The sequence below is a fragment of the Ziziphus jujuba genome, chromosome 6 (assembly GCF_031755915.1).
Source record: "Ziziphus jujuba cultivar Dongzao chromosome 6, ASM3175591v1".
NCBI classification, from domain to species: Eukaryota; Viridiplantae; Streptophyta; class Magnoliopsida; order Rosales; family Rhamnaceae; genus Ziziphus; species Ziziphus jujuba.
In genome coordinates, this window is record NC_083384.1 from 8,303,822 (window position 1) to 8,448,000 (window position 144,179).

Sequence of the window (144,179 nt, forward strand, 5' to 3'; positions counted from 1 at the left end):
TTTGGCAGCTTAGCCATATTGATCATACTTCTGACCTTTTCCATAATGGTTCGGTTCATTCTTTCGGCTATTCCATTATGTTGTGGGGTGCGAGGGACCGTCTTCTCATGTCGAATGCCTTGTCTTCTGCAGTAGGCATCGAACTCCTTGGAAGTATACTCGCCTCCATTATCTGAGCGGAGACATTTCAGCTTCTTTCCTGTTTCACGCTCTACCATGGTATGAAACAGTTTGAAGTAATCCAATACTTGGTCCTTTGTCTTCAAGAAATATACCCACACCTTCCGTGAAGCATCATCAATGAAGGTCAGGAAATACTTGTTGCCACCTAATGATTCCACCTCCATGGGACCACAAACATCAGAGTGCACCAGACTAAGCAACTCTGATCTTCTCGATGCAGAGGAACTGAAGGAGACTCTATGTTGCTTACCAAACAAGCAGTGATTACAAGGATCTAGCGCAGCATCCTTGCAAACAGTGATAAGCTTCTTCCTTGCCAAAGTGGACAATCCTTTTTCACTCATGTGACCGAGTCTCTAGTGCCACAGATTTTGAGACGCCTCTCCTTCTGCAATGTTGAGGCTTTCTACACATATCTTCACATGAGTTTTGTACAGCGTTCCACAAATATGTCCTCGGGCGACAACTATGGCACCTTTCGTCATTTTCCATGTGCCTTTGCTGAAGTAGTTGTCATAGCCTTGCTTGTCTAAGGCTGCTCCCAAAAGTAGATTAAGCTGAAGATCTGGAACATGACGGATATCCTTCAAAGTGATTGTACAACCAACATTCGTTTTTACCTGAATATCACCAGTTCCCATAATCTTTGTGAAACTGGAATTTCCCATCTTTACCGTACCAAAGTCTCCTGCTTTGTACGTTTTAAAGAAATCTCTGTGTGGAGTGACATGGTAGGATGCTGCAGTATCGACTACCCACTCAACATCTTGGGTTGATGTATGAAGGCATGTCTCTTCTTCGGTGGAGCAGAGCGCCACTTCGCCTGTAACAGTGACTAGTGTCTCTCCATCCTTCTTCGGCTGATTACCTTGGAGTCTCTGCTCTGTCAACAACTTTCTGCAGTTCTTCTTCATGTGACCCTCCAGGCCACAATGATAGCACTTATATGATGATTTTCTGCCGTCTGTAGATCTGCCTCTGCTCTTGCTCCTGCCTCTCCCCCTATCTCGACTACCTCTTTGCTGTCTTCCTCTCTCTGTGACGAGGGCATGTGACTGATCCATACCAATATCTTTTCTCCTGGCCTCTTCATTAAATATGGCATCCTTAACCATAGACATAGTAAGTTTGCCATTCGGGGCCGAATTACTGAGAGAGACTACTAATGTCTCCCAACTGTCTGGAAGAGAGCTTAGAAGTAGGAGGGCTTGATCCTCATCCCCTAGTTGATAATCCACAGCAGATAGTTGATTTACCAAGCTCTGGAACTCACTGGTATGCTCGGCTACAGAAGTTCCACTCTGTAATTTTAAATTTACCAATCGCTTAAGCAACAGGGCTTTGTTCCGAGCAGTCTTGGCCTGGTACATGTCCTCCAATTTTGTCCAGAGGGCATATGCTTCCATTTCCTTCGCTACATGATGGAAGACACTGTGATCGATCCATTGCCTGATTTGACCGATCGTTTTCTTGTTTAATTTCTTCCATTCTGCTACTTTGCTGGGATTGGAGTTTTCTCCTTTAGCTTCTATAGGATCAAACAGATCCTTACAATTGAGGAGATCTTCCATCCGAGGTCTCCAAATTGTATAATTTGTGGCAGTGAGCTTAATCATAGCTCCCGAAGATGATTCTTCCATTGACATTATGGCTTGACCAAAAATGGAGCTAAATTTGGCAAAATGGAGTTAACCGTTGCGTCCGGAACGGCCGAAAATGGTGGACTTGACTCTTCCGGGGTCAAAATATAATTACCAGAAATTTTGGGGCAAAACTGTAATTTCACAAAATTTCTGGGTCAACATGCAAATACAGAAACTTCAGGGGTCAATCTGTAATTTCCAATAGTTCAGGGGCTGTTTCGTAATTACAGAAAATATTGATGACGTGGCCGATTGTGCTGATGTGTCAACACGTGGCAGATGACGTGTCGGCTGGCGTGGCGGACGGTGTGTCGGCTGGCGTGGCAGATGACGTGGCAGCTTGGGCTGACGTGTCAACACGTGGCAGATGACGTGTCGGCTTGCGTGGCTGACGCCGTGTCGGTTGGCGTGGCAGGGTGCGCTGACGTGTCTGCTGACGTGGTCGTCTTCAACCTCCAGACGGCGCGTGAGGCGCGTGACTTGTTGCAGAAAACTTCAGGCGGCGCGTGCGGGCGCGTGAGACGGTGTCTTTCTCTCCGGAAAACTTGTGTGTTCTCGTCTCGTCGACTACTTTCACCTGGTATTGTCAAATTAATTATTTGAGCAACTTTTCGAAACACTAACTTGAAGAACAGTAGCTCTGTTTCTTCAAATTTTGATCCCAAGCTCTCGACCTGGAGCTCTGATACCACTTGTTGTGGTTCTCTGACCACTTTAGAGAAACAATATGAGAAGAAAATAAAAAGAATTCTATTAATCTCTTAGAAATAGAATACAAAAATAAAAACTTCTCTCATGGAGGATTCTCACGTGGAACCTCTCTCTACACTCTCCAATTCTCTCTGGAATTGCTCACTCTTCTCTCAAAGCTCTCTCTGGAACTTAAATACTCTCTCTCTCGGAGTTTTCTCTCAATATTCCTTACTTGGGATAATATTGAGCTTGCTCTCTTGGCTTGGTTTGCATACAACGGGATGGAGCCTATTTATAGGCTTACAAGTTCGGTTACAATCTTCAATAGCCTCTGCAGAGCCCACAATTGTTGAACAATCCATTTTCGGTGCAGCAATGGCCATTGTCCAAAATGGTGGCTGTCGGTGCAGTGGTGTCAAAAATGATGGCTATGCAGTCTTCACACTGTCGGTGCAGTGGTGGTGCGGCTGGACTTCACAATAATTGGTGGGCTCCTTCTTACAGTCAAACTGGTAGAATGAAGCAAAAACTTGTTTCGCCAGATAAAAAATCCAAATGTGGGTTTCAAATTGGTCGAGTACGAGCTCAGTTTCATTTACGAGATTCTTCACACCAAGGTTCGTGTGGTACGTAGTAGAATTGGATTTATATTTCGTTTGAGTAGCTTTTTTTTAATCATTGGAGCCTTTTTATTGTTCCACTTCGTAGTAGTTAAAGGGCAATAATAAGGATCATGAGTTTGGTGAATTTGAATTATCACTTACTTACGCCTTGCTCATTGGAGCCATAGGACTTGATACCATATCTGGACTTAAACTCTTGTTTTCTGATTGGATCCTGGTTTCCAATAGTGGATTAATCAAGAGGTGGAGAAAATGTATTCCAGAATTTGTTTTGAAAAGAAAAAGATGGTGTGGGTCAGTTCTCCAGTATAACATGATAGACTATTGCTTAGACGAACGTTGGATATGGAAATTCAATAAGTTTCCCCACTGTTTTAGATTCATGATAGACAATATCAAATTCATATTGTTCTCATCGTCGTTGTCGATGGATGACTTTGAACAACTCAAGCGCTTCATTTTTAAACAGTTCACTAACCCGGATTTTGGTGGTTTTGAGAAGATGGTGTCAAGCGCGACCAATAAATTTAATTTTGCTCCGTTAATTCTTGAAATGCATTTAGCCACTGAAATTCATTATCATCGCCGGACAGAGACAGAGGATCAGGAAAGAAATAGAGAAAGAAGAATTTGCAAGATGGTTTCGGATTATATGTTTTATCTCCTGATCATGAAGCCTGAGATGTTGGGTTCATCAGTCAAGGGAGTAAATTGGAAAAAAGTCTTTCAGGATACATTTGTAAAGGCCAAGTCTCAGTTGATGAGACACAAAATATATGATCATCTACAAGCCTGCAATCACTTTATGAATTATGAACCGGACAAATTGACTAGCAGCAAATCTTTGCTGTCAAAGGTAGATCCCCAAGATTCTGGATATGCGGGTCTTTGGATTGGCGTGTTGGGCTCTGTAGCTATTAAATGCAGACCAATGTTACTTGCACAGCAACCGAGTAGGGGTGGTGAACTTTTAACTTTCACTTTCTTTCTCATCCATCATTTTGGTTTGATCCCTGGGATGTGTATGCGAGAACAATCTGAAGATCATACCCCCAAAATTGCTGCCTGAGTCATCTGATCCGTTCCATCAATATTAATAATCCATGTCCAAACCCACCATTGTTATTGAATTCCTTGATTCAAAGCTTTCCTTATAGCAGTAAAATAATTTTATTTTTTTATTTTTTTTTGGAATTATTTGTCAATGCCATGATTCTTTCCTCATATTCTACTGTGTCTGTATACTTTTTTATTTCTTGTTAATTAATGAGAGGGATGAATGATCTTAATTACTACTTTAATTTCAATTTGCCATGTGTCTGATCTGTATTATACATTATTGATTAAACAACTTTTATTTAGGTGTTAGATCATTTTAATTTTAAATAATAATGGGTAATCATGATTTTAAAATTTTAAAATTTTCTCACGAAAATTCCGTACATCACTAGCCAAGAAAGCGAAAGAAAAGAGATGATGAAAGATTTTAAGTTCAACAAACTGAAGAAACATTTTTAGCCGCCACAGAAAACACGCCGTTTCACTAATCAGTTAAAAAGTAACAATAATAATAAATGAATAAAATAAAATTAGTGCCCATGAGCTCAGCTCATGACTTGTCTAGATTGCGTACGCGTCTAGAAATATCATTAAAATGAGCCATTTTACCCCGGATTCTTCCAAAGATGAAACCACTATTTTATTATTATTAATTTTTGGTTTAAAAAAAAAAAAAAACTATAACTGTTAATTAAGATGAGTAGAATTGAAAATATTTATTGACTCTTTGCTCAAATATTTCCAAAATGGGTCTCCCCCATTTCCCATATTTAAAAAAAAATGGGGGAAAAAAAAAAGGGAGAAACTTTCCAAAATCCTTTACTTTAAAATATGTTTGGAATTTATAAATTAGTTGAAAAGAATTGTTTTAAAGTTTATTTGATATCATATAGAAAAATTTTGAAGTAATTAACCTAAAAAATATAAAATAAAAAAAAGTACATCATGCACTTCCGTACAGGTGTTTCTGCACTTAGTTATTATTATTACTATTTATTTTAAAAAAGTTTCTTAGTCAATAAAATATGGAAGACAAATTAAACTGAAAACGCTAGCTAATTGAATGTGTTCTTATTTTATAGCAACTAATTAATAACAATCATTACCAAGAATAATAATACAAAAATTCTACTTGTAGCATAATAAGTTTACAGCATAATAAGTTTTGGTTAAAGAGAAAAAAGGTTTTGGTCTATTGTAATCGAATGTTACTATTTATTATTGGTAATGATTTTTAATACAATAAATTTTAATTAATATATTTAATTTTAATTTTTTTATTTTAAAATTTTAAAAATAAATTATTTAATAATAATATTTTAAATTATCATATATTGATATAATAATTTATCAATCATAATAAATTCCCTGTATATTAATTCTGTTTCTTTAAATTTTTTTAATATATTAGATAAATAAATAAAATATTAAAAAAATTCTTTTCAATGGTTTTGTATTAATTCTATTAAACTAATATAACAATAAAAAAAATTATTATGAAAAATCAATATTTTATTTATTTATATTGATTTTTATTAAAAAAAATTTAAACATAAAATTTTAATTAAATATAATTTTAAAATAAAAACTTATACATTAATTTTCAGAATATTTTAAATAAAATTTATAAAAAAAAATTATATATATTATTGGAAGAACTATTAAAGAGGCTGTTAAATTCTATACATTCTTTTGTAGCTTTACTTCCTTATCCGATTTAATAAAAAAATTTAAAAAAAAAAAGGGGTGATACGAAAGAAATGAGTTGTAATTTTTGACGAAAGCTAGTATTTCTTGCAAACAAGGCGAGTATTAAAAGTCAACAAATAGTCCACCATATATATATATATATATATATATTTATTTTTTGGTTATATATTATAATTTTAATATATAAATACAGATTTTTTTAGATTTAAAGGTGTTTTTTTGGTTCTGTGCAAGTTCTCTCTGTTAAAAGGATTCTCGAATTCGTTACAATCGCCGCGACGAAGATGGCTTACGAAGACGATCCGTAAGGGCTTCTTCTCTCTTTCTCAGAAAATTAGGGTTTTGTTCGATTCGATTTTTGTTCCATTAATTTAATGTATTTTTATTATTTTTTTAATCAGATTACGCGATGAAGACGGCGAGGCATTGATGAACTACGACGACTTTCAATCGGACGGTGAGGGTTCGCCTCAGCACCACGAACACCACCACCTACTCGACGACGAAATTCCCGATGACGACGACGACGGCGCTTGGCGAAGCCAACACCGTTCACCGACTCCGGTCTTCGATACGGACCCTTCGGTCACGAAATCGAAGCCCAGGAAGAGGTTAATCAAGAAAAGCCACGCTAACACTGCGAATGAGGATCCGATCACGAATTTCGTGGTTGATGAGGATGTGGACGAGGGTTTTGTGAGGGAAGAAGGGTCGATTAGTGGTAAGAGGAAGAAGCTCGGTGGAAGTGGCAAGAAGGAGAAAAGGCATCATAAGGGGGAGAAAAAATTTGGGGTTAAAGGCGGTTCTGCATCTGGGTCTTCGAGGAGAGCAGCGAGGGATCATGATGGTGAGGTCAAAGAGATGTGGGACACTATTGCCGGTGGCGATTCTGAGGTAATTTGTTATCATTCATTCATTGGATTATTGGTTCTTGAAGCAGCTAGTTAATGTATCTGAAGCAATTGGGTTTTGGTTTCTTGAATTGTATTTTACCATTGAAAAGTTTTTGTTTTTTTTGTCATATCTTCAAATCAGAGAATTTGAAGAATTTTTTGTATGCCTATCTTCGGTTAAGAAATTTGGGTTTCTTCGGGATATGTTTCGGCAACTGTTTGAACTTGATCGAAATTTTTAGTTTTTAGTATTTTGATTTATGTTTCATGCATATTTGAAAGTGTACCAGCACCTTCTGTGCCAAAATGAAGTGTGAAAAAAAGACAGCCTCATGGTTGGTTTCCTTGAGATAAAAAATCAATGATTTATGAGCATGCCCATAAGTCACATTTGAAATGTACGAAATACTTGTTTCTTTTTTATGCTAGCTTGTCTTTTTGAGATACAGTTTCATCCAGCAAACCTTTTAATTTTCCCCTGTTTCCTCTGGTTATATTTATTTATATTTTTAACAGTGTTGTGCTTTTAGAATTTTCTTTATGGCCTTTATTAATGGCTTGGTAACTGTAAAAGTTGCTTTTTTTTTTTTTTTTTTTTTTTTTGGGTTGATTATCTTTTGAATTGTTTAGTAAGTTTCTAAATGTTTTATGTTCTTCAATGGAACAGGACGACCAAGAGGGGGCTAGAAACGTGGATGATGACAATTTTATAGACGACACTGGTGTAGATCCTGCAGACCGGTATGGAAGTGACCGTGAACGCTCTCCTGGTGATGCTCCTCAGGTTAGTTTTTTATCCTTTATGTGCATGTCTATTATTCTGTTGCAGATTACATTTCCTGCATGATGTTCGTTCTTCTGTAGAAAAATTACTCGTCATATTTAAAACAATGCATAGTTTTGGTTCATTAATATTTCTAGCTTATAGCTTATATGGAATTTGAACGGTTAGCTACCATACCTAGAACCTCCTTTTGGTTGCTTATATGTGGTTTAAACTTTTTCAAGGCTGATTCCTTTAATATTTGTTTTCTATTTGGACTTTTATAGGCAGAAGAGGGTGAGGATGATGAAGAGATTAACGAACTTTTCAAGATGGGTAAGAAAAAAAAGAAGAATGAAAAAAGTCCTGCAGAAATAGCGTTGCTAGTTGAGAATGTTATGGCTGAGCTTGAGGTCACAGCTGAAGAGGATGCAGAACTTAACAGGCAGGGGAAACCTGCTATTAATAAACTCAAGAAATTGCCTCTTCTAACTGAGGTCCTAGCAAAGTAAGAAGGTTACATGTGACCATTCTTTGATGCACTTGCATTCTCTTGTATTTATTTATAATTCATTAACATGTCTTTTTTATTTGACTTACATTGTCACAGGAAGCAGCTTCAACAAGAGTTCTTAGATCATGGCGTTCTAACTTTACTAAAGAATTGGCTTGAACCTCTTCCGGATGGAAGCTTACCAAATATAAATATCCGTGCTGCCATTTTGAAGATTTTGAGTGATGTTAGAAAAATTTGTTGCTTTAATCTGGTAAGATGTTGTAGGTTGTCAACGTTCATATGGAACCTGAAATGTTGCTTCTCTCGTGCAGTTTCCAATTGATCTGGAGCAGTATGATAGAAGAGAGCAACTGAAGAAGAGTGGTCTTGGAAAGGTTAGAATTGGATGTCTGCTACATTTTTTGTTTTTTGGTTTTTTTTTTTCAAAATTTGGGAATTAACTATAGAAGTAGCAACACAAACTAATTTACCTTTTTATTTTTTATTTTTTATTCTTTTTTTATTTTATTGCGCAGGTTATTATGTTTTTATCTAAATCTGATGAAGAAACTACATCCAACAGAAAACTTGCGAAGGAATTGGTTGATAAATGGGTAATTTGACTTTTCTGTTATGCTTGCCTTCTGTACAAATATAAAATTTCCTGTTATGCCTTTTGTTTCTTCAGAATCCCATTTCACTTATCTGCTAGAACTTAGAACTTGTTATTGCAATAACACTTTGCAGAATATTTTTATGCCCTGTTTGAGTATACTTTGTATATTATCCATTATTCTCGTAGATACTAATTGATCAGATGCTTTAAGGTTTAGATTCTTTGTCTTACTCTTTGTATTGTCAGGTAGGTGCCTGGTTACCAATTGTTATCTTGTAAATTTTTATGTTTCTTGTCCAACTTGTTGAGGCAAAAGAATGTTGGAATTATTTGATAAATATGCGTTATTTTAGTAATTAGAGTTATAATAATTTGGGTTCTGTTAAGGGTTTATTCTCTTTTGGATCTAAGTTTTGTTCTCCTTGTCATTAGTATGATTGTTTTACTCTATCATAAGCTTTGTTGTAGCTTTGAAAGACAGTTAAGCTTTGGTAATTTTAGATATATTTTCTTCCCTCTTTCTTATCCCTTTGGTTTAATTATTTTGAAATGTTATTTTGACATATTGACTGCAGAGTCGACCAATATTTAATAAGAGTACAAGATTTGAGGACATGAGGAACCTTGATGATGAGAGGGCTCCCTTTCGAAGGCCATCAGTTAAAAAGTAATGTTCTTAGCAGTTTTTCCTGCATTTATTCTGTATCATTGCTACTATATATGCATGTAGTGTGATTGTAATTTAGTCAACTTAATTATATTATGATTTGACTCAATAGCTTTAATTCTATAGGCCAATGAACAGTGCTGCGGGAATGGAATCTAGAGATGGGGATTTTGATTTGGATGAATTTTCAAAGTAAGATGTCATGGCAACTTTTCCCTGAATGTGTACCATGCAGATTGGTTATGCTATGCAGCTTTTTTGAAAACCTAATCTTTTGTTGTTTAATGTTGATTACAATACAGGGAACGCAAATCTAGCCAATCATCTTCTAGGCAACATGCTTCAAGGCCAGAAGCAGCTCCATTGGATTTTGTGGTACGCCCACAGTCTAAAATTGATCCTGATGAAATTAGGGCACGTGCTAAACAAGCTATACAAGATCAGCGCCGTTTGAAGGTTAGTGTTCATCTTCTTTATAGCTTTAGCATTTCAATTGAATTGAGCAAAGATCCGGGTGTATCACCAAGTAAGTGACTCAGTTGCTGCAAGCGAGAATGATTTTGTTAATTAAGGTTCTGCCAATGGTTTGAAAATGAAGAATATTGGAAAGTAATTAATAACACTGTTGGAACTTGGAAGTTAACTGATGACAACAAGAAACTTGTTCTTTCAAGCTAATTGGTGGCTAATGTTATATAAGAGATAGGGGTTGTGGGGTTTACGATTCATTTGTGTGTTTGCTAGAGTGAAAAGATTCAATCTTGGTGATATATTTGTTGTTAGAGGAAGTTTTTTCCTATGCTTTTTGTGCTATTATTTGCTTGTCTATACTGGAAAAAATAGTTTGTAAGCAGAAGGTTAATTGTTGGTGCAGATGAATAGGAAATTGCAGCAATTGAAGGCACCGAAAAAGAAGCAGCTTCAGGCCACGAAACTTAGCGTTGAGGGTCGTGGTATGGTTAAGTATTTGTGAGGTGTAGAAACTACAATGAGGTCTATGTCTCATGGGGGGCTGAATCCAATGCTTGCCCCTGACCCAAAAACAATGATTTGTATGTTTATTGGATGCATTCAATAAAAAAAATCTTTTATAAATTTTTTATTAAAAACATATTGATTTTGGGATAATCTTTTAAATTTCTTGAGATATGTTTGTTTTGCGGATTACGTGCATGAATAGAATATCTGTAATTAGCTATGACAGGAATAAATCAAATTCAATGAACAAGATGTATATTTTATAAAATTGACCAAAAAAGTAAGAAAGTATATGTTTAAAAAGAGCAAAATACAACTACCACTTATGTTTTTTTAAGTAAATTACAGAAATAACTCCTGGCCCAACATTAATTACACGAGTTTAACTATACATTAACTAATTATTATTTTGACTATTGTCATAAACTTTTATAAACATCTTAATATCCATATATAACAAAAAAAAACACCTTGACCATGGAGTTAATAAAATCATTTAAAAACTAACCCTAAGTATTTATTACGTAAAATGATTAGAATTTATTTTTATTTGACTCTATTTTTTCTAATCTTAGATTTATTATTTTCAGCTATTATTTTTCTTTTAAAACTGTTATTTTATTTCTAAATAATCTTTTCATTTTATAAAACAAAATTTATTTATCATATTAAAAATTATTATAATTCTATTTTTTTAGGGGTATATATTTAATTTTATTATAAGAAAAATTACTCAAATATATAGGAAACATAAAAATCTATTTTGGAAAACAATAATATTAAATTTATTGAAATATTTATCAAATTTATTGATAAAATAATATAACATATGACGTGATAATATTTAATTAATTTTATTTTTTTAATTCATATTTTTATATAAAAATTTATTTATTTATATTTAAATTATATAAATATATTCACCAATAATATTATTATTAGAGAATAAGGACAAAATGATCATTTTCAATGGATAATAACAATAATTAATTAAGGTGAACCTTTATTTTCAGTTTTGGGGTAATTTGAAACTAAGGGTGGAGTAATTTGTTTTTCTATAAAAAAACTAGGGGTGGAGTGCTTAGTTTGATTTGACAGCTACAATTTATTTATTTATTTTTATTTCTTTTGATTTGACAGCCATAAGTAAAGAAAAAGTATGTGTAAAAGAAAATTATATCTCCAACATTTTCAAATAAAAATATGATGATGATCCGATACCAAATTTAATGGATATAAAAAGAAAATAACTATGTACAATTTTAACCGTCAAAAGAGCTATGCGTCAACATGGCCAAAAAAACCCTAATCAAGTATGGGATACTCCCCAAAACTAGAAGATTTTGCATCAATAAAAGAACATTATAGGAAAGCATTTTTCCATAAATATTCTCACGTTGGACAACAATGAACGGATCTTTTTTACCCATAAAAAGGAAACAAGATCACATAAAAAGGAATGATAATAATTTGAAAAGTAATGGGGCTGCCCAAAAATAGATTTAACTTGCCATATATTATTTTGGGGATTGTCAAGGTTTTGGGGAGACACCTAACAATCCAATAAATAAAAAACTTCATATTTTTAAAAGCTTCTAATTATTCCACAAAGGACGACGTTTGGGTATTATTATTTTCCAATGTGATCGTATATATATATAAATATATACATATTTTAAGATCTTTTGTATTTTAGGTTTTATTTAATGAAATATTTTTCCTTGACCCCGAAAAAAAAAAAATTTATTATATTATTATTAAAATGGTCAAAAAGAATAAAAATTAAACATCCTATTTGGTCTCTAACACGCGTTTAAAGAGACCAAATCTAAACGTTAGAGACTTAAAGAATCTTTGGGGTCCAGTCTATAAAATTTGTTTCCTAATTAAACCCATTTACTTCTTAATTAATTTTGTATAAAAATGTCAGTATGCAGTGGATCTTGGAGCTTCAAAAACAAAAAAAAAAAAAAAAAAAAAAAAAAAAGGTACACAGACATGAAGAAAAGGTACAAATTATTGAAATTGGAAGTGGATAGGATGTCAGACTTGCCAGAATCTATCATCCACCATATTATGTCATTCCTCTCTGCTTTAGATGCAATCAGGATCAGCGTCTTGTCCAAGAAATTTTTCTGTATTTGGATTTCTTTCCCAATACTAGTTTTCAATTTTGAATTGTTTGCAAGAAGATTGAATAAATCAAGCAAGGAAGAAACAAACTTGTTCTTGAATTTTGTTCAACAATCTCTTCGAATTCGAAAGCTAAACGGTGTTTGTTTGGAAAAATTGATCTTCAATGCTTCCCTTCGTGGGTTTAAATCTGATTGCAGGGTTGATGAGATGTTAAACTATGCAGAACTAAACAAAGTTAGAGATCTGAGTATAGTGGATCCAAATTTTAAGCTGTGGCAGCATCAAAAACCATATTGTTTTAGAGTAGATCATTCAATTTTCTCTGCCAAGTCAATCACAAATATGAATCTTCAAGGATTTGATTTGAAACCTCAAGATATTAATTTAAATTTTCCTTCTGTTGAGAATTTCAGCCTCACTAATTGTTGTGGATTCAGAAGCATCGAGTTGTCAGGACCAAAACTCAAAATTGTACAATTTGATTCTTGCAATGGATTGAAAAAGATTCATATTGATGCACCAAAGAGTCTTGTATCTTTTTCATATGGTGGACAATGGAAACAGTGTGAGATAGACCTTTCTCCTTGTAAATCTCTCAGGGTTTTTGAATTGAGAGATGAAGATATTAGTGACAGATGGGTTGAATCTAACCTTACTTGGTTAAATTACCTTGAAAAGTTGACACTAAAAGGGTGCTTTTTTCTCAACAAGATTAACTTGTATTTGGTGAATCTAAAGAGTTTAGAGGTGAATCTTTGTGATTGTGATGCCGAGTTTAAAGCTCCAAATCTAGTTTCGTTTATGTACCGGGGGTGTTTAATGATGAAAACTCCATTAGTGATTTCTAATGATACATTGGATGTTGATCTCTCTTTTGATAGTCATGATACAGATTTATTTCTTCAACGTATGGGAAATTTTATCAGGTCCTTTAGTTATTGCCAAACGCTGTCCCTGCATTGTATGTTTGATAAGGTAAATATATATAATATAATTTTTGCCCCTCCAAATTATTACTCTTTTTTGTATTTTAATTTCCTCTTAAATCATAAGAAAAACCTTAATCGTTGATCTATTCCTAAACTATCACTAACACGTCGCCTTTTAATAAAAATAATATAAAATTTCATTGCAGCTGATAGCGGCTATATTTATTTATTTATTTGTTAATTATTATTATTATACTTTTTTTTAGTAAGGTTGTCCTTGGGTTTTTCTCTTTTTTTATTTTTTTATTATTACAATATTTTTTTTCTTATTCGCCTTGATTGAACTTTATTATTATTTTTTTCTTATTTTTAACAAATTTGTCCTGATGTGTTTGGTTATTTTCATTCTTTTCTTGTTAGTTTTTGGTTTGTTTGGCTAGGTTGTTTGGGTTTTTGTATTAATTATTAGTATTATTTTTCCTTATAGAGTATTTTCCTAATAGATTTATTTCTACGAGGTTTTAATGAGATTAGTTAGATTCTACTTTTTGATGATTTGTTCCTGTTCTCCTCCTTTGTATTTCATCTTTATTTTAATTTATTTTATTGTGGCCGGTGCTCACTAGCGATTGTGAGAGAGTATATGGGATTCTCAAGTTATTTTGTTATTTCTTATTTTTATTTTTGTTTTTATTATTATTATTATTAAAATTGTATTAATTAGTAAGCCACTCACATTTATGTTTGTCCTTGAAAGTCTAATTTTCATATTCATAGTTCTAAATCATATTTTCATGTTTTTTGTCATCTATATTTCTTAGTCTCCCTAGGAGGATAAGCTAGCTCCATGAAGATATTGTTTGTGCCCCTTGCCCATGGATCACTTCTTTCTCTGAAAGAGTAACCTTCCTTGTTCCTAGCCTGGTTTCTGGATTCAATATGACCTTTTTAGTGGTTTTTTGGAGGGAGAGCCTTTATATGCGCATGCAAGCACACTGCGAATCACTCTGCTCCGCTCTTAATTCCTTCCTCTGCCCCAAAAGAAGCTTATTAGCTATCTATAGTAGGGCTTGCTACCTCCGTAGGTACTAGTTTGTAACACCTTCGTAGTTACTTTGTACCTACCATGGAGCCCTCATCATTTGCTCTCTTTGGTCGCTCAATCTTCAGGCTGTGAAATATCTCCCTTTTGAAACATGAGTGAAAGCAAATCTTTGTAATTTGTGTATATGAGAAATTAATAAAGTTATTATTATTATTACTGTTATTATTATTTATTATGATGATGGTGTTGGAATGACAATTTTGTAAATTAGATTTACTTCTTTTTTCTTTTAAAGGAGTTGATTTACGCAAAAGAAATGAGAGAGATGTTGGATCCTCCATCATTTAACATTAAGCATTTGAAGATAGAATTGCGCTACAAAGTAGGGAGTTTGGCGGAATTGGTTGATGGCTTGCTTTGGCTTGTTCCTCATCCAAACACCATTACTATCTCTACAAATCATTCCCAAGTGGTGAAGCGTATTAAGGTATTTAACTTTTGCAGATTTCTACTACTAACTTAATCCTCTGAAAACTTATTATTAAATAAAAGAGTTTTTTTTTTTTTTCCCATAAAAGAATCTCAAATTTTTTCTAAAAAACTGTTCAAACATTTTTAGGACTACTTTCAAAACCTCAAAAGCAAGAAAACCATACCTTAATTTTTCGTTTTTCTTTTCTTTTAAGAAAACGATCTCTCTATACCTCTCTAGGCAGTGTCAAAATTCAATTTTCATAAAATTGGGTTCATAACATCCACACACATGCACATATATATAAAACAAAAATTGCCTGCCAAAACCTTAAAGTCCAAATATTTTTGGAAACTGATTTATAAAATCGAAAGGAGATGCATTCCTTAATTAATTGTAATTTCACAAATTCTCATTCTCTATTTGACTTGTTACCGTGGCAGAGTAATACTAACAAGTTTCATGTGATTTATTGTGTTGTGTATACAGTTTTACTATGAAGAGCCTGTGGCGGAGTTTGTCTGCCAACATTGTCAACCTATAAAATGTTGGTTACATAATTTGAGTGAAGTTATATTGGAAAACTTTGAAGATGACGAATATACTAGCTTTTGCACATTTTTTTCTTTCAACCTTCCTCATCATAAACAAATAGAGTTCAATTCATGAGTGAGTGAATTTAAAATTACGTGTTTATTTTTTTGTTTTTCCCATTTGTATAACTATTAATTCAGCTCTAAGAAGCGATGGATGATGTGCCTGTGAACATGACATGTAAATAAAGGTCGAATTTTGATAACTAAAAATGGATTCCATTTGTTTTTTGTGCCACTTTTTTTTTTTTTTTTTTTAATAGCTTAAAAAGGGCGTTATATTAACCAAAAGGAAAGGCAAGCATACAAAGGTATGCTGCCTAAATGATCGTGTTGTAGTAAAGGAACCACAATCCTGATTCATGGTATTTACAAAATATCTTCGAATTTAACAAACAGGAAAGAGGAAGAAAATAGTTACTAGTGGTACCCATTGTGAAGCTAGATGAGCTAAGCTGGTTGCAATGTCTTGGGGTCCAAGCAAAGGAAATAGATTGGAACATAGGGCAAAGATCTAAAATCTCGTTGATGAAGCCACCTTTTTTTGTCCTATGTTTTATGCCTTTCATATTATGGTACTGTTTGCTGTGATTAATTATGTGACCAGAGCTAGCTCCTTTTCAATGTTATGTATAAAATGTTCACCCATATTCAAATTGGTAAACGTGATCCCTGGAGATCGACTCTGTTTCTAATTAATTAAAGGGTCCAAGTTGAGTATACATACACACATACGTGCATACACACACATATATATATACACACACATATACATGTATTAACAGAAGTCCTTTTTTTTTTTCTTTCTTTTTTCTTTTTTTTCCATTTTCTTCTTCCTCCTGAACGATTAACCATATGATAAAACCATTTTGGCAAACCAATTTCGGACGACATGATGTACTTTAGGCATAATACAAATGATCCAGTGCATGCTATAATTTCAATGTGTAAGCACTTATATGGTTCATTCTTTCAATAATATAAATTAAAAACAATAACGAAAAACAAGAAGGAAAATCAACCTAACTTTTTTCACACACCATTTATTATTTTTTTCTTACATTTTTTTTTAACTCTTCATATAAATAGATTTTGAAAGCATATACATATATTTTAAAATTTAATTACAAGATCACCCTAACTCATTTCAACTAAAATAAAAAAAATAAGATGAAGTATAAATGGCAAATGTTTGAATTAGTTTTATCTCAAAATGTGAATTTGAACAAGTTTGAAATAATTTATCCAATATAAATATGATGAAGAGTAGCCAAGCTTTTGATAGTAACATCAAATAGTAGGTAAGAGAAGAAGAAGAAGAAAACAGACAAAGAGAAAGCAAAATCTTTGGAAGATGATGAAGATGGAGAAGAAGCCATGGCTGTTGAGTTTGGTCGTTATAAGCATGGTAATGGGGTAGTACTACTTAGCTGAGGGAAGTAGATGGATCAGTGAAGGAGCTCTTGGTGCCCATAGAATACCTGGTTTTCCTAGCAACCAAGTCCCTCATCAAATGGCCAACCCTTACACCGGAGGTTGCTTCAAGATCAAAAGATGCACACCGGAGGTTGCTTCAAGATCAAAAGATGCCGTGGCATTCTTTAATTAATTACTTTTCAAGTTATCTTTTTAAAGTTTGAGTTCAAATCTTCCATTTTCACCATAAAATAAACTTATAAAAAAAATCCTCAACAATAAATTTTTTAGATATTTGCTTTTTATTTAGTGTATGGCTCCTACTATATTTGCACAATTTGATAAATCCTTGTTTCATTAACATAATTGTTGGTAGTAGCTAGGTTTTGTAAATAAATTTATTAGCTTATAATAAATCCATGATTGTTAGGTTAATTAAACTTCTATAAACATTTGTCTTCTCCATCTTTATCCCCCCCACCCCAAAAAAAAAAACCTCTTTTTCATGTGTTTGTGATTATGGGTACTTATACATTGGTTTATCCTTTCAGAGAAATCAAACGTCCAAATGTTGGGAAAGTAGCACTTCTATATAATTTTCGTATATGCATGTTGTTCCTTGTTGGTTCTCTATCTATTTCTTTAGATGTTTGTGATTATGCCACGTGGTTTTCTGATCTTGATCTCTCACTCTCCGTTGTGATCTCACCCCTGCGCTCAAAGGATTTATCCAATGTTTCTGGAACTAAATTATAAAAATACAGCCACGCTATAGATGCCACTGCCGCAAACATTAAAAAGGTCCCACCGATCTTGATCCTACTGACCGTTGACATAAAAGTCAAAGATAAGATTCCTCGAGTTGACCAGCTGACCGATGATCCAATGCTTGCACCTGTGGCCCGCAAAGAAGGTTGGAAAATCTCGGAGCTACAGACAGGAGTGATGGGTCCCAACCCGATCGAGTAAAACGCCCCGTAAAATAGTGCCATGGTCCAGCATAAAGGAACGGTCTTGATCAAAATATCTTTTCAATGATCGTACACTGCCAACCCCAATCCAAGACCAGCAAGGCAGGGAAACATACCCAATACACTGGTGAGAAGTAACGGTCACCGTCCGATTCGATCCATTAAGAATCCAGCCATCAACATTTTACAAATCTTGACCAATCCAATGGCTGTGGTTAAAAGCAGGATGTCCGTCCGATTCTTGACTTTGCCCATACTAAAGATCCTAGGTTGGTAAAGATTCAGTGCATCAACACCAGTGGAGTGCCTGAAGAAATTCAAACCAATGACTGCCATTAAGCTATTCGAACGGACGGTGATGGACGGACGAGAATTTCCCTCCTTGCATCGAAACAACCACGTTTAGCAGAAGAAACGCCGTCGTTTAACGCATGCTCCGGCATTCCCGACTCGGATTTCAGACTCCCTAGTCGTAACTCAGCCTTCGCTCTTCGATGTTGGAACAAGAACTAGTTCCGCGTCACTGAGTCTTCCACGAGACACGAGCCAACTCGGTGACTCGGGCAAGGAGAAAACTACAGCCAGAGCCAAAAGAAACGAAGGGATCGTTCCGATTAAAGCGAGTCTCCAACTCAGTTGCCGAACAGTGAGTTGTGACCAGGCGTAGGCCAAAACTTTCCCGAGTAAAACTCCCCGTGTTTTCAAAAACATTAACGAAACATGTGAGGAAGCCTTGAGTTGACTCGGGGGATAACTCGGTGATGTAAACCGGGATCACAGTACGAGCACAGCCAACAGCGATGGTCACCAAAACCCAACTAGAGAAGAAAACTGCGGCGTTCGGGGCGAGATTGGTAAAGAGAGAACCGAAGAAGAAGGCGACGAGGGAGAATAATAGAGTGTAGCGACGTCCAATCCAATCAGATGTAGTCCCAGCAGCTAACGATGCCATTGGACAGAGAATGGCAAAGATGAGGAAGAAGAAGAGTAATTTTCCAGTACCAAGCTTCAAGTCTTCCATTAAAACACTCCAAGCTTTGCTTATGGAGTTCCCAGAGTCTGTCAATCATCAAACAGTTTAAAAGGAAGTGATCAAAAACAGAGTTTTAGGAACTACCCAGAAAAAGAAATACTCACATAGACCCACTAAGATTGAAGGCATGGAAGAGAGAATGGCGCAAGTGAAGGTGTATTTGGTCAGTTGGGGTTTCTGATCAATCAGAAACGACATTGTTGGGGAGCTCCTACGACATCTCTCCTCCGTAGCCATTTTTCTGAATTAAAGTTATGCAAATTTAAAATGGAAATAAAGCTAGCAAGCACTGGCTTTTTTAAAGAATTCAATAAAATTTATAAAAAAAAAAAAAAAAAGGATAACAGACAAAAAGTTGTTCTTCCGGATGGTCAACAACGTGGATTTGGACTATGACCGCTAGTATTCAAAGATTGTGGCAGTGGCAGAGCATGACCTTTCTGCATCCAGCAAAATCTCATACTGGATTACTAAATACGTCGTAGTTTCGAAAGAATTTTGTCCAGCTTATCTACACGCCCGAAAAATGTTCTCCCTTGTATGCTTGGTAGACAATGTGGTTTTGGTGAACATGTAGGGTTAAAAAAACTCAACGTATGTTATGCATGTCGTAATTTGGAGATTCCAAAATACTTCTTTATTTATTTTTGATTGTCTGGTCGGATTTTCTTCAATAAAATTATGGGGTGAAACATGATATATAATCATATAAGCTCGTAAAATTATGAAAGAAAAAATGGTTTTGGGTTCCCAATTAATTAAAATAGAAAAGTAAAAACCAATCAAAATCCATGTTTGAATCTTACCCACAAGACACCTACAAGCAAGGAGAGCCTTTAGCAAATTCCACACAAAAACCCCTCACCCTCTGATTCCAATTTTCCCCACATAGCACCACTCTCTTTGCCCTCATCATCAGGTAAAATTTGCTCTCAGAAAATAGAAGTGCCTTTAAGCCTAAATCTTAATCCTCTTTTCTCTCTTTTCCTTTCTCTCTCTTTACCATCTCTATACCAATTTCCTTCAACATTTCTTATCTCCTCTGACACATTACATGAGGAAGCTTTGTCCCAACATTGATAAAGAAGATGGCCTCGAGACTGTTCTTGAGGTCCCCATACCAGAAGACATGTTCAATAGCATGGGAAGCAATGTCACATTGCGGTGGCAAAACATGTTAACATGGATGAAGGCTCAGACTTCCGACAAATGGTCGGCACCAATCATCGCCGGCCGTCTCAACGAGCTCCGGTTCCTTCTTTACCTTGTAGGATCACCCCTTATACCTCTTCAGGTTCAATTAGGCAATTCCATACACCGTCCTGTCAAAGATAGTTCCATTGTATGCCTCTCTCTCTCTTTCTCTCTCTCTCTCTTCCCCCCCCCCCCCCCCCCCCCCCCCCCCACCACACACACATCATTAAAGCTATATTTTTCTTTCAATTTACCCAATTGGGTTGGCATAAAAATACCAATCTTATCATAACTATATATTATCAGATAGATTGTTATCATCCAGGTTTTTCCTTGTGAACAAAAAGACTAAACAATGTATGTATTTTTACCTGTTTAATTACAGCAAGCTTCAACAGCCAAATACATTATCCAACAATACGTTGCGGCAACCGGAGGCCAACCGGCATTGAGCTCGGTGCACAGCATGTGTATAACCGGAGGTGTTAAGATCAGTGCTTCGGAGTTTCACCAAGGAGACGAAAGCATGGAGGTGAAGAAAAGCACAGAGGAGCTCGGCGGTTTCGTGCTATGGCAGAAAAACCCAGATTTATGGTGCTTGGAACTTGTTGTTTCAGGTTGCAAAGTCATCTGCGGAAGCAATGGCAAGCTTTCATGGCGGAATTCTTCCAACCAACAAGCCCCAGTCTCCAAAGGTCCCCCTAGACCCTTACGCCGTTTTCTACAGGTCCATGATTCTCCTACACATTGGACTTTTTTACATTTATAGCTTCACAGATATGATGGAGAGCTTTAGAACTAGGCAATGACGGTACTTAACCTCCACTTTTTGGTTGGAGTTCAAGATGGGTTAGCATTTGGACAATTAGCCATTAATCATTTTCAAAGCTATGATAGATAAATATCAAAATTTCTCTTTGCAGGGTTTGGATCCAAGAGCCACAGCTATCTTATTCGCGGATGCAACTTGCATCGGAGAAAAGATCATCAGCGACGAAGACTGTTTCATATTGAAGCTGGAAACGAGCCCAGCGATTCGTGAGCAACAGAGTGGACCAAACTTCGAAATCATCCACCACACAATCTGGGGATATTTCAGCCAGAGATCTGGGTTGTTGATACAGTTTGAGGATTCGAGGCTTTTAAGGATGAGAACCAAAAACGACGAGGACGTGTTCTGGGAAACGAGCACAGAGTCGGTCATGGAAGATTACAAGTACGTGGACAATGTGAACGTCGCTCACAGCGGCAAAACCAGAGTCACAGTTATCAGGTACGGCGAGCAGTCGTCGAACCACAAGAGGGAATTGGAAGAGACTTGGAAAATTGATGAAGTGGATTTCAATGTTTGGGGCTTGACCATGGAGAGCTTTCTTCCTCCTGCTGATCCGGTAGATTGTAAGAAAGATAAAAATAATAATATGTAGTTTCAAATTTTAAAAAAATTACTATTCATTTTTTTATGATTTTTAACTTCGGGAAATTCCCATTTTTCATGCTGTTTGTAAGAGGAGAAAGTTGAAAAGGTTAAAAAAAAAGTGTAAATACTAAGAAAGGTTGTTCAAAATATATATATACAATTTTGAGAAAGAAGGATTGGTTTATATATATACATACATACATATATATATATATATATAGTTCAGCTCCTTTAAATAATGAACAACTTCTTTTAAATCATATATTAATGTATTATACAAATAGAAGTGAACAAAAGCACAAAGTCAAAACTGAATGGCTAATAATATTACAGGGAAAAAATTGGAAAGTGAAAAGTGAGATATATCTGAAAATTAAGTTTAATTATAGCCTTTTTCCAAGCTCATTCTACAAAAGGCCTAGAGAGTACATAATATACATATCGATATATTCACTCATATGAAGGAGCTAAACATTCATCAACCATATCCAAAAGGTTTGGATTCTCCAGTGCAGCTGCCACCCGTTCCTTGTCATTCAGTTGTTTATTAACTGCACATAAAAAGTAAACATAAGCAACTGTCAAAATTCATGACATCTTCCCTAGAATGATGCATACCAAGAGCCAAACCAGGTAAACATGGCAGCATGTAAGGCATATAGATTCAGAACCATGCTTCCAAAACATTTAGCACAGCTAATTTTGAAAATTATATCATCACAAGAGAAAAGATAACATATGGGACTGAGCCTGCAGTTCGTAGCACAGTCCCAACTGCAGCTATATTCATGGCTTACTCAAATCTTGCAGTAATTTGATACTTACAAAACAAATGACAAATAGACACATGAACAGAGTTGTACTTAAAGAGTACCTGCAGCTTCAGTTGAATGGGTTCCTGGTGCCACCCTGATATCCACCTAAAAACAAAATTTAAGAGCAAAAATGATATCAGGAAAAAGTAGAAATATAACTTCCATAATACAACCAGTTCAAATTTAAGTTTATATAAAAATAAAACTATCAAATGTAGAACGGACAGACTGAAACATGGAATACAGTAATATAAAGAAAGGACAGAGTACAAAGATTGGCATGAGCTTATGGCAGCTCAGCTATCCATCATCATCAAATTTGACAGTGCATATTTGATCTTATCCCACTTTAAATATTTTCATTTCTCTAGAGTATTTTTCAGATCTGTTCCTCTGTCCAAGTCTTGTTCAAATCCGAGTAAATTTCTAAACATGTAATGGCATGTGGTGAATGTATGTCTTTCTAAATATGTTGTCATATTCACTTGAATCCTATACCCATATGGTTCATCTGTGTCCCTGATCCTCAACATTTAACACAACAATCAAAATAGTTTGTTCCTTGAGTAACACACCATCAATCTCAAAGAAAACTCCTAAAACGCAATAAAGCAATTGACTTTTTAAAATGACTTTCTATTTTTTATATATAGGAAACCATTTAACACGTTTATGAGAACAATTTTCCACAACATCCACAGTCCATGTATCGCCAGGTCATATTTGCACCAAAGAGATTCGTGTGTAGCATTACATGGAATAACACCAATACATCTTATCATGAAAATCAAATTAACTAATATAAGAAATGTTATCAAACTCTAAACATATATAAACGATTTGTAATCATTAATACGATAAATGTTGTCAACTATGTCAGTCAGAAGGCCTTACCTTGTAACGAGAAGGCAAGCTTCTAATGAGTTTCACGCGTAGGCAAAGACCAATGATTGTAGCCATAGTACAATGTTCAACTGTGGGAGTAAATGTGACCCTAAAAAAAGGGGCATTTTTTATGTAAGAGGCATGAACACCAAAACCACACATGCACATATATATTATGTGCATATAAATGTAGGCATAACAATAAAATAGAAGCAGAACAATTTGTATACCTTACATAACTACGATGGTCATCTACTTCAATAGCATCTTCAGATATTACTTTGAGCTCCTCCAAAGAATAAGGGTGCTCTGGGTCTTTTATATCTCTAATATGATTTATGAATATGTTAAGAAAACTAAAACAACAGATAAGATAAGGCGAAAGTCCCACATAATTTGTGCCAAACGTCTTCCACACAACACAAGGGAACGTATAATTATTGTTAGAACCATCTAATAACATGAGGTGATTAGGTTTAAGTGTTTAAACATTCCTGATTGGACATAAGCATGCATACATACATATGTAAAGGAACACTTCAAAAAGCATATGTATATGTATAATCATGTAGAAAGGATATCGAAAACTTCTTGTTGATCAATTGATTCAACAGCATATTCATCAGCATCACTTGGAGCACTGCGGACCCGACGCTCTTTCTTTTCATAAACTACAGGGTTGGCATTAATTAATCCAGAAACCATTTTAATCACTGAAGAGAAAAATAATGGAAGAATTAGAAACTTCAATATCGACCTTGGAGAAAAACACTGTACTAGATATGCATGGGAGGAGATTTTCAAACACTTTCTTCAGAAACAATGAAGATATAAATTTAAACAAAATTACAGAGATATAACATTTCAGGGTTTCCATTTTAAGCATGAATTGCGTGCATTGAAATGATTAAGCCCTAGCTAACAAAAAAAAAAAAAAAAAACTCTCTGTTTCCTTCTCAATTTCTCACCAACAAGGAACAACAAAGTTTCCTTAATTTCGATACCAAAAAAAAAAAAAAAAATATATATATATATATATACTGTCATTGAGACAAAAAAACAAAGCAAAAGGATAAAATTGATCAAACAGAAAATGACAATTAAAAAAAAAAAAAAAAACCAAAAAAAAAAACGAAAGAAAGAAAACTATCTGATTGACCAATATTATTCTCATAACAAATTAAAATTCATAAAAACGAAAATCAGGAATCACCAAATAACCCACAACTCAGAGGAAAGAAAACCACAGGCAATCACAGGGAAAGAGAGACAGAGAGAGAGTAGTACCTCGTTGTGTTTCTGGGTCTGAAATATGTTGCGCTGGTTCAAAGACAATCGGAGCGTGGAAGAAGGGTTTGAGGTGAGATGATTAGTCCTGGCTTCTGGGATACTAATTGGAATTCCTAAACTATAATCAGACTGTTTGGGCTTTTTCACAAATTTTTCATGAAATAGCAGGCAATTGGGTTGGGCCTTCCTTCTGGGCCTTCAGTTTGGGCCTTGGGCCAGAAAATTAACATGAACCTACTTATTTATTTATTTTTGGAAAGCTTTGGAGCAACGTTTCTGTTTCTGATTGTGGGTATGAATTGTGATCACATATACAACTTTCAAAATATCTTTGTACTCAGCTGCATATTTTTTAACAATTTCAATTCATTTGGATTTCTGCCATGAAATAGGCTCGTTACTTGACTCAGAATTTCCCATCATTTTTAATTACCTAACCAAGAAAAATGTTTTTCCTTTTTAATAATTTTACCTTTATTTGATGTCAATTTTATGGCAAAACTTTACAAAATAGGAGGAAGTTCAAGCTCTTAGAAGCATCTGTCTTTTTTAGGTTTAAACTTTTACAAAGACACTCATAAAATCTTCAACTATTATTTTTTATCTTTAAATTTTTTTTAAAGTAAAGAAGGAGGCTACTATATTGGTATTGGTACCCTACAACAAACAAAATCATCCGGCAAAGCTAAATTGCAAACATCTATTATTATTAAAAAAAAAATGTAAAAATTTATTAAAGGGAAAAGTCATACAATATTCATACAAAAAATTATTTATAATTCAAAGGAAAAAAAAAATGCATAATTATATATATTTTTTCCCCTACTAAAAGCACCACCACAATCAACATCTTAGCCTGATCTTAAATCACTCACAGCCAGAAATCCGATCATTATCCAAACTAAACAGTACAAAACCACCAAACAGTATCCCATCAAACAGGGCCCTCTCTCTGAAGCCTCTTTTTTTTTTTTTTTTTTTTCATTTTTTTTTGTTTTTTTTTTTGTTTTTTGGGTGAATACTGTGAATGTGAAGCCAGTCTCATGGGTAGGAGTTTGGGTAAATTATATATAGAAACTTTGAAAAAAGAAGAAGGGCCCCCTCAACTTTAGTGAGGCCCTAGGCAAAAGTTGTTATAAGGCCTTGATCAAAAACTGTTAATAATTTTTTTTAAATTAAATTTTATTTTGTATTTTAAATATATGTTTTATTTTTTTTAATATTTGAGGTAAATTTTGATAATAATTTTTTTTTTTAGTAATACTGAAATATGCAGTTGGCAAGTTCTAATCAATTTTTTGAAATAAATTAGAGAATGCCAATTAAAATATAAATATATGTGATTCATTTTTATATGATAAACAATGGTATAATTGGGAAATTGATACTAAAAGTATGAATTCATAGAAAACAAATATATATGTATATAAGAGTAAGTTGAGAAAACTCAAGAAGTGATAAATTTTTAACCTATTTTTTACTTTTTAACTATTACAAGCTTAATAGAAATATAGAAAATAAAAAATTTAATTTTTCGATAAAATGGAATGAATAGTTAATTTTGCTATTTTCCAAAAATAATATATATATATAAATTATAAATTGCAGTTAATGTAGAATTAAAAAAAAAAAGTAAATTTATAAAGTTTTCAAAAAAAATTATTCCACATTATTTATTAAATAAACTAAAATATATGAAATAATATATAATATTTTTAACATTGGTTTTTTTAGGACCTTTCATAGTGAGGGCCCAAGGCATAGGGTTTAGAGGCCCATGCCTTAAGCCGCGCGTACCATCAGGGAAACCCTTTCTATCAAGTTGGGCTATCGAAAACAATATATACACCGACCTATTTATTATAACGTCTAATCTTATCTCCTATAGCTTCCTATTAAAAACAAAACAAAACAAAACAAAACAAAAATCTTATGTCCTATCGCGCACTTACTAATAAAATTGAACTAATAGTCAATTATTTAGATCATGCAAATATACATCAAAAGAAAAGTAAAGGAGACAAATTGCGATGTATAGTAAGTGGACTAGTTTCAATCCGTAACTTTTGAATTTCCTTCTTGATCAATTATCGTTTTCTGGTTTGAGTTAGTATGTACAATTATAGCTCTGATCACTTCTGATGGGTCTAAAATTGTACTAGGGACTGCTTCTTGATTAGAGCATCAATAATACTTCCTTGACAATAATGTTATCTTGCTGACAGCAACAATAATGTCAGCATTATGATGAGTAGTACATGGTCGATTACTAACTCTTATAATTTTCCAGCTCTACTATTATCCGCTTGATTCAAATAACTTTGGAGTTGAATCATTTTTTTTTTCAATCAACACAAAGGGTAAAGTAATAAGAAAAAAGAAATGTTGTTTGTTTAGATCAAAAGAAGGGAAATCCACAATTTTTTTTTTTTTTAATCCAAAAAACCTTTTCTTTTTTCTACGTTCACAAAGAAAATATCAAAAAAGAAATAAAAGTAAATGGGGCAAATTGCGATATAGAGTAAGTGGACAAGTTTCAATTACATTATTTGACGACATGACAAGACTTTCAATTAATTAAGATGAAACATTGATTTGTTGTGTGTCAATTTTCATACGTGACATGATTTGTCATTACTCACCAAAATAAAAAATGGCATGAATAAACTGACGTCACACGTGCATCAAGACAAACCGAATTATAAAGAAATTGAAGAGAAAGCATGCAATATCAAAAAAAAAAAAGAAAAAAGAATTTCTTGGACTATAAATTACAAACTCTCACTTCATACTCATCTCAGAACAACTACTTACGTGGCATCAACAACACCATGCATAGCATTTCATGTAAAACGTTGAAGCCAGAACTAGTTGTTCCAAACTTAAGATGCTTTAATCATGGAGGAAGCGGTCCATTCAAAAAAGCAAACAAACAAACAAACAAACAAGCAAAAAATCAGACTCCAAAACCATGAATAGTGGCCAACAAAGAAACTATTTAGAAATCAACATTGTGATCTTTAATAAATTGTGGTTCTGGATTTTTTAACGTAGTCCCTTTCTATTGGTTGTCGTCATATGACATTCGATTACAGTAATATATTTCATAATCACATATAATCATGTCCCAAATGTCCAATAATAGCTGGCGAAGATATCAAACTGAAACTTTTTGCTAAAAGAACGTGCATATTTATATTTTTCCAGACCAAAATCACAATCAACATCAATATGGCTTATATCTGGAATATTAATTTCTACCACCAAAGATAATATCCAATATCGAGAGACATCAAACCAATCAAAGTTGACTTAATTAATTTCCTTGTCTCCCTTTTAATCGGTCACCATTTAGTCACAAATTAACCTCCCGTTGGCTTTCGATTATACTTCAAAAACTGTACACCAAACCAATTATCACAATCTAATCTGATCTTCCATTGATATGACCACTGGCAAATCGAATAATTTCAAATTGGCCACGTGACAAATTGGGATATTATGGTTGGATATATAATTAGCGGTCAAGGTTCAATCCTTAATTTACATGTCAGATGTTTAGATATAGATCTATCTCGAACTATAAACTTTTGAATCTTTTCTAATTAAATTACCACACTGAATGCCAAAAATATTACATTCATAAAATAATATTTCACCTATACTTTATTAGGGATGTAAGGATTTATTAAATTAGTGGTTTGACTCATTCAAGGCTGGATAATCCTTTTTTGGTACAAGAAAACATCCTTTGGTTCCAAATTATATTTCAAGAGAGAATGATTTTTAAGATATTTTGCAGCAGCCCTTGGTTTAAAATCCTAAGCTGCCTATATACTCGTTTTAAAGGACCAAGCCACTCGTAGTTCTTGAAAAGATTTTTGTTAATTATTTGAGAAATTTAGAAAGTTTAGATTTAATTTGAGAATTTTAAAATTTTGAATATGGAAACTTTGAAGTTTTGAAATTTGGAATTGGAACTGCACTTGACATTGTACTAGGCTGCCAATATATCTTTTGCGGAAGCAAGTTGACCGTAGCTCACTAAAAAGAATTTGATTTGGAGTTTTCTTGATTGATTTAATAACCTATAATATTTGTCTAGATCATTAGATTTGGGAAAACTTTAAAGAAATAATTTTATTAAAGCCTAAACTTAAAGATTTATGCATAGTAAGAACAAATAGACATCCCAAAGTCTTAAAGTTTCAATCATATACAAACATTTATCAGCATTTATTTGACCACTCAAGTTTGTAAAGATAGTTAAATAATTTTAATTTACTAAATTTATTATTTGATAATTCTTCACTGGCCGAGTTATATGCCAAATATTATATTCATAGTTGTTATTGAATTTTAATTCAATGGTTGTTTTTATTAATTGAATTCTATTTGAGAAGAATTTATTTAATAGTCATTTTATTTGATATCACTATTAATTTTGAAAGCTCTTTTGTATTGTTTGAAATATTAAAATGCTTTTTAATTTTATTAGACTACTAAAATACTTGACGTTTAATGGGGCCTCTAAAATTAATTTGATATTTAATTTATTTGGCATTTGATTTTATTTTACGCCAAATTTAATTTAATTAGCTACTTTGTATTTTGATTGGTTGGAAGCCAATCGATTTTATTAGACAATTTAATTATCTTTTTATTATTTGACAACCATTGATCTTGAGTGGGTTATATGTCAAATATATTTTTTATTTTTGAATCGTAAACTCAATTTGGCAACCAATTCGTTATATGCCAAGACTTAGATACTAAAAAAAGAGCATGTAATTATTTGAAAGAAAAAATAAAAAGGAATTTTCACCAATATCATAGACTCAGGGAGAAATCACATGTCAAAGCATTTATAGGATCTCTCAAAGATTAGATATTAGTGAAAAAAAAAAAAAGGAAAAAAGGGAGAAGAAGTGAAAATATTTAATATATTTTGTATTATTATAAAACTGCTACTGTCAGATGTGTACAGCAAGCTTATATATACAGCAGAGAGTTAATGATGGATGAGGACTGATGACTTTGAACTAACAACCCGATAACTAAGTAAATAAAATATTTACATGAGATAAGGATAGAACTAGGATAATAAGATATATACATGAGATTAGAATTGTTTATCGGCACTAACAAGAAGAATGAGATAAAAGAAAATGCTTTTGGGAATTCCTCCCCTGCTCCAACAACACACCCACCCCCCCCCCCCCCCCCCCCCCCCCCCCCCCCCTCTTCTCTTTGTCTCTTTTTTCCTTCTCTTTCTTTTTTCTTAACTCCACGCTCTGCTCTTTTTTCTTTTTTCTTTTTTTTATTCTTTTATATTTTTTATCTCCAAAAACCCCTAATTTTTTTTTTTTTGGGTCTTTGATTTCGATGCTTATAGAGAAAATAAAAAAAGTTAATTAACTCCCTATATCCCTCAATCACTTATAACCTCCCCAAATTTGCATGTTCCAAACTTCTTTCCTTTTCTTTTTTATTATTTTTATTATTATTTTTTTTTGTAATAATGAAAGAATTTCTTTTGAAAAGGATTTCACATATTAAATAAAATCTATCCAGATTTACCTGAATGAAACATGAGAAACATAAGGGAAGATAAGTGATGAGGAGGTGGTTGATAACAACCTCACCACTTCTCATTGCTTCAAACACATGGAAGGTAGTTTACAGCCACCACTATCTTTTATTTATTTATTTATTATTAGAAAAATAATGTTATCACCAGTAGTAACTATCACCATCTTACATGGCAGTGGATTCTATGTATATATATATATATATATATATATATATATAAATAAAAACAGTCTATATAGTAGTGGATCCCATGTATATATAAAAGTCATATAAATATTGGATTCGCTGACATGTAGAGTGGTGACAGTTACCATTGATGACATATAGTGTTACTCTTATTATTATTATTTTTTCACCACTGGTGACATATAGTGTTACTCTTATTATTATTATTATTATTTTCGTTTAACAAGCACAAAGCCAGGTGTGTTACGCAAATGTTTGGGACTATAATTAAAGTGAACCATTGTTTTTTTGGCCCCATCAACCAAATTATTATTATTTTTTTTGAAAATTACAAGTTACCCTAAATTCCATCCCCATGATTCGAATCCATGCTCTTATAACATAGATAAAAATGTTCAATCACTAGAGTTATCCTCTTTATCAACCGAATTATTAATTAGTTGTAACATCCTATATCGGTTGGAGAGGGGTACGAAGCGGTCTTTATAAGGCTGTGTATACCTGTCCCTTCAAAACGCATTTTGACAAAACCTTAAGGCTAAGGGGAGAGAGGGAGTGAACCCTGGGCCAAAGAGGACAATATCTTGATGCGGGTGGTACTGGCCTGTTACAGTGGTATCAGAGCCGGACCCAGATCGGTGTGCCAACTACGACGTTGGGCCCCAAGGGGGGAGAATTGTAACATCCCACATCGGTTGGAGAGGGGCACGAAGCGGTCTTTATAAGGCTGTGGATACCTCTGACGCGTTTTGACAAAATCTTGAGGCCAAGGGAGAGAGAGGGAGTGAACCCTGAGCCAAAGAGGATAATATCTTGATGCGGGTGGTACTGAGCTGTTCTTTGGCTATTGGATGTTTGAAATGATACTACTAATGTAACAGCCCAGTACCATCCGCATCAAGATATTGTCTTCTTTGGCCCAGGGTTCACTCCCTCTCTACCCCTGGCCTCAAGATTTTGTCAAAACGCGCGGATGGTACTGGGCTGTTACATTAGTAGTATCATTTCAAACATCCAATAACCAAAGAACAGCTCAGTACCACCCGCATCAAGATATTATCCTCTTTGGCTCAGGGTTCACTCCCTCTCTCCCCCTTGGCCTCAAGATTTTGTCAAAACGCGTCAGAGGTATCCACAGCCTTATAAAGACCGCTTCGTGTCCCTCTCCAACTGATGTGGGATGTTACATTAGTAGTATCATTTCAAACATCCAATAACCAAAGAGATTATTCTATATATACTATATATATATAGCCTAGCCTTAATCATAAAAATTTACTTTGATAATTCATTTTGTTTTCCGGTTGAAAACACTGTTGTCATAATATATTATATCTATTCCCTTGATTTTTCCATTTTTCCTCTTATTAGTTGTCTATGACATCTCTGAGAAAAAAAAAAAAATAATCATTGATATTGTTAATTATAATGTTATAAGTTTTAACAATGCACATGCTAAGAAGTTTACAATAAGTGATTTGCAACTTTTTTTGTTTTTTTTTTTTTTTCGGACGACATGAAAAGTACTTGGGTGAGATTATCGAATCCTGAAAATGAAGCAATTATATTTTTAATTAAAAGGTTTTAAACTGTTTTATTCTTATATTAGTATATGTGGGCATCTTAAATTTAAAATTATTCTGTGAAATAAAGTTGATTCAGATAATATGTTTTATTTTATGAAAAACAAAAATTAGTATGCCCTCTCACATCAACATCTATTAGGTCATCAGTTGTAGACACGCCTCTCTGCTCATTATATTGGAAATCATTGTAATACTAAAAACAATGATATCACTGTCAGAAGAAATAGGCGGCTTTTCCACTTGGTTATGCCACTGGGATAACATATGTTAAACTTGGAAATAAAATTTGCAACCAAAAAAAAAAAAAAAAAACAAATAATCATACTATCGTATGATAGAAGATCAATAATATATATAATAATATGGTATTATATATACATGGGTGGCTACAAGTGGTGTATAATATAAGGGTGGATTTCTATGGCTATATAAATTACAAACTCTCACTTCAGATTCATCTCATAAGCACACCTAAAATTAATCAATCCCTCATTTCCTGCCACATACTCTTCCATGGCAATATCATCATCACCATGCTTAGCATTCCATGTGAAACGTTGTAAGCCAGAACTAGTTGTACCCTCAAAACCAACACCACATGAAGTAAAGTACCTCTCAGACATTGATGACCAGGAGGGCTTAAGATTTCAAGTTCCGTTTATATGGTTTTACGAGAACAAGAAAAATCACAATAACAGTACTACTCCTTCAATGGAATTAGGAAAAGACCCTGTTAAAGTTATTAGGGAAGGACTTGGTAAGGCACTGGTTTATTACTACCCATTTGCTGGTAGACTTATGGAAGGTTATAACAGGAAGCTTATTGTGGAATGTAATGGCAAAGGGGTTTTGTTCATTGAGGCTGATGCTGATATTAGCCTTGACCAATTGGGTGATAGAATTCAATCTCCATATTCATTTCTTGATGAATTTCTTCGTAATGTTAAAGGATCAGATGGTATTCTTGGTTGTCCTTTGTTGTTAATTCAGGTGAATTAACGACATTCTTCTCTAATTTTTTTAAATATTATATATGTTTCTTTAATTTTGATGAATGAGAACTATAAGATTTTGTAAATTAATTAGTACTACTTTTGCAGGTGACTCGTTTGGCATGTGGAGGTTTTGTTTTGGCGTTGCGTTTTAACCACACAATGTGTGATTCATTTGGAGTGTTTCTGTTCTTGAAAACAATGGCAGAGATGGCAGATGGAGCAGAAGAGCCTTCAATTCCACCAGTATGGCAGAGGGAGCTCTTGACTGCCCGAAACCCACCGCGCGTAACTTGCATACACCATGAATATCATCAACAAGCAATAATTATGACTGGTGAAATGAACTCATTGGATCAAACCAACAACCTAGTCCATCGCTCTTTCTTCTTTGGTCCTTACCAAATAAAGGCCATCCAAAACCATCTTCCTCAAAACCTCATTAGCTTTTTTTCCCGATACGAGTTACTAACAGCTTGTCTATGGAGATGTCGTACGCTTGCACTGAAACTCGACGATGAGGACATCGTTAGAGTTTCGTGCATGCTGACTGCTCGAGGCAAGGACCAAGGTTCAAGTCTGCCTTTAGGGTACTATGGCAATGCATTTGCATTTCCAGCTGCTGTTTCGAAAGCTAGAGATTTATGCAAAAACTCGTTGGGATATGCAGCGGCGTTGGTGAAGAAGGCAAAAGCTGAAATGAATGAAGAGTACATAAGATCAGTAGCAGATCTTATGGTAATGAATGGAAGACCGACCTATATTGCAACAGGGAATTTTCTTGTTAGTGATGTAAGAAATGCTCGGTTAGGAGATGTGGATTTTGGTTGGGGTTTGCCTGAATATGCAGGACCTGCCATGGCTTTCCCTCGAATAAGCTTCTATGTGAAGCATAGAAACAAATGTGAAGATGGGATTTTGGTACCAATTTGCTTGCCTTTTTGGGCTATGGAGAGGTTTCAGAAAGAGCTTATGGCAATGACTCAAGAGGATGCTAAAGCAACTGAAATTATATCCAAACTTTAAGTAAAAATTTGGAAGCTTCTTCAATATTGCAGCTAATAATTTAGTTATTTTGTCTCTCCCAAACATGATTTGCAACTTTTTTTTTTTTTTTTTTGGTTGTTTTCCTTATATGGGATGTGGGGATTCAAATTTGGGATTATTGCCCAGGAAAAATCCACTGGTCTGTCTCTAACACCTTTATTTGAAGAAATAGTGGTTTCGCTTGAGTGTGATGAATGGAACAGATTTATTAAGGTAATTAATAATTTGAGAGTGGATTATGACTAGTATGCTATATGTATGATTTTCATCGGTTTATCTGCCTATTTACAGAGTTTAGTTTCATCTTTTAAGGAGCAACCAAATTTATAATTATATGGGTAATAAACCAACCATTAACCATGAATTAATTATATATTTTACTTAAATCAATCTTTTAACAAATGACAAAAGTAGTCTCCACGGAGATAGCCTAATGAGACAGTAAAGTCATTGTCATGTGGATACGTATGATCATTTAAACATACACTCCGAACTCTTAATCAAAAATTAATTATACTAAAAGAAAATTGAATTCATTTTTCTTTCAAAATCCCAATCATCTAGAGATTAATTGTAACAGCCCAGACCATCCGCATGCGATATTGTCCTCTTGAGGTTCAATCTGCACGGTTTTGTCAAAATGCATCGCAAGGGAAAAGTATCCCCACCACCTTATAAGGCGTGCTTCGTTCCCCTTTCCAACCAATATGGGACTTCACAATCCTCCCCTCTTGAGACCCAGCATCCTCGTTGGCACACCGATCCGGGTACTAGATCTGATACTATTTGTAACAGCCCAGACCACCCATATGAGATATTGTCTTCTTTGAGTTTGGAGAATCCTCTTACAATCCAGTCCTCAAGGTTTTAAAAAGTCTCTTAAAGGTTAGGGGTCTCACCCCTTCACCTGCCAGTCCCATTGGCCCGGATAACTAGCTTTGATACCAACTGTAACACCCCAGACCACCTGCATGTGATATTGTTCTCTTTGGTGTGGATATCTTTCCCTTGTGATGCGTTTTGACAAAACCATGCCGATCGGGCCCAAAGCAGACAATATCGCATGCGGGTGGTCTAGAATGTTACAGATGGTACCAGAGCCAGTACCTGGATCGGTGTGCCAGCGAGGACACTGGATCCTAAGGGGGGAGGATTGTGAAGTCCCACATCAGTTGGAAAGGGAAACGAAGCACGCCTTATAAAGTGGTGTAGATACTTTTCCCTTGCAATGCATTTTTACAAAACTGTATGGGCTGGGTCCAAAGCAGACAATATTGCATACAGGTGGTCTGAACTGTTACATTTATGATCTGATAATTAATTGGATAAATTGAATGAAAAAATATAATAGCTGTACTAGAACTGATTTAATAATATGATGCGAAACCCATATTAAATTAATAAATATTAGGCAAATTCCAAACTGATATTGTCACCCTAATTTTGTGATATGGAACTTAAAAGTAAGTCAATTTACAATACACAGGCTCAAATAAGGTCATTTTTCTTATTCAGCTTTTAAATCGCATTAAATATTAAAATTTAAAATTATATTTATTAATCATTATTTCTCATACTTAAGGATGATTATATATATATATATATATATTGTAAAAGGTCCTTAATACGAGGACTAATATAAGATTTTCCTTTTTCAGCTTTTGAATTACATCAAATATTAAGATTTAAAATTACAATTATTAATCATTGATGCCCATACTTGAGATTGACTATATATATATAAAAGGTCTCTAATGTGAGGACTAATATAAGATTTTCCTTTTCAGTCATTAAATCTCAGTATAAGATTTTCCTTTTGAGTCATTAAATCACATCAAAAGCTGATATTTAAAGTTACATTTATTAATCACCGTGTCTTATACTTTAGACTAATTATATATGTATATATATATATATATGAGTGTACATACAACTACATTTATTTCATATTAATTTTTTCTTGTTATATTTTTAAAATTTATGGTTTGGCTGTAACACCCACTCTTTTACTCAATCGACATTGACCAAATTATTGTATTTTTTGTATCCTATAAAGGCTTGTTTAGTCTTTCAACTACGTTCATAGTTAACTTTGACCCCTAAATATTTTTTTTGGCATTAACTTGTTGCCGAGACATTCCTAGGGTTTAGCTATGACACCCCATTGATATTGTCCTTAATTTGGTGCCCTATCAATGTTGTCCTTAATTTGTCCACCACACTCCAAACGATATGATTTTAAATTTCAAACTTCTCAGAAGGTCACCTATCTTAGAATTGATTCAACTAAAGCATCCTTTACTCTAGAGTTTTTTCTCAAACCTTGAAGTCAATCTTTTTGAAAAAGCATCTTTTGTTAAAAAAATATCTATTTTACATTTGAACCATCATCCTTTCAAACAATATGGGATTAGACACCAGTTAGCCTTACCAATAAAGTATCTTGTTAGTGTCCCGCATCTGTCCACTCTTATCCTGACAACCTTACACCAAATCATCACTGGTTATCACAATTCACCCCAACCCAATGTATTGTTCACTAATCTTTCCCCTCTTTGCCTCACATCTTTCAAAGCTCACAGCTCTTACATTAGCATTTATGTAAAGTTCAAGAGAAATGGAGAGGATGGGATTTTGGTTTTGATATCATTGCCATTTTTGGCTATGGAGAGGTTTGATGTAACACCCCGTCCCGAACCATTTCGGAATTTTTGCACGTTGACCGAGGTTGACCGTTGACCGTTGACCGAAGGGGTCAAAAGTTGACTTTTTGACTCGGTGGGAATTTCGAGTTGACCAGGGTACCGTGGCGAAGTGCACGATGCCCCGAGTTCATAGACTGGTAGCACGTTGAAAACAGAGCTACGGTTTGAAAGTTTTGAGCAAAACAAGTTGAGGTCCAAACTGTTTGACTTTTTATTCATGCAAGGTTGAGCTTTGACTCATGCATGGTTGTGAAGTGCTCGTCGATACGAGTCCGTAGACTAGCGGCACGTCCAATTTGGACATGTGGTTTGAAAGTTATGGACTTGTAAAGTTTTTCAAATACTGTATTATTTTATTATTATTTTTGAACGCGTAACGATGTGCCACGTGTGACTTAATGAAGGTGACCATGTGTCACCATGTTGAGAAGCCACATGTCAACCATGTGTAAAATCAAATTATTTTTATTATTATTTTAAATAATAATATTTTTATTTAATTAATTTGAATTTATTTGTTTTATTTTCCCTTTTCTTTTTCTTTTTCTTTTTCTTTTTCTTTTCTTTTCCCCACGTGGGAAAACACCATTTCTTTTTTTTCTTTTTTTTCTTTTTCTTTTTTTTTTCTTTTTTTTTTTCCTTCTTCTTCCCCGAGCACCAAAACACAAAACACACAGTTTTTTTTTATCCCACCGGCCGTCCCTCTCTCTCTCCTTGCTGCACTTTTTCCGGCCACCCATACAGTACACGCGCCGGCCACCGTCCAAGCCCACCACCTCACGACCTCGGCCACCAAATTTCCCAGCCAGCCGCCGCCGGACGCGCCCAGATCGGGCCGGCGAAGTCGCGGCGGCGAGGTGAAATTTTTTCGGCGATTCTCACCGTTTCCGACCAACCCAGCCCGTTCCATACCTCTATTCCACTATTTTCGACCCCTCTGAGTTCATTTCCGGGGTTAGTTTGCCCAAAATCCCCACCGTTTGAAAGATCCCTCAAGATCAAAACCGGCCGAAGCTTCCCGACCAAATTCCGGCCACCTCCGGCGGAATTGGGGTCGATGCAGACCGGATTTGTGATCCTCGTCCCACGAGCTTCGATTTGGTATATCATTCGCATATTTTGGTTAAAGTTTGTGTTTTGACCCCCCGGATACCGAGTATTATTTACCCGATTAAAATATTAATTTATTTAACTGTCTGTGAATTTTGTTCTAGGAGCACCGGTGAGTTGTGAAATTGATCCCATGGTGGATCATGGGTTAATTGCGTGCTCCAGGTGAGTGACCCACCTTCAAAAATTATTTTAGGCAATTAATTATGTTTATTTGGTATTTAAATTATGCTCATGTGGTGTGGGTTATTTATGGTTTTATTTTGGTTTAATTTATTTGTTATGCATGAGCAAGGTATGTTTCGGTATTAATTTTACGTGGTTTTCAGTATTAATTTTTCGGGGCATAATTGGGTTAAATATTTTACGACAATATTTGGTTATATTTTATAAATTATGTCCGTGGTATTTTTATGGTTGCATCTCGTATTTCGAGAAAATTGTGGTTTGTTATTATCGCTGTTTCATACCGGTCTGGTTAAATAAAAATGTGTGGGATGGTAAGTGTGGTAATTTAATGTATTTCCCACGGTAATTTTGGAAAAACGGTACGGTTAGTTATTATTGTTTATTTTTAGACGCACTCATACAGTATTGGTGTTCTGGTGTATGGTGTATGGACACGTGGTAGCACGCGGTTATTATGTGGTTTAGCGTGCGGTTATTACTTCACCCGTGAGTTGCCATTGGACCGTGGGCAGGCAAGGTTATTGTTGTGCACAGCCGCCCTCCTCCTTGGCCGGGTTGATGGTTTTAGCAGCGGTACTGTCGGGACGCCGAAGTGACCGTTGCAGGTTTCTCTCTTTAACCCCCCCGCCAGTCGGTGCTCAAGACGCTGGGTATCGGAGGGCATCACCAGTATATGGTGTGGTGCGTCGGTGTAAATTGCAAATAATGTTTTAAACCCTAAAGGTGTTCTAAAATTATTTATTATAATTTATTGCAGTTTATTTATATTTGGGGTATTTATTTATTTGTTTATTAGTTGTTTATTAATTTATTTGGTTCCTTGGTTTTCGGGAAGTACGTACATCGGGTTTTGTGAAAATGTTTTAAAAGGGGAACTTTTCCAACTGAGAGAATTGTAAGGGTTTTGAGAGAAATTATTATTTTCCCATTTAATTTTTATCTATCTACTGTATTACCGTGGTATTATATTGTATAGTAGATAAGGTCACTCACGGAGATGATTAGCATCTCACACTCTTAAATTCCATTCCCCTAGGTCCAGGTTGGAGATGTTGATTGTCCGGGGCGAGCCCAACGTCTCAGTTCGTTGCTGAAGGTTCAAGAAGTTTTTCTTCCCTTTTTCCTCTTGAACTTGTATTGTTTCTTTATCTGTCATTTTATAAATTCCACATTTGTTGTATAATGCTCTGTATACTGTTTTGGATGTGTAGTTGTTTTTATGCACTGGGTTGCTGCTGTTGTTTTCTTTTGAAGTGCTGAAATTTGTGGAACCAATTTGTAGTTTGTGGGAGGAATAAGGGGATGTTTTTTTGAAGTGTGTTTTCAGTGTAGGTAAATTTGTGGTAAGTAAATCCCTTAGGGGAGGTGCTGCCGGATTTTCCGTTGGAAGGTTCGGTGGTACTTCCCTGGGATCAGGGCTTGTCTAGGGTTCCGGGGAAGGAATTCTGGACGGGTCCTGACATTTGAACTTTCGAGAAAGGAGGTGAAAGTGATCGATCACGAACCTAATGGGTATAACAATAAACCTATTAAGATATTATCGACACTTAACAATATATTTGAAAATTAAAAGTTCCTTATAGAAATTGCTTGTGTGCAATTGTGAATGTTTGCTGGGTTATCTTTTTATTTTTTGTGATATAGTAAATTGAACTTGGTCTAATTTGGAAATATCATACCATAAAACAAAGCCCAGTAAAAAATTACAATTGCCTAATATTCTTTTATTTGAAGCATTTCAATCAACAATTTCAGAATTATTGCTTTAATCATATCGGAAGCCGTATATATAAATGATTTCCTCAAAAATATCTCTCAACTTATGTTGGAAGATAAATAATGTTTATGTCCAATCATCAAATACTTTTATTTTAATTATATATATATATATATTTTTTTTTCATGGACCATCTTGATTTTACATAATAATCATTTAATTTTTTTAAAAAAAAATTTTAAAACTAAAATCATAATATGGAAAAATAAACCCTTTAAAAATAACTAATTAGTTTATCATGTAAGTATGGGAGTCCCACTTTTATTTTCCACATGAATTTGTCTCCCAAAATAACATGGGAGATATCTCATAAGAGATCATTTTTTTTCTCTCTCTCTCTCTCTCTCTCTCTCTCTCTATATATATATATATATATGCATCTCAAAGAAACAATGTATACTGGCCAACAAATAATACTATTCCTTGCTGGAAAAATAAGCAAGTATAAATCAATAATCAGCCAACATTGTCCAGCATGGGCAAGGCCTATGGTAAACTTTTTGTAAATAAACATGCATAATTATATCCGTCGCGAAAATCACTATTAACATCAGCATGGGCCAGAATCTTATCTTTTTAAACCAAACAATATCAGGAAAATTTCCAATTATCAAGGGCCCGTTTGAGATGCGTGGTTGGTTTTCATTGGGGGAATTTGGCCTTTACCCCTGTTGGAGTCCTCCTAATGATATCTACCCACTCGATTCTAAATCGTTTTGTTTTGTCCTTTTATTTTTTAATATTCCTATAGTACCCTTTTGAGATATCAAAAACAAATTAAACGAAAAGTCCATTGTTCCCTTCTCTGTTTTTTTCTTTCTTTCACTTCCCTTCGAGTTATACTCCTTCAAAATCTTCGCCGGCTTTTCTCTTCTCCTTCCTCACCCTTCCCCCAAAAACAGTAGATTTAGGGTTAGGGTTTGAGTTTTGAATTTCCAATTCAAACGTAATCGACGACGGTGTCTAAGTATTCAAATGTGTGAGCATTAGACACTGAACTGAAGCAGTCAGATCCCAAACAAAATAAAAACAAAGAGAGAGAGAGGAAATGATGAAGTAATGGCGAGCAAGGAAGAGAGGGCAGTGAAGGAGACTGCTCTTGCTAATCTTATTGTAAGGTTTTTTTGTCATAGCTTTAAAAAATGACCCATTGTGTTTTCAATTTTATTTTTCAGTTAGGTAGTTACGCTAATCTGATCATATACCATGACAATTCCTTGCAAGCAGTATGGTCAAACAATAAAGGTGATCGAAGACTTATTAGGTGGGTCTTATTATGATAAGTGTTAACTGGATAACCATTTTATGCTTGCTCATGTCCTTTGTATGCTTGCTCTATGTTAAATGACATTTTATTGATATCTGTCTTGATTTTCATTTTAAAAGATATTATGTTAGGAAGGCAGAGCGTGAACTAAAATCACTTATTATTTACTTTGCCTATGAAACCTGCAAATTAGGCAATTGTGTAATTTGGGCTATGATTATTTATGCAATCCCCATGTAATATATTGATTATTGGAATTAAGCTCTTTTTCGTTCCTAATTTATATATCAACTTGAATTTCTATCGAGGTTAAAAAGCTAAATTACTGGGTTTTGTATTAAATAAACTGGTCTTTTGATACCTTCTTATTTGCTATTAATTTTTCTGTTTATCCATCAATTGGATAGAAATTATCTGCGATTTGTGCATATTTCTCGAATAATTTTGCTACATATCCCTGGTTGCCTTGAATTATATTTTGATGCCTAGCAGCTTAAATTTATGTAACACCCCGTCCCGAACCATGTCGGAATTTTTTGCACGTTGATCGAGGTTGACCGTTGACCGTTGACCAAAGGGGTCAAAAGTTGATTTTTTTGACCCGGTTGGAATTCTAGGTTGACTGAGGTACCGTTACGAAGTACACGTTGGCACGAGTTCGTAGACTAGTAGCACGTTGAAAATGGAGCTACGGTTTGAAAGTTATGAGCAAAACAAGTTGAGGTCCAAACTATCCAAGGGGTGCCGGAGTTGACTTTTTATTCATGCAAGGTTGAGCTTTGACTCATGCATGGTTGTGAAGTGCTCGTCGATACGAGTCCGTAGACTAGCAGCACGTCCGATTTGGACATGTGGTTTGAAAGTTATGGACCTGTAGAGTTTTTCAAATACCGTATTATTTTAATATTATTTTTTTTAAACGTGTAACGATGTGCCACGTGTGACTTAATGAAGGTGACCATGTGTCACCATATTGAGAAGCCACATGTCAACCATGTGTAATATCAAATTATTTTTATTATTATTTTAAATAATAATATTATTATTTAATTATTTAATTATTTTTATTTTCCTTTTTCTTTTTCTTTTTCTTTTCCTTTTTCTTTTCTTTTACTTTTTCTTTTCTTTTCCCCACGTGGGAAAACACCCTTCCTTTCTTTTCCCTTCCTTCCCTTCTTCTTCCCCGAGCCCGACAGAGACAAAAAGAACCACACAGCTTTCTCTCCCTCCTGTTGTCTCTCTCTCTCCCGTGTTTTTAAATTCCGGCCACCCATTGTCCACACGCGCCGGCCAGTGATGAGTGGAGGGAGGAGGCAAGCTCGGCCACCAATTTTCGCGGTCACCGGCCGCCGGAAGCGCGCTGGAAAAATTTCTCTCTCCTCTTTTCTTATGTTTTCCGGCCAGCCCAGTCCGAATTAAACCTCCTCTCCCCCTATTTTGGGTCCTCTGAGTTCAAATATGGCCTCCAATCTTAAAAATTCAAAGCGGTTTGCGAGATACGAGGAATTGAAAACCGGCCGAAGCTTTTCGGCCAAATTTCGGCCACCTCCGGCGGAATTGGGGTCGATGGAGACCGGATTTGTAATCCTCATCACTCAAGCTTCGATTCCGTATATTATTCGACTATTTTTGATAACGTTTGTGTTTGACCCCCCCGGGTACCGGGTATTATTTACCCGATTAAAATATTAATTTATTTGACTGTGTGTGAATTTTGTTCTAGGAGCACGGATGAGTAATGGAATTGATCCCATGGTGGATCATGGTTTAATTGCGTGCTCCAGGTGAGTGACCCACCTTTAAAAATGTTTTTGGGGTAATTGATAATATTTATGTGGTGTTAAATTGATATCTGTAATTTGTGCTCATGTGACATATTTTAAATACAATCGGGAAAAATATTATTTTATATATATATTTACCCATTGGTGCTAAATGGAATTTTTGGGTTATCAAGAAATTCCCGATTTTTATTATTGTGGTTAAATAGTATTTATTACACATGAGCGAGTATTTTCAGTAATTCGTAGTGTTTGGATTTTATATTATTTTTCGAGCATAATTGGGTTAAATATTTTATGAAAATATTTGTTTGAGTTGGTGGTTTGATTTTATAAATTATGCCCACGGTATTTTAATGGTTGAACCTCGTATTACGAGAAAATGTATGGTTTTATTTGTTATCGATGTTTTCGTACCGGTTTGTTAAATAAAAATATGGGGGATGGTAAGTGTGAAAATTTGATATATTTCCCATGGTAATTTTGGAAAACGGTACGGTTGGTTTAATAATTGTTTTAGACGCACTCATACAGTATTGGTGTTCTGGTATATGTATATGTGGTTCAGCGCGCAAGTATTATTATTTCACCCGTGAGTTGCCATTGGACCGTGGGAAAGCAAGTTTGTTATTGCACACAGCCGCCCCCCTCCTTGGCCGGGATGATGGTTTCAGCAGCGGTACTGTCGGGACGCCGAAGTGCCGTTTGCAAGTTTCTCTCTTTAATCTCCCCGCCAGTCGGTGCTCAGGACGCTGGGTATCGGAGGGCATCACTGGTATATAGTGTGGTGTGTCAAGTACAAATTTTTCTGATAGAAATTTCAAACCCCAAAGAGTACAAAATTATTTATTATAATTTATTACAGTTTATTTATATATGGGATATTTATTTATTTATTTATTTGTTATTTATTAAATTATTTGGTCCCTTGGTTTTCGGGAAGTACGAATATCGGGTTTTGTGAAAATGTTTTAAAAAGGGAAACATTTCCAACGGAGTGAATAGTGAGGGTTTTGAGAGAAATTGTTACTTCAATTTTTATTTATTTATTTATTTACTTAATTGTTCGGTATTGATTAATTAAATCCTTTATTTGGTATATTATATTAAAGGTGTACAGTAGATAGGGTCACTCACTAAGATGATTAGCATCTCACACTCTTAAATTCTGTTCCCCTAGATCCAGGTTGGAGACGTTGATTGTCCGGGACGAGCCCAACGTCTCAGTTCGTTGCCGAAGGTTCAAGAAGTTTTTCTTCCCTTTTTTCTCTCGAACTTGTATTGCTTCTTTATCTGTCATTTTATAAATTCCACATTTATCTGTATAATGTTTTGTATACTGTATTGGACATGCAGTTGTTATTTATGCACTGGGTTGTTGCTGCTTTAATTGAAGTGTTGAAATTTGTGGAACCAATTTGTAGCATCGTGGGAGGAATAAGGGGATGCTTTTTTTAGAAGTGTGTTTTCAGTGCAGGTAATTTTTGGTTAGTCCTACCCTTAGGGGAGGTGCTGCCGGATTTTCCGTTGGAAGGTTCGGTGGTATTTCCCTGGGATCAGGGCTTGTCTAGGGTTCCAGGTAAGGAATTCTGGACGGGTCCTGACATTTATGTATTTACTAAAATTGGTCTTCCAACACTTTTGTAGTTCTTTTTTTATTTTTATACCCTACTTTAGTGGTCATGTTTTTTTTACATTGCCCACCTTGAAATGTTTATACATTTTAAAGTATCACTTTATGGTAAATATACATTTTCTTTAAATATTTGCAGGGTGGATATTGTTGATTGAGGATTTCAATATTTGACCTTCGTCCTGGAATGGATGGAAGTGATGAGAATTCAATTGTATAGTGGTAAGGAAAACAAGTATCTCTTCTTACTTTTTTTTTTCTTTTTTTTTTTTTCCCCGAAGCAATTTTTTAGAAACTAAGTTCTAATATTGTATATATGCTTTTCTATTTGTACAATACATAAATTTTTTAGTTGCATTTATGAGCTCATGTTTTCCACATCAAGATCTTGAAATGATTTGAAATTCCTTAAGCTTCGTCTTATCGCACCATATTATATATATATATTTTTTTAAACAATGAAATATACTTAGTGTGATCATTGAACCAATTCCTACTTCTTTTTTTCTTACAATTCTTAAATTTTCTTTTTAATACTCATTCTTGATGTAATTCCTTGAACAAGCAATTGGTACTTCAAAGAGGCATAATGAATTAAAGAAATTGTTTTCCCTATAAAGTGGATATGCTAGTGTCAAACAAAAGAAGAATTTACGAAAGAACTAAAACCTTAAGCAACCTGACAAGAAAATACATTTTTCATTATTTTTATTATGATAATAAGTGTTATTTTCAAATTCTGATTTCTATATTCTGTGAGGTTTTTGTGTTCCTCAAATGGTGTCATTTACATATATTCTATACAGGGTAAAGATGGGTGCAACACTTCACAGGTCTTCGAAAGGACAGGCAAGAGGGTTAAAACCTCCATACCTTATGGTAAAATCTGTTTTTGATATCTTTTTATTTTGCTTTTATCTTGTGCAAACACTTATTTATATGGTGAAAATGAGACACTGACTTTTGTAGCTTGTGCATGTATGTTTCATTCTAATATAAAGAGAAGTCTACCTCTTATTTCCTACATGTACTTTAACTTATTTTCTATTTCTCTTGATTATTTATTAGCATGCATTTCTTCCTCCATATTCGAAGTACAATTTGTTTGTACGTTATGTCCTGTGTCCACTGTCTTCTTAGTGTTTACTTGTTGAAATTTATCTTTTAAGCATATCTTGGTTATGCAGCCCTTTTTTGGGATGTTTGGATATGGAGGACCTATTGCGTCTATGCATCTAGGAAGGTATGAGTTGCAGCTTCATTTGTGTCTTCATTTTGATTGAATATTCCAAAATGTTTAGTTTTACCTTTTCTCATTTCACTGTCCTGTCGTAGGCATGGTTTTGTTTCTTTGAAGATAGAATTACAAGAAAGTATATACGTTACATCTTGAGAGAGAAGCCTTACTCGACAGTTCTGGCTCTGAACATACCTGGACGATAGTTAAGTTGCATACCAGTTTCGTGATCTGTCAGAGGGCCATATTTTTTAATGCTTTTATATGATTTCTCTTACATCTTTGCAATAGAACCATCCAATGGTTTTCAATCTCTTGTACTAATGGACAACTTCATTTCCATTTTAGACTGATGGTGGTATCAAAAATCCCTTAGAAGATGAAATTAGGGACACACCCCATAGAGAACTACTCTGTTTCTATTATTTTATACTTTTGGCATGGTCAAATGGAGAAATTATGTGTCAATTACAAGAATTTACTCGTGCCAGCTGGGAATTTGACAAAATGATAGCTGTTGAATTTTATTTTTTTTATAAGTGGGATTCCTTCCGGTAATTTTCACGTTGTACCTGACCAGAAGAATATATGTGCTTGCTTTTATGTGATTATGATCAATTATTTGAACATGCTACCTGATATAATTTTTTTTGGTGGTAGATGGGTGGATAAAATCCTTGAGGCATTAAGAGGATATGACCACTAGAGGACTGGCTGTTAATTGTTTAGGTGAAAAAAGCAGTTGCTTGTTTTTGTTCCTTCCTTGGTTTCCTCCAGATGCAGGTATATGAGATGATGTGAGAGGTGTAGAATAAGGCAGCAACACAGATATGGAAAAGTTTAAGTTTCTATTTATGTGATTGCATGCCAGTAGCAATACAATATGTTAGAATGTTTAACATCCTGAACAGCTCATATCTGGTAGCTAGATCATTCTTTTGAAGTTAGTGAAGAGCAATAATTTTATGGAAAGCCAACTTTCCTGCTTGATAATGACCCTACATCTTTTTTACTGTGCCTTAACGATGAGCTATTACCACTCTTAGTAAAATAATGAGCACTAGTGTAGTTATGATTCATGTCCAAGTAGTATTTGTTCCTTTTCAATGATGTTATTGTATAATACTTCTGTACATTATAAGCAAATAATGGAAGCTCACTTTAATATGTTTTCTATATTATTCTTATACACTCTGATCTGCTTCAGTTATTTTGTTTATTAATCTCCATGCAACATGCTTTGAATCCAAAAACATCCTTGAGTGTCAGTGCTTTATTGCTGGGGTCCTTTGTAGATGCCTTCATTTCTGGTGAGGTGGTAAAAATAACTACATTTTGACCTTATGCTGAGCAGAACCTAACTTGTGAACATGCCAAGGTTTAATTCTTATACACTTTGAGAACGTTTATTTACACCAAGATTTGTCTCAATGCAACTTCATTTGATGATGAGAATCATGGTAAACAAAAGAAAACACACAAAAATATGATAAAACAATATTCAAAAATTGGAAATGAACAAGATTTCCAACGGGCAAACCGTCAATAATCTACCTCTTTTTTTTGCAACCTTACAAGATTACCAACCTTGCTGGAAAACTTGATGAATGATGGGAATAAAAGACAATGGGGGCATGTTATGCGGTATGCGTGTGTTATGCAATGTAGTAAGGAATGCAATTAGTAGCTCAACCGCGTAACATGTGTTTTGGCATAATATACGTTGGTTTTATGTGTTGTTTTGTTGGCAAAGTCATCTATTGTATTGTGTTTCTAAAATATCATTCTGTGTTCAGTTATTTGTTCAGTTTTTTGTAGGTATCTTACTGTTTCATGGATGCTATTACTGCCCAATTGTACTTACCGATGCATCGTCGGTAATTGACATTTGTCCACCGTCGTAAAAGAATCACCACAATTCCATCCGACAACTTCAATCGTGTATGTTTCCACCGAGAACATGCTAAATCTAGCTTTATTAATAATAAATGTTGACAAAGTAAGAGAAAAAATGACATTAATAAGTGAAAACATTCAATTTATAGTTGCTGGAAAACTTACCGTAAGTTTCATTGGTAATTACCGAAACCCCTATTTTAATCACATTTTACCAATTTTTTGGCGTCTACAAGTCTCCTAATGTGTGTTAAATGGAACAACATGCAAAATATACATTCTTCAATGATCCTAAGGAGAAAAAACCCTAAATGTTATGAAAATGTTCTCAAATTGGCACAAAAATTTGATTACTGTAGGGCCTTCGATAATTACCGATGAAACCTACGGTAATCAATTTGTAGTTGCTGGAAAAATTACCGTAGGTTTCATTGGTAATTATCGAAACCCCTATGATAATCACATTTTACCAATTTTTTGGCCCCCACAAGTCTGATAATGTGTGTTAAATGCAAAACATGAAAAATATACATTCTTTAATGATCCTAAGGAGAAAAAACCCCAAACGTTCTGAAAATGTTCTCAAATTGGCACAAAAATTTGATTACCATAGGGCCTTCAGTAATTACCGATGAAATCTACTATAATCAATTTGTAGTTGCTGAAAAAATTACCGTAGGTTTAATCGGTAACTAACGAAACCCCTATGGTTATCACATTTAACCAATTTTTTAACTCCCACAAATCCCCTAATGTGTGTTAAATGCAACAACATGTAAAACATACATTCTTCAATGATCCTAAAGAGAAAAAATCTCAAAAGTTCTGAAAAAGTTCTCAAATTGGCAAAATAATTTGATTACTGTAGGGCCTTTGGTAATTACTAACGAAACCTACGGTAATCAATTTCTAGTTGCTGAAAAAATTACATTAGGTTTCATCGGTAATTACCGAAACCCTTATGGTTATCACATTTTATGAATTTTTTGGCCCCCATAAGTCTCCTAATGTGTGTTAAATGCAACAACATACAAAATGTACATTATTCAATGATCCTAAGGAGAAAAAACCCTGAAAGTTCTAAAAAAGTTCTCAAATTGACATAAAAATTTGATTACCGTAGGGTTTTCGGTGATTACCGATGAAACCTACAGTAATCAATTTGTAGTTGCTGGAAAAATTTCCTTAGGTTTCATCGGTAATTATCAAATCCCCTATAATTATCACATTTTATCAATTTTTTAGCCCCCCACAAGTCCCCTAATGTGTGTTAAAAGCAACAACATGCAAAATATACATTTTTCAATGATTCTAAGAAGAAAAAACCCCAAAAGTTCAGAAAAATTCTCAAATTGGCCCAAAAAATTTATTACCGTTAGGTCTTCGGTAATTATCGATGCAATCTACGGTAATTAATTTGTCCTTGCTAAAAAATTACCATAGGTTTCATCGGTAATTACCGAAATCCTATGGTAACACCAAGCCATCACACCCAAACACAAAATTAATCTACAAATTCTCTAATAACCAAAACTCCAAAAAAAGTTCAAGAAATTCAAATAATTTAGATCCATTTCACTAAAAACACCATACTAAAACCCATATTCCATTTTCATAAGAAAATGCAGAATTAACGAGAAAAAAACATCGTTTTCTCCATAAGAACGGAAAAAAAAAAAGAGTAAAAGGGAAGTACTTGACCAACAATGGCAGCTAGAGGAAATACTGTCTTCCATAAGGAGTAACATATGGGTTCTTCTCTGCAGCTAGTATGGCTCCATTGCCATTGCCAGAGCCAGCAGAAGCAGTAACATTTGCAAAAGCACGAACATGAAGGTCGTGCAAATGAAGGCGTTTGGAGTTGAAAGAAGAAGAAGAAGCAAAAGAGGGAGAGAAGAGACATACAGGTCTTTTAAAAGTTTTTTAAAGGCATAATGGATATTAAAAGGCCAAGCAAAAAAGTTCACAATTTGATAGGTAAATATCTTCAAAGCTCCTTCCCCTTTTCATTGAGCAAGACCTTTCCAAATCAAGTCCCATCAAATTGAACTATCTTACATTTAGCAAAACATGATTGGATATGACTTCAATTAGTCCAGTCAAGTTCCCCATTTCAAGCAGGCCCTAAACCACAAAATAAAATCCCATCCAATGAAAAAAAACCAACCAAAGTTGAATTTGTCTCCCAAATCCAGCCGTAAACCACCACTGATTATCACCATCTAATCTTGATCTCCCATCACCCATTTTCCAACTTAAAAAATTCTGAAATAGGCCAACTGACATGGTTGGATATATAATGAGTGGTCAAGTTTTAATCCCTAGTTTAATATTAGAGATTTAAATATAGATTTATTTCAAACTATAAATTTAATTCTTAGACTTGATATCATGATAAAATCATTTAGAATACATCTCGAGCTCCTGAGGACCAATTAGATCTGGGTGAAAACCGCTCTCCCCTGTAGTTCACAGAATTGGTTGGGATGATAGTTACAAGTGAACAATTGCTTTTGGCCCCCATTAATAAAATAATAATAATAATAATAATAATAATAATTATTATTATTATTATTATTATTATTATTTGATATTAAGGAATGGGGAGATTCAAACTTCTTCTTTTTGGCAAAGAGAAAATTTCTATTAAGAATCAAAATCAGTACCCTTATCAGCTTCAATGAAAGGAGAAAGCCTATTCGGTTCCTCTTCCATCCAACAACAAAAAAAGTTGAAGCATATTGAGCAAGCCCATAAGCTACTTTGTTTGTTTTCCTACTAGCATAAGAACACCTAAAACTACCATTAATAGCCAACAAAACTTAAATGTCCTCGACTAAAAAGTAATCAAGGCCCCAAAAAAAAGCCATCATCATGAAGCATTTGTACTACACTTTGGGAATCAAAGACAATTTCACCAGCAGAAAAATCAGATTGCATACTATTTTGTCCCCATATAGACAAACAAATTATTAAATAGTGGTATCATTTCAAACATTCAATGATCAAAGAGATTATTATATATATATATATATATATATATGTAGTCTTGTCTTAATTGGCAAATGTGCATAGATATTTCATTTCGTTGTTTGGTTGGAAATATTGTTATTAATAATAATAATATTATATCTATTCCCTTCTTTTTTTTACCCCTCCTATTTGTTTTCAGTGAGATCTCTCAAAAACTAGCATAAATATTGTTAATTATAATGTTTTAATATTTAATAAAGCACATGCTAAGAAGTTTGAATAAAGTGGTTTGCCATTTTCTATATTTTGGACGACATGACAAGTATTCATGTGAGATTATTATATAATCTTGAAAGCAACCCGCAAACCCAAAAAAAAAAAAATATGAAAAAAAACTTGAAAGCAATTATATTGTTAATTAATTAAACTTATATATATGTATATATATATTAGGGTTATGCACACTTGAAATTTGAAATTTGAGACGAGAAAATAGTGCCTTTGCCACTTGGCTATTCCATATTGGAGATAAAAAATTATTAAACTTGGAAATAAAATTTGCTACATATATAACATTAATAATGATTCTATAATAACATTAATAATGATTCTATAATAACAATATATAAGTCATTTCGCCATGATCTGGTTGTTTTTCTTTCTATTTTTACTCAACTTTCATGTAACAAGCAGGATATAATTAGTGATTTACCAAAAGTAGTAAAAAAAAAATTACATCACATACATCCAAATAATAGAGACATGAAGTGAAAGCATATGCAAGACTCATCCAACAAGGCATGTGATATGCATGGAGGGTTCAAGTGGCTACAAGTGGTGTTTTAGGTGTGGAATTCTTTGGCTATAAATTAATTACAAACTCTAGGACTTATCTCCAAATACATAAAAATCAATTCCTGGTCTTTTCCTACTATATACTTTTCCATGGCAATATCATCATCATTACCATGCTTAGCATTTCATGTGAAACGTTGTAAACCAGAACTAGTTGTCCCCTCAAAACCAACGCCTTATGAAGTAAAGTACCTCTCGGACATTGATGACCAAGAGGGCTTAAGATTTCAAGTTCCACTTCTATGGTTTTACAAGAATAATAACAACAGAAATAATGCTACTCCTTCAATGGAATTGGGAAAAGACCCTGTTAAGGTTATTAGGGAAGGACTTGGTGAGGCACTGGTTTATTACTATCCACTTGCCGGTAGACTTATGGAAGGTTATAATAGGAAGCTTATAGTGGAATGCAACGGCAAAGGGGTTTTGTTCATTGAGGCTGATGCTGATATTAGCCTTGACCAATTGGGTGATAGAATTCAACCTCCATGTTCATTTCTTGATGAGTTTCTTTGTAATGTTTCAGGATCTGAGGGTATTCTTGGTAGTCCATTGTTTTTAATTCAGGTGGTCAATATAGTAAACAATTCTTTAATTTTTTCAATATTATATAAGTGCCTTTTTTTTTTGGATTGAGAATTATAAGAGATTAGTAAATTACTTTTTGCAGGTGACTCGTTTGGCATGTGGAGGTTTTGTTTTGGCGTTGCGGTTTAACCACACAATATGCGATGCATTTGGAGTGTTTCAGTTCTTGAAAACAATAGCAGAGATGGCAAATGGAGCAGAGGAGCCTTCTATTCCACCAGTATGGCAGAGGGAGCTCTTATCTGCTCGAAACCCACCTCGAGTTACTTGCATACACCATGAATTTCAACAAGCAATGACTGGTAAGGTGAACTTGGACCAAACCAATCTGGTCCAACGCTCTTTCTTCTTTGGTCCTAAACAAATGATGGCCATCCGAGCTCATCTTCCTCCAAAACTTGGCTCTTTTTCCCGGTATGAGTTACTAACAGCTTGTCTATGGAGATGTCGAACACTTGCGCTGAAACTTGACCCACAAGACGTTGTTCGAGTTTCATGCTTAGTGACTGCTAGAGGCAGGAACCGCGGTCCAAATCTGCCTTTAGGGTACTATGGCAATGCATTTGCATATCCAGCTGCAGTTTCAAAAGCCGGAGTTTTATGCAAAAACTCGTTGGGATATGCAGCGGAGTTGGTGAAGAAAGCAAAAGCCGAAATGAGTCAAGAGTACATAAGATCCGTAGCAGATCTTATGGTCATCAAAGGAAGACCACCTTATATAGAAAAAGGGAATTTTCTTGTTAGTGATATGACAAACGCTCGGTTAGGAGATGTGGATTTTGGTTGGGGTTTGCCTGAATATGCTGGACCTGCCATGGCTTTCCCTCGGATTAGCTTCTATGTGAAGTATAGAAACAAACGTGAAGATGGGATTTTGGTACCAATTTGCTTGCCTTTTTTGGCCATGGAAAGGTTTCAAAAAGAGCTTATGGCAATGACTCAAGAGGAAAAACCTAAAGCCATTAAAATTACATCCACACTTTAATAAGACAAAAAATGAGCTTCTTTAATATTGCAGAGATAATTTTCAAAGGGTCTGGGTCATATGTAAAAAACTTTGCTTGTTTGTTTATATATATATATATATATATTAATAATTTAGATGTTTGCTAATCAGTGCTAGCAAGCTTCTTCATAGATATAAGAAATAACTAGGTATTGTTTTATTTTGTTTTTCTCTGTATTAAAAATATAAATTATGGTATAATAAACCATGCAATGTTTAGCAAAATATTGTTATGTCTTCTGCCAAAATTTTTTCCTGCCTTGGAGGACAATATAGGAAAGTGATGTATACCCCAAAAATAGAAGCCGAGTAAAAAAAAAACTATATACGAACAAAAAACACGGAGAAGGCGAATTAGTTTTGTTTGTTGAGTGTGATGAATGGAAAAGAAATTGTCAAAGCAATTAACAATTTACTTTTTCGAGAGAAACAGTAATTAATAATTTGAAGGTGCACTTGGTAAGGCACTGGTGATTTACTACCCGTTTACTGGCAGACTTATAGAAGGTAATAACAGGAAGCTTATTGTGGATTGCAATGGCAAAGGGCTTTTGTTCATTGAAGCCGATGCTGATTTTAGTCTTCACAAATTGGGTGATAGAATTCTAAATCCATGTCCATTCCTGGATGAAGTTCTATATAATGTTTTAAGATCTGATGATATTATTGGTTGTCCGTTGTTAATTCAGGTCAGTTGTTTTTTTTCCTTTTTCTTTTTCCTTTTTTTTTTTAAACTGATATTCTCTCATATGCACAAATAGAAAGTAAGTTCTATAATTCTACCAAAAAGAATAAGTTTATGTATATATAGCAGTTTGCCTTAAAATGTAGGCTTGCCTTTGATATCAAAGGCGCGCGTATAACCCATTAGTTGTATTCGGTGGATTGCAGGTGTTTAAATCATGCAATCGACTGTTATAATCTATCAAAATCTGTGGTTACAGGTAATTAATTAACAAGGCATGCATTTGATTGCTTGCATTTTATAGTAAAACTGTATATAAATTTCCTACAACATATTATATGATGTCGAAATCCACACCAAATTTTATTAGTGCATTCTAATAAGAAACTAGTTATATGTATACATGAAAAAGTATAACTATATGATTAATCCGTATGTGCAATAAAATTATGTAATGTGAAAGATACAAAAGGTATACATATTTTTGCAATTTTTAAAAATACAAAGGTATTTATGTAAAACTCGGCAAAGCAAAGAGTTTTTTTTTTTTAAATAATTTTTCTTTTTCTTTTTATTATAATAATATTATTATTATTATTATTATTATTATTATTTTGTAAATCTTTATATTTTTATTATATAGTTCCATATGGTGTGGGCTTATTTATCTACTCCTCGTTGTACTAAAATAGCTTATTTGACTAACTTATTAGAAAATTAAATTGAAGGACAACAACAAAAGAAAAATATCAATTCTTCATATTACACATTTCTCTTCCCCATCATATATTTTATAATTTCAACATCATTCAATTAAAAATGAATACATTTCAGATTATTAATGTTGCAAATTAAACTATAGATACGGTTGGCCAATCTAAAAATGATCTTTTCAAATCACTTACATATATATATAATTTTTTATGAAGTGAATGTCCACAAGTTTTAACTTGCAGTTTGCGCATATCCACATATAGGTGATGGTTTTTTGAATATAATTATATATTGAAGACTATTTTTTCAAAAATTATTGGTTTAAAAATATATCTGCAAATTAAAAACATGTGAATATCCACATCACAAAAAAACTACATATATATATATATATTTATATATTTGAGCTCTGTTTTTGTTACCTTTCTGCATTATCTTTATTTACATTCTGACTGAGAATAAATCTGTTAACTTCTTTATTCAAAACTCAAAATCAACACGCAATTTTTTTTAGGAAAATAAGCAAACTAAGGAACTGAAACTTATTTTTTTAATCTCCATTGATTTGATAAATAAGATTTGAAAGACAATATATTGCAGGTGACACATCTGGTATGTGGAGGTTTCATTTTGGCATCACGATTTAGTCACACAATATGCGATTTATTTGTGATCTTCCAACTCATGAACACATTAGAAGAGATAGCAAAAGGAGCACAGCAAAACCTTTGTTCCTTCTGTGTGGCAAAGGGCGCACTTGTTTGCTAGAAACACACCAAGAATAACTTGTACACATTATGTGTACTAACAACAACCTTTATCAACTGGTCACTATCCAAACTTGGACAAAACCAACAATATTGATGTCCAGTGCTCTTTCTTCTTTGGTCCAAACCAGATAAGGGCTATTCAAAAACATCTTCCTTCACAACTTAGCCCTAGCTGTCGATACGATTTGCTAACAGCTTTTTCATGGAGATGTCACACGCTTGCTGTCGAACTTGATAAATATATATTAGGTAGTTCCTGAGAGCAAAAATGCTCAGCTAGATAATGTGAATGTTGATGGGGATTGCCATTCATATGGTGGCTTTGCGACGACCTTCAATGAATTCAGCATTCATGTGAAGTACAAGAAATATGGGGAGGATGGGATTTTGGTTTTAATGTCATTGCCATTTTTGGCCATGGAGAGGTTTCAAGAAGAGGTGATGAAAGTGATTGGAGAAGATAAACGTGTAATTAAAATATTATCCACACTTAAGAGAGAAAAGCTTCTTGATTGAAGATATATAGTTCAAAAATTTCCTTAACAGAAATTGCTTTTGGACTAGTTTTGTTGTGGTAATCAAGGGGTGGGTGTGTGTGTGAAAATATTTGCTATCTCTTGCTAGCTTAGCTAGTAGATATTGGCCTTGGTTAAATTTGGATATGTTGTTGTAAAATTAAAGAGTTAAATAAACCTGCTCTTTTAATTAGAATTTATATATGTATATATATGAGATTGTTTAATGGGAAACATTGATTATTTTTCTCTAGACGTTTAAATAATGTACATGGTTTTTTTTATCTACAGCCTTTTGAGTGCGTTTGAAATATATGATATTGGACTGGATTATTTCAAGTTCCATATTTTAATGACCAATCATTTTAGAATTGATGATGATTTGCTTGTATAACTCCACTTTGCAACAAAGACTAGAGTAAATATTATTACAGGGACACAACTGATCTGTATTAATGAACTCAATTAACTATTAGATATCTATTAATCATTTTAATTAATCACATATCTGATCTTGATCTATGATTTCACTATGTAAATGTCATGTGGGTTGTCGTCAGCTCGACATAATTAATCTTACAATCAGAATCAAAAGTAACGTTGAGAATTATATTTTGGATATTAATATTAACAACTTGCGCGCAAACCTCAAAGTTCAATAAAAAAGAAATACAAATTGAAAGAAACAGAGTCTCCAAATTTCTAATATGTCTCTCTAGTATTTTTTTTTTTGAATAATTAATAATTAAATGAAATATAAGTACATATTCCATGATAGTGTTGGTCATAAAATTTGCAATATATAAAAGTAATAGTTATATATAGATAAGAAGAAGAGATGATTATCAAATTCAATTTTTTGTTTTCTCTTTTGATATTTTACTCAACTTTCCTCAAATTATATATATAGCAAGTACAAACAAGTTGTATCCCCCCGCGGGGGGGGGGGGGGGGGGGGGGCCAAAAAAAAAAAAAAAAGTAAATAATCAAATGTGCACGCAAGTCCAAATATTCTATAGCAAATTGAAGAGCAAGTTGGACAGCCTGTTGGCATATAAGTGAGAGACGTAGGCTTGCCATGGCCTCAGGCCCCTGAGATTAGCTTACATGCAAAATATAAATACCATGGGGCAAACGGGATTTTCGGCGCTTATTTGTTTGCCTTTTTTTGGGCTTGGAGAGGTTTCAACAATAGCTGAAGAAAGATGATTGATCAGGAGGAGGCTAATAGTTATAACAATATAAAACCTGTTATTGCTCTGTTTGTGTTGGATTTTGATATAGAAAGGATATTTTGAGGACCTTATGATAAGAAAATCCCATGTGACAACTCATATCAACTCATATCAACTATGTTAAAAAATATCTAATTAACCTTTTATAATAATTATCTAGATCCCATGCAAATCTAATGTTGATCGTCATTCATGTGGTAAGTCATGTTATCCATGTTGATTGCCAAATCAGAAAAATAAATTATCAATTAAATTTTTTATAAAAATCCAATTAACCTTTTATAAAAATTACTTGGATTTGAAAGATGTTTTGTATTTATTTTTTATTTTTTGGGAATATGTTTGGTATATATGTTAATGTCTGAAAGATGCTTACTAGCTAGGTAGTAAAATTCTTTCCTTATACGTCTATGCTATAGTAATTCAGAAATAAACACAGTTCATTTTTCTGATTAGTGCAAATTAATTACTAGAAATTTATATCTTATAGCTTTCAAAATTGGCATTTCCATGAGCTGCGTATACCTCTATACTAGCCTACAAGGAACAATAGTTTAGGAATACAATAGAATCAATGTCACCAAAACCAGGATCATAAAGGAAGTGTATATATATATATATATATACATATCATAAATTTAAAGAAACAGAGCATATCTTTTAGGAATATTGCATGGTTTGTTATACCTTGATGTATAACTTTAGAGAAACAAAAAATAAAGAAATAACAAACAAGAAAACAAAACAAAACAATTACAATAAAGCTAGCTATTTCTTATAATATTAAAAAAAAAAAAAAAAGCAAGCTAGCAAGCACAAATTAGCAAACATCAATCTTAATTATACATAAAACAAACAAGTAAACATTTACATATGACCCAAACCGATTAAACAAGAAGCTCTTTTTTCTTTTTTTCTTTTTTTTTTTTTTTTTTTGTCTTATTAAAGTGTGGATATAATTTTAATGGCTTTAGGTTCTTCCTCTTCAGTCATTGCCATAAGCTCCTTTTGAGACCTCTACATGGCCCAAAAAGGCAAGCATATTGGTATTAAAATCCCATCTTCACCATTGTTTCGATGCTCCACGTAGAAGCTAATCCGAGGGAAAGCCATGGCAGGTTCTGCATATTCAGGCAAAACCCATCCAACATTCAAATCTCCTAACCAAGCACTCGTTAGATCACTAACAAGAAAATTCCCTGTTACTATGTAAGGTGGCCTTCCTTTGATTACCATAAGATCTGTTGCTACTGATGCCATGTACTCTTCATTCATTTCAGCTTTCACCTTCTTTACCAACTCCACTACATATATCCCAATGAGTTTTTGCATAAATCTCCAGCTTTCGAAACTGCAGCAAGAAATGATGGTATTCTTGGTTGTCCCTAATTCAGGTGATCAGTATATTAATCTTCTTTAATTTTACAACATTATATATGCATTTTTCTTTTTACAACTTTTTTTTTTTTATGATTAATATTAAACTTATTAAAACTAGGGGTTGCCAAAGAGCTTCTTGTTGAGTTTTGTGAGGTCTCACGCAGCTTTGTTCGAAGGTTGGTGGTTCATGGTCATGGGTTTCATGCTATGGACCTTGGAATTGACACGATAAGGATGCTACATCAACTTGGAGGTGATGAGGTTCTCTTCTCTGAGCAAGTCTCTGGTTAACCTTCATTTCAATTGGTGCTTGATGGAAGGGAGAATTTTACCCAGATCTAGAATTTGAACCTTGAACCAAGAGGTGTATTCTAAGTGGTTTAACCACCATCCTAATCTAAGAATACACTTCTTACATTTTATTGATTGATAACTTTATACATAAAAAGATTTGTAATTAAATTAGTTTTGCAGGTGACTCGTTTGGTATGTGGAGGTTTTGTTTTGGCATTGCGCTTTAACCATACAATATGTAAGGCAGGAACCGCGGCCCAAGTCTGCCTTTAAGATACTATGGCAATGCATTGCATATCATGCACTCTTTCGATATGAGAGGAGTTGGTGAAGAAAGCAAAAACCGAAACGAATCAAGAGTATATAAAATCAGTGGCAGATCTTATGGTAATGAAAGTAGGCCACCTTACATAGTTACAGGGAACTTTCTTGCTAGTGATGTAACGAATGCTCGATTAAGAGATGTGGATTTTGTTGAAGTATAACCCCTATGCTGACGTGGAAAGAGTTGCTGATGTGGATAAGTGAGGCTACAAGGTGTAATCCATGCTAGCTTACATGCCAAGCGTCACTGAATTTGTAAAAAGAAATATGCATGCATGAAAGTGTGAATGAGAGAATTTTATTAAAAATCAGAATTGTAATCATTACCTGATGATGTAAGAATTGATATATACTGTTATATTGAAAAATGCAATACAAGTTGAGCTCACACAATTCTCTCCTCTAACCTCTCTTTCTCTCTTTCTTAAATATTCTTTTTTCTACAAAATATTGCAGAGCTCAAAACCTCCATTAACATGGTATCAGAGCATGGTAGAATCTGAATCTGGGTAAACACTGTGAGATGAGGAAGATTTCGAGCAAAATCTGAGCTCGATTAAAAAAAAAAATCAAATTAGAGACTTTGGTTTCTTGTACTAAAAAGACCAGCATAAACAATGGCTGGATCCGAAGTGAGAGCTCCAATATTCTCAGGTAAGAATTATGAATTCTGGAGGATCAAGATGGTGACCATTTTCAAATCCTATGGGCTCTGGAGGTTCATGGAGAAAGGCATTCCTATTTCTGATGAAAAGAAGAAGGGAAAGAGTGCAGAAGCTTAAGGAAGTTTAGAAATGGAGGATGATGAACAGATAATGGAGTTCTATATGAAGGATCGAAGGCTTTGGGAATTATCCAAGGTGCTGTTTTAGATCAGATCTTCCCAAGGATAGTAAATGTAGAGACCTCAAAACAAGCTTGGGAGCTGCTGTACAAGGAATTTCATGGTGGTGAATAGGTGCGATCTGTGAAATTACAAAGTCTAAGGAGGGAATTCAAATAGAATAAAATGAAGGAAGATGAGACATTATCTAGCTATCTTACTAGGTTGAATGATTTGATAAACCAGACAAAAACATTTGGAGAGGTTTTATCTAATGAGAGGATGGTTCAAAAGGTTTTAATTAGCCTAACTAAAGCCTATGAACCTATATGCTTAGTGATAGAAAACACTAAGGATCTGGAAACAGTAGAATTCCAAGAAGTTGTTGCAATTCTTAAGAGTCAAGAACAGAGACTTGCCTTGCAAGTTACTGATTTCACAGAAAAAGCCTTTTCTACCTTATCTGTGAACACTCATGCCACAAATTCTAAAAGACAAAACAAAGGAGTAATACACTCTAATGCAGCTAAATTCCAGAAGACTTGGACTCCAAGAGAGAAGAAGTGGGAACCGAAGCAGAGATTTCAGTAAAGATTTCATGGAAACCAAGCCATGAACACTCATTCTATGACTACTGTTCATGGTGGAAACATATGGCTAACTGGAGGTAACCAAGAAAACTCAAAACCATAGTGTAGAACATGTGGTAAATACCATTTTGGAGAGTGTAGATTCAAAGGTAAACCTAAGTGCTATAACTGTGACAGATTTGGACATTGGATAAGAGAGTGCCCAAATGGGAAGAATGTGCAGAAAGCAAATTGCACAAATCAAATGGAGATGACATGTAACATGTTTTATGCAGCAAGTGAACTTGATAAAACAAGTAAGGGCAGTGAATGGTATATAGACAGTGGATGCAGTAATCACATGACAGGAAATATAGATCTCCAGGTGGATGTGAAAAGGAATGCATATGGTAGAGCTCAAATGCCAAATGGTACACTAGAGAGCATAGCTGGAAAAGGGACATTGGTGATTGATACTGACAATGGCAAAAAGCACATTAAAGAGGTAATGTATCTACCTGGATTGAAAGAAAATTTGTTGAGTGTTGGCCAAATGGATGAGCATGGTTACTATTTGATGTTGGTGGAGGAATGTGTCATGTGTATGATGGACCTACGTTTGAAAACCTGGTTGTGAAGGTTAGAGCCAAACCAAATAGATGTTATCCATTAACTATGGCCTTGAGTGAACAGCTTGCTCTGAGGGTTCAAATTGACTTCAATGTGGAAACTTGGCATAAAAGGTTGGGGCATCTACACTTAAATGCACTGCTGGAGTTAAAGAAGGAAGATATGGTTCTGGGATTACCAAAACTTGAAGAGACTATGAAGATTTATGAAGGGTGTCAGTTTGGAAAGCAACACCGGGAAGCTTTTCAAAAGAATAGGGCATGGAGAGCAAGTCAGCTACTGCAATTAGTTCACACTAACTTGTGTGCCCCAATGCAAACAGAAACTCTTGCTGGAAATAGGTACTTTATGTTACTTGTGGATGACTGTACACGCATGGTTTAGGTTTACTTTCTAAGAAACAAATCTAAGGCTTTCATTTGTTTTAAGAAATTTAAATCCATGGTTGAGCTTCAAAGTGGATTTAAAATCAAGTGTGTGAGAAGTGATAGAGGGGGAGAGTTCCTATCTACTGAATTTGTTAAATTTTGTGAATTTGAGGGGATTCAAAGGCAAGTGACAGTAGCCTACACTCCACAAGAGAATGGAGTGGTTGAAAGAAAGAATCGAGTAGTTGTTGAAATGGCCAAGGCTATGTTGCATGACAAATAGATGCCTTATTACCTATGAGAAGAAGCAGTTCACACAGCTATGTACTTGCTTAACAAATGTCCTACCAAAGCTCTTGATGGAGTAACTCCTTTTGAAGCTTATAGTGGAAGAAAACCAGGCATTACACACTTGAAAATTTTTGGTTCCCTATGCAATGTACATGTTCCAGCTAAAACAAGGTAGAAATTGGATCCTAAAAGCATAAAAGGAGTTTTTGTAGGATATGGAACTTGTGAGAAAGGTTATAAAGTATTTGATCCTATAACTAAGAAGCTGATTTTGTCTAGAGATGTTGTATTTAATGAAGAATGTTCTTGGGATTGGAAGGAAAATGCAAATAACGGAAGTGAAAATGTGATTTCTGCAACAATTGATAGCTGTGAGGGTTCAAGGAGGAACTCAGTGTCTGGAGATAGTCAACCAGCATATACAAGAAAAATCAAAACGAGGTGTTTCAGGTTCAGAAGAGGATATAAGCAATAGAAGTGGTGTGTCAAATATGCAAAGAAATTCAAGTATGGGTTCCATTCACTCAGAAACTGATAGAGTGCATACTAATTTTGATCATACACCAGTAAAATGGAAAAGTCTCACTGATATCTTGGCAAAATGTAATAATTTCATCTTTGAACTTGAAAATTATGAGGAGGTAGCTCAAAATCAGTCTTGGATCAAGGCCATGACAGATGAATCGGAAATGATTGAGAAAAACAAAACCTGGCAGTTGATGAATAGACCAAAAGATAAACCAGTGATTGGTGTTAAATGGGTTTACAAGACTAAACTCAATCTAGATGGTTCAGTTCAAAAGAATAAGGCTAGACTAGTTGTTAAGGGGTATGCACAGAAACCAAGTGTGGACGTTAATGAAACTTTTGCCCCGATTGCTAGGCTTGATACCATCAGAACCTTAATTGCTTTAGCAGCTCACAAAAGCTAGAAATTATATCAACTTGATGTTAAGTCAGTATTTTTAAATGGTGTGCTACAAGAGGAGGTTTGTGTAGAACAACCAGAAGCATTTGTGTTTAAAGGGCATGAAGATAAGGTGTATAAATTGCACAAAGCTTTATATGGTTTGAAATAGGCTCCTCGAGCCTGGTATAGTGAGATTGATTATTTCTGTGAAAGTGGGTTTCAAAAGAGTCAAAGTGAGGCCACTCTTTAAACAAATACCAGGGGAGAAAAAGGCATGCTAATTGTGACTATTTATGTTGATGACATAGTGTATACAGGAAATGAAATAGAGATGCTTAAGTGTTTTAAGGAAGATATGATGAGGAAGTATGAGATGACAAATTTGGGTTTATTGCATCACTTTCTTGGTATGGGAGTAATACAAACAACCTCAAGTATTTTTGTGCAACAAAAGAAGTATGCTTCTGCATTGTTAAACAAATTTGGCCTTACAACTTGCAATCCAGTCCTTACACCTCTAATTACAAATGACAAGCTTAGCAAGGATGATGGTAGTGGGACAGCAGATGAAGAGCAGTACTAAAAAATTGTAGGGAGTCTTTTGTGTTTTACAGCTACAAGATCATATATTATGCTTACAGCAAGCTTGTTAGCAAGATTTATGCATTGTCCTACTAATAAAGACTTTGGTACAGCAAAAAGAGTACTAAGATATATTAAAGGGACTTTAGACTATGGTTTAGAGTATGTAAAAGGAAAACAGCCTGTGTTAGTGGGATATTGTGACAGTGACTGGTGTGGATCTGTGGATGACATGAGGAGTACATCAGGGTATGCTTTCAGCTTTGGAAGTGGGGTGTTTTCATGGGCTTCAGTCAAGAAAAATTATGTTGCACTCTCTACAATTGAGGCAGAATACATCAGTGCATCTAAAGCAACTGCACAAGCAATATGGCTTCGGTTTGTACTTGAAGATTTTGGTGAAATGCAACTTTAAGCCACTCCTCTGCATTGTGATAATACCTCAGAAATTGCCATTATCAATAATCCAGTTTTTCATCAGAAAACCAAGCATATTGACAGGAGATATCATTTTATTAAAGAAGCTTTGCAAGATAGAATTGTAGACTTGACACATTGTGTCTCTAAGGAAAAAAATGCAGACATATTTACTAAGTCTCTACCAAAGGATCGGTTTAATTACTTGAGGAAGAAGCTAGGAGTTGTTTCAAGTACAGAGGTTACAAGAGAGTGTTGAAGTATAACCCTTGTGCTGACGTGGAAAGAGCTGCTGACATGGATAAGTGAAGCTGCAAGGTGTAATCCATGCTGACTTACATGCCAGGTGTCATTGAATTTGTAAAAAGAAATATGCGTGCATGAAAGTGTGAGTGAGAGAATTTTATAAAAAATCATAATTGTAATCGTTACTTGATGATGTAAGAATTGATATATACTGTTATATTGAAAAATGCAATACAAGCTGAGCTCACACAATTCTCTCCTCTAACCTCTCTTTCTCGAATATTTTTTTTTTCCAAAATATTGCAGAGCTCAAAACCTTCTCTCTTTCTCGAGTATTCTTTTTTCTGCAAAATATTACAGAGCTCAAAACCTTCATTAACAGATTTTGGTTGGGATTTATCTGAATATGCAGGAGCTTCCATGGCTTTTCCACGGATTAGCTTCTATGTGAAGTATAGAAACAAAGGTGAAGATAAGATTTTGGTACCAATTTGCTTGCCTTTTTTTTGGCTATGGAGAGGTTTCAAAAAGTGCTTATGGCAATGACTCGAGGAAGAACCTAAAGCCATTAAAACAATATCCACATATTAATAAGACCAAAAAAAAAAAAAAAAAAGAGCTTCTTGTTTAATGGATCTGGGTCATATGTAAAAGTTTACTTGTTTGTTTTGTATATGTTTATAATTAAGATCGATGTTTGCTAATTAGTGCTTGCTAGGTTTTTTTATACATATTATAAGAGATAGCTAGCTTTTTAGTAATTATTTTGTCTTATTTTGGATGGAAATCGTTTTGTTTTGTTTTGGATGAAATCGTTTATTCCTATGTCCAACCTATAATTGGATCATACATTATCTTAAAAGATAGTTATTTTATGTTAAATTCTTTGTTATTATTTTTAAATAAGAAGCTAAAAATATCAATAGCGGATATAAATGGGAACAAAAAATCCGAATCTGGACATATTATTCAGAGCATGAAATCAGAGCATACAAGGAAATAATTAATGAGTTAACCATTCATGATGAATAAATTGAAATTGATTTAATTAGTAAATCCCTCATACCTACACCTAAAAAATTATGAGATGGACATATTAATAATAATAAAAAAAATCAATAAATTATATATTTTACTTTTTTTTTTTCGGAACAAAATTATATATTTTACTTGAATAAATTTTAACGGATAACACCAGTTTGTTAATATATGTCAACAAATCGATACCATTTTCGCTTAAAAGAAGAAGGAAAAATAAATAAATAAATAAATAAAAACATGTTGATATCATTTAATCGTACATGCCGAACTCTAACAAAGACTAATTATAGCATCCAAAATTAAAATCAATTAATTTCTGTTGGAACTCTAACAAAGACTAATTATAGCATCCAAAATTAAAATCAATTAATTTCTGTTGAAAAAAAAGTTCTTCAGTTCATCCACCTGGTAGATAAATAATCTGATAATTAATTGGATTATTTGACCAAATTATAATAAACATAAAACATGTACTAGAACTAATTTAGTAATCTCATGTGAACCACAAATTAAATTAATATATATAAAATGGAAAGACAGATTCCAAACTGTCAATGTCTCCCTAATTTTGTGATATGGAATTTGAGATTAAACTAATTTGCAACAGAAAAAACGATAATAATCATAACGGTATTTAAAAAGAAAATACCATTACACATGTTTCATTTCATTTTATTTATGCATTTAATTTAGACTCTATCTATATATACATCGTGATGGAATCTTCATAACGTGATGCACCCCATGTAACTTGTGAAATTAAAACAAGCAAACATGTCCCATCAGAATTAAATAAATATACTACATTAATAGAAAATTATGCATGGAAAATAAGCACAAATTTTTTAATTGAGTCGAATTGAGAGAGTAAAATAATATTCTTGAGCCAAATAAATTGCAAAACTATCACTTCAGAGACTCTCAAACTCATATGCATAAGCAAATTTCCTTTTGCTTGTACCTTCAAAATGGCCTCAAAGTGCCTAGAATTTCATGTGAAGCGGTGCGAAGCAGAGCTTGTTGTACCCACAAAGCCAACACCCAATGAACTAAAATACCTCTCGGATATAGATGACCAGGACTTCTTGAGGTTCCAAGTCCACTTTATATGGTATTACAGAAATAGCCCTAGCCCATTAATGGAAGGTAAAGACCCTGTGAAGGTTATTAGAGAAGCACTTGGCAAGGCATTGGTATTTTACTACCCATTAGCTGGTAGACTAGTGGAAGGTTATAACAGGAAGCTTATTGTGGATTGCAATGGGAAAGGGGTTTTGTTCATTGAAGCTGATGCAGATATCAGTCTTCACCAACTGGGTGACAGAATTCAACCTCCATGTCCATTTATTGATCAGGTTCTATATGACGTTTTGGGATCTGATGGTATTATTGATTGCCCTTTGTTGTTAATTCAGGTTAGTTCTTTTTTATTATTATTTTTTATTCTCTCTCTCTCTCTCTCTCTCTCTCTCTCTCGTATTTACATCTGAATTTTTTTCATATACACAGAATATAAGTTTCTATAACCTTATCATTATGGACATCAACATCCACATTATAATAGGATTAATGCCTAATTACATATAGTTCATTAGGTATTTAATTTGCATATATTTTATACTTTAAAATTATATGTAATTTGATTCTAACTTTTACTATAATGTAGGTGTTGACATCACTGTAGCAAAATTTTAAGTTTCTATTATATGAATACAAAATTCTAATTATATGGTTAATGGGTATTTGCATTTTCTGCAATATTTTTAAATACAAAAGGTACATTATATGTTTAAAAAAAAAAAAAAAAAGAGTGTATTTTATAATTTTTCTTTCTTTTTATTAATTCCATATGGTGTGGGCTGATTTAATACACGCCTCTTTCTATTAAAATAGCTTATTTAATTAACTAATTACAAAAACCAAATTGAATGATAATAAAAGAAAATTATCAATTGTTCATTTTTCACATTTGTTTTCCCCATCACTATATTTATAGTTCAATCAATTAAAAATGTATATATTCAAATTATTAATGTTAGAAAGTAAACTATATGTATGGTTGGCCAATCTAAAATAATTTTTTTTCAAACCACTCATAGAACTATAATATATATATATATATATATATGTATATATATTTCTTTTTGAGCTCTGTTTTTGTTACCTTTCTGCATCATCTTCCTTCAGTTACGTTTCAGTCTGAGGAGAAGACTGTTAACTTCATTGAAACCTCATAATCAACACAGATATTTATAGTAAAAGAAAGCAAATTAAAAACTGAAAGTCATTTTTCTTTTCTTCATTGATTGAAAAATAAGATTTAAAACAACATATTAATTAATTAACGTAGGTAACTCGTTTGACATGTGGAGGTTTCATTTTGGCATTACGTATTAATCACACAACATGCGATGCATTTGGGGTCTTCCAATTCATGAACACATTAGCAGAGATTGCAAAAGGAGCACAACAACCCTCTATCCCTCCTGTGTGGGAAAGAGAGCTCTTATTTGCTAGAAACCCTCCAAGAGTAACTTGTATACATTATGAGTACCAACAACAACAACCTTTATCAATTGGTCAGCCAAACTTGGACAAAACCAGCAGTGATATCCAATGCTCCTTCTTCTTTGGTCCAAAGCAGATAAGGGCCATTCAAAAACATCTTTCTTCACATCTTGTTTCTTACTCTCGATACGAGTTGCTGACAGCTTTTTCATGGAGATGTCAAACACTAGCACTCGAACTCGATCCTGAAGACGTTGTTCGAGTTTCGATCATGGTCAGTGCCAGAGGAAAGAAGTACCATGGATTGCATTTTCCTCAAGGGTACTATGGCAACATGTTTTCATTCCCTGCTGCTGTTTCGAAGGCCGGGGTTTTATGCGAAAAGCCATTGGCATATGCAGTGGATTTTATGGCGATCCAAGGACGGCCTCCTTATAATGCAGTAAGAGGGAATTTGATTGTTTCTGATACTAAAAATGTTCATTTAGATAATGTGAATTTTGGGTGGGGTTTGCCACTATATGGTGGACTTGCTAAGACCTTCAATGGGGGTAGCATTCATGCGAAGTACAGGAAAAATGGGGAGGATGGGATTTTGGTTTTAATGTCATTGCCATTTTTAGCTATGAAGAGGTTTCAAGAAGAGGTGGCGAAAGTGATTGGGGAAGATAAACCTATAATTAAAATATTATCCACACTTTAATAGAGAAAGCTTCTATGATTGAAGATTAATTTATAGTTCGAAAACCTAAAATTGCTTGAAAACTGGTTTATGTTATGGAATTCAAGATGTGTGTGGAAATGTTTACTATCTCTAGCTAGCTAGCTAGCTATTAAATTTTTTCCTTGGTTTAATTTGAATATGTTGTTGTAAGATTAAAGAGTGAATTAAACCATAGCTCTGTTCATATTATTATTTTTCTCTTAACCTTTCAATATACGTGGTTCTTTATTTACAGCCTTTTGGTTCTGTTTGCATTTATTTTAAATTTTATATTTGAAATTATCCGATGAATATTCTAAACCTGCTTTCTTTTTTTCTTTTTTTTTTCTTTTTTTTTTTTTGGGGGCTAAGGAGATAGGTTTAACTCCACTTTATGAACATGGATATTATACAGGGACCCGACTGATATCAATATTACTAAACTTTATTAACCATTAAATATGTACTGATTATTTTAATTAATCACTTAACAGCAATCACTTAATGATCATACATATATCTATATATATATATATATGTTAATCGCTTGTGCGTGAACCTCAAAAGTTCAAAAAAATAGGTAAACAGATACAGAAAGAAACAGAGTACAAACAGAGTCCTCAAGTTTCTATTTGTCTCTTTATCATTCTATTTTAATAATTAATAATTAAATGAAACATAAGGGCACATATTTCAAGACAGTGTTTGTCCACCAAAAAAAAAAAATTGAAATATATAAAAAGGGAAATTGGCGCAGTTAGTCTTTAAGCCATAATCATATTTGCATTTTAGTTTTAAACTTTTTTTATTTTTTAGATACTTCGACTGTTAAACTGCAGTTTTTGATAAAATTTGATCTTAAAAATCTAGAATTTAATGTGATATATTAGCATTTAATAAATATAAAGGCTCTAAATAATTGAACTTTTCAATTCTTAATTTGAAAAGTTAAAAATGTCATCATTGAAGCGTCATTGATAGGACCAGATAATTAACAGGAAATATGATCAAGTAATAAACGTAACACATGTTCTAGAACTAATTTGAAAATCTCACGCGAACCGCAAATTAAATTAATAAACATAAAATGGAAAGACAAATTCCATACTGTTAATGTCTCCCTAATTTAATTTGTGATGTAGAAGGTTAAATTAAAATAGTTTGCAACACATTTAACGATAGTAAATATAATGAATATATTAAAAAAAAGATATTCCATTGTACTCGTGTCATTTCATTTTATTTATGTATTCAATTATTTAGACTTAATCTTCACATATAAGGTGATGCATGTGTTTTATCCCCCACAAAAAAAAAAAAAAGGTGACACATGTATTGTGCAACTTGTCACTTCAGAACTAAAAAAATAAAAAAATAAAAAGCTATACTAATAGAAACTTATGCAAGAAAAGTTAGCACAAATTGAGTGGAATTGAGAAAATAGTATATTCTTGAGCTATATAAATAACAAAAACCACCACTATTAGCTACTCCAAAACTCATGTCCATAACCAAATTTCCTAGGTCCTTATACCTTCAAAATGGCCACAAAATGCTTAGGATTTCATGTGAAATGTTGCCAACCAGAGGTAGTTGTACCCTCAATTCCAATGCCCAATGAACTAAAATTACCTCTAGGACATATATGACCAGCGGTACTAGAAATTTGTTCAATGACCGGGACTTCTTGTGAATCCAAGTCCCCCTCTAATGGTTTAACATAAATACCCCTAGCCCTTCAATGGAAGGTAAAAGACGCTGTGAAGGTCATTAGAGAAGCACTTGGCACTGGTGTTTTACTACCTATTGCCAGGTAGACTTATATAAGGTTATAACAGGAAGCTTATTTTGGATTGCAATGGCAAAGGGGTTTTGTTATCTATTTATTTATTAATTATTATTGTTATTATTTTGAAATGTGGATTGAATCATGTAATCCACTGTATTGCTTATAAGTTTAATGTAATTGATTGGGCACATTTTCAATATCAAAATGTATTGCTTATAAGTTACATGTAATTGATTGGGTACATTCTCAATATCAAAATATCTACATCTTATAGTACTATAAAACTGTAAATATTTATGTATTCATTTTTTTATAAAACGATGAAATTTGATATGGATTTTAATATTGTGCAACGTATTATAAGAAAAAAAAAGAAAAATCTGCAATATGCTGCATAATATTGGAATTTGCATCAATTTCCATTAAGATACTTAATGAAAAGCAAACTAAATATAAAAATGAAAAATTATAATTATATGTTTAATCTGTACATGCAATATAATTCTGTATATAAAAGACAAAGGGCATTTTTGCAATGTTTTAAAATACAAAGGTATATGTGTAAAATTTGCAAAGCAGAGAGGCTGTTTTATAATTTTACTCTTTCTTTTTATTTTATATAAATATATATATGTTAGGTAAATCTTTTTAGTTTTATTATATAGTTCCATATGGTGTGGGCTTATTTATATACTCCTCGTTGCTCTGAAATAGCTTATTTAATTAACTAATAAAAAAATAATTTGAAGGATACATCAGAAAATGATTTTGTCTAATCACTTATATTTATATATATATATATATATAGTTTTTTTTTTCCCTTTTTTTGAGCTCTGTTTATGCTACCTTTCTGCATAATTATCTCCCTTCATTTATATTTCTCACTGAGAAGACTGTTGACTTTCTCATTCAAAACTCATAATCAACTCACAATTTTTTTAGGAAAATAAGCAAGTTAATGTTCTGAAACTCATTTCTCTAATCTTCATTGATTTGATAAATAGGATTTGAAAAACAATATATTGTAGGTGAAGCTTGGGATCACACAATGTGCGATGCATTTGGGATCGTCCACTTCATGGAACACATTAGCAGAGATAGCAAAAGGAGCAAAACAACCCTCCATCCCTCCAGTGTGGGAAAGAGAACTCCTCTTTGCTAGTAACCCACCAAGAATAACTTGCACACATTGTGAGTACCAACAACAACCTTTTATCAACTGGTCACTACCCAAACGTGGACAAAACCAACACTAACGTCAAGTGTACCATGATAATGTGTTCTAATTCTCAGCTGCTGTTTCGAAGGCCGGATTCTATGAGAAAAGCCATTGGGATATGCTGTGGAGTTGGTTAAGAAGGTGAAAAGAGGAAATGAATGAAGAGTATATAAATATCATTTGCAGAGTTTGTGGCGAATAAGGACGGCCTCCTCCTAATGAAGGAAAAAGAGAATGTGGTAATTTCTGAAAAAAAAAAATGCGTAGTTAAAAAATAAAAATAAAAAGAAGAAGAAAGTAAAAGTGAATGTTGGGTGGGGTTTGCCATTATATGGTGGAGTTGCTAAGACCTTCCAAGGAGTCAGCATTGTCCAAGAAAAATGGGGAGGATGGAATTTTGGTTTTAATGTCATTGTCATTTTTGGCTATACAGAGCTTTCGAGAAGAGGTGGTGAAAGTGATTGGTGATGATAAACCTGTAATTAAAATATTATCCACATTTAAGAAATAAAAGCTTCTTTAATTGAAGATTAATTTGTAGCTCTAAAACTTCCTAATATATCGAAATTCCTTGAAGATTAGTTTATGCTGTCGAAATCAAGGTGGGTGTGAAAATGTTCACCATATCTGGCTAGCTGGCTAGTAAATATTTGTCCTTGGTTTGATTTGGATAATTTGTTGTAAGATTAAAGAGTGAATTAAACTACAGCTCTTTTTAATTAGGGAAAACATTCATTATTATTTTTCTCTAGACCTTTCAATATACATGTGGTTATTTATCTACAACCTTTTGATTATATTTGAAATATGAGATGGGACTTAATTATTTTAAGTTCTACATTCTAAACTATCCTTTTAAGATTGGATTTTAAGTTCTACATCCTAAACTATCCTCTTAAGATTGGTGAGGATTCTAAACCAGTTGCTGGTTTTCTTTGGCTAGGGAATTAGGTTTAACTCCAATTTCTCAACAAGGATACTACACAAGGACGAGATGATATCAACATTAAACGTTATTAAACATTAAATATGCATTACTTATTTTAATTAATCAATTCACCAATCATCTACGACTTCAATCTGTCAATGTCATGTGGGTTGTCATCTCCTCTTCATCAATCTTACAATCAGTATCAAATGTAACGTTGAGATAATTATTTATTTCATTATCATTAATCACTTAATGATCAAATATATATATATATATATGTAAATCACTTGCGCGTGAACATCAAAAGTTCAACAAAATAGGCAACAGACACAGAAAGAAACAGAGTAAAAACAGAGTCTCCAAGTTTCTAATGTCTTTCTATTATTCTATTTTAATAATTAATAATTAATAATTAACTGAAACACAAGTATACATAGTCCAGGACATTGTCAAAAGAATTGCAATTTATAAAAAGGGCATTTGGCGCGGTGAGTCCTTAACTATAATTATACTTGCACTTTGCTTTTTAAACCCTTCTGTTTTTTTATTTATTATTATTATTATTTTTTTATTCTTAAACCTTAGATGCAATCTGGTTCTAAAATTATTTTTTTATCTCTTTTTTTTATCAATTTTAAATTGTAGAACGTACGTGACGCAATATTCAAATATTTTGTAAGGTTATTTGATTTTGTAATTTTGTTGTTTTCTTGTTACAGCAAGTGTATTGTATATCTTAATAGTGCTAAAATTAAACTAAAAAAATAGTTTAAGAACAAAAGTACATTAATAAGGGAAGTTAACAACCAAAATGCCAAAAAAGAGTTTGATAATTAACTGCAAATATAAAAATAATTCTAAAATTAACGATGCTAATTACCATATATAAAAATAACAACCAGATATAAAAATAAGAGGAAAAAAATTATTATAAGATTCAATATTTTTTTTTAAATTTTTTTCTTTTGGCTTATAACTCAACTTTTCCCAAATTATGTATAGAACAGGTCTAAAAAAGTTGTATGAGGAAAAAAAAAAAAAAAAAACAAATAAATGTACGCAGAAAATCCAAATATTTTAAAGCAAACTGAAAAGCAAGTTCGACAGCCCATTGGCATAAGTGAGAGACTTGGGCTGGATTAATCTTCATATATATATATATATATAATGTAATTATCAAATTGGCTGATTTTGATTATATATATATATATATTTAACATTTTTTTAGTTTTTAATACCTATTAAAACAGATTAATTTATCAATTTTCATTAATTAATTTCAATATCTTTTTAATCATTATAATAATATCTAATTTAAAAAGGAGAAAAAGATAAGGTATTTTAAACTTATAATCTCATGAGTGTGGGGTATCAATTGAGCAAACCTCACTTGATAATTAATTTTGATAATTAAAAGATGAAATATAAAAATTAAAAATTAATATTTTATGATTGAATAATATTAAAAAAATATAAATATAAATTTTACTATTTAAAATTAACTAAGAAAAATAGATAGATAAATTTATTTTACTAATTATAAAAATAACAAAATAGAGATTAATAACGAAGATCTTCCAAAATCATGAGGCATAAGTGTAATTATAAATAAATCAAAAGAGAATAAATGGAATTTTCTCATTAGTTTAGACTTGATCCTCATATATAACGTGGTGCATGTATTACGTAACTTGTGAAACTAAAACAAGCAGACAGTCACATCAAATCAATAGAAAATTATGCACGAAAATTAATTAAGTATAATTTTTTGATGATGGGACCGGGAGAGTAAAATATTCGTTGGCCATTCATATTAGACATAACTTTATCTATTCGACAATATCGAACAAATTAATTATGTTGTCCGACCTCTACGGTTATTACTTGATATTACATATAATCCTGCATAATATATATATATATATATAATTAATGTAGATTAAATATATACAATCAGGTAATATAAAAACAGCCCAACGTTATCCAATATCGAACCACTATATATATAATCACCAAAACTATCATATCAGAGACTCAAACTAATAACCAAAAATTCGTTTTTCCTTATACTAAGTACTCTTTTACATAGTATACCTTCAAATGGCCTCGAAATGCGTAGCATTTCATGTGAAACGGTGCAAAGCAGAGCTAGTTGTACCCACAAGGCCAACACTCAGTGAACTAAAATACCTGTCAGATATAGATGACCAGGACTTCTTGAGATTCCAAGTCCCACTCATATGGTATTACAAAAATAACCCTAATCTTAATCCTTCAATGGAAGGGAAAGACCCTGTGAAGGTCATTAGAGAAGCACTTGGTAAGGCATTGGTGTATTTCTACCCATTAGCTGGTAGACTCATGGAAGTCTCTAACAGGAAGCTTGTGGTTGATTGCAATGGAAAAGGGGTTTTGTTCATTGAAGCTGATGCTGATATTAGCCTTGATCAGTTGGGTGATAGAATTCAACCTCCATGTCCATTTCTTAATGAGGTCCTATATAATGTTCCAGAATCTGATGGTATTCTTTGTTGTCCTTTGTTATTAATCCAGGTCTGTTTTTTTATCGTTTTTATTTTTTTATTCTTTTTAAATATTTGTGAATGGTTGGAAACTCCTAAAACCATATATCAAATTGAATTTTAATAAGTTTTTCTTACGATAAAAAAATTAATAATAAGATTTTTTTTTTCTTTTTTATGACAAAAAGAGGTTTCGGCTTTTTTTGAAAAAATAAAAACTGTAAAGTGCATGGACCATCAACTTTTATTCATTTATTTAAATTAAAAAGTGTCATATTAAAGTAATGATTTTGAGTTGGAATTTATTATTTTTATTCTTGATATTATAAAAAAAATATAAAAAAATTAAAAAAAAAAAAAAACTGTTGTTTTTAGATTAGCAAGTATTTATTGACTACAGCCATTCACTTTTACTTTTTTGCAAAAGGAGCTTTTGGCTCTTAAGCAAGAGCTTTTTGATTGGAAAAAAAAAAAAAAAATTACATCAAACATGGATCCGATTCTCTACTTGTTTGTTTTTATGCTTGTATATACTTGTCTTTGAATCTTAGCCAACTCATTTAATCAAATGACTAATACTAATGCCACATCACTTGATTTCACATAACTTGTACATGACTATTATTAATAACATATCACTCAATGTCACATGATCACTAAAATCCATTATTATTATTATTATTTATTTTAATGAAAAATCATATATAAAACTCATAAGCTTCAAGCTTCTTAATTTGAATCGACAAAAAATTAAAAAGGTTTGTCAACTGACAAGAAGACATATTATTTAAACATAACTGTAAACAAATATTTTTCCTTTTAAAAAAATTACTTCTAGCCTTTTCACTTAAATTTTATTTCATGAGAAACTCTAAAAATTTCATACAATAATATAACAGAAAAAAAAAGTTGGATAAAAACCTTGATAAAATAAAATGGAATTTGTTTTATGATCTATTAAATTTTTGGATTCTGTTTTTAATAATCATAATTATTTTGTAAGTAGGAAGGATCTATAAGTATGAATACTTATTTCTCAATATGGATAATTAAATAAGATAATTAGTTCTTGGCTTTAAAATCATAAAATTATTAATTTTTTTGTTTAATTATGTCAACCAAGAGAAAATTATATTTATTTTTATACGTGCATTTTTTTTAAAGTAAAAATAGCTATCTTTTTAAAATAAAAAATAAAAAATCTTCAATGGAAATACATGGTTTTGGTATTTGTGACTTTTAGATTAAATAAGTTAGGAGTGAATGGTTAGGATTAAAGTATTAATAATGATAATGTGAAAGTTATATGACATTAAATGACATGGAATAAATATTGTTCATTGGATTAAATAAGTTAAGAAATGAATGGTTAAAATTTGAAAGCCAATATAGACAAATATAGAAGAAAACAGGATCCTTGTCCTAGTAAGCAAAGTCCCTAGTTATATGTTACTTTAATGAAAACATACTCGCTGGACTAATTCGAACAAAAATAAAATATGAATGGGTATTTCTGGAATTGTCTAAAATGCAAAGGTATATTTATAAAATTTTGCAAAACAGAGAGGGTATTTACAATTTTCCTTTTTTATTTATGAGTTTCATGGTGTGAGATTATTTGTTTGGACCTAATACACTCCTGGGGTTGAATCAAAATAGATAAAAATAACGGTAAGAATGATAAAATTTTATAATTTTATAAACAAATTAATTAATTTATTTTTCTTTAGTACTATTATCATTATTATTTTAGCTCTGTTTTTGTTATGCCTTGCTGCATTCTCTTCATTTATATTTCTGACTGAGAAAGACAAAAACTAAAATAAATAAAAACTGAAACTCATTATTCTAATCTTCATTGATTGAAAACCCAAACAAAAAAAAAAAAAAAAGGATTTAAAACAACATATTAATTAATTAATTAATGCTAGGTGACTCGTCTGGTGTGTTGAGGTTTCATTTTGGCATTACGTTTCAATCACACAATATGCGATGCATTTGGGATCTTCCAATTCATGAACACATTAGCAGAGGTGGCAAAAGGAGCAGAGCAACCCTCTATCCCTCCTGTGTGGGGAAGAGAGCTCTTATTTGCTAGAAACCCACCAATAATAACTTGCACACACTATGAGTACCAGCAACAACCACCTTTATCAATTGGTCACCCAAACTCGGACAAAATGACCAAATTAGTCCAACACTCCTTCTTTGGTCCGAACCAGATAAGGGCTATTCAAAAACATCTGCCTCCACACCTAATTGCCTCTTGCTCTCGATACGAGTTGCTAGCGGCTTTTTCGTGGAGATGTCAAACACTTGCACTCAAACTCGACCCTGAAGCTGTTGTTCGAGCTTTAATTATTGTCAATGCTCGAGGCAAGCACCATGGAGGATTGCTTATCCCTCAAGGATACTATGGCAATGTGTTTGCATTCCCGGCTGCCATTTCGAGGGCCGGGGTTTTATGCGAAAATCCATTGGGATATGCGGTGGAGTTGGTGAAGAAAGCGAAAGAGGGGATGAATGAGGAGTATATAAGATCAGTTGCAGATTTTATGGAAATCCTAGGAAGGCCTCCTTATAATGCAGGACAATGGGACTTGGTTGTTTCTGATAACAAAAATCTCGGCTAGAAAATGTGAACATTGGGTGGGGTTTGCCGTTATATGGTGGAGTTGCTGCAACCTTCAATGGAGTCAGCGTTCATGTGAAGTACAAGAAAAATGGGGAGGATGGGATTTTGGTTTTAATGTCATTGCCACTCTTGGCTATGAAGAGGTTTCAAGAAGAGGTGGTGAAATTGACTGATGAAGATAAAACTGTGATAAAGATATCATCCACACTTTAAGAGAGAAAAGCTTCTTGATTGAAGATATATAGTTCTAAAAGCTCCTAATTGAATTTGCTTGTGGACTAGTTTATGTTGTGGTGATCAAGGTGCATGTGTGCGTGCGTGCGTGTGTGTGTGTGTGTGAAAATGTTTGCTATCTCTAGATAGCTAGTGGATATTGTTCTTGGTTGAATTTGGCTACGTTGATGTGAAATTAAAGAGTTAATAAAACCTGCGCTTTTCAATAAGAAAATATATATTATATACATATATGATTGTTTAATGGGAAAATTTGATAATTTTTCTCTGGACCTTTCAGTTTATGTGGTATTTATCTAAAGCCTCTTTTTTTTTTTTTTTTTTTTTTTTTTTTGGGTCAGGTATGGAGCTAACAGGCTCTTACGAACTAATATTAATCATTCTGGAAGATACACTTCCAAAGTTGTCATAGAACAGTAAAAGCTTAACTCCTTTAGGAGGGTTATCAAGAACATATAAATTATTACGGTGACCTGACTTAGCAAGAAAATCTGCTACAGAATTGCATTCCCTAAAAACATGGTAAAGAATAACTATTGTAATCTGCTTCATCATAGATCTGCAGTTCTTCATCCGTTTTGAAGTATGATATTGAACTGGAATATTTTAACTTACTGCATTTTAAACCAATCTTTTTAGGATCGATGATGATTTGCTAGTTTAACCCCACTTGCTACAAGGACTAGAGTAATATTATTACAGGATCACAAACTGATCCATATTAATGAACTTAATTAACTATTAAATATTTATTAATTGTTTAAATCAATTAAATCACTAATCTTTATCTATGATTTCAATATGTGAATGTCATGTGGTCGTCGTCAGCACGTCATAATTAATCTTACAATCAGATATGACATTGAGAAATATATAAATATATATATATATATATATATATAGTGCATTAATATTAATCACTTGCACGCAAACCCTCAAAGTTCAATAAAATATATATAAAAATGGAAGGAAACAGAGTAGAAACAGAGTCCCAAAATTTCTATTATATCTCTCTTAATATTTTTTTTTTTTGAATAATCAATAATTAAAGGAAATACGAGTATATTATTCCAAGATAGTGTACTCGTCATAAGATATAAAAATAGCATTCATATACAAAATAAAACAACAAAAGATTATAATCAGATTCAACTTTTCTTTTTTTTTTTCTCTTTTGGTTTTTCACTCAAACTTCCCTTATATTATATCTATTGGAAGTATACTTTGAGTTGTATCAGAAAAAAAAATTGTAAGTAAACAAATGTACACGCAAGTCCAAATATTCTAGATCAAATTGAAGAGCTAGGTTGACCTATTAGCGTAAGTGAGAAACTTTAGGCCTGGATTAGTCTCGAGCTATATGTATATATATAGTGCAAATAAAATCTTCATGATCTGAGACCCTCATTGACAAATTACCCAGAAAAATTCTTATTTTCAACAATGGCGTCCGAATGCTTAGCATTTCAGGTGAAACGGTGTGAACCAGAATGATAGTGCCCTCAAAGCCAACACCCCATGAACTAAAGTACCTCTCAGATATTGATGACCAAGAATTCCTCAGAACACAGGTTCCTTTCATATGGTATTACAAGAATACCCCTACCGCTTCAATGGAAGAGAAAGACCCCGTTAAGGTGATTAGAGAAGCTGATGGAAAATCAGAACAAACAAAACAACATAGATCTTATCGAGGTTCGGCCAAGATAGCCTACGTCCTCGTTGCTCCGACGAGAGCTTCTGATCTCTTATTAATCTTGTAACAATCACAAAGAAAACAACACTTTGACACAATCTGGTTTTCACACTGAAAACACAACCAACCCGAAGTCCCTTTCTACACCCTTCCTATTTTGTATATTCAATCTAATTCACTCAGAGATTTTTCACTAAGAAAAATTAACACAATAGAAGAAAATGTAGAACACGATCTCTCTTTCTCAATCTTGAAGAAAAGCTGGTATTTCTATTACTTGGCTCGAAGAGGAAGAGTTCTGTGTATATATATTGCATAACAGCTTCAAAACGACGTCGTCCAACTTATTTTGAGGAATCACTTAGATTAAGACACGTAGCTTGCAGTTATTTGGTTATAATAGGCTTGAAATGACCATTTTTTCCTTCTTTATTTCCAAGTAAATGAAACGATGCGTTTTGCACTTCTGCAACGTAACCATCGAGTCTGAGGAGTCACACCGGCTTAAATCCTCTCCAAGTGTTGACCATACTCACCAAAAACCTTGCAAGATTGAATTTGTGGGTTAAATCTTCACATATCTCCACCTAATCCTCAAATTCAACAAACACAGAAGCTCATCACCATCTTAGCAAGATTTCTTCACAAATTAATCAGCCTGCTCCTATTCGAAGTAGGTTCTTGCAAGTGTTAAACTTGCCAACAATAAGCACTTTTGTTCCCATATCTGAAGGAATAAACTTTGTAGGGATCTTCTCCAATCTGATTACTTTCTGAGCTGTCATATCTCGAATGAAATGGTATCTAACTTGAATGTGTTTCGATCTTTCATGAAACACTGGATTTTTACACAAATGTATTGCACTTTGACAATCTGAGTACAAAGTAACCTCCTGCTTGAGTGCTTTAAGCTCTGTCAGTAGCCCTTTAAGCCAAATGGCTTCTTTTGCAGCCTCAGTTGCTGCCATTTATTCTGATTCAGTCGTTGACAAAGCCACCACAGGCTGTAACTGAGATTTCCAACTTATGCAATTTCCACACAAAGTAAATGCATAAGAGGACATTGACCTTCTCTTGTCCCTATCTCCTGCATAATCAGAATCTAGATATCCATTTAGTTCCACTCCACTTGAATCCCCCTTATAAATCAATCCTTCACTCACTGTATGTTTCAAATACCTTAGAAGCCATTTTAAAGCTTCCTAATGATCTCGGCCAGGATTTGCCATGTATCTACTCAAGACACTAATGGCATGAGCTAAGTCAGGCCTAGTTGAGATCATCACATATATCACTGACCCCACAACATTAGAATAAGGAACTGTTATCATATCTTCCTTCTCTTATTCAGTTGATGGGCACTGTTCATTTGATAATTTGAAATGTCCACCAAGAGGTACACTTGCAGGATTTGCACCTTCCATTGAAAACCTTGAAATTACCTTTTGGATATATGAAGATTGCAGTAACTTCATTTTACATCTTGACCTGTTTCTCACCATCTCTATTCCCAAAATCTTCTTGGCTGGTCCAAGATCCTTCATTTCGAACTCTGACTTTAATAAGTTCTTCACAATTTGTATAATTCTGCCATTTGGTCCAGCTAGAAGCATGTCATCTACATATAACAGTAGATACACTGCTTTATCTGTCACAGGATCTTTAAAATATAAACAGCTGTCAAAATTACTTCTTTGAAAACCAGATTTCACCACAAATGAGTCAAAACGTTTATACCACTGCCTTGGTGATTGCTTAAGTCCATACAGTGACTTCTTAAGCAAGCACACCAAATCTCCAACTTTCCCTTTAATCTCAAAACCTTCAGGCTGCTTCATATATATTATTTCTTCCAATTCACCATGGAGAAAGGCAGTCTTGACATCCATTTGTTCTAATTCCCATTCAAAATGAGTCACTAATGCCAACATGACTCTTATGCTTGTATACTTCACAACCGGTGAGAAAATCTCATTGTAGTCTACTCCTTCCACCTGAGTAAACCTCTTGGCCACTAATTTGGCCTTGAACCTCACTGGTTCAGATTTAGATATGCCCACCTTGACCTTGTAGATCCATTTACAATCTACAACTCTTTGATTTGTTGGTGTTGGTACTAAGTCCCAAGTTTTGTTCTTATGAAGAGATTCCACTTCCTCCTTCATGGCTCCTTTCCATTTTGCTGATTCCTTAGATTTCACTGCTTCTTTGTAACTCCTTGGCTCATTATCAGTGAGCTCTTCGAATGCCATCAAGGCATAAGCTATATAGTCTGCATAACCGTACTTCCTGTTTGGTTTCACTTTCCTCTTAGCTCTATCTTTTGTCAGCAAATAGCCAGGTGATGCTATATTTTTGTTTCTTGTACTTGGTGACTGTTGTTGGGTGTGATCATCTTCAAAATCTTCATCAGACTGAGCAGGTGTTAGTTTTTCTGGTTCATCACCTCTTGCAGGTTCTTTTACTCCTTCTGAAGTTGGCCTTTCATCCAAATCTTCACTATCTTGGTTTTCCACCTCAGGAAACAAATTTAAACTTCTTGTCTCCACTTTGTTGCTCATTTCATTACCTGCACTGTTACAATCTTTGCAAGGCATAGAATTTTCATCAAAAATGACATCTCTGCTAATAATGACTTTAAAACCTTTACTTTCTCTATCCCAAAGCCTATAGCCTTTAATTCCCTGAGGGTAGCCTAAGAAAATACATTTCAAACTCCTAGGCTCAAGTTTCCCTTCAGATTGATGGACATATGCAGCACAGCCAAAAATCCTCAGCTTGCCATAATCAGGCTTCTTACCAAGCCACATTTGTTCAGGAGTTCTAAAATTTAAAGCTGTAGAAGGTGACAAGTTCACCAAATACATGGCTGTCATAACAGCCTCACCCCAAAACAGCTTAGGTAACCCAGATGACACTAGCATGCATCTTACCTTATCGAGTAAGGTTCTATTCATTCTTTCAGCCACACCATTTTGCTGTGGTGTGTATTTCACAGTTCTATGCCTTAAAATACCATTTGACTTGCAAAAGTCATCAAATTCTCTATTGCAAAACTCAAGACCATTGTCTGTTCTTAAAATTTTAACAGTTTTGCTGGTTTGATTTTCAACCAGCAATTTCCACTCTTTAAACCTTGAAAAAATCTCATCTTTAGTCTTTAACAAGTATATCCAGACTTTTCTAGAATAATCATCAATTATAGACAAAAAATATCTATTTTCACTCTGTGTTTGCACCCTAGCAGGTCTCCACAAATCAGTATGAACATAGTCTAAGATAGATTTGGCCCTATTTGAGCTCAAATTAAAACTGAGCCTGTGATGTTTGCCCAAAATGCAGGTTTCACAAGACTCTAAATTACTGACTACTTTCTTATCAAAAACATTTTGTTTATTCAAGTAATACAGGCCTTTTTCACTAATGTGGCCTAATCTCTTATGCCACAAAATAGTTTTATCAGCAGATGAACTTATAGAAGCATTACTCGAATTAACTAATGTCTTACCAAGTACGACATATAGGCCATTTTTCTTCTGACCCTTCATTACTACAAGTGATCCTTTGATCACTTTCATGACACCATTCTCAGTTTTACAAGACAAACCAGATTCATCTAACATGCAAAGAGAAATTAAATTTCTCTTCAAATCAGGTACATGCCTTACTGCAGTAAGAGTCTTAATGGTACCATCTACTAACTGTAGCTGTACATTACCAATGCTAGTTACTGAACAAGATTGATTATTGCCTAACAAAACTTGGCCACCATCACACTTAGTATATGAGTTGAAACAACTCAAATCAGGACACATGTGGAAAGAGCAACCAGAATCCAACACCCATTTAGTGTGATTTTGGCTTGTGCACACTACCAAGACTTCTGCAGGTTCTAAACCAGTGTAGGCCACTGCTAAATCTCCAGATTCTTGACTCTTTTCTTTCTCATCTTTCTTCTTCTTAAAATAATTTTTAATAATGTGTTCCTCTCTCTTACAGTAATAGCACCTCCTACCCCTAGTTCTAGATTTAGACCTGAAATTCTCCCAAGACTTACTCTTGTGGTCACCATGACCCCAACTTCGAGTAGCACTCCTACCCCTCACAGTAAGTCCTTCACCTTTGGATTCAGACTTCAATTCCAAGTCTCTAGATCTAAGGGCACTTACAACAGTATCTAAGGTCAAGGAGTCCCTACCATACTTAATGACATTCTTTACTTCTCTATAAATTTTTGGCAATGAGTTTAATAAGATCACAACATGATGTTCATCATCAAAAGTAACCTTACAATTTGCAAGGCTTAAGATTAAACGATTAAAGGCATCAAGATTTGTGTCTAAATCCTTAGCAATATCCATCTTAAAGCCAAAAAAATTGCTCAAGTAAAAGAATTCTATCAGGTAAGGATCTTACCAAGTAAAGTTGTTCAAGCTTTTGCCACATTTGAGAAGTAGTACTTACATCATCAACTTGCCTTAGAACACTATCAGAGAGGTGCAATATAATTGTGCTCATTGTAATCTCATCAATCTCATGCTTCTTTTCATCAGTAACATCAGCAGCATAAGTTCCATCGATTGCCTTAGCCACCTTCATCTGCACCAGTACTGCTCTCATTTTCTTGAGCCACAGCAAGAAATCTCCTTTGCCATTGAAAACATCAATTTCCAATTTTGTAGACATTCTTGATTTCTCAGAAAATTGAAAAGCCTCACAAAGATGATTCTCACAGAAAATCTAAAAACCAAGAATCAAGAACACTTAACCAAGCTCTGATATCACTGATGGAAAATCAGAACAAACAAAACAACATAGTTCTTATCGAGGTTCGGCCAAGATAGCCTACGTCCTCGTTGCTCCGACGAGAGCTTCTGATCTCTTATTAATCTTGCAACAATCACAGAGAAAACAACACTTTGACACAATCTGGTTTTCACACAGAAAACATAACCAACTCGAAGCCCCTTTCTACACCCTTCCTATTTTGTATATTCAATCTAATTCACTCAGAGATTTTTCACTAAGAAAAATGAACACAATAGAAGAAAATGTAGAACACGATCTCTCTTTCTCAATCTTGAAGAAAAGCTGGTATTTCTGTTACTTGGCTCGAAGAGAAAGATTTCTGTGTATATATATTGCATAACATCTTCAAAACGATGTCGTCCAACTTATTATGAGGAATCACTTAGATTAAGACACGTACCTTGCAGTTATTCAGTTATAATAGGCTTGAAATGACCACTTTGTCGTTAGTAAATGAAACGATGCGTTTTGCCCTTCTAACCATCGAGTCTGAGAAGTCATACCAGCTTAAATCCTCTCCAAGTGTTGACCATACTCACCATAAACCTTGCAAGATTGAATTTGTGGATTAAATCTTCACAGAAGCACATGGTAAGGCACTGGTGTATTACTACCATTAGCTGGTAGACTTATGGAAGTCATGTCTAACAGGAAACTTGCTGTGGATTGCAATGGCAAAGGGGTTTTGTTCATTGACGCTTATGCTGATATTAGCGTTCACCAGCCAGGCAATGCGATTCAACCCCCATATTCGTTTCTTGATCACCTTCTATATAATCTTTATGGATTTGATGGTATTCTTGTTGTCCTTTGTTGTTGATTCAGGTGACACACGACTCTTATTGATTTCATTATCATCTAAATTTGCCTTTCTTGTATACATGTTATATACACGTTATAGGAATTGTCAATCTCAAATTACTTCAGAACATTATGAAAGGAGACTAAGTAGATGTACAGTATATGAGGTTGTGATATGTTTTTGCTTTAAACATAAGTTAAGAAAGCATTAATATACCAAGTGCTAGGGGTGATAACGTGATACCTCAAGTAATGATTTTAAAATTAAAAATTTAATTGGATAAGTGATAATCTTTTACGTTTACCATATTAATAAATGTCCAATATAAAATGGGTTGTATGTTTCCAACATATTAAAAATCTAGTTTGGATCTGTGCAAATATTGTGATTTTAAGTTTGGAAGTAATATTAGAAGTCTAATATAATGAATTTTACTTTCTATATTGTTGCTAATTTTTACATATTGCTCTTGTGTGGAAACAAGTAGAGAGAATAGACACGATAGTGTTGAATCACCAACTATTTAAAACATAAGTTAATAAATATCCATACCAATTTATTTAGAAGATATTGTTTATCCATATCTCCTTACAGTCATTACAAACATAGTCACTCTCACATTCATCCTCATTATCATTTTCATCGATACTTGGCAACTATATGACAAATGGATTGTGAGTCATCGTAGTATCTCCAAGAACATCTTCTTCAACAAAAGTACGATGTTGTGGTGAAGTTAAAATAACAAACCATCTCGAATCAAGTTTATCTTCAACATAAAATACTTGTTGAACTTAGCAAAACAATGTCAAGCAATATCACAAATAAAATTTCTACAAAAGCAAGATTAATAAAACCCAACGAACCTAACCTGCAGTTAAAATTTAAAAAAAAAAAAAAAAAACCCAACCCACCACATGTCTTCGCCAACCACAAAGAAAAAAGAAACTCACCTAAACGATAGAGATGAAGAAAAAAGAAACCCAAAAAATCACGCAACACAAAGAAATCCAGCTTCCCTGCCGATGACAACATAGACAAATGAAAAATGAAACCTGAAATATCCCACTCTTCAAGTCTTTCTTAGATTGCTTCCAAATCTAATATCTATTAGATAGTGTACTTGATGTAGTTTTAAAAAAGAAAAGGGATTCAAAGGTGAGCGTAAAAATTTTAAAACGCGCCAAAATTTTTCAAAAAATGGCAAAAATGCGTCTTTTCTCTCAATTTTATTTTTTTTCTTTGATTAATTTTTTAGTTTTTATCTACAAATAAAAACTGAAAATATTTCTTAAAAATGCGAGGCAAAATATCGAAGACTGCTATTTATTTTTCTATTTTTCAAGTACACCTTTATTCTTTATAAAATTTGCATGTCTTTGAAAATTTTTGTTTTCTTTTAATTGAGAGAACAGGTGAAGCATTCTCTTCAAGAACAGTTGCCTGTTCTTGAATTGTGGGATCAAGCAATGCATTATGGTCGAAAAGCATCGCCTGTTCCAATTTTCATATTTTCTTTGTAATCTTTAAATAGTTTTTTAATTGTTCATCTACAAATATATTCATGTAGCAATCCAATGAACATAAATTCCATTGATCTAAAAACAAAAAATAGTTTTGTCAATGCACTTCTCAATTATTCACATATATGTGTATAGATGAGATACAAAATATCTCAAAACCTAATTTGAGATAGGATACCGAATATAGAATTCTAATTCAGCATGCATTTATTGACCAATTTATCTACATAAGTATGTTAAATGAGCTTAACTTTCATGTGTTTATGGTCAATGATAGCTTACTTGTTTTTAAATCTATTTTTATTTCAATAATAAATAACCAGTAAAAATATTAGTGCACCAAAACTGAGCTGGCTTTTTTATTTTTTTTTATTTTTTATATAGTTAACAGGCGACGTACTATTTAGATTGTGTATCGCCTGTTCTATCCTCACCTTTTTTTTTAGTTCTTTTAATCAATCTAATTTTATTTCAACAAAAAATAACAAGTAAAAATATTAGAGCACCAAAACTGAGTTTTTTTTTTTATATAGTTAACAGACGATGCACTATTTAGATTGTGCGTCGCCTGTTCTCTCCTCACCTTTTTTTTTTTTTAGTTCTTTTAATAAATCTAATTTTATTTCAACAACAAATAACCAATAAAAATATTAGAGTGCCAAAACTGAGGTTTTTTTTTTTTCTTTTTCTATATAGTTAACAGGCGACGCACTACTTAGATTGTGTGTCACCTGTCTCTTTATTTTATTTTATTTTATTTTATTTTTTTAGTTCTTTTAAACATGTACAAAACCATAAAAAAAATAAAAATAAAAAAATCAAAGAGGTCCATGCCAAGAATTGAACCCAGGACCTCATACACTCTCAAGGAATCACCACACCACCAGGCCAAATGACTTAGATGTAATAATACAAGAAAAACTAGCAAATATAGTGTTCCAAATAGATGAAGAGGCGATGCATTCTTCAACTCACCTTTTCTTTTTCTTTTTTTCAATTTTTTTTGTTTAAACATTTAGAAACCCATAAAAAATATAAAATCAAAATAGGGTCATGACAAGAATTGAACCCAAGACCTCCTACACTTTCAAGGAATCACCACACCACTAGACCAAATGACTTAGATACAATAATACAACAAAAACTAGCTAATATAGTATTAGGCGACGCATTATATTTAATAATGCGTCGCCAAATAGATGAAAAGGCGATGCATTATTCAACAAATGTGTCGCCTTTTCTTTCTTTCTTTTTCCAAACATTTAGAAACCCATAAAAAAAATAAAATCAAAATAGAACCATGACAAGAATTGAACCTAGGACCTCCTTCACTCTTAAGAAATCACCACCCCACCACGCCAAATGACTTGGATGTAATAATACAACAACAACTAGCTAATATAGTGTTAGGCGACGCATTATTTTAAGAATGCATCACCAAATAGACTAAAAGGCGACGCATTTGTCAACAACTGCATCGCCGTTTCACCCAACCAATTTTTAACATTTTTTAAATTTGAAAGTTGTTTTTAGTAATTTTCTAATTTTACGAATATGCTTTTTTTTTTTAATTTGTAGATGAGCAATCAACAAAACTAATTAAAGATTAAAAAAAAAACATGGAATAGGCGACGCGTTTTAATGGAATTGTGTCACTTGTTCCTTCAATTTTTTTTATTTTTTATTTAAAAAAAACAATTTAATAGACTTTCAATTTTTAAAAACAAGTAAACTATCATTGACCACAAACAGATGAAAGTTAGCTCACTTAACATACTTATTTAGATAAATTGGTCAATAAATGCTTGTTGAATTAGAATTCTATATTCGGTACCCTATCTCAAATTAGGTCTTGAGATATTTTGTGTCTCGTCTATGCACATATATGTGAATAACTGAGAAGAGCATTGACAAAACTATTTTCTATTTTTAGATCAATGAAATTTATATTCATTGGATTGCTACATGAATATATTTGTAGATGAACAATGAAAAAATTGTTAAAGTTTATAAAGAAAATATAAAAAATGAAACAGGCGACGCTTTAGACCATAATGCGTTGCTTGATCCCACAATTCAAGAACAGGCGACCCCTCCTGAAGAGAATGCATCGCATGTTCTCTCAATTAAAAAAACAAAAATTTTGAAAGACATGCAAATTTTATAAAGAATAAAGGTGTACTTGAAAACAGAAAAATAAACAGCAATCTTCGACATTTTGCTTCGCATTTTTAAGAAATATTTTCAGTTTTTATTTGTAGATGAAAAATAAAAAATTAATCAAAGAAAAAAAAAATGCAATCGGGAGAAAAGGCACATTTTTGCCATTTTTTGAAAATTTTTGGCTCGTTTTAAAATTTTTACGCGCTCCTTTGAATCCCTTTTCTTTTTTAAAACTACGTCAAGTACACTACCTAATAGATATTAGATTTGAAAGCAATCTAAAAGAGACTTGAAGAGTGAGAAATTTTGAGTTTCATTTTTCATTTGCCTATGTTGTCGTCGACCGAGAAGCTGGATTTCTCTGTTTCGCCCTCGTGATTTTCTGGATTTCTTCTCTCTTTGTCTCCATCGTTTAGGTGAATTTCTTTTTTCTTTGTGGTTGGCGGAGACATAAGGTGGGTTGTTTTTTTTTCTTTTTTTTTTTTTCATTTTAACCGCAGGTTAGGTTCGTTGGGTTTTATTAATCTTGCTTTTGTAGAAATTTTGTTTGTGATATTGCTTGACATTGTTTTGCTAAGTTCAATAAGTATTTTATGTTGAAGATCAACTTGATTCAAGATGGTCTATTGTTTTAACTTCACCACAATATCGTACTTTTGTTGAAGACGATGTTCTTGGAGATACTACGATGGCTCACAATCCATTTGCCATATAGTTGCCAAGTATCGATGAAAATGATAATGAGGATGAATGTGAGAGTGACTATATTTGTAATGACTGTGAGGGGAGAAATGTGCCTCGCCAAATCTTAAAAACAATGGTAATATTCTTTAAATTTTCATTTACTAAATTACAAATTTAATAATGATTAATATTTTATTTATTTTGCATAAGTGTTAATAACTTTTTTAATTTTTCCATATGTAGTATGAGGGTGTAATATCGTCAACAAGAGGACGTCAACTTCCATCTCAATGAGTATGCATTCATGGAAGTTTAATTAATATTAAATTTGTTATGAAAAATACAATAGTTTACAAATTATGTAAAAATATGTCAATGAGATGATATTTAATTTGTTTGTTATGACAAAATATTTATTTTAAATTTTTGTATTCTAATTATTTTGGATGAAGCTAGTTTTCATTTTTTTGTATTTTAATTATTTTTATATTTTTACTACTGTAATCACTTTTCATAAAATTTAAAAAAATTAAAAAAAAAAAGAAGGGGCGACGCATTAACAAATATTGCATTGCTAAAAGTGTCGATGCATAGCTAAATAGGCGACTCTCTTAATGCGTTGCTAAATAGTCAACTCTATTAATGTGTCACTAAATAGACGACTCTATTAATGCGTCGCTAAATAGTTAACTCTATTAATGCGTCGCTGAATAGGTGACTCTATTAATGCATCGCTAAATAGGCGACTCTATTAATGCGTCGCTAAATAGACGACTCATTAGCGACTAATATATTTAGCGACACTATATGAAACAGTCGCTAATATATTTTTAGCGACATTGTGGTGTAGCTTCGCTAAATAATGCGTCACTATAAGGGATTAATAGAATGCGTTGCTAAAAACTAAAAGATAGGCGACTCTCATACTGTGTCGCTTGTTGTCTTATGGATTTAGCGACGAACATTAGGCGACGCCATGCGATACGTCATTGTTTATTTTTAGACGACGCATTTGTTACATCATTTATCAATGCGATTCTAGTAGTCCAAACCGCTTAAGCAACCCAATTAGTTGCTTTATTAATCTCCCTTGGAAATATTTCACCTCCCAGTAATCTAGGCTTCTTAAATAAACTCAAATATAAATCAATTAGCACAGATATCCGCTCAAAAAATAAAGAAATAATAATTAGCATAGCTATCGTCCACGAAAATGACATCATCCAAAGAAAAAACGCTTATAAACTCCTTTGGAGAGATTATTTAGTATACAACGTACATGTACATCCTTATCATATAGGATGTCAATTCTAGAGTCTCATCATGTGAAATCAAAGATAAGGAACAATAATTATTTAAGGTACAATAATGTATAATCCAAAGATACATCCCCCTTCATACCTTCTACTAGATAAGTATTTGCACGTGAAAGGGATTTTACATGGGGCTCTTTAAAAGATCCAACATAAGGTACAAACTGCATATATTTCTTATGCTTCTTCTTGATTGAAAGTATACGTATATTTCCCTTTATATCTATCTCACGGAAATGGAAAAGAAAAGACCGACCTTCTAACTTACTAACCTTTTCTCTGTTCGATTCTGTTCTCTTTTCCCTTAGAATTGCTTGCTAGTTGTTTTTCTTTTCATTTTTTTTTTTTTAACTTTTTCTATTGACTTTTGAGTTGGTATTGATGTGTGTTCGAATATGGTTGTGCTCTCTCCAATCACTGCATTGTTGGCTTATATTTTTATGTTTTGGATTATACATTAAGTGAATGACTATTTTTATTTAATGGAATAGAATGTGAGATTTAATGTAGGTATTGTTTATAATTTTTATTTCGTTATTGTTACACATGTATTTGCTTAGCAGGATTAACTGACATCTTGTATTATTGTTATTATTATTATTATTATTATTTTATGAAAATTTAAACAATTGTACCCTCAAGACCCCATGTTATTATGGAGATTTGAATATCTTATGATCTTTGTATCTAAATGACATTGGCTAATTACTTGCTCTGCAAATTTAAAAAAAGATAATAGTTCATGAATATTACAAAATCTGGTGCTTGCTCCAAAAACACTAAAACAAATACACACACACAAAGAGACAGAGAAAAACAAAATGTGTTTCCTAAATTTAAAGAACAGAGTATATGGTCAAAGAAAACAAACAGAGTACGTGCAAAGTTACTTGACATAATTTTAATACTTAATAAAAATAATTGTCTAAAATAAAAATCGAACTTCTTAGTATGGAAAAACAGTTGGGGTTGTTAATAATGAGTAAATTTTATTGAAACAGAACTAAATTAGATAAAAGTTTGATTATGAGAACAGAATAGAACTAAAAACATAAGGTAAATTACTATCCCAACCGAGAAATAATTCGTTATACCAAGCCGCTTAAGCAACCCAATCAGTTGCTTTATTAATCTCGTATTGGAACATATTTCACCTCCCAGTAATCTAGGCTTCGTAAATAAACTCAAACATAAATCAATTAGCACAGATATCTGTTCAAAATAATAAATAAATAATAATTACCATAGCTAGGGTCCACGAAAATGACACCATCCAAAGTAAAAACGCTTATAAACTCCTTTGAATCAATAACAATTTTCCATTTTATGTCTATCATCATTGAATGGTTCCTGTGAATATAGTAGTATATAAAAGGAATATTATGTGTGGTTCTCGCCAACGATGTGAGCGAGATGGATGCATATGCAAAGAGCTAAGCCTTTAGCTTTCGAGACTGGAAGTGGAATCAATCAACTTAAAAGCATTTCTATTTTCTAGACACACAGCCCACCACACCTGCCTCCTTCCTATCTCTCCTCTCCTTGTACTATAATTATTTAAAAGTGAAAGTGATTTTAGATTGGCTCTTTTTAAAAAATCCAATATAAGGTGCAAACTGCACATGTTGATTATATATTTTTTTTTTGGCTGAAAATAGTTTTGTTGCTTATGTTCCTTCTTAATTGAAAGTAGACGTATATTTCAAAAAAAAAAAAAAATTGAATATCAATAATTAGTTGAGATTAAAAAACAATCACAGTGAAAATTTTAAAAAAATTTAAAAAAAAAAAAAGAACAGAATCCTAAATTCGATATATACCGAACATATCGCATTTGCAAATTGGTAACGGTACTTTTCGAAACGAATTATCACAAGGAAAATAAAATCCTTCCCATATTTTTTTTCTAAATCTTTAAATAAAAAAGTTAAAAACAAATTAAAACTTGAAAAATCACGTTGGCTAATTAAAAATAAATGAAAGTATAGATAGATTAAAAGATAAACCGAATAAATTTTATTCAATTATTTACCATATTATTTAATAAATATTTAAATAATTTTAACATTATTGTTTATATTTTGCTGTATTTATTATGTTCTCGTGGGTTAGTGTTGGATAATATTTTCAATTTATTTTATATAAAAAAAAATACTGTCCACATATAAAATAGTTGTACATCACTTTCAATATGTTTAATGCTACCTTTATTTTCAAAAAAAAAAAAAAAATCCATCTTATTAATTCACATTCACACATAATCTCCTGCAAATTTCTGGTTCAATCAATCACTAGTAATTAGCGGAAAGAAATCATCATCCCATCACTTTATGAATTCGAGGTTGTAGGTTTGAGCATGGCAAATTGCATTTGTACCTCCTACAGATAAGAGAGGGGGCTACAAAGGTTTTATATTACCTCATATTGACCTTGATAAAGTAAAATAAGATTATAAGGTAGGCTTAACAATGGTACGCTAATCCAGCAGCCGTTGATGAGTTTCACTAGGAGACTCATTTTTATTAAAAAAAAAAAAAAAGTATAATACAACTAATATTTCATCTGAAATTAAATTCCCACCCCCCCCCCCCCCCCCCCCCCCCCCAACAAACAAAAAAAAAAAAAATCGACTTGATTCCTGGATATTTGAAGATACAATTTATCTTACCTTAGTATTATTCTTAATTAATTAATTAGCGGAAAAATTACTCCAATTTTATAAAAAGAAATTAGATCATAATTTATAACCGCTTTAGAATTTCATTTTTAATCCTTCCCTCAATCCAATATTTAAAATATATATACTTAATTGGATTAGTTTCTTCTTTCTTTCTTTCTTTTTTAATTTTTTTTAATTTTTTTTTATTTTTTTATAGCAATTGGATTAGTTTCTTAAATGACAAAATTTAGACATGCACACATATATATGTGTATATACATGTTATAAGCCGTGAATTATATTTCCAACATTTTAAAACTTATATATATATATAATTGTTAGCAACTGATACATATATATATATATATATATACATATATGGATTAGCTTCTTCTTAAATGACGAAAATATCATATATATATATATATATATATGGATATAGATGTTTACATTACTCAAAAAGATTCATATAGATGATAAGGCTATGTATATGTGTAAATTTTTTTTTTTTCCCTAACAAATGTTAAATTATGGATTTTTTTTTTTTTTTTTTTTTTTTTTTTTTTTTTTTTTTTTTTTTTTTAGCTCTAGACCTTATCAAATCTAAAACCTATGGATTATAGCAACATGCCTTGTATTCACCTACAATAAAAAAACAAAAACAAAAAAAAAAAACAAAAAAAAAAACAAAAAAAGAAAGAAAAGAGGGATAATAGCATGTATTTGACACACAAAAAATCAGTACCCAACAGACCACATGAATAATTGAGCATGGCGAAGAAAACGCGGTGCAATTTTTGTGCGTCACTTCCACGTAGATGGAGAGCAAGAACGTGATAAACGTTTACAACCGTAAACTCAACAGAAGTAGAAACAAACATTTTCCTGGCTACTTCCTAGTACATATTGAGTGCAAAAACATATTTATGTGGATTAATCTATAGTCCTATAAATACCTAACTCTAACTGAATAATTTAGACTCCACAAATTCCACAGAGGTAAACCCTTTCTTTAAAGTCACTCCCTTTGAGGCTTCTTCTTCCTTAAATTTCTATCTATACACCTTGAAAATGGCATCCATCAACTCCCACTTAGCCTTTCAAGTAAAACGGTGCATTCCCGAACTAGTTGTCCCTGCAAAACCAACACCTAACGAAGTAAAGAAACTCTCAGATATTGATGACCAAGAAAGCATGAGGTTTCAAGTTCCTGTAATATGGTTTTACAGGAACAATTCTAGTAATAATCCTTCAATGCAAGGGAAAGACCCTGTTAAGGTAATTAGGGAAGCACTTGGTAAAGCACTTGTGTATTACTACCCTCTCGCTGGTCGACTTATTGAAGACCGTAACAGGAAACTAATGGTGGATTGCAATGGCCAAGGGGTTTTGTTCATAGAGGCTAATGCTGATATCACATTTGATCAACTTGGCCATACAATTCAACCCCCATCTCCGTTTCTCAATGAGTTTCTCTATAATGTTCCAGGCTCTGATGGTATTCTTGGTTGTCCTTTGATATTAATTCAGGTAACTAATCCTGCTCTAGATCTATATACGTATATATATATTTGAGATGTTTGATAGAATTAGACTGAGCTGTTTTAAATTTTTATTGGGCATATAATTTAAAACAATCCAGTATGCAGCCCAACATCCCAAACGAATCTATGTTTTGCCTTAAAGTTCGTTTTTTCGTTGCCATAGAGTTTTGCATTAACCAAATTCATGTAATTTCTGATGTTTCAATGCTATCATTTGGAACGTTAGACTATATACATAACACTGGATTGGAACATACTCATTTAAGTTAGATCTAAAAAAAAAATCTAATACAGTCCAATACAGTCCAGCATCCCAAACAAATCCTTTATTGCCATGTTTTTGCCTTTTTAACTTTTTGCATAGACCATGCTCAATATGGTTTTAGGGATCAAATGTCCATATAACATATACATACGCAGGTGACTCGTCTTCTATGTGGAGGTTTCATTCTCGCACTACGACTAAACCATACAATGTGCGACGCATTTGGGCTACATCAGTTCATAAACACATTAGCAGAGATGGCAAAAGGTGCACAGCATCCTACCATCCCACCTGTTTGGAAAAGGGAGCTCTTGAATGCCCGAAACCCGCCACGAATAACTCGTATCCACCATGAATATCCCCATGAAACCACTGACGATCATCAGCAGCTGCGCGATGACTTGGACCAAACCAACATGGTTCAATTCCCTCTCATTTTGAATTCTAATCAAATAAGAGCAATCCGAAGTCATCTTCCTCCGCACCTCAGAAGTACTTGTTCTCGTTACGAGTTACTAACAGCTTGTCTATGGAGATGTCGAACGCTTGCACTGAATCTGGACCCGGAAGAGGTTGTCCAAATCTCAGGCATAGTTAATGGAAGAGGAAAGAAAAGTAATAAGGGTTTGATTGTGCCAGTGGGGTACTATGGCAATGCTTTTGCTTACCCTTCAGCAGTTTCGAAAGCGGGATTTTTATGCAAAAATCCATTGGGATACGCAGTGGAATTGGTGAAGAAGGCCAAGTCTATAATGGACGAAGAATATATAAGATCAGTTGCTGATCTTATGGTGATTAGAGGACGACCTCCCTTCAAAATTACCAAAGGACATCTGGTTGTCTCTGATGTAACTAATGCCGCTTTCGACAAAATTGATTTCGGATGGGGTTTACCTGAACATGCTGGAGTTGCAACGGGTTTCCCTCTGATCACCTTCTTTATGAAGTATAAAGTTGGAGGAGAAGATGGGGTTGTGATGCCGATTTGGCTGCCATTGCTTGCTGTTGAAAGGTTTAGACAAGAGGTGAAGAAAATTACAACTGAAGCGCCTGATATGTACCAAATTACCGAAACTCATCTTGTTAGGCTTACATCCAGGCTCTAAGAAAGCACCTATATTCTATTGTTGTATGTAATCAATTATATCACTGAAAGTGATTTACATGTTGCTCTTTTCAAAAATCTAACATAAGGTACAAACTGCATACATTGTTTCTTTTCTTTTCTTTTTTTAATGTTCCCTCTTAATGAAAGTTAACGTTTATTTCCAAAAAAGAACAAAAAATAAAAAAATAAAATCATGATTCTAAAATATAGCAAGATTCTAATTTCTCTTTTTTGGCCATTGATAGTAAACTGTTCATGTGCTTTGTTAAAAAGAAATTTTTTAAGCTTTGCAGGCTATCTAATTGGGCTTTTAGGTGAAATAATTAATTTGTTTTATATAAAATAAGAAAATCAATTTACCCATATAGTTCATAACGTGGTCTCCTGTAACTTTTCACTCAACTATACACATGTAAAATTTCAAAGAAAAAAAAAATTGCACACAAATAAGTGACGCTTCAATAAACATAGAAAGGTGTTTATATATTTTTCAAAAATCTAAAGGCATCATTGTAATCGATAGTGTTAGGAAAAAATTGGGATAAAACTGGCACTTGTGCATGTGGTTGCAGTGCACGTACTCTTATGATGCAATGGTAGTGGTACACTAGAAAATAATCGAGCAAATTTCGGATGGTCCGGGAACCCCTGGATCAAATCGCGTCTTGGAAACCGTGTACAAAATGAACGGTGGTAATTTGATTGGGAACGTAAGGACAAATTAGATTTTTGGCAAGTGCAATACTTTTTCTTTTAATTTAATTCTCCATATATATATATATATATACACGTGGAAATTACTCAGCCACTTAACAAAAATTATTAATCGTCTCTCAAAAAAAAAAAAAAAATATTAATCCTTCCCATATTTTTTTTTAAATCTTTAATTAAAAATAAATTAGAACGTAAATATCACGTTGGCTAGTTCAAGAAATGAAAGAACGAGGAATTGTTCCATTGTTACACCTCTTAAATCCTTTCGGCACGTTTTCAATCTCTTATCCATTAATCTATTTATAGAATGATCATCGATCAATTTAATTTTTTTTTTCTTCTGGAATTTCAAACTTTAAACGGTCTAATTGAATTGTATTTTTCTAAAAATAAAAAAATAAAAGCATTGTGCTTGTGGTTTTACTCCAATGTTATAATTTATGGTATTTATTATGCTCTTAGTGGTTAGTTTTGGATAATGCTTTCACTTTTATTAAATATGAAAAAATACAATCGACATATAAAATAGTTGTACGTCATTTTTAATATGTTTAATGTTACCTTTATTTTCAAAAAAATCCATCTTATTAATTCTCTTTCGCACATAATCTCCTCCAAATTGCTGGTAGTATAGTGCAACTATTATCTCATCCGAAATTATTTTTTTTCCCCGCCAAACCGACTTGATTCCTGGATAGCTGAAGACACCCCTTGCCTTACATCAGTATCATTCTTGATTAATTGATTAATAGAAAATTTACTTCAATTTTATAAAAAGAAATTAGATCATAATTTATAGCGGTTTTAGAATTTCATTTTTAATCCTTCCATCATACCAATATTTTAAAAAATATATATATATATATACACATAATTAGATTAGTTTCTTAAATAAAATTTCATATATATATATAAATATATATATATATATATATTATAAGTCATGAGCTATATTTCCAACATATCAAAATTTATACATATAATTTGATTTCTGATATATACGTAAATTATATATATATAAATGGATTATCTTCATATTAAATGATGAAAATATCATTTATGTTTATACATATACACACACACACACACACATATATATATATATATATGATATAGATGCTTACATGTAATAACTCATACCAAAATATTATTATTGTACAAGTTTGAAAGAGTTTGACGGGATTTAGTCAAATAAATCGTATGTGGATCCTAGGTTGATTTTTTTTAAGTTCAAGGTTTTGGTTTGACTGATTACTATTGTGTAGAACTTCTCGATACGAATTCATAGATTAGTATTATGGCAAATTCTAAGTTACAAATAAAATGATATGGTTCTGGAACGTCTTAAATATTAATATTATATTAGTGTCCAAATCACTTCCAGATTTTTGTTCGCTAATAATCTAAGGTCCTATATAAATGTTGGGAAGCATATTTAATAGTGAACAAATCTCAAAATATCCACTTTATTTCTCAAAACCGAAGTAACCTTTTCCCAGACCTAAAGATTTGAACCGGATTGACTTAAACCTGTTTGAACACCAGATGGATCGCCACTATTTTTGCTTTTTCTAGCCACTAACAAACTACACGAGTTGTGAAGTCCCACATCGGTTAGAAAGGGAAACGAAGCATACCATATAAGTGGGTGTGGATACTTTTCCCGTACAACACATTCCCATAAGGAAAAGTAAAACCGTGAGAGGTAGGATTGGGCTCACCACCTACCTTCCAAAGCGGGCAATATCGTGATTGGGACTGGTAGGTAAGGGTTGGAAGAGGATTCCTCCTAACCATTACGATGTGTTTTGATAAAACCTTGAGGGCTGGGTTGTAACAGAATTCCCCAGGCCCAAAGAGGACAATATCAGACGCTGGTGGTCTGGGCTGTTACAGATGGTATCAGAGCCAATACCCGGATCGGTGTGCCAGCAAAGATGCTGGGTCCCAAGGGGGGAGGATTGTGAAGTCCCACATCAGTTGAAAAGGAGAACAAAGCATGCCATATAAGTGGGTGTGGATGCCTTTTCCATACGACGCGTTCCCATGAGGGAAAGTAAAACCGTGAGGGGTAGGATTGGGCTCACCACCTAACTTACAAAGCGGACAATATCATAATTAGGCCTAGGAGGTCCATGCCAATGGGACTAGTAGGTAGGGGTTGGAAGAGAATTCCCCTTAACCATTACGATGCGTTTTGACAAAACCTTAAGAGCTGGGTTGTAAAAGAATTTTTCAGGCCCAAAGAGGACAACATCAGACGCGGGTGGTCTGGGCTATGACACGAGTTGACCAAATGGGTTGCCCATCGACTGGAGACCAAAACCTCCAAATCTCCAACCAATCTACCATCGAATGTTTTGATATTATTTGATAATTTTTCCGTTTTTAGATCAATTAGTTAAAATTGGACTGTGTTTAAATAAAATTTGATAAAATTGGATAAAATTGAAATTAGATTAATGTAATTAGATATTAATAGGACCCATTGGATAGTTCAATTCGTTAAAATTGGCCTTTGAGTGTAAAACACCAATTTTGGATGCCAAATCCTAAATGTTCATGGTATAATTGGACTATGCAGTGTTGAATTTATATAATTTTATAAATGTATAATGTATTTTAATATATTTGGTATAAATCAATGTCTTTAATTTAGTTATTAAGGCTTAAAAAATATTTTATTATAAGTACGCATATTGACCTTGAAGGCAATTTTACAAAGGAGCGAAAGTGGTGGTTATAGTTTTAAATAGTTTTGGACATGTTAATATAGTATATCAGTAGTTTGGATAATCATATATATATATATATGTTTGATCTAAATGTTTACTTTATGCATACATGAATACTGGTTTTCTAGTATATATATTATCATTTCATATGATTTTTTATAATATCAAATTCCACTGAGTTTATCATTAACTTATGAGTATTGGTATTAAAATATTTTGGTAAATCAGCATTTTAGTCCTTTTAAAAAATAATTTATTTTAAAAAAATGTATTGAAAAATAAATATTTTAAACATGCTTAAGTGTTTTACATTGTTAAGGACTTAAAAATTATTTATGGTGATATAGATTTCACTGGTGATATTTATATTTTGGCACAAAATGACAATTTGGAATTTTTAAAATATTTAAATAACAATTGGATTTGAATATTAAATTCTAATTTATGGTATATCATCACACAGGTTCATTATTGCCATTATACATTTTATATACTAAATGTTGTGTGGTGGGATTCATTCCATATGTTTCTTTTTTTTACTATCTGGTAGTGTTCCGAGATGCCATGCACCATTTGGCAACACTAGATATATTGTATGGTACATTGTTTCTATTTCTATGCACATTGTAATTTTTTTTTTATTTTACTTTTTCATAATTATTTTATGAAATTATGTTTATATCATAATTAATTAAATTTGTAATATTTTAATGGTCCTTAATTTATACTATTTAAGCTTCGATTTTAAACTATTGATTTGAGGTATAATTTAGATTTTGTGAAATGATATTTAATTGGAAAATCTTTCAAAGAGTGTAACAAAAGGTTTTGAAAGAACGGTTTATAAAAATAAAACAATATTTTCCTATTGTATGGCTACTCACTAGGATATCTTTATTTTATGTTTTATTTGTTTTTATTCATTCCCTTATATCCAAGCAGTTAGCTAATAGTTTACCTCATGTATCACTTGTTGTTCCATATTTTCCATAACAACAATAATATTTATCTTGACCTGTTTATTTTTGTTTACCTAGACTTGTTCGTATAAGTTGTATTTTTAAATTTTACAAGTACTTATAAAATGCTCTGACCTAAATTATAGAGATGACAGTGACCCAATTATATATGTGTAGTAATGACTTGTAGTATGATGGTTTGTAGATATTAACTATAGCTATGGACTTGCATAATGTTGTGACTCAATTTTTATATATTAAGTTATTATTTAATATTTCATATATTTGTTTCTCCACAATTTAAATGAGATTTCATTAGATATTCTTTAAGAATTGCCAAATAGAACTTCACATGACAGAACCACTTAGGAAATTCTAAAAGAATTCCCAAAACGGATCCTGTCACTACATTACTCAAAAAGATTCATGTGGATGATATGAACATGTGAATATGTGATTTTTTTTTTTTAAACAAATGTTAAATTGGGGATGAGATTTTTTTTATTTTTTTTTTCTTTTTTAAGCTCTTGGCCTGATCGAATTCAGAACCTTCATAATTATTATCACATGGATTATTTGAAAAGGAACACACCTTGTATTTCCACCCAAAAAAAAAACTAAAAAAGGATCATAGCTCATATGTGACGCACAAAAAATTACTACCCAATAGTACCACATGATTAACTAAGCATGGCAAAGAAAACGCAGTGGTATTTTTGTGCGTCTAACATCCAAATCTTGTAATTTATACAAACACATCATATAGACTTCCACGTAGATGAAGAGCAACAATGTGATACACGAACGTCAATTGAAGGAGAAACAAACATCTTTCCTGGCTACTTCCTAGTAGATATGTAATGCAATAACATATTTATGTGGGTTAATCTATTGGCCTATAAGTATCCAACTCTAGATGAATTATTTAGACTCCACACATTCCATACAAATAAACCCTTTCTTTAAACTCCCTCTCTTTGAGGCTTTTTCTTCCTTAAATTTCTATCTACATACCTTGAAAATGGCATCCACCAACTCCCACTTAGCCCTTCAAGTAAAACGTTGCATTCCCGAACTAGTTGTCCCTGCAAAACCAACACCTCATGAAGTAAAGAAACTCTCAGATATTGATGACCAAGAATGTCAGGACCCGTCCAAGATCCCTCACCGGAACCCTAGACAAGTCCTGATCACAAGAAAATCCTATCGAACCTTCCAATGGAAAATCCGCCAGAACCTTCTCTAAGAGTTGGACTTACCACAAATTCTCTGCACTGAAAACACACTTCTATATATATACTGCCTTATTCCTCCACTTTACTACAATTTAATTCCACAATAATCAGCACTTCCATAAATTAAACAGGGAACTAATGCAGTATTTAATAAAATGTATCCAGCATAGTATATAGAGCATCACAGAGTATAATTAAGTATGAAAATTATACAACAAATGATGGAAATAAATATTACAATAGAAATAAATGAAAAGAAAGAGAACTCCTCGAAATATGACAGCAACGAAGATCAAGCTCGCTCCGGACAAACGTCTACCAATATTTGTACCTAGAGGAACGGATTTAAGAAATACGAGATATTAATCATCTCAGTGAGTGACCCTACCTAATATACAATTATAATAGTAACGATAATCATAGTACACTTGATTTATTAAGAATAAATACATAAATAAATAATAATTAATTGAAAATAATATTTTCTCTCAAAACCCTCACCAATCTTTTATGCCCCAAAAATCAAAGAATAATTAATTTAATAAATCATTAAATAATCCAAATACGAATAAAATATAATAAAATAAATTTAGAATACTTGCATTAGAGAAATATAATATAAAAGTGAAATTCAATATATAATTCTTAAAATTTGATTTAATAAACTAAAATAAGCAATGTCAAAAATATAATTTAAATAATTACAAACAATCATGTAAAATAAATGGTAAAAATATATTATAAAATTCATTTTGAAATATTCAATCAATTTATATAATAAAAATATGGCAAGATGCATTTTAAAAACATTAATTTAAAATAAGTGACATAAAATATGAATAAACGCATTTTAGAAAATACTAATGGGAAATAGGTGATAAAACAAGTTAAATATATTTAATTTAAATACGATTTTAAAACTTTAGGATTAGAAATTTATATCCGAAAAATAATACTTGACACACCACACTATATACCAGTGATGCCCTACGATATCCAGCATCCCGAGTACCGTCCGACGGGAGGTTAAAAAAAGAAACTTGCATACGGTCACTTCGGCGTCTCCATAGTGCCGCTGCTTAAACCATCAACTCCATCATGGAGGGAGAGGGCTTATGTGCACCATATAGAACTTGCCTGCCCTCGGTCGGATGGCAACTCACGGGAGACATTATAACTTACGCGCTCATCCACATGTATAGTACAGAACACCAGTACTGTATGAGTACGTTTTAAACAAATAACCATATTATTTACAAATAATAATAATTTTTCCAAAACTCACATTGGGAATCATACCATTTTTCAAATTTACAATCCCACATTTTTTCTTTAATATCTCCAACATAAATCCATCAATAACAATGTACAAATAATTTTTCCCAAATCATAAAATCAATCAAATAATATTTCAAGGGCATAATTATATAATTTGAAAGCACCAACTTAAATCAATATTTTTCTTGAAATATTTAAAATCGAATCATGCCCAAAAATAATATTAAAATCCAAGTACAATTAATTAAATGAAAACACTTTGCTCATGCATAATAAATTCAATTAAATCACAATAATAATAATCAAGAATTTTTTAATAAACCAAACTTTCATTTAGCATCAATGGGCATATATATATATCAAAAATACAATTTTACCATAGTTAAAAATAAATTTCACCACATGAGCATATTCTCTAAATATTAAACTTAACACAAAATAAATATAATTAATCATCCCAAAATAGTTTTAAAGGTGGATCACTCACCTCAAGTGCGTGTATCAATCGAGATCCTCTGCAGGATCAACTCCACTACCCACATGTGCACCTAAAATATCCATAATACATAAAACTAATTATTTTAATATTTTAATCGGGTAACTCCTAAATGGGTACCCGGGGAGCGAACACAAACAACAACCAAAATTTACGAGTAATATACAAAATCAAAGCTTGTGAAACGAGGATTACGAATCTGGTCTTACTTTCCAGAGATCGGACCCGAGGTGGCTGAAATCTCACCGGAAAGCTCTCAGATTTTAGATCCTCGATTCTCACAATCTGTTAAGAATTGGGGAAAGTGGACACTGGATTTGGGTTCAAGGGGTCTGAATTAATGGGAAAGTCGATTTCCCGACGAGCCGCCCTGGTCAGATTTGGTTGGCCGGCTGGTTTTCAAGTGGACTTCAAGGTGGGGTGGTGCGTGTACGGAAAGGGTGGCCGGAAAATGGCAAATCGACGATGGCCGGTGGTGGTCTCTCCTCTCTCTCTCTCTCCTCCCCCTCTCTCTCTCTTTCTCCTGTCATATGGCTCATACACGGGTTTGAGCCAATAAGAAGCCATCCCATGGGTGCCACTGTGCACTCATGGGAAAGGCTGAGGGCTTGACATGTGGCGCTCATTTTTCACAATAACACCATTTAATTAAAAATAATATAAAATAATACTGTATCAGAAAAACTTTGTAAGTCCATAACTTTTTAACCAGGTGTCCAAATTAGGCGTGCCGCTAGTCTATAAGCTCGTATCGACGAGTACTTTACAACCATACAAGAGTAAAATCGAAATTCTACATAAATAAAAAGTCAAACTTGGCATACTTGGGATGCTTGGACCGCAACTTGCCTTGCGCATAACTTTTAAACGGTAGCTTCAATTTTGACGTGCTACTAGTCTACGAACTTGGGACGATACGTACTTTGAAATGATGCCTCAGTCAACACAAAATTCCATCCAGAATAAAAAGTCAAATTTTGACCCTCTTGGTCAATGGTCAACCTTTGTCAACGTACAAAAATTCTGACATACTTTGGGACGGGGTGTTACAAAGAAAGCATGAGATTTCTAATTCCTGCAATATGGTTTTATAGGAACAATTCTAGTAATAATCCTTCAATGGAAGAGAAAGACCCTGTCAAGGTAATTAGGGAAGCACTTGGTAAAGCACTTGTGTATTACTACCCTTTTGCTGGTCGACTTATTGAAGACTATAACAAGAAACTAATGGTGGATTGCAGTGACCAAGGGGTTTTGTTCATAAAGGCTAGTGCAGATGTCACATTTGATCAACTTGGCCATACAATTCAACCCCCATCTCTGTTTCTCAATGAGTTTCTCTATAATGTTCCAGGCTTTGATGGTATTCTTGGTTGTCCATTGATATTATTTCAGGTAATTAATGTTGCTCTAGATCTATATATATATATATATATATACACTTGAGATGTTGGAAAGAATTAGACTGAGCCATTTTAAATTTTTATTGGGCATATAATATAAAACAATCCAGCATCACTACTAGAATTGAGCTGATACACGACGCAAGTACTGCATCGCACTAAATAAACAGCGATGCATTCGACGGAGTCGCCAAATATCCTGTCGCGAAATATGTAAGATAACAGGCGACGTATCATAACAGTCGCCTCTTAACAATTTTTAGAGACGCACATTTTATTTTTAGCGACGCATACAATAATATCCTTATAGCAATGCATAAAATAGTGACGCTTTAGAATATTGTTGCTAAAACTTTTTAGCGACATTACCATAAACCGTCGCGAAATATTTGTGTCGCTAAAAATTCATTTTGAATAGTGACTCATTCATTTTTAGCGACTCATTTTTTTGTCGCCTATTTAGCGACGCATTATGTTTTAGCGACGAATTATGTGAGTCTCTTTTTTAGCGACTATTTTTTAGTGTCTCCAAATTAGCGACTCATGCATTTTTAGCGACCCATTTTTTTGTCGCCTATTTAGCGACGCATTATGTTTTAGCGACGTATTGTATGAGTCTCTTTTTTAGCAACCCATGTGTTTTTAGCGACTATTTTTTAGTGTCTCCAAATTAGCGACTCGTTCGTATTTTAGCGACAAATTATAAGAGTTGCATATTTATTAATATTTAGTGATGCATGTACCCATTTAGCGACATATGTAGCAATTAACTTAAAGCGACACATTTATTTAGCGACGGTTTACGTAAAAGTCGTTAAAAATTTATTAGCGACTTTTTCGTTTAGGGTCGCTATATATTTATGTCGCTAAAATTGGAAAAATACTTTCAGCGACATTTAGTGTAGAGTCGCGAAATTTATGAGTCGCTAAATTGATCTTATTATATGTCGTTATATATTGTAGGCGACTTTTAGTTATCTTAATGAGTCGTCATTTCTTTTATATTTTTTTAGATTTTTATATTTTAATTTTTAAAAATTTATTAAAATATAAAAGCAATTATAATACCAAAAAACCCAAACTAGCTTCGTCCAAAATAATTAGAATATAAAAATTTAAAATAAATACTTGTTCATAACAAAACAATTATCAATATAATTAAATATCATCTCATTGACATATTTTTACATATGCATACTCATGGAGATGGAAGTTGATGTTCTTGTGTTGACGATATTACACCCTCATACTGCATATGGAAAAATAAAAAAATTTATTAACACTGACGCAAAATAAATTAATAAAAACTTAATCATTAATAAATTAATTTGTAATTTGGTAAATGAAAATTTAAGAATATTTACCTTCTTAAGGTTTGGCGTGGCACATTTCTCCTAATCAAAGTGGAAAACACATAAGAAAAAAACACATAATGAATAAATAAATATTACTTAAAACATAAGTTAATAAATATACATGCCAATTTATTTAGAAGATATTGTTTATCCATATCCCCTCATAGTCATTCTCACATTCATCCTTATGATCATTTTCATCAACACTTGGCAATTGTATAGCAAATAGATTGTGAGCCATTGTAGTATCGCCAAGAACATCTTCTTCAACCAATTCTTCTTCAACAAAAGTACAATGTTGTGGTGGAGTTAAAATAACAGACCATCTCAAATCAAGTTGATCTTCAACATAAAATATTTGTTGAACTTGTGAAGCCATGATGAATGGGTCAGATTTATATCCAATTTTACTAAAGTTAACACATGTAAACCCCATCTCATCAACTTTTACACCACTACTGTCAACCCAATCACAATTGAACACTGAAATTCGAAACATAGTGTAATCGACATCCCAAATCTCTCTTATGATCCTATAGTATGCCATCTCAGCTAAAATTGGGTTATTATCCTTAGCACTAGCAAAATGCTCACTTTTGGCAATAACTTTGACACCACTATTCTGGGTGACCCTCTTATTATCCATATTTATAGTGTTGAATCTAACCCCTCTAATGACATATCCTTCATGTTTGCCACCCATTACAAACCATGGGCTAACCATCTTAATGTTTCAGAAACTGTGTGATTAGGTTGACTTCGCTCTTGTGCTATCTAGTCAATTGAAAAAAATATGAAAAATTAAAGCTAAAAGAATGATATTATATATTGAATATTTAACTTTCCCATACCTTATCACGTAACCAGTACATAAATGTACGTTTGTGTTCGTCTTGAAACCATTTTGCTTTTTTTCCTCGATTTTTTTTGCTTGACTTCAAGACTTCAAAATGAATACTAAAACAAATAAAAGTTGTTGTAATTAATAAAAATATCCAACATATCAACTTATTGATGCATATTAATATATTCAAAATATCAACTAAATTATACATGTTGATATATATATATATATATATTAAAAATATCAACTAATTTATACATTAACATGTATATACGCACCTGACATATGGTTCTACTTCTGGTGTATTCGAAAGTACACATCTATGGACTTGCTCCCAAAGTTGTTGATCAATTGATTGATTTTTTCCACCTTTAATGGGGACACCAACATCATCCTTATCATTTAACTTTTGATATCTACCAATTGGGTTTCCAACTGCATCTAATCCTCTCTGAAATTCACTACAAAACTTAATCACTTCTTCACATATGTAATCCTCGGCAATACAACCTTCTGGCCAATTTTTGTTTCGAACATAACTTTTCAATACTTTCATGTACCTCTCAAATGGGTATATCCACCTGAAATATATTGGTCCACACAATCTTACCTTTCGAACCAAATGTACAGTTACATGAACCATTACATCAAAAAACGATGGTGGAAAAAATTTCTCTAAAAGGCACAAAGTTGTAACAAGATCATTTTGAATATTTTCCAATTCAGCAACAATGATAGACTTCTTGCAAATTGCATTGAAGAAAAAACAAAGTCTTACAATTGCATGTCTTACATGTTTAGGAAGGATTGCACGAATCGCAAGAGGCAAGAGTTGTTGCATCAATGTATGACAATCATGAGATTTCAATCCTACCATCTTTAAGTCCTTCATTGAAATAAGATTCCTAAAGTTTGAAGAATAACCATCTGGAACCTTTAAGTGTGCTAAACACTTATAAAACAATTTCTTCTCATGCTTTGATAATGTATAGCAGGCTGGTGGTAGAAAAGTTTGATTTCCTTGAGGCTTAGGGGCCAAGTCTTTTCGCAAACCCATTTCTTGTAAATCTAAGCGAGCATTAACTCCGTCCTTCATCTTACCAGGAATGTTGAGCAATGTACCATATATGCTCTCACAAACAATTTTCTCAATATGCATGACATCTAAATTATGTCGCACATGGAGAAATTTCCAATATTCCAATTAAAAAGAAATGGACTTCCTCTTCCAACATTCTTCAGAATCAACAGTCCTTTTCCTCTTGTTTGAGTTATCAAATCTCATTGCGTTAAGCTTATCTAAGATTTCTTCTCCAGTCAACGGTTTTGGAGGCACTCCAAATTCATGAAATCCATTGAAAGCCTTCTTTTGCCTTCTATAGTGATGATTTGGAGGAAGAAATCTTCTATGCCTGGTAAAACTCATTTTTTTTCCATGCTTTAGCCTTGTAGCAAAAGTATTTTCACTGCAAATTGGACAAGCATAATATACCTTCACCGCATGACCGGACAAGTTACCATAAGCTGGGAAATCATTTATTGTCCATAGCAACACTGCCTTCAAAGTGAATTTCTCTTGACGGTAAGCATCGAAGACCGTAACACCCTCATTCCACAACCGCTGCAGGTCTTCAACTAACGGCTCCATGTATACATCAATTTGATTTTCGGGTTGCTTCGGTCTAGAAATTAGAAGACTTAACATCATAAATTTCCACTTCACACACAACCAAGGAGGAAGATTATACACAACTGTCATCATAGGCCAACAATTATACCTACTACTCAACATATTATGTGGATTAACTCCATCGGACGCAATCCCAAGTCTCAAATTCCTATCTTCGGATGCAAAGTTTGGCCATAAACGATCAACCAACTTCCAAGATAGAGAATCCGCAAGGTGTTGCATTTCTCTTGTCTTAACCTTTCTCCCATTGGCATGCCATGTCAAATTCTTAGCCGTTTCAACACTACGAAACATTCGTTTAAAACACGGAATAATAGGAAAGTACCATAAAACTTTATTTGAAATATTGCTAGCAACTCCATTCTTATCAATTTTCCATCTAGCAGATCCATATTTAGGACATTCATTAAGGTCCACATATTCCTTCCTAAACAGAATACAACTTTTAGGACATGCATGAATCTTGATGTACTTCATTCCCAAAGCACTCAAAGTCTTCTTAACATTCTACATGGAGGTTGGCAACACATTGTCATTTGGCAATATCTCGGATAACAATTGCAACAATACATCAAAGCTCTTATCAGAATATCCATATCTTACCTTTTAGTTGTACAATTTAACCAAGACCGACAACTTGGTAAATTTGGTACAATCTAGGTACAAAGGTTTCTCAGCATCCTCCAATAAGATAGCAAATTCATTAGGATCATTATCAAAAGTTTCTAATGCAGCACGGGTCATGTCTAAACTATTGAAAGCCACGTCTTCCTTACTACTACTATCATTTTCATTACATTCTACATTAATATTCCCAAAATGAGAAGATGGTCTAATACCATCAGCACATGACTCACCATGCCAAATCCATCGCCGATAGTTGACATCAAACCCATTCCAATATATATGGCCTTTAATATCCCTAATATTATGGATTTTCATATTCCCACATTGCATGCAAGGACACCGTATGGCATTACAATCATTGGCATTCTCCATGCTAAATTTCAAAAATTCACTCACCCCCTTAGCAAAATCGCTTGAGGTTCTATCCTTCGCTATCCATGATTTATCCATTTCCCTACCAATCTAAGCAGAACAATATCAAACAATATCACAAAAAAAATTATCAACAAAAGCAAGATTAAAAAAACCCATCCCAAACAAATTATCGACAAAAGCAAGATTAAGAAAACCCATCGCAAACAAATCATTGACAAAAGCAAGATTAAGAAAACCCATCTCAAACAAATCATCGACAAAAGCAAGATTAAGAAAACCCATCGCAAACAAATTATCGACAAAAGCAAGATTAAGAAAACCCATCGCAAACAAATTATCCACAAAAACGTGATTAAGAAAACCCAGCGAACCTAACCTTTGGTTATAATGAATAAATAAATAAATAAATAAAAAATAACCCAATCCACCACATGTCACCGCCAATCATAAAGCGAAAAGAAACTCACCGAAACTATGGAGACGAAGAAAGAAGAAGCCAAGCTAACCACGAAGGCGACACAGAGAAATCCAACTTCCAGATAGCAATGCAAGCAAATGGAAAATTAAACACGAAATATTCTACTCTTCAAGTCTCTTTTAGATTGCTTCCAATTCTAACACCTATTATGAAGTGTACTAACACATATTTTGTGAAAAGAAATGGTATTCAAAATCCCGCGTAAATTTTGAAAAAGCACCAAAAATTTTAAGAAAATTGATAAACAGAGGACATATTCAGATAAACTGTGTCGCTAAAGGATAAACAGTTTCATAGACGCTCTTTTTTTAATTCTTTTAAAACAAAAAAGTTTCTCCAAGTACTGTTTATTTCCTTCTTAAACTTTTGGCAATAACTCTAAAATTGTAATTTTTCGTTTAAAAAACTAGATGATCTAGCGACTCATTGAGATAAACAGGCGACGCATTTACATATAAAAGGGTCGCCTTATCCAATAGTAATTAAAATTTATATTTTAGTTTTAGTTACTTTTTTTAAAATTACATCTTAAAATATTTCCACATAGCATTCCAATGAACACCAAGTCAATTAATCTAAAAATATAAAACAGTCCTATCAATGCTCTTTTCAGTTTTATACATGTATGAGTATACACAAACACAAAAACACATCTCACGACATAATTTGAGATAGGATATAACAATTGTAAATTGATCTAAAGCAAGGACCCAAAGTCCAATTGCTCAAAGTAAGTATGTTCAACGACTTGCACTTTCATGTTTTTGGCTATCAGTGATAGTTTATTTGAACTCAAATAAAATAATATATTACATTTGCATCTTCATTTCAAATAACAAGCGACACATTAAAATATTTATGAGTCGCTCATGAGCAAAAAATTTATTTTTTTGGGTTTGTGATCTTTCTGTTTAATCAATCTGATATTTTTTCAGCATTAAATAACCAGTAAAAATATTTAAACAAGATAAAGTAGGGTTTTTTTTTTTTTTAAATTATAAGTAATAGGTGACGCTGAATCACTCTTATGCATCTCCTATAATCAAATATAATTTTTTTTTGTCTCTTTTTTTTTTTTAACTCAACTTGATTTTCTTTACAACATCAAATATCTTGTGAAAATATTGAAGCAAATTATTAAATTAACAAATTTTTTTTTTTAAAATTCATGGTAACAGGCGACGCATAAAAGTATTTATGTGTCACCTGTTAGAAAACAATAATTTTTTTTTTGTGATCTTTCTATTTAATCAATTTGATTTTCTTTCAGCATTAAATAACCAATGAAAATATTTAAACAAGATAAAGTAGGTTTTTTTTTTTTTAAATTATAAGTAATAGGTGACGTGTAATCACTCTTATGCATCGTCTATAATCAAATATAATTTTTTCTTTTTGTCTCTTTTTTTAACTCAATTTGATTTTTTTTATAACATCAAATATCCTGTGAAAATATTGAAGCAAATTATTAAGTTAACAATTTTTTTTTTTTAACTTCACGGTAACAAGTGACTCATAAAAGTATTTATGCTTCGCTTGTTAGAAAATAATAATTTTTTTTGTGATCTTTCTATTTAATCAATTTGATTTTTTTTCAGCATCAAATAACTAGTGAAAATATTTAAATAAGATAAAGTAGGTTTTTTTTTTTAAAATTATAAGTAATAGGTGACGTGTAATCACTCTTATGCATCGTCTATAATCAAATATAATTTTTTCTTTTTGTCTCTTTTTTTAACTCAATTTGATTTTTTTTATAACATCAAATATCCTGTGAAAATATTGAAGCAAATTATTAAGTTAACAAATTTTTTTTTTTTAACTTCACGGTAACAAGCGACTCATAAAAGTATTTATGCTTCGCTTGTTAGAAAATAATAATTTTTTTTGTGATCTTTCTATTTAATCAATTTGATTTTTTTTCAGCATCAAATAACTAGTGAAAATATTTAAATAAGATAAAGTAGGTTTTTTTTTAAAAAAATTATAAGTAATAGACGACGCGTAATCACTCTTCTGCGTCGCCTATAATCAAATATAATTTTTTTTGTCTCCTTTTCTTAACTCAATTTGATTTTTTTTACAATATCAAATATCCTGTGAAAATATTTAAATAAGATAAAGTAGGGTTTTTTTTTTTAATTATATGTAATAGGTGACACGGAATCACTCTTGTGTGTCGCCTATAATCAAATATAATTTTTTTTTGGTCCCTTTTTTTTAACTCAATTTGATTTTCTTTTAACATCAAATAATCAGTGAAAATATTTAAACAAGATAAAGTAGGGTTTTTTTTTTAAAAAAAAATTATAAGTAATAGGCGATGCGTAATCACTATTATGCGTCGCCTATAATCAAATATAATTTTTTCTTTTTGTCTCTTTTTTTTAACTCAATTTGATTTTCTTTACAACATTAAATATCCTGTGAAAATATTGAAGCAAATTATTAAGTTAACAATTTTTTTTTTTAACTTCATGGTAACAGGTGATGTATAAAAGTATTTATGCGTCGCTTGTTAGAAAATAATAATTTTTTTTTTTGTGATCTTTCTATTTAATCAATTTGATTTTCTTTCAGCATCCAATAACCAGTGAAAATATTTAAACAAGATAAAGTAGGTTTTTTTTTTTTAAAAAAAAAATATAAGTAATAGGCGATGCGTAATCATTCTTATGCGTCGCCTATAATCAAATATATATATATTTTTTTGTCTCTTTTTTTTAACTCATGTGATTTTTTTTACAACATCAAATATCCTGTGAAAATATTTAAATAAGATAAAGTGGGATTTTTTTTTTTAATTATATGTAATAGGTGATGCGGAATTACTCTTGTGTGTCGCCTATAATCAAATATAATTTTTTTTTGTCTCCTTTTTTTAACTCAATTTGATTTTCTTTCAGCATCAAATAACCAGTGAAAATATTTAAATAAGATAAAGTATGGTTTTTTTTTTTTTTTAAATTATAAGTAATAGGCGATGCTGAATCACTCTTATGCATCTCCTATAATCAAATATAATTTTTTTTTGTCTCTTTTTTTTTTTTTTTTTAACTCAACTTGATTTTCTTTACAACATCAAATATCTTGTGAAAATATTGAAGCAAATTATTAAATTAACAATTTTTTTTTTTTTAAATTCATGGTAACAGGCGACGCATAAAAGTATTTATGTGTCACCTGTTAGAAAACAATAATTTTTTTTTTGTGATCTTTCTATTTAATCAATTTGATTTTCTTTCAGCATTAAATAACCAATGAAAATATTTAAACAAGATAAAGTAGGTTTTTTTTTTATAAATTATAAGTAATAGGTGACGTGTAATCACTCTTATGCATCGTCTATAATCAAATATAATTTTTTCTTTTTGTCTCTTTTTTTAACTCAATTTGATTTTTTTTATAACATCAAATATCCTATGAAAATATTGAAGCAAATTATTAAGTTAACAATTTTTTTTTTTTAACTTCACGGTAACAAGCGACTCATAAAAGTATTTATGCTTCGCTTGTTAGAAAATAATAATTTTTTTTATGATCTTTCTATTTAATCAATTTGATTTTTTTTCAGCATCAAATAACTAGTGAAAATATTTAAATAAGATAAAGTAGGTTTTTTTTTTTTTAAATTATAAGTAATAGACGACGCATAATCACTCTTCTGCGTCGCCTATAATCAAATATAATTTTTTTTGTCTCCTTTTTTTAACTCAATTTGATTTTTTTTACAATATCAAATATCCTGTGAAAATATTTAAATAAGATAAAGTAGGGTTTTTTTTTTTTAATTATATGTAATAGGTGACACGGAATCACTCTTGTGTGTCGCCTATAATCAAATATAATTTTTTTTGGTCCCTTTTTTTTAACTCAATTTGATTTTCTTTTAACATCAAATAATCAGTGAAAATATTTAAACAAGATAAAGTAGGGTTTTTTTTTTAAAAAAAAATTATAAGTAATAGGCGATGCGTAATCACTATTATGCGTCGCCTATAATCAAATATAATTTTTTCTTTTTGTCTCTTTTTTTTAACTCAATTTGATTTTCTTTACAACATTAAATATCCTGTGAAAATATTGAAGTAAATTATTAAGTTAACAATTTTTTTTTTTAACTTCATGGTAACAGGTGATGTATAAAAGTATTTATGCGTCGCTTGTTAGAAAATAATAAATTTTTTTTTTTGTGATCTTTCTATTTAATCAATTTGATTTTCTTTCAGCATCCAATAACCAGTGAAAATATTTAAACAAGATAAAGTAGGGTTTTTTTTTTAAAAAAAAAAATATAAGTAATAGGCGATGCGTAATCATTCTTATGCGTCGCCTATAATCAAATATATATATATTTTTTTGTCTCTTTTTTTTAACTCATGTGATTTTTTTTACAACATCAAATATCCTGTGAAAATATTTAAATAAGATAAAGTGGGATTTTGTTTTTTAATTATATGTAATAGGTGATGCGGAATTACTCTTGTGTGTCGCCTATAATCAAATATAATTTTTTTTTGTCTCTTTTTTTTAACTCAATTTGATTTTCTTTCAGCATCAAATAACCAGTAAAAATATTTAAATAAGATAAAGTGTGGTTTTTTTTTTTTTAAATTATAAGTAATAGGCGACGCTGAATCACTCTTATGCATCTCCTATAATCAAATATAATTTTTTTTTTGTCTCTTTTTTTAACTTAATTTAATTTTCTTTACAACATCAAATATCCTGTGAAAATATTGAAGCAAATTATTAAGTTAAGAATTGTTTTTTTTTAAATTCATGATATTATTTTTTTTTTGGGTGATCTTTCTGTTTAATCAATTTGATTTTCTTTCAGCATTAAATAACCAATGAAAATATTTAAACAAGATAAACTAGGATTTTTTTTTAAAAAAAATTATAAGTAATAGGCGACGCGTAATCACTCTTATGCGTCGCCTATCACTCTTATGCGTCGCCTATAATCAAATAAAAATATTTTTTTTGTCTCTTTTTCTTAACTCAATTTGATTTTCTTTATAACATCAAATATCCTGTGAAAATATTGAAACAAATTATTAAATTAACAAAATTTTTATTTTAAATTCATGGTAAGAGGCGACGCATAAGAGAATTTATGCATCGCTTGTTTTCAAGAATTGTTATTATTATTATTTTTTTGTGGGTGATCTCTCTATTTAATCAATTTGATTTTCTTTCAGCATCAAATAACCAGTGAAAATATTTAAATAAGATAAACTTGGATTTTTTTTTTAATTATATGTAATAGGTGACGCGTAATCACTTTTATGTGTCGCCTATAATCAAATATAATTTTTTTTGTCTTTTTTTTTTTTTAACTTAATTTGATTTTCTTTCACCATCAACTAACCAGTGAAAATATTTAAACAAGATAAAGTAGAGAAATATTTACTATCTCTAGCTAGCTAGCTAGCTAGTAAATTTTTTCCTTGGTTTAATTTGGAAATGTTGTTGTAAGATTAAAGAGTCAATTAAACCATAGCTCTGTTCATATTATTATTTTTCTCTTAACCTTTCAATATACGTGGTTCTTTATTTACAACCTTTTGGTTCTGTTTGCATTTATTTTAAATTTTAAATTTTAAATTATCCCTTCGAAGATTGATGAATATTCTAAACCTGCTTTCTTTCTTTTTTTTTTTTTTTTTTTTGGGGCTAAGGAGATAGGTTTAACTCCACTTTATCAACATGGATATTATACAGGGACCCGACTGATATCAATATTAATAAACTTTATTAACCATTAAATATGTACTGATTATTTTAATTAATCACTTAACAGCAATCACTTAATGATCATACATATATCTATATATATATATATATATATGTTAATCACTTGTGCGTGAACCTTAAAAGTTCAAAAAAATAGGTAAACAGATACAGAAAGAAACAGAGTACAAACAGAGTCCTCAAGTTTCTATTTGTCTCTTTATTATTCTATTTTAATAATTAATAATTAAATGAAACACAAGGGCACATATTTCACGACAGTGTTTGTCCAAAAAAAAAAAAATTGAAATATATAAAAAGGGAAATTGGCGCAGTTAGTCTTTAAGCCATAATCATATTTGCATTTTAGTTTTACACTTTTTTTTTTTTAAGATACTTCGACTGTTAAACTTCAGTTTTTGATAAAATTTGATCTTAAAAATCTTGAATTTAATGTGATATATTAGCATTTAATAAATATAAAGGCTCTAAATAATTGAACTTTTCAATTCTTAATTTGAAAAGTTAAAAATGTCATCATTGAAGCCTCATGGATAGGACCAGATAATTAACAGGAAATATGACCAAGTAATAAACGTAACACATGTTCTAGAACTAATTTGAAAATCTCACGCGAACCGCAAATTAAATTAATAAACATAAAATGGAAAGACAAATTCCATACTGTTAATGTCTCCCTAATTTAATTTGTGATATAGACGGTTAAATTAAAATAGTTTGCAACACATTTAACGATAGTAAATATAATGAATATATTAAAAAAACAAAATATTCCATTGTACTCGTGTCATTTCATTTTATTTATGTATTCAATTATTTAGACTCAATCTTCACATATAAAAAAAAAAAAAAAAGTTAGCACAAATTTTTTAATTGAGTGGAATTGAGAAAATAGTATATTCTTGAGCTATATAAATAACAAAAACCACCACTATTAGCTACTCCAAAACTCATGTCCATAACCAAATTTCCTAGTTCCTTATACCTTCAAAATGGCCACAAAATGCTTAGAATTTCATGTGAAATGTTGCCAACCAGAGGTAGTTGTACCCTCAAGCCCAATGCCCAATGAACTAAAATTACCTCTAGGACATATATAACCAGCGGTACTAGAAATTTGTTCAATGACCGGGACTTCTTGTGAATCCAAGTCCCCCTCTAATGGTATAACATAAATACCCCTAGCCCTTCAATGGAACGTAAAAGACGCTGTGAAGGTCATTAGAGAAGCACTTGGCACTGGTGTTTTACTACCCATTGCCAGGTAGACTTATATAAGGTTATAACAGGAAGCTTATTTTGGATTGCAATGGCAAAGGGGTTTTGTTATCTATTTATTTATTAATTATTATTGTTATTATTTTGAAATGTGGATTGAATCATGTAATCCACTGTATTGCTTATAAGTTATATGTAATTGATTGGGCACATTCTCAATATCAAAATGTCTACATTTTATAGTACTATAAAACTGTAAATATTTATATATTCATTTTTTTATTAAACAATGAAATTTGATGTGGATTTTAATATTTGTGCAACGTATTATAAGGAAAAAAAAAAAATCTGCAATATGCTGCATAATATTGAAATTTGCATCAATTTCCATTAAGATACCTAATGAAAAGCAAACAAAATATAAAAATGAAAAATTATAATTATATGTTTAATCCGTACATGCAATATAATTCTGTATATAAAAGACAAAGGGCATTTTTGCAATGTTTTAAAATACAAAGGTATATGTTGCAAAGCAGAGAGGCTGTTTTATAATTTTACTCTTTCTTTTTATTTTATATATTTATATATGTTAGGTAAATCTTTTTAGTATTATTATATAGTTCCATATGGTGTGGGCTTATTTATATACTCCACGTTGCTCTGAAATAGCTTATTTAATTAACCAATTAAAAAAATAATTTGAAGGATACATCAGAAAATGATTTTGTCTAATCACTTATATATATATATATAGGTTTTTTTTTTTTTTTTCCCTTTTTTTGAGCTCTGTTTATGCTACCTTTCTGCATAATTATCTCCCTTCATTTACATTTCTCACTGAGAAGACTGTTGACTTTCTCATTCAAAACTCATAATCAACTCACAATTTTTTTAGGAAAATAAGCAAGTTAATGTTCTGAAACTCATTTCTCTAATCTTCATTGATTTGATAAATAGGATTTGAAAAACAATATATTGTAGGTGAAGCTTGTCTGGGTATGTGGAGATTTCATTTTGGCATTACGTTTTAATCACACAATGTGCGATGCATTTGGGATCGTCCACTTCATGGTACACATTAGCAGAGATAGCAAAAGGAGCAAAAGGAGCAAAACAACCCTCCATTCCTCCAGTGTGGGAAAGAGAACTCCTGTTTGCTAGTAACCCACCAAGAATAACTTGCACACATTGTGAGTACCAACAACAACCTTTTATCAACTGGTCACTACCCAAACGTGGACAAAACCAACACTAAGATCAAATGTACCAGATAATGTGTTCTAATTCTCAGCTGCTCTTTCGAAGGCCGGATTCTATGAGAAAAGCCATTGGGATATGCTGTGGAGTTGGTTAAGAAGGTGAAAAGAGGAAATGAATGAAGAGTATATAAAGATCATTTGCAGAGTTTATGGCGAATAAGGACGGCCTCCTCGTAATGAAGGAAAAAGAGAATGTAGTAATTTCTGATAAAAAAAATGCTTAGTTAAAAAATAAAAATAAAAAGAAGAAGAAAGTAAAAGTGAATGTTGGGTGGGGTTTGCCATTATATGGTGGAGTTGCTAAGACCTTCCAAGGAGTCAGCATTGTACAAGAAAAATGGGGAGGATGGAATTTTGGTTTTAATGTCATTGTCATTTTTGGCTATGCAGAGCTTTCAAGAAGAGGTGGTGAAAGTGGTTGGTGATGATAAACCTGTAATTAAAATATTATCCACATTTAAGAAATAAAAGCTTCTTTAATTGAAGATTAATTTGTAGCTCTAAAACTTCCTAATATATCGAAATTCCTTGAAGATTAGTTTATGCTGTCGAAATCAAGGTGGGTGTGAAAATGTTCACCATATCTGGCTAGCTGGCTGGTAAATATTTGTCCTTGGTTTGATTTGGATAATTTGTTGTAACATTAAAGAGTGAATTAAACTACAGCTCTTTTTAATTCGGGAAAACATTCATTATTATTTTTCTCTAGACCTTTCAATATACATGTGGTTATTTATCTACAACCTTTTGATTATATTTGAAATATGAGATGGGACTTAATTATTTTAATTTCTACATTCTAAGCTATCGTTTTAAGATTGGATTTTAAGTTCTACATCCTAAACTATCCTCTTAAGATTGTTGAGGATTCTAAACCTGTTGCTGGTTTGTTTTTTTTTTTTTTTTTATTCTTAAACCTTAGATGCAATCTGGTTCTAAAATTATTTTTTATCTATTTTTTTTTTATCAATTTTAAATTGTAGAACGTTCGTGATGCAATATTCAAATATTGTGTAAGGTTATTTGATTTTGTAATTTTGTTGTTTTCTTGTTACAACAAGTGTATTGTATATCTTAATGGTGCTAAAATTAAACTAAAAAAATAGTTTAAGAACAAAAGTACATTAATAAGGGAAGTTAACAACCAAAATGCCAAAAAAAAAGTTTGATAATTAACTGCAAATATAAAAATAATTCAAAAATTAACGATGCTAATTACCATATATAAAAATAACAACCAGATATAAAAATAAGAGGAAAAAAATTATTATAAGATTCAATATTTTTTTAAATTTTTTTCTTTTGGTTTATAACTCAACCTTTCCCAAATTATATATAGAACAGGTCTAAAAAAGTTCTATGAGGAAAAAAAATAAACAAATAAATATACGCAGAAAATCCAAATATTCTAAAGCAAACTGAAAAGCAAGTTCGACAGCCCATTGGCATAAGCGAGAGACTTGGGCTGGATTAATCTTCATATAGATATATATATATATATATAATGTAATTATCAAATTGTCTGATTTTTATTATATATATAATCAATCAGACAATTTGATAATTACATTTAGATTGATATTTTTTAAAAAATTATCATTAACATTTTTTTAGTTTTTAATACCTATTAAAACAGATTAATTTATCAATTTTCATTAATTAATTTCAATATCTTTTTAATAATTATAATAATATCTAATTTAAAAAGAAGAAAAAGATAAGGTATTTTAAACTTATAATCTCATGAGTGTGGGGTATCAATTGAGCAAACCTCACTTGATAATTAATTTTGATAATTAAAAGATGAAATATAAAAATTAAAAATTAATATTTTATGATTGAATAATATTAAAAAAATATAAATATAAATTTTACTATTTAAAATTAACTAAGAAAAATAGATAGATAAATTTATTTTAATAATTATAAAAATAACAAAATAGAGATTAATAACGAAGATCTTCCAAAATCATGAGGCATAAGTGTAATTATAAATAAATCAAAAGAGAATAAATGGAATTTTCTCATTAATTTAGACTTGATCCTCATATATAACGTGGTGCATGTATTACGTAACTTGTGAAACTAAAACAAGCAGACAGTCACATCAAATCAATAGAAAATTATGCACGAAAATTAATTAAGTATAATTTTTTAGATTAGCCAAGTATTTATTGACTACAGCCATACACTTTTACTTTTTTGCAAAAGGAGCTTTTGGCTCTTAAGCAAAAGCTTTTTGATTGAAAAAAAAAAAAATTACATCAAACATGGATCCGATTCTCTACTTGTTTGTTTTTATGCTTGTATATACTTGTCTTTGAATCTTAGCCAACTCATTTAATCAAATGACTAATACTAATGCCACATCACTTGATTTCACATAACTTGTACATGACTATTATTAATAACATATCAATCAATGTCACATGATCACTAAAATCCATTATTATTATTATTATTATTTATTTTAATGAATAATCATATATAAAACAAATATTAAAAAGGTTCTTAAAAAGGTTTGTCATCTTACAAGAAGACATATTATTTAAACATAACTGCAAACAAATATTTTTCCTTTTAAAAAAATTACTTCTAGCCTTTTCACTTAAATTTTATTTCATGACAAACTCTCAAAATTTCATACAATAATATAACAGAAAAAAAAAGTTGGATAAAAAGCTTGATAAAATAAAATGGAATTTGTTTTATGATCTATTAAATTTTTGGATTCTGTTTTTAATAATCATAATTATTTTGTAAGTAGGAAGGATCTATAAGTATGAATACTTATTTCTCAATATGGATAATTAAATAAAATAATTAGTTCTTGGCTTTAAAATCATAAAATTATTAATTTTTTTGTTTAATTATGTCAACCAAGAGAAAATTATATTTATTTTTATACGTGCATTTTTTTTAAAGTAAAAATAGCTATCTTTTTAAAATAAAAAAAAAAATCTTCAATGGAAATACATGGTTTTGGTATTTGTGACTTTTAGATTAAATAAGTTAGGAGTGAATGGTTAGGATTAAAGTATTAATAATGATAATGTGAAAGTTATATGACATTAAATGACATGGAATAAATATTGTTCATTGGATTAAATAAGTTAAGAAATGAATGGTTAAAATTTGAAAGCCAATATAGACAAATATAGAAGAAAACAGGATCCTTGTCCTAGTAAGCTAAGTCCCTAGTTATATGTTACTTTAATGAAAACATACTCGCTGGACTAATTCGAACAAAAATAAAATATGAATGGGTATTTCTGGAATTGTCTAAAATGCAAAGGTATTTTTATAAAATTTTACAAAACAGAGAGGGTATTTATAATTTTCCTTTTTTATTTATGAGTTTCATGGTGTGAGATTATTTATTTGGACCTAATACACTCCTGGGGTTGAATCAAAATAGATAAAAATAACGGTAAGAATGATAAAATTTTATAATTTTATAAACGAATTAATTAATTTATTTTTCTTTAGTACTATTATCATTATTATTTTAGCTCTGTTTTTGTTATGCCTTGCTGCATTCTCTTCATTTATATTTCTGACTGAGAAAGACAAAAACTAAAATAAATAAAAACTGAAACTCATTATTCTAATCTTCATTGATTGAAAACCAAAAAAAAAAAAAAAAAAAAGATTTAAAACAACATATTAATTAATTAATTAATGCTAGGTGACTCGTCTGGTGTGTGGAGGTTTCATTTTGGCATTACGTTTCAATCACACAATATGCGATGCATTTGGGATCTTCCAATTCATGAACACATTAGCAGAGGTGGCAAAAGGAGCAGAGCAACCCTCTATCCCTCCTGTGTGGGGAAGAGAGCTCTTATTTGCTAGAAACCCACCAAGAATAACTTGCACACACTATGAGTACCAACAACAACCACCTTTATCAATTGGTCACCCAAACTCGGACAAAATGACCAAATTGGTCCAACACTCCTTCTTCTTTGGTCCGAACCAGATAAGGGCTATTCAAAAACATCTGCCTCCACACCTAATTGCCTCTTGCTCTCGATACGAGTTGCTAGCGGCTTTTTCGTGGAGATGTCAAACACTTGCACTCAAACTCGACCCTGAAGCTGTTGTTCGAGCTTTAATTATTGGCAATGCTCGAGGCAAGCACCATGGAGGATTGCTTATCCCTCAAGGATACTATGGCAATGTGTTTGCATTCCCGGCTGCCATTTCGAGGGCCGGGGTTTTATGCGAAAATCCATTGGGATATGCGGTGGAGTTGGTGAAGAAAGCGAGAGAGGGGATGAATGAGGAGTATATAAGATCAGTTGCAGATTTTATGGAAATCCTAGGAAGGCCTCCTTATAATGCAGGACAATGGGACTTGGTTGCTTCTGATAACAAAAATTCTCGGCTAGAAAATGTGAACATTGGGTGGGGTTTGCCATTATATGGTGGAGTTGCTGCAACCTTCAATGGAGTCAGCGTTCATGTGAAGTACAAGAAAAATGGGGAGGATGGGATTTTGGTTTTAATGTCATTGCCACTCTTGGCTATGAAGAGGTTTCAAGAAGAGGTGGTGAAATTGACTGATGAAGATAAAACTTTCATAAAGATATCATCCACACTTTAAGAGAGAAAAGCTTCTTGATTGAAGATATACAGTTCTAAGAGCTCCTAATTGAATTTGCTTGTGGACCAGTTTATGTTGTGGTGATCAAGGTGCATGTGTGAGTGCGTGCGTGTGTGTGTGTGTGTGTGTGTGAAAATGTTTGCTATCTCTAGATAGCTAGTGGATATTGTCCTTGGTTGAATTTGGCTACGTTGATGAAAAATTAAAGAGTTAATAAAACCTGCGCTTTTCAATAAGAAAATATATGTTATATACATATATGATTGTTTAATTGGAAAATTTGATAATTTTTCTCTGGACCTTTCAGTTTATGTGGTATTTATCTAAAGCCTCTTTTTCTTTTTCCTCTTATTTATTTTTTTTTTTTTTTGGGTCAGGTAATGGAGCCAACAGGCTCTTACGAACTAATATTAATCATTCTGGAAGATACACTTCCAAAGTTGTCATAGAACAGTAAAAGCTTAACTCCTTTGGGAGGGTTATCAAGAACATATAAATTATTATTGTGACCTGACTTAGCAAGAAAATCTGCTACAGAATTGCATTCCCTAAAAACATGGTAAAGAATAACTATTGTAATCTGCTTCATCATAGATCTGCAGTTCTTCATCCGTTTTGAAGTATGATATTGAACTGGAATATTTTAACTTACTGCATTTTAAACCAATCTTTTTAGGATCGATGATGGTTTGCTAGTTTAACCCCACTTGCTACAAGGACTAGAGTAATATTATTGCAGGATCACAAACTGATCCATATTAATGAACTTAATTAACTATTAAATATTTATTAATTGTTCAAATCAATTAAATCACTAATCTTGATCTATGATTTCAATATGTGAATGTCATGTGGTCGTCGTCAGCACGTCATAATTAATCTTACAATCAGATGTGACATTGAGAAATATATAAATATATATATATATATAGTGCATTAATATTAATCACTTGCACGCAAACCCTCAAAGTTCAATAAAATATATATAAAAATGGAAGGAAACATTGTAGAAACAGAGTCCCAAAATTTCTAATATATCTCTCTTAATATATATTTTTTTAATAATTAATAATTAAAGGAAATACGAGTACATTATTCCAAGATAGTGTACTTGTCATAAGATATAAAAATAGCATTCATATACAAAATAAAACAACAAAAGATTATAATCAGATTCAACTTTTTTTTCTTTTTCTTTTTTTCTTTTTTCTCTTTTGGTTTTTCACTCAAACTTCCCTTATATTATATCTATTGGAAGTATATTTTGAGTTGTATCAGAAAAAAAAAATTGTAAGTAAACAAATGTACACGCAAGTCCAAATATTCTAGATCAAATTGAAGAGCTAGGTTGACCTATTAGCGTAAGTGAGAAACTTTAGGCCTGGATTAGTCTCGAGCTATATGTATATATATAGTGCAAATCAAATCTTCATGATCTGAGACCCTCATTGACAAATTACCCAGGAAAATTCTTATTTTCAACAATGGCGTCCGAATGCTTAGCATTTCAGGTGAAACGGTGTGAACCAGAATGATAGTGCCCTCAAAGCCAACACCCCATGAACTAAAGTACCTCTCAGATATTGATGACCAAGAATTCCTCAGAATGCAGGTTCCTTTCATATGGTATTACAAGAATACACCTACCGCTTCAATGGAAGGGAAAGACCCCGTTAAGGTGATTAGAGAAGCACTTGGTAAGGCACTGGTGTATTACTACCATTAGCTGGTAGACTTATGGAAGTCATGTCTAACAGGAAACTTGCTGTGGATTGCAATGGCAAAGGGGTTTTGTTCATTGAGGCTTATGCTGATATTAGCGTTCACCAACCAGGCAATGCGATGCAACCCCCATATTCGTTTCTTGATCACCTTCTATATAATCTTTATGGATTTGATGGTATTCTTGTTGTCCTTTGTTGTTGATTCAGCTGACACACTACTCTTATTGATTTCATTATCATCTAAATTTGCCTTTCTTGTATACATGTTATATACACGTTATAGGAATTGTCAATCTCAAATTACTTCAGAACATTATGAAAGGAGACTAAGTAGATGTATAGTATATGAGGTTGTGATATGTTTTTGCTTTAAACATAAGTTAAGAAAGCATTAATATACCAAGTGCTAGGAATGATAACGTGATACCTCAAGTAATGATTTTAAAATTAAAAATTTAATTGGGTAAGTGATAATCTTTTACGTTTACCATATTAATAAATGTCCAATATAAAATGGGTTGTATATTTCCAACATATTAAAAATCTAGTTTGGATCTGTGCAAATATTGTGATTTTAAGTTTGGAAGTAATATCAGAAGTCTAATATAACGAATTTTACTTTCTATATTGTTGCTAATTTTTACATATTGCTCTTGTTTGGAAACGAGTAGAAAGAATAGACAGGATAGTGTTGAATCACCAACTATTTAAAACACCAAGAAGTGTGTCCAGCTATATATATATACATATATGAAAATGATATTGTAGGAAGAGTCATCCTCATCAAGACCAAGAGTCACCCTCATCAAGACCATTTGGTAGGTGACAATCATTCATAATTGTCAAATCTTTCAAATTATATATTGTTCGACTTCACCCATAATAACAACATTAAATCAAACTTAGTAATATATGTAAATAACTCATGAATTAATCCTTTAAAATCAAGTATAAGTTTCACAAACTCCACTATATATAAACACACACACACACACATATATATATATATACAAGAATATTCTTTTAGACAACTTTGGGTATGTTATGTTGCTCAATAGCCCTTTAATACAAGGTATTTTTGCCATAAATCAAAGAGTTGTCAGGGAAATATACCATGCTCGACATCATCCAATAGAATATTTCTGTGTGTATATATATATATATATTTATTTATATATAACTTTGGTATGCTAGTCTACTGGCAACAAAAGACTAGTTTCTAAAGATGAGAATGTCCACACCAAAGAGACATACAGATTCAAACACAAAAGCCTATTCAAACACATACTGTCAGCATTAGTATTTGATTCTATTATTCACAATAGTTTCTATTTTCAAATATATCCATAAAGTTTTACAGTGTGAACATAGAATTTCTGTATTTATATTTATATTTATACGCACACTTGTATGATATAAATTATGATTATTTTATTTTATTGATTGGGGAATCTCACATATATTTTAAGGTGACTCGTTTGGTATGTGGAGGTTTTATTTTCACATTACGCTACAATCACACAACGTTGGATGGATTTGGGATATTCCAGTTCATGAACACTTTGACAGAGATGGCACAAGGAGCAGAACAACCCCCTGTTCCACCAGTATGGCAGAGAGAGCTCTTAGCTGCACGAAACCCACAACGAATAACTTGCACACACCATGAATACGACAATGAAGCAGAAATATCTGATAAGGCAAACTCGAAACAAACCAACATGGTGCAATGCTCTTTCTTCTTCGGTCCAAACCAGATAACAGCAATTCGGAAACACATTCCTCCACATCTCGCAAACTGCTATCTATTCAAATTGCTAACAGCTTGTTTATGGACTTGTCGAACGCTTGAACTCAAACTCAAACCAGAAGATTCGGTTCAAGTTTCACCCTTTGTCACTGTTCGAGGCTTGAACCAGAACCATGGTTTGCATCTGCCATCAGGGTATTATGGCAATGCATTTGCATTCCCAGCTGCAGTTTCGAAGGCCGGGGATTTATGCAAAAAACCATTGGGATATGCAGTGGAGTTGGTGAAGAAGGTAAAAGAGAAGATGAATGAAAGAGTATATAAGATCCGTTGCAGATTTTATGGTGATTAGTGTTGTGGTTCTCTGACCACTTTAGAGAAGAAATATGAGAAGAAAAATAAAAATAATTCTATTACTCTCTTGGAAATAGAATACAAAAATAAAAACTTCTCTCGTGGAGATTCTCACGTGCAACCTCTCTCTACACTGTCAAATTCTCTCTGGAATTGCTCACTCTTCTCTCAAGCTCTCTCTGGAACTTAAACACTCTCTCTCTCTCGGAGTTTTCTCTCAATATTCCTCACTTAGGATAATATTGAGCTTGCTCTCTTGGCTTGCTTGCATGCAACGGGATGGAGCCTATTTATAGGCTTACAAAGTCGGTTGCATGGCCACAATCTTCAACAGCTTCTGACAGTAGCCCACAATTGTTGAGCAATCCATTTTCGGTGTTAAATGCAGCAATGGCCATTGTCAAAGATGGTGGCTGTGCAGTCTTCACACTGTCGGTGCAGTGGTGGTGCGGCTGGACTTCACAATTCTCCCCCTCCAGCCGCATTTAAAACTGATGGTCATCTGCCATCCATTCCGGCTATGTCTCTACATAGCTTCAGCTTCTCTTGAGCAACAACTTTTGTTAGCATATCTGCTGGATTCTCTTTTGTGTGGATCTTCATCAGTTTCAGCAACTGTTGATCTATTACTTCGCGTATCCAATGATAGCGGATATCAATGTGCTTTGTACGGGAATGATACATTGAGTTTTTGCTCAAATCCATGGCACTTTGGTTATCACAATGTATCTTGTAGTCTTCTTGCTTGATGCCCAATTCTGTGAGAAAACGCTTTAACCACAACATTTCCTTACCCGCTTCCGCTGCGGCAATGTACTCTGCTTCAGTAGTGGATAAAGCAACACACTTCTGCATTCTTGACTGCCATGACACAGCTGCCCCCGCTAAAGTGTAGAGATAACCTGATGTAGACTTTCTATTATCAGGGTCTCCGGCCATATTTGCATCTGTATAGCCTTCTAAGATTGGATCACCTCCCCCGTAGCACAAGCACAGCTTCGATGTACCTTTAAGATACCTGAGAATCCATTTGACTACTTCCCAGTGTTTCTTTCCAGGATTTGAAAGAAATCTGCTCACAACACCTACTGCGTGAGCAATGTCTGGTCTGGTACACACCATTGCATACATCAGACTTCCTACCGCTGAAGAATATGGTACTGAAGCCATCTCCTCTATCTCTTCTTTGGATGAGGGGCACAATCTCTTACTCAACTTAAAATGATTTGCAAGTGGAATGCTGACCGGTTTGGCTTTATCCATGTTGAATCTCTTTATCACCCGCTCAACATACTTCTCTTGAGATAGCCATAACCTTCTATTCTTCCTGTCTCGGATTATTTGCATTCCCAAAATTTGTTGAGCTGGTCCTAAGTCTTTCATATCAAAGGACTTAGACAATTCTTTCTTCAGCTGACTAATCTTCATTGCATCTTGTCCAACGATCAATATGTCGTCCACAAATAGCAAAAGTGCAATGAAGTTTCCACCTGAAAATTTTTGAATATAAACACACTGGTCTGCTGCAGTCCTTTTATAGCCTTGACTCACCATAAACGAGTCAAACTTCTTGTACCATTGTCTTGGTGCTTGCTTGAGGCCATACAAGCTCTTCTTCAGCTTGCATACGAGGTTTTCTTTCCCTGAAACCTCAAATCCTTCTGGCTGCTCCATGTAGATTTCTTCATGTAAATCACCGTGAAGAAATGTTGTCTTCACATCCATCTGTTCAAGCTCTGGGTTTAGACTTGCTACTAAACGAAAAATGACTCGAATTGAAGTCATTTTTACCACTGGTGAAAAAATCTCATCAAAGTCAATTCCTTTCTTCTGAAGAAATCCTTTGACCACCAATCGGGCTTTGTGTTTCACCACCTTTCCGCTGCCATCTTTCTTGAGCTTGAACACCCATTTATTCTTTAGTGCCTTCTTTCCTGTTGGAAGCTCAACCAACTCATAAGTATGATTTTTCTGCAAGGATTTCATCTCATCTTGCATTGCTTGCAGCCACTTTTCCTTCTCTTGATGAGAAACAACTTCCTGGAAACTCTCTGGCTCCCCCTCTTCAGTAAGCAGAATATACTCAGATTCTGCAAATCTCTTTGATGGAATTCGGCCTCGCTCAGATCTCCGAACTTGTAAACCACTGGTTTCAGGAGGTGTACCATCATATGACCGCTATGATGGCCCTGCAGCTGCTTGAGAGGATTGAGTCTCCCCCTGCTCAATATCCCCTTCTTCCTCCTGGTCTGCTTCTGGTATATCTTCATGCACCTCATTATCTTCTGTGGCTATTTGTGCTGGTGCTGGATTAGGACAAAAATTTTCGGCACTAGAACTACAATTAGGAGACATTCTGGGCTTTTCAATGTCTTCCATTTTCTGATTTTCATGGAATACTACATCCCTGCTTCTAATAACCTTCTTTGTTTTCGGGTCCCATAACCTGTATCCGAATTCTTCATCTCCATATCCTATAAAGATGCATGGAGTAGATCTTGCATCGAGCTTCTGTCTGAGCTCCTTGGATACATGTACATAAGCTAAACAACCAAACACTCTTAAATGAGAGTAGGAGGGAATCTTACCCGACCACACTTTCTCCGGAATTTCAAAATTCAACGGTACTGACGGTGATCTGTTGATTAAATAGCAGGTGGCACGAACAGCTTCTCCCCAGAATGGCTTTGGCAGCTTAGCCATACTGATCATACTTCTGACCTTTTCCATAATGGTTCGATTCATTCTTTCGGCTATTCCATTATGTTGTGGGGTGCGAGGAACCGTCTTCTCATGTCGAATGCCGTGTCTTCTGCAGTAGGCATCGAACTCCTTGGAAGTATACTCGCCTCCATTATCTGAGAGGAGACATTTCAGCTTCTTTCCTGTTTCACGCTCTACCATGGTATGAAACAGTTTGAAGTAATCTAATACCTGGTCCTTTGTCTTCAAGAAATATACCCACACCTTGCGTGAAGCATCATCAATGAAGGTCAGGAAATACTTGTTGCCACCTAATGATTCCACCTCCATGGGACCACAAACATCAGAGTGCACCAGACTAAGCAACTCTGGTCTTCTCGATGCAGAGGAACTGAAGGAGACTCTATGTTGCTTACCAAACAAGCAGTGATTACAAGGATCTAGCGCAGCATCCTTGCAAACAGTGATAAGCTTCTTCCTTGCCAAAGTGGACAATCCTTTTTCACTCATGTGACCGAGTCTCTGGTGCCACAGATTTTGAGACGCCTCTCCTTTTGCAATATTGAGGCTATCTGCACATATCTTTACATGAGTCTTGTACAGCGTTCCACAAATATGTCCTCGGGCGACAACTATGGCACCTTTCGTCATTTTCCATGTGCCTTTACTGAAGTAGTTGTCATAGCCTTGCTTGTCTAAGGCTGCTCCCGAAAGTAGATTAAGCCGAAGATCTGGAACATGACGGACATCCTTTAAAGTGATTGTACAACCAACATTCGTTTTTACCTGAATATCACCAGTTCCCATAATCTTTGCAAAACTGGAATTTCCCATCTTTACCGTACCAAAGTCTCCTGCTTTGTACGTTTTGAAGAAATCTCTGTGTGGAGTGACATGGTAGGATGCTGCAGTATTGACTACCCACTCAACATCTTGGGTTGATATATGAAGGCATGTCTCTTCTTCGGTGGAGCAGAGCGCCACTTCGCCTGTAACAGTGACTAGTGTCTCTCCATCATTCTTCAGCTGATTACCTTGGAGTCTCTGCTCTCTCAACAACTTTCTGCAGTTCTTCTTCATGTGACCCTCCAGGCCACAATGATAGCATTTATATGATGATTTTCTGCCGTCTGTAGATCTGCCTCTGCTCTTGCTCCTGCCTCTCCCCCTATCTCGACCACCTCTTTGCTGTCTTCCTCTCTCTGTGACGAGGGCATGTGACTGATCCATGCCAATGTCCTTTCTCCTGGCCTCTTCATTAAATAGGGCATCCTTAACCATAGACATAGTAAGTTTGCCATTCGGGGCCGAATTGCTGAGAGAGACTACCAATGTCTCCCAACTGTCTGGAAGAGAGCTTAGAAGTAGGAGGGCCTGATCCTCATCCCCTAGTTGATAATCCACAGCAGATAGTTGATTTACCAAGCTCTGGAACTCACTGGTATGCTCGGCTACAGAAGTTCCACTCTGTAATTTTAAATTTACCAATCGCTTAAGCAACAGGGCTTTGTTCCGAGCAGTCTTGGCCTGGTACATGTCCTTCAATTTTGTCCAGAGGGCATATGCATCCGTTTCCTTCGCTACATGATGGAAGACACTGTGGTCGATCCATTGCCTGATCTGACCGATCGTTTTCTTGTTTAATTTCTTCCATTCTGCTTCTTTGCTGGGATCGAGGTTTTCTCCTTTAGCTTCTATAGGATCAAACAGATCCTTACAATTAAGGAGATCTTCCATCCGAGGTCTCCAAAGTGTATAATTTGTGGCAGTGAGCTTAACCATAGCTCCCGAAGATGATTCTTCCATTGACATTATGGATTGACCAAAAATGGAGCTGAATTTGGCAAAACGGAGTTAACCGTTGCGTCCGGAACGGCCGAAAATGGTGGACTTGACTCTTCCGGGGTCAAAATATAATTACCAAAAATTTTGGGGCAAATATGTAATTTTACAAAACTTTTGGGTCAACCTGTAAATACAGAAACTACAGGGGTCAATCTGTAATTTCAAACAATTCAGGGGCTGTTCTGTAATTTCAGAAACTTCTGATGACATGGCAGATTGTGTTGACGTGTCAACACGTGGCAGATGACGTGGCTGACGATGTGTCGGATCGTGTGGCAGATGACGTGGCTGGGTGCGCTGACATGTCTGCTGACGTGGTCGTCTTCAACCTCCAGACGGCGCGTGCGGCGCGTGAGGCGCGTGAACTGTTGCAGAAAACTTCAGGCGGCGCGTGCGGGCGCGTGAGACGCTACGTTTCTCTCCAGCAAACTTCGTTGTTCTCTTCTCGTCGGGTACTTTCACATGGTATTGTTAAATTAATTATTTGAGCAACTTTTCGAAACACCAACCTGAAGAACAGCGGCTCTGTTTCTTCAAATTTTGAACCCAAGCTCTCGACCTGGAGCTCTGATACCACTTGTTGTGGTTCTCTGACCACTTTAGAGAAGAAATATGAGAAGAAAAATAAAAATAATTCTATTACTCTCTTGGAAATAGAATACAAAAATAAAAACTTCTCTCGTGGAGATTCTCACGTGGAACCTCTCTCTACACTGTCAAATTTTCTCTGGAATTGCTCACTCTTCTCTCAAGCTCTCTCTGGAACTTAAACACTCTCTCTCTCGGAGTTTTCTCTCAATATTCCTCACTTGGGATAATATTGAGCTTGCTCTCTTGGCTTGCTTGCATGCAACGGGATGGAGCCTATTTATAGGCTTACAAAGTCGATTGCATGGCCACAATCTTCAACAGCTTCTGACAGTAGCCCACAATTGTTGAGCAATCCATTTTCGGTATTAAATGCAGCAATGGCCATTGTCAAAGATGGTGGCTGTGCAGTCTTCACACTGTCGGTGCAGTGGTGGTGCGGCTGGACTTCACAATTAGAGGACTTCCATATAATAAAGGGAATTTCTGTGTTGGTGATACAACAAAAGCTCCATTTGGGGAGCTGAATTTCGGTTGGGGTTGTCCTGTACATGGAGGACCTGCAATGGCTTTCCCTGAGACTAGCTTACACGCAAAATACAAACACAATGGGGAAAATGGGATTTTGGTGCTTATTTGCTTGCCATTTTTGGGCTTGGAAAGGTTTCAACAAGGGCTGAAGAAGATGATTGATCAGGAGGCTAATACTTGTAACATTGTAAAACCTGTTAAGATCATGTTACAATTTAAGTTTAAGCAAGAAAATTATAAAGCTTTTGAAGGAATTTTTTTTTTTTTATCCTAATTGTTTTTTAAAAACCATTACAGAAATTGCTCTGTTTGTTATATCTCTTTAACTATATATATAAAAAGCAGAATACCAAAAACTGTTTCACAATTTTAGGGGCACCGTGAAAATACAATTAGACCCTTTCTTTATTTTGCCGTATTGCTGATATGTAAAGGACAAAATATGTAATTTTACCACTTCTCTTTATCTCTATCTCACCATAAAGAAAAGACCAATTTTCTCTCAGTTATAGGTAGGTTACTAAGCTTTTCTCTGTTCAATTCTCTCCCCTTAGCCTTAGAATTGCTTGCTAGTTGTTTTTTTTTTTTTTTTCCATTTTTATTTTATTTTATAGATTTGTGAGTTGTATTGATGTTGATCGAAAATGGGTATGCTCTCTCTAATCACCTACATTGTTGGCTTATATTTTTATGTTTTGGATTACATATTAAGTGAAAGACTATTTTTATTTTATTTAATGGAATAGGATGTGAGATTTAATTAGGTATTATATTTTCTGAAGTTTTGATATGTTAGTACTGGGTATACATAGGTTGTAAGCATACTCTACATAACAGCGAAACACCAATTTACCAAAATAATAATAACAGCGAAAGACCACATAAACAAATAGCTATATATTGTGGAAAGTGGGCATATACTGATTTTGGCATGAATGGAGACCTCCTTTGCAAGACTACAACTTTTTCTCCATATTTTATAAACTATAAAAAGTTTATTTCTGTTGTTTTCTTTCTATTTATGTGCTATTAGACTTTGGAAAAGAAAATTAATTATACATACATAAATATATATATATATATATATATATATTATTTTAAATATGGCAGAACAAATATTTATATAAAAAATATTTATAATGTTTAAAAAGAAGTTTGTGCTTCTTCTTCATACTGTTTTATATTTGCCCAAGTTATATTCTCTTAGTGGTAATGTTCAGATCATTCAAAAAGAATATATAAACTATCACATCATGCTATTGTTATTTATTTAATATTTAACAATAGTTGTTTTTATTTTTTTATTTCATTATTTTTCCACATGAATTTGCTTAGCAGGATTAACAAACATCTTGTACTTCTTTTATGCAAAATTTAAACAACTGTACCTTCAGGGACCCACATTGTTATGGAAATTTGGAATATCTTATGATCTGTATAACTAAAGGATATTGGTAAATTACTTGCTCTGCAAATGGCTATGCATGTAAATCTGGTAGTTGTTTCGCTACATTTTTAATTTGCCTATACCTTGTAAGCGAATTTAATGGAACAATGTAAATAGAAAATCATTGTGCTTCATATATTTGCTAGTAAAATTTTGTTCTCACGTCTGAGCAAAGATTATTGTCTAATTAGGGAACCGTTTAACTAGAACTCTGGTACTTTAACTGCATAAACTATAGAGCTCACTTAACTTTTGTGAGCCTTCCTTTTGATCTGTACTTCACCTGCGCAATAAGATCATTATGTTTGCCTTAAGAATAAAATTTTATTTAGGAAAATTTATTATATTTATCCTTTTCATATTTAACTCCATTAAGTAACAGTCCACTTGCAAGTTACATGGCCCATGCTTAATGTTTGTAAAATGTTTTAAAGATGTTTGCTAAATTTATTCCTTCTTGTGTCTGTAGTTGAAAATTTTAAAAAAAAAAAAATCATTTTCTGTAAAAGACTATAATTGGATGGAAATTATTATCATTATTATTGATCATGTAAATTAATCATTATTGGTGATTCCAGGAGTGATACGTTTATAAAAAAAATTAAAAAAAATTAAAAAAAATACAGGAATATTAATAGTTAATGGATAAAACACTAAAACAAACACACACACACACAAAAATTCCTCAATTTAGAGAAACAGAATATATGGTCAAAGAAAAAAAACAAAGTATGTGCAAAGTTACTTGGAATAATTTTAACGCTTAATGCAAAACTATTGTCCAAGATAAAAATCGAACTCCTTATCATGAAAAAAAAACAGTGTTTACTCATAGTTTTTTTTTTTTTTTTAAATTTAATAAAGAGTAAATTTTATTGAAACAAAACTAAATTACATAAAAGTTTTATTAAAACAAAACTAATTACATAAAAGTTTGAATACGAAAACAGAATATAACTAAAAACATGAGGTAAATTACTATCCCAGCCGAGAAATAATTCCTTATACCAAGCCGCTTAAGCAACCCAATCAGTTGCTTTATTAATCTCATATTGGAACATATTTCACCTCTCAGTAATCGAGGCTTCGTAAATTAACTCAAACATAAATCAATTAGTATAGATATCTGTTCAAAAATAATAAATAAATAATAATTAGCATAGCTAGGGTCCACGAAAATGACACCATCCAAAGTAAAAACGCTTATAAATTCCTTCGAATCAATAACAACTTTCCATTTTATCTCTACCATTGAATGGTTCCTGTGGATATAGTAGTATATAAAAGGAAAATTATGTGTGGTTGTCGCTAACGATGTGAGCGATATGGATGCATATACAAAAGCCAATAGCATTTAAGCTTGGAGACTGGAATCACATGGCAGCATCAATCAACTTAAAAGCATTTATATATTTCTAGCCACACATCCAACCACAGTTGCCTCCTCCACGTCTCTCCTTCTCTCTTTCTACAATAATTATTTACACGTGAAAGTGATTTTACATGGGGCTCTTTAAAAAAAATCCAATATAAGGTTCAAACTGCATATGTTTCTTATGTTTGTTGCTTATGTTCCTTCTTAATTGAAAGGAGACGTATATTTCAAAAAAAAGAAAAAAAAGAATTTAAATAATATAAAATAGGATCAAAATATGATCAGTTGTTGAATTTTCTTTTAATTCCAAGTGATGATTGAAAAAAATGAGAAATGACATAGCAATATCTGTTACATATATGTTACCCAAAAAAATTATATCTTTACATATAATATATTTTAAATGCAGACTTAGATTTCACCCAAAAAATAAAAAAAAATTATAGATTTAGATCTTATCTGTTTGTTATTTTCGAGTACTTGTTAATATTTATTTTTATACTAAAAAATTGATATCAATACATATTTAATATGAATTATATTATTTTTTAAAATTACTTTTATAGTAATATAGTGTTATATGATTCATTAGATTGAATATCAATAATTAGTTGAAATTAAAAAACCTCACAGTCAAAATGTTTAAAAAAAAAAGAAGAGGAAATCCTAAATTCGATAGATGCCTAACAAATGTGTTTTGACATTTGAAAACAATACTTCTCAAATCGCAATACTTTTCTTTTAATTTTAATTCTCCATAGCGCTGATGTGACACACAAAAAATCAGTACCCAATAGACCACATGATTAATTGAGCATGGCAAGGCAAACGCGGTGCAATTTTTGTGCGTCTAACATCCAAAACTTGTAATTTATACAAACACATCATATAGACTTCCTCGTAGATGGAGAGCAAGAACGTGATACACGTTTACAACCCTAAACTCAATAGAAGTAGAAACAAATATCTTTCCTGGCTACTTCCTAGTAGATATTTACATGGATTAATCTATAGGCCTATAAATACCTAACTCTAACTGAATTATTTAGACTCCACACATTCCACACAAATAAAACCTTTTCTTTACACTCACTCTCTTTGAGTCTTTTTCTTCCTTAAATTTCTATCTATGTACCTTGAAAATGGCATCCACCAACTCCCACTTAGCCTTTCAAGTAAAACGGTCCATTCCCGAACTAGTTGTCCCTGCAAAACCAACACCTCATGAAGTAAAGAAACTATCAGATATTGATGACCAAGAAAGCATGAGGTTTCAAGTTCCTGTAATATGGTTTTACAGGAACAATTCTAGTAATAATCCTTCAATGGAAGAAAAAGACCCTGTTAAGGTAATTAGGGAAGCACTTGGTAAAGCACTTGTGTATTACTACCCTCTTGCTGGTCGACTTATTGAAGACCGTAACAAGAAATTAATGGTGAATTGCAATGGCCAAGGGGTTTTGTTCATAGAGGCTAATGCTGATGTCACATTTGATCAACTTGGCCATACAATTCAACCCCCATCTCCGTTTCTGAATGAGTTTCTCTATAATGTTCCAGGCTCTGATGGCATTCTTGGTTGTCCTTTGATATTAATTCAGGTAATTAATTTTTCTCTCTCTCTCTATATATATATACATATATTTAAGATGTTGGATAGAATTAGACTGAGCTATTTTAAATTTTTATTGGACATATAATTTAAAATAATTCAGTATGCAGCCAAACATCCCAAAGGAATCTATGTTTGGCCTTAAAGTTCGTTTTTTCGTTGCCTTAAAGTTTTTTCATTAACCAAATTCATGTAGTTTCTGATGTTTCGAGGCTATCGTTTGGAACGTTAGACTATATATATTACACTGGTTTGGAGCATACTTATTTAAGTTAGATCTAAAAAAAATTCTAATATAGTCTGATCCAATACAGTTTAGTTCAGCATCCCAAACAAATCCTTTATTGCCACGTTTCTGCACATAGACCATATTCAATATGGTTTTAGGGATCTAATATCCATATAAGATATACATTCGCAGGTAACTCGTCTTCTATGTGGAGGTTTCATTCTCGCACTCCGACTAAACCATACAATGTGCGACGGCTCTGGGCTATGTTTGTTCATGAACACATTGGCAGAGATGGCAAAAGGTGCACAGCATCCTACCATCCCACCTGTTTGGGAAAGGGAGCTTTTGAATGCCCGAAACCCGCCACGAATAACTCGTATCCACCATGAATTTCCCCAAGAAACCACTGATGATCATCGCGAGCTGGACGATGACTTGGACCTAACCAACATGGTCCAATTCCCTTTCTTTTTGAATTCTAATCAAATAAGAGTAATCCGAAATCATCTTCCTCCACACCTCAGAAGTAATTGTACTCGTTTCGAGTTAATAACAGCTTGTCTCTGGAGATGTCGAACGCTTGCATTGAATCTGGACCCGGAAGAGGTTGTCCAAATCTCAGGCGTAGTTAATGGAAGAGGAAAGAATAGTAATAAGGGTTTGAATCTGCCAGTGGGGTACTATGGTAATGCTTTTGCTTATCCTTCAGCAGTTTCGAAAGCTGGAATTTTATGCAGAAATCCGTTGGGATACGCAGTGGAATTGGTGAAGAAGGCCAAGTCTGAAATGGACGAAGAGTATATAAGATCAGTTGCTGATCTTATGGTGATTAGAGGGCGACCTCCTTTCAAAATTACCAAAAGACATCTGGTTGTCTCTGATTTAACTAGATCTGGGCTCGACAAAATTGATTTCGGGTGGGGTTTACCGAGACATGCTGGAGTTGCAATGGGTTTCCCTCCGATCAGCTTCTTTATGAACTATAAAGTTGGAGGAGAAGATGGGGTTGTGATGCCGATTTGGCTGCCATTGTTTTCTGTTGAAAGGTTTAGACAAGAGGTGAAGAAAATGACTATTGAAGATCCTGATATGCACGAAATTACCGAAGCTCGTCATGTTAGGCTTACATCCATGCTCTAAGATAGGACCTATATTCTATTGTTGTATGTAATCAATCATATCACAATGTATTTGTAGGTTTGTGCACAAGTTCAGGTCGTGGATTTTACCAGGTCTAAGTTGAAATCTCCGATTTTTTTAGTTTAACATATTACTTTTATTTTGTCCAAAAATAAAACAGTTGTTAAAAAAGTTATCACTCTGATTGATTTTTAACTTAATAGTCTCTGTATGCTTTTGGTATCGTTTTTGAATATATTGAGATAAGTTTTATGTATATTTATTTTTGTATGTCATATATTAATGTAGAATGAAATAAGTGGCGCAAAGAAGTGTTTAGAATTTGGTTGTTGTATTTCGTGTTCAACGCCCTTTCATGGGCCCGGATGGAGATTGAAAAGCATGTAAGGAATTCTGGAGAAGTGGAAGAGTCAATGACATTATTTTTTTTGGGGATAACAACCAAATTTAACAGGTTTTGCATTCTAACATGTAAATTTTTTTTTATGTAAAATTATCATTCATACTATAAAAAGATAAAGTAAAATAAAACACAATAAAAGAGTTTTTTAAAAAAAAAAAAATTGTGCCAAAAAGTCATTTTCTAGTTTTTAAAATAATAAATTGTTAAAGAAGTGATGTACAAGCTTAGTAAAATAGGAAGGGAAATCCAATAAAATTACCAAACTAATAAATCTAGAAGGTATCGGACGTCTGAAACTTAATGCTCACGTTTTCTTACAATTGCCAAACTAAAAAGAGAAAATTTATCTTGCTAAAACAGTAAACAAGTTGGTTAAACATATATCATTGTTTTAACACACAAAACACTGTGTTTTGAGGAATACTATGAGAAAAAAGAAACGGTGTGGATTGGTAACTGAGCTGGAAAACAGTCACGTGAAGCTCTTGTTGGCACAAGCTGCTCTAACAGCTACATTTTAAATACTCTGTTTCTGCTGCTTCACCAAGAAGTCCACTATATGCATGGGTAAGGATACCAACCAAATTTGGTAAACAGAGCTTTTAAATGCCCGAAACTCGCCACGAATAATTCATATCAACCATGAATACCCTCAAGAAACAACTAACGATTATCACCAACTAGCTGATTGCCTTGGACCAAACCAACATGGTCCAACTCCCTCTCCTTTTCAATCCAAATCAAATAAAAGCAATCCGAAATCCTCTGATGTAACTAGTATTGGGGGGTTCGAAATGTCTGATTTCAGGTTTGGTTTACGGGAATATGTTGGACCTGCAATGGGTTTCCCTCTGATCAGCTTCATTATAAAGGATAAAGGCGAAGGAGAATATGGGGTTGTGTTGCCAATTTGGCTGCCATTGTTGGCTGTGGGAAGTTTTAGACAAGAGGTGAAGAAAATGGCTGAAAGGCCTACTATATTCGAATTTACACAAGCTCATGTTAAGATTACATCCATCCTCTAAAAAATACCTACTTTATTGGAGTTGTATATATTCAATTATATGACTGATTAATTTTTAACTTTATGGTCTGTAATTTTTTGATGGTTTTTGAATGTTTTGAAATAAGTTTTCTTCTTTTTTTTTTTCTTTTTTTTTATATTGCAAATATCAATCTTTTAAATAAAATTGTGTCTGTATATTATATGTCATATTAATGCACAGTGAAAAAAGTGAAGTGTAGGATAATCATAGAAGTTGTAGCTCATCAGAAAAAAACTCACTGATAGTTTTGACAAGATTAGTATTACTTTCTGGATGGTTCTTCATGACACAGTTCTTTGATTTGAGGTCTATAATATAGGAGACCACTTTTTTATTTACAAAAAATAATAATAATAAGTGCAGGTGAGAAGGGTTTAGTATTTGGCTGTTGTACGTCGTACTGAACGTCCTTTGTGGGCCCAAGATAAAGGTTGAAAAAGCTTGTAAGAAATTCTAAAGAAGTGGAAAAGTCAATGGCTTCTTTTTTCCTTTGGTTTTTTTCGGATAACAGCCGGATTTAACAAGTCAAGCATTCTAATATGTAATTTTTTTTTTATTCTGATAAATTTAATCATTCATATTAGATCGAAATAAAAGTTAAAGTGTTTTTTTTATTTAAATAATAATAATAAACAACGCAGGTATATAGTTGGACCAGAAAAGCCATTTTCTAGTTTTAAAATAATAAATTGTTAGAAAAGTCGACTATACATTGATAGGGAGCCACCCGGAATAATATTCAGGACCTGCTATGTTTTTTTTACTATGATTACTCTAGCAAATAAATGCCTATGCCACATAACTGCCCAATACTCCTATGATTAAATTCAACCCCATCACACCAATAAAAAAACTACTACTAAAAATAATAATAATACATATATTTATTTTCTCTAGCAAATAAATGTAATACTAAATTTATCAATTTTTGTTTATCTAATAGTATGAATGGAAAGTTTAGATTGATTTAGTGGTATACTTTTTATATCTATATCTTTAAAATTCTAAATAAAAATTAGAGTATTATTATATTATTGCTTTCACTATTTATCAATCAATTTTACTTTTTTACTTTCTATGAATCTATTTTAGTTTTTTTTGTCAACCAACTACTTAATACTCCTACCTTTGAATTCAATCCCTTCACGCCAATATAAAATAAATAAATACATGTATATATATATATAGATTACTTTCTCTAGCAAATATATGTAATAATAAAGTTATCAAATTTTGTTTATCAAATAATATGAATAGCAAGGAAAGTTAGTTCAGTAGTATGCATTTTATTTCTATATCTTTAAAGTTGTAGATTTAAGTTAGCCTATAATTATTTGAACATTGGCTCCACATTTTATAAATCTATTTTAATCTTTTACTTTCAATGAATCTTTTTTAGTTTTTGGTTGACCACTAATCTTTCTTGAATCATTTGGTTTACCAACCAAATTTGACCCAAAAAAAAAAGAAAAATGGATGACAATGGAAATATTATATACAATAATACTAAAATAATTAAAATATTCACTAAATTTATTTACCAAATAACATGGTAAATAGTGTGACAATATTTATTTGGTTTATTTTTTTAATTTATTTATTTATTAAATGATTTATTTTATCATATTTAAATTATATGAATATAACAACCAATAATATATTAATACATATTATTTAATAAATAAATTTAATCAATATTTTATTGTTGATAGCCTGACTATACTATATAAAATGTCCATTAATTGGTAGTTTTTCTTTTTCTCTTTCTAAGTGTACTTATGATCTATCTTCTCTTTTCTTGGGTTTGGTTTTGGTAACTATTTATTCACTTTTGATAATGACTGAACATAGTTTTACATATCTAGCATTTTCCACTCTTCTTTGCTTTATGTTTAAAAAAATGCCTCTTTTAATATTGTGGGATCCTTAGAAAAGATAGCACTTTTTCGGTTGGAAATACAGCTTTATTAGTACTCAGAGAATCTCACAACGGTAAATGACAAAAAAATTTCACGTCTATATATATATATATATATATATATACACAATTGGATTAGCTTCCTAAACAACGAAAACATCATTTACGTATAATTATGCTAGTTCTAATCTAGTAGGCTACGTTGCTCAAAAAGATCCATATGAATGATATGGCCATGCGAATGTGTGATCTTTTTGTTTTTTATTATGATTATTTTTTAATTATTGACATAACTTAATTTGGAGAGAAGACTTGTTTTAGTTTCAGGGTTTATTGAATTCAAAATCCTTGAGAGTGTCATCTGTAATTATTGTCATATAGATGATCCATGAGAAACATATCTATAAATCAGTACGTAGAACTCCATCATTAATTGAGCATGGCAAAGGTAGATGGGAGATAAACCAAGGCAATTGAAGTAGAAACCAAAGCCATTTGTGGCCCAATTGTTAGCACATATGGAGGCCTTGTCACTTCATTTAGTGGGTTCCAACTTCCAAAGACATATGGATTCTATAGGGCCTATAAATACCAACTCTTACTGAATTCAGACTCCACACAGTCCACACAAATAAACCCTTCCTTAAAACTTACTCTCTTTCTGCTTTTTTCTTCCTTAATTTCTCTTTATATCTTGAAAATGGAATCCCCCAACTCCCACTTAGCCTTTCAAGTAAATGGATGCATTTCAGAACTAGTTGTCCTTGTAGAATCAACACCTCATGAAGTAAAGAAACTTTCAGATGTCGATGACCAAAAATTCCTGTAAAGCACTTGTGTATTACTACCTTTTTGCTGGTTGAATTTTTGAAGACTGTAATAAGAATCTAAGGTGGATTGCAATGGCCAAGGGGCATTGTTCATAGAGGCTAATTGTCAGGACCTGTCCAAGATCATTCACCGGAACCCTAGATAAGTTCTGATCCTAGGGAAATCCTACCAGACCCTCCAATGGAAAATACGACAGAACTTCTCCTAAGGATTAGACTTACCATAAATTCCCTGCATTGAAAACACACTTTTATATACACCACCTTATTCCTCCCACCTTACTACAATTTAATTCTACAAATTTGCAACACTTCAAATGAATAACAGGAAATCAGTGCATAATTAATAATAAACATCCAAGACAGTATACAAAACTGTACCATGATACGATTAAATATAAAAGTTATACAACGAAGGATGGAAAGAAATATTACAAATAGAAATAAATGAAAAAAAAGAGAACTCCTCGAAACACGACAGGAACGAAGGTCAAGCTCGCTCCGGACGAACGTCTACCAATCTTTGTACCTAGGGGAACGAATTGAAAAATATGAAATGCTAATTATCTTAATGAGTGACTGTGAGATCCCACATCGGTTGGAAATGAAAACGAAGCATGGCTTATAAGCGTGTGGATACCTTTCCCTTTAGAGGCCTTCCCATAAGGGAACGTAAAACTATGAGGGGTAGGATTGGACTTATCACCTAGCTTCCAAAGCGGACAATATCTTTATTGGGCCTGGGAGGCCTAGGCTAGTGGGACTGGCAGGTAAAGGGGTGGGACCCCTAACCACTGAGAGGCTTTTTAAAATCTTGAGGGCTGGGTTGTAAGAGGATTCCCCAGACCCAAAGAGGACAATATCGCATACGGATCGTCTGGTTTGTTACTAATGGTATCAGAGCCAGTACCTGGATCGGTGTGTCAGTAAGGACGCTGGGCCCTAACGAGGGAGGATTGTGAGATCCCACATTGGTTGGAAAGGGGAACGAAGCATGGCTTATAAGCGTATGGATACCTTTCCCTTGAGAGGCCTTCCCATGAGGGAACGTAAAACCGTGAGGGATAGGATTGGGCTCACCACCTAGCTTCCAAAGTTGACAATATCTCGGTTGGGCCTGGGAGGCCCAGGCCAGTGGGACTGGCAAGTGAAGGGGTGGGACTCCTAACCACTTAGAGGCCTTTTAAAATTTTGAGGGCTGGGTTGTAAGAGGATTTTCCAAGTCCAAAGAGGACATTATCGCATGCAGGTGGTCTGGGCTGTCATAGTGACCCTATCTATTATATAATAATAATAATAATATTAATCATAGTACACTTGATTAATTAAGAATAAATAAAAAAATAGATAATAATTAATTGAAAATAATATTTTTCCTCAAAACCCTCACCATTTACTCCATTGGAAAGGTATCTCTCTTAAAATATTTTCACAAAACCCAATATTTTATGCTCCAAAAATTAATGAATAATTAATTAAATAAATAATTGAATAAAATACAATAAAACAAATTTAAAATACTTGAATTAGAGAAATATAACATAAAAGTAAAATTCAATATATAATTCATAAAATTTCATTTAATAATTCAATATAAACAGAGTCAATAACAGAATTTAAATGATTACAAACAAACCATGTAAAATAAGTCGTAAAAATATTATAAAATTCATTTTGAAATATTCAATCAATCTATATAATAAAAATATGGCCGATGCATTTTAAAAACATTGATTTAAAATAATTGACATAAAATATGAATAAATACATTTTAGAAAATACTAATTGGAAATAAGTGATAA

At 32.8% G+C, this 144,179-nt stretch overlaps 13 protein-coding genes, 1 long non-coding RNA gene and 3 pseudogenes across 18 annotated transcripts; 15 read left to right on the plus strand and 2 right to left on the minus strand.

Annotated features, from left to right (window-relative positions):
- The first annotated feature begins 6,054 nt into the window (after nt 1–6,054).
- Nucleotides 6,055–10,457, plus strand: LOC107431340 (protein IWS1 homolog 1). Its single transcript, XM_016042226.4, has 11 exons — nt 6,055–6,215; nt 6,313–6,805; nt 7,472–7,588; nt 7,855–8,075; nt 8,178–8,307; nt 8,396–8,458; nt 8,600–8,677; nt 9,255–9,346; nt 9,473–9,538; nt 9,649–9,802; nt 10,221–10,457. The coding sequence occupies exons 1-11, from the start codon at nt 6,196–6,198 to the stop codon at nt 10,317–10,319; spliced, it is 1,533 nt and encodes a 510-aa protein (XP_015897712.3). The 5' UTR covers nt 6,055–6,195; the 3' UTR covers nt 10,320–10,457.
- A 1,865-nt stretch (nt 10,458–12,322) lies between these two features.
- LOC107431330 (uncharacterized) lies at nt 12,323–17,884 on the plus strand. Its single transcript, XM_016042216.3, has 5 exons — nt 12,323–13,435; nt 14,730–14,921; nt 16,930–17,066; nt 17,467–17,583; nt 17,680–17,884. The coding sequence occupies exons 1-5, from the start codon at nt 12,323–12,325 to the stop codon at nt 17,882–17,884; spliced, it is 1,764 nt and encodes a 587-aa protein (XP_015897702.1).
- LOC107431329 (polyol transporter 5) lies at nt 17,487–20,623 on the minus strand. The gene is made up of 3 exons (XM_025079130.3): nt 20,485–20,623; nt 19,024–19,160; nt 17,487–18,945 (listed from the first exon to the last, which is right to left on the minus strand). The coding sequence occupies exons 2-3, from the start codon at nt 19,154–19,156 to the stop codon at nt 18,407–18,409; spliced, it is 672 nt and encodes a 223-aa protein (XP_024934898.1). The 5' UTR covers nt 19,157–19,160; nt 20,485–20,623; the 3' UTR covers nt 17,487–18,406.
- Nucleotides 19,221–22,084, plus strand: LOC107431328 (uncharacterized). Its single transcript, XM_016042214.4, has 3 exons — nt 19,221–20,261; nt 20,499–20,840; nt 21,037–22,084. Exons 1-3 carry the CDS (start codon nt 19,974–19,976, stop codon nt 21,538–21,540), a joined length of 1,134 nt encoding a protein of 377 aa, XP_015897700.1. The 5' UTR covers nt 19,221–19,973; the 3' UTR covers nt 21,541–22,084.
- Nucleotides 21,764–24,679, minus strand: LOC107431344 (protein AE7). The gene is made up of 6 exons (XM_060818572.1): nt 24,521–24,679; nt 23,813–23,946; nt 23,464–23,567; nt 23,243–23,342; nt 22,408–22,453; nt 21,764–22,084 (listed from the first exon to the last, which is right to left on the minus strand). The coding sequence occupies exons 2-6, from the start codon at nt 23,936–23,938 to the stop codon at nt 21,984–21,986; spliced, it is 477 nt and encodes a 158-aa protein (XP_060674555.1). The 5' UTR covers nt 23,939–23,946; nt 24,521–24,679; the 3' UTR covers nt 21,764–21,983.
- A 7,602-nt stretch (nt 24,680–32,281) lies between these two features.
- On the plus strand, nt 32,282–34,179 carry LOC107431341 (alcohol acyl transferase 1 allele GSa-like). The gene is made up of 2 exons (XM_016042227.4): nt 32,282–32,877; nt 32,988–34,179. The coding sequence occupies exons 1-2, from the start codon at nt 32,401–32,403 to the stop codon at nt 33,903–33,905; spliced, it is 1,395 nt and encodes a 464-aa protein (XP_015897713.1). The 5' UTR covers nt 32,282–32,400; the 3' UTR covers nt 33,906–34,179.
- Nucleotides 34,180–40,405: 6,226 nt separating this feature from the next.
- Nucleotides 40,406–46,812, plus strand: LOC125418322 (uncharacterized). The gene is made up of 4 exons (XR_007238058.2): nt 40,406–40,971; nt 44,528–44,610; nt 45,195–45,267; nt 46,286–46,812. It is a non-coding gene; the product is annotated as an uncharacterized LOC125418322 (long non-coding RNA).
- A 4,565-nt stretch (nt 46,813–51,377) lies between these two features.
- On the plus strand, nt 51,378–53,614 carry LOC107431319 (alcohol acyl transferase 1 allele GSa-like). Its single transcript, XM_016042206.4, has 2 exons — nt 51,378–51,916; nt 52,020–53,614. The coding sequence occupies exons 1-2, from the start codon at nt 51,440–51,442 to the stop codon at nt 52,920–52,922; spliced, it is 1,380 nt and encodes a 459-aa protein (XP_015897692.1). The 5' UTR covers nt 51,378–51,439; the 3' UTR covers nt 52,923–53,614.
- Nucleotides 53,615–57,836: 4,222 nt separating this feature from the next.
- On the plus strand, nt 57,837–59,255 carry LOC107431320 (uncharacterized). Of its 5 annotated transcripts, none has more exons than XR_003057847.3 (3): nt 57,837–58,256; nt 58,407–58,606; nt 58,717–59,255. XR_003057847.3 is itself a non-coding variant. In XM_048464258.2 (3 exons), the coding sequence occupies exons 1-3, from the start codon at nt 58,121–58,123 to the stop codon at nt 58,807–58,809; spliced, it is 372 nt and encodes a 123-aa protein (XP_048320215.1). In that variant the 5' UTR covers nt 57,837–58,120; the 3' UTR covers nt 58,810–59,255. The 5 variants fall into 5 exon arrangements, 2 of the variants coding, with proteins under 2 accessions (XP_048320215.1, XP_024934909.1); XR_009639412.1 differs by having other exon boundaries at nt 58,407–58,503; XM_048464258.2 differs by having other exon boundaries at nt 58,361–58,503.
- Nucleotides 59,256–59,869: 614 nt separating this feature from the next.
- LOC125418898 (uncharacterized) lies at nt 59,870–60,889 on the plus strand. The gene is made up of 2 exons (XM_048463599.1): nt 59,870–60,270; nt 60,451–60,889. The coding sequence occupies exons 1-2, from the start codon at nt 59,870–59,872 to the stop codon at nt 60,887–60,889; spliced, it is 840 nt and encodes a 279-aa protein (XP_048319556.1).
- Nucleotides 60,890–62,725: 1,836 nt separating this feature from the next.
- Nucleotides 62,726–63,448, plus strand: LOC107431326 (uncharacterized mitochondrial protein AtMg00810-like). Its single transcript, XM_016042211.2, has 2 exons — nt 62,726–63,002; nt 63,093–63,448. Exons 1-2 carry the CDS (start codon nt 62,726–62,728, stop codon nt 63,446–63,448), a joined length of 633 nt encoding a protein of 210 aa, XP_015897697.2.
- Nucleotides 63,449–65,705: 2,257 nt separating this feature from the next.
- LOC107431325 (alcohol acyl transferase 1 allele RGb-like) lies at nt 65,706–67,948 on the plus strand. Its single transcript, XM_016042210.3, has 2 exons — nt 65,706–66,152; nt 67,088–67,948. The coding sequence occupies exons 1-2, from the start codon at nt 65,706–65,708 to the stop codon at nt 67,946–67,948; spliced, it is 1,308 nt and encodes a 435-aa protein (XP_015897696.3).
- Nucleotides 67,949–73,974: 6,026 nt separating this feature from the next.
- On the plus strand, nt 73,975–77,257 carry LOC107431324 (alcohol acyl transferase 1 allele GSa-like; annotated as a pseudogene).
- Nucleotides 77,258–93,878: 16,621 nt separating this feature from the next.
- On the plus strand, nt 93,879–95,953 carry LOC107431010 (methanol O-anthraniloyltransferase-like). Its single transcript, XM_048464101.2, has 2 exons — nt 93,879–94,457; nt 94,892–95,953. Exons 1-2 carry the CDS (start codon nt 93,999–94,001, stop codon nt 95,840–95,842), a joined length of 1,410 nt encoding a protein of 469 aa, XP_048320058.1. The 5' UTR covers nt 93,879–93,998; the 3' UTR covers nt 95,843–95,953.
- A 5,280-nt stretch (nt 95,954–101,233) lies between these two features.
- On the plus strand, nt 101,234–122,879 carry LOC125418896 (alcohol acyl transferase 1 allele RGb-like; annotated as a pseudogene).
- A 1,484-nt stretch (nt 122,880–124,363) lies between these two features.
- LOC107431321 (alcohol acyl transferase 1 allele RGb-like) lies at nt 124,364–126,721 on the plus strand (annotated as a pseudogene).
- A 9,511-nt stretch (nt 126,722–136,232) lies between these two features.
- On the plus strand, nt 136,233–138,436 carry LOC125418352 (alcohol acyl transferase 1 allele GSd-like). The gene is made up of 2 exons (XM_048464100.2): nt 136,233–136,797; nt 137,230–138,436. The coding sequence occupies exons 1-2, from the start codon at nt 136,339–136,341 to the stop codon at nt 138,178–138,180; spliced, it is 1,410 nt and encodes a 469-aa protein (XP_048320057.1). The 5' UTR covers nt 136,233–136,338; the 3' UTR covers nt 138,181–138,436.
- The last annotated feature ends 5,743 nt before the right edge of the window (nt 138,437–144,179 follow it).

What these genes read in the sequence shown, in the direction of transcription:
- LOC107431319 (XM_016042206.4), top strand. Translation starts at nt 51,440, where the DNA reads ATGGCAATATCATCATCATTACCATGCTTAGCATTTCATGTGAAACGT. An exon ending in GTCCATTGTTTTTAATTCAG is followed by an intron (nt 51,917 to 52,019) that starts GTGGTCAATATA and finishes TACTTTTTGCAG; the next exon opens with GTGACTCGTTTGGCATGTGG.
- LOC107431010 (XM_048464101.2), top strand. Translation starts at nt 93,999, where the DNA reads ATGGCATCCATCAACTCCCACTTAGCCTTTCAAGTAAAACGGTGCATT. An exon ending in GTCCTTTGATATTAATTCAG is followed by an intron (nt 94,458 to 94,891) that starts GTAACTAATCCT and finishes ATACATACGCAG; the next exon opens with GTGACTCGTCTTCTATGTGG.
- LOC107431328 (XM_016042214.4), top strand. Translation starts at nt 19,974, where the DNA reads ATGAGGAAGCTTTGTCCCAACATTGATAAAGAAGATGGCCTCGAGACT. An exon ending in CTGTCAAAGATAGTTCCATT is followed by an intron (nt 20,262 to 20,498) that starts GTATGCCTCTCT and finishes GTTTAATTACAG; the next exon opens with CAAGCTTCAACAGCCAAATA. An exon ending in CCTTACGCCGTTTTCTACAG is followed by an intron (nt 20,841 to 21,036) that starts GTCCATGATTCT and finishes TTCTCTTTGCAG; the next exon opens with GGTTTGGATCCAAGAGCCAC.
- LOC107431330 (XM_016042216.3), top strand. Translation starts at nt 12,323, where the DNA reads ATGAAGAAAAGGTACAAATTATTGAAATTGGAAGTGGATAGGATGTCA. An exon ending in TCAAAAGATGCACACCGGAG is followed by an intron (nt 17,067 to 17,466) that starts GTTGCTTCAAGA and finishes TTATCCTTTCAG; the next exon opens with AGAAATCAAACGTCCAAATG. An exon ending in GTTTGTGATTATGCCACGTG is followed by an intron (nt 17,584 to 17,679) that starts GTTTTCTGATCT and finishes ATAAAAATACAG; the next exon opens with CCACGCTATAGATGCCACTG.
- LOC107431340 (XM_016042226.4), top strand. Translation starts at nt 6,196, where the DNA reads ATGGCTTACGAAGACGATCC. An exon ending in ATGGCTTACGAAGACGATCC is followed by an intron (nt 6,216 to 6,312) that starts GTAAGGGCTTCT and finishes TTTTTTAATCAG; the next exon opens with ATTACGCGATGAAGACGGCG. An exon ending in GATTTGGATGAATTTTCAAA is followed by an intron (nt 9,539 to 9,648) that starts GTAAGATGTCAT and finishes ATTACAATACAG; the next exon opens with GGAACGCAAATCTAGCCAAT.
- LOC125418898 (XM_048463599.1), top strand. Translation starts at nt 59,870, where the DNA reads ATGAAGGAAGATGAGACATTATCTAGCTATCTTACTAGGTTGAATGAT. An exon ending in GAACCGAAGCAGAGATTTCA is followed by an intron (nt 60,271 to 60,450) that starts GTAAAGATTTCA and finishes TAACTGTGACAG; the next exon opens with ATTTGGACATTGGATAAGAG.
- LOC107431329 (XM_025079130.3), bottom strand. Translation starts at nt 19,156, where the DNA reads ATGGCTACGGAGGAGAGATGTCGTAGGAGCTCCCCAACAATGTCGTTT. An exon ending in TTCAATCTTAGTGGGTCTAT is followed by an intron (nt 18,946 to 19,023) that starts GTGAGTATTTCT and finishes GATGATTGACAG; the next exon opens with ACTCTGGGAACTCCATAAGC.
- LOC107431320 (XM_048464258.2), top strand. Translation starts at nt 58,121, where the DNA reads ATGTACTCTTCATTCATTTCAGCTTTCACCTTCTTTACCAACTCCACT. An exon ending in CTTGGTTGTCCCTAATTCAG is followed by an intron (nt 58,257 to 58,360) that starts GTGATCAGTATA and finishes TATTAAAACTAG; the next exon opens with GGGTTGCCAAAGAGCTTCTT. An exon ending in ATCAACTTGGAGGTGATGAG is followed by an intron (nt 58,504 to 58,716) that starts GTTCTCTTCTCT and finishes TTAGTTTTGCAG; the next exon opens with GTGACTCGTTTGGTATGTGG.
- LOC107431325 (XM_016042210.3), top strand. Translation starts at nt 65,706, where the DNA reads ATGGCCTCAAAGTGCCTAGAATTTCATGTGAAGCGGTGCGAAGCAGAG. An exon ending in GCCCTTTGTTGTTAATTCAG is followed by an intron (nt 66,153 to 67,087) that starts GTTAGTTCTTTT and finishes TAATTAACGTAG; the next exon opens with GTAACTCGTTTGACATGTGG.
- LOC125418352 (XM_048464100.2), top strand. Translation starts at nt 136,339, where the DNA reads ATGGCATCCACCAACTCCCACTTAGCCTTTCAAGTAAAACGGTCCATT. An exon ending in GTCCTTTGATATTAATTCAG is followed by an intron (nt 136,798 to 137,229) that starts GTAATTAATTTT and finishes ATACATTCGCAG; the next exon opens with GTAACTCGTCTTCTATGTGG.
- LOC107431326 (XM_016042211.2), top strand. Translation starts at nt 62,726, where the DNA reads ATGCTAATTGTGACTATTTATGTTGATGACATAGTGTATACAGGAAAT. An exon ending in CAAGCTTAGCAAGGATGATG is followed by an intron (nt 63,003 to 63,092) that starts GTAGTGGGACAG and finishes TTATGCTTACAG; the next exon opens with CAAGCTTGTTAGCAAGATTT.
- LOC107431344 (XM_060818572.1), bottom strand. Translation starts at nt 23,938, where the DNA reads ATGGTTTCTGGATTAATTAATGCCAACCCTGTAGTTTATGAAAAGAAA. An exon ending in GACCATCGTAGTTATGTAAG is followed by an intron (nt 23,343 to 23,463) that starts GTATACAAATTG and finishes CCCTTTTTTTAG; the next exon opens with GGTCACATTTACTCCCACAG. An exon ending in GCTTGCCTTCTCGTTACAAG is followed by an intron (nt 22,454 to 23,242) that starts GTAAGGCCTTCT and finishes TTTTGTTTTTAG; the next exon opens with GTGGATATCAGGGTGGCACC.
- LOC107431341 (XM_016042227.4), top strand. Translation starts at nt 32,401, where the DNA reads ATGGCAATATCATCATCACCATGCTTAGCATTCCATGTGAAACGTTGT. An exon ending in GTCCTTTGTTGTTAATTCAG is followed by an intron (nt 32,878 to 32,987) that starts GTGAATTAACGA and finishes CTACTTTTGCAG; the next exon opens with GTGACTCGTTTGGCATGTGG.